Raw genomic sequence first — 143,183 nt, forward strand, 5'->3', positions numbered from 1 at the left:
TACACGAAATTAAAACAAATTCTTTTAAATTAGAATATAATCTAAGTTCTAAGAATTTCTTAATTATATTGTATGATGTCCCCAAAAAAAAAAAAAATTATAGTTTTTATTTTCTAAAAATAAAGATTTGTATTAGGATGTTGAATAACATAACAACCACCTTCTATTCCAAAAAAAAAAAAAAAAAAAATTATAGTTTTTATTTTCTAAAAATAAAGATTTGTATTAGGATGTTGAATAACATAACAACCACCTTCTATTCCATTTATGTTAAACAACTAAATAAAATTTTTAGTTGTTTGTTTGGGAGTTTCTAAGATCCGTCACCGTTTCATGTGTGTTCGAGGCATGTTTACGTCTACCATTGGATATATTGCTTATCATTATACAATGAGTAATACTAACCTTACAAAGAGGCATACAAAGAGTTATACAAACAGTCAAATCTAACCCTTGAAAGAAGGAAAAAAGAGAGAGAGAAAGAGGCAATCATGAATTTCAAGTGCTGAATTTGACTCTTTGTATAGTTCTTTGTATGCCTCTTTGTAAGGCTAGTATTACTCTTATACAATGCAAGATAATGTTTGGTAACAAAATTGCAATCCATTAAATAATATCAAGTTTAAAATAATGTAATATACTTTACATTAAATAATGCTTACTAAAATCATTATATTAGTTAATCCAATGTTGCTTAGAATTAATTTTAAGCAATAGACATTGCCATTTAATTTGATATTTATAAATTTAAATATGTAGCGGCCGGTCAAACTATGATTAACATCGGTCCATGACGTTGATTGTCATAGACTGACGTTGACCAATGTTTGATCAATGTTGATCAGTGTTTAATCAGTGGTTGATCGGTGTTGACCGATGTTAGATCAGTGTTTAACCATAAGTTTAACTTATGTTAACCAGAATTGATTACTAACCCGCTCAATTTTTGAAATTTTTTTTTTAAGTTATTAGTTAAATAATAATTGAAAAATATATTAGTTTTTAATAAATAAAATTTTGTTAGAGAATAAAAATGATGTTATGCAATATAATTCATTCACCAAATATTGCATACTATAATAATAATACGATACAATGTTTTGTTATACTACATAATTTGTTTAATGCTATGCTATGTCTCGTGCTAAACATGTCATAAAATCACTAACAAATAAAGTATTTGCTTATTTCAATACATTTTATATAAAAAAATTAAATATATATAATTTTTAATAAATTAATATACTATATATATTGGCTTTAATGATCAAACACAATTAACACTCCCTTTTAAAATCTAATAAAATAAACTAAATATCAAATAAAACCCTTTATAATTTAATATAATAAACAAAAATATCAAAGATTACTAACAAGTAAAATATTTCCTTATTCCAATATATTTCATGTAGAAAAGAGTGATATCATTGACCGTGGACATTGTATCTTTAAAAAATCCAATTCTAAGTTTATCCCATTAAAATTTTTAAGTATGTTAAAATATCTTTATAAATCCCTTTTACTTCCAAAAATGTCCTTTTATTTATATTTTCACAACACATGCTATAAATTTTCAATCCATATTNAAGAGAATTAAATGAAAGTAACCCAATATTTTGAAATTGTATAGTCCTTAATTATCATTTACCCCATTGAAAAAGTATCAAAACCCTCCCAAATAAAGGGTATAATACTAACAAAAAATTGTTAGTGCTATCTTTTAGGGGTTCAGTTACTTCAGTATAATACTCCATATATAATGAATTACTCTAAATCTTCCAAGGTAAAGAGGCAAACACAAAGAGCATCCAAAATATGCGTAATTCACATGTTGTATACTAATTACATGAATGGAAATAAGATAATCCAATTAAATCTTCATATGCCTAATTTTCCCAGCAGGCATTTTGGATAATTAGTATCAACAAAGCTTGATGTATATGTTTTAATCAGTGCTAAAAAATTGCAGATACATGTGCATTTGGTCTTGGATGATAAGAGCCGACTAAACTATCTTCAGCTGTTAACTGCAACATTAATTATATCCTCTTTACTACTAAAAATTTGCATCTTCCTTTTTCTTTCCAGAAGAACAACTTTATGAATAAAAGGAATATATTACATTTTTCTAACTCTACAATATACAAAAGAATTATTTCCTCTTTCATCTTTTCTGTATCCTATTCCTACCTATGGTGCTGAATGTTAATTACACAATCAAGGAATAGATGAAATTTTGTATAAGATCTTAGGAAGAAACCTGATCATCCTAAAGTTCTTCATGAAAAGATTGTTTCCTCAATAAGTTCCTCCAAAATCAAGTCCTCCAGTTCAAGCCCGACGCACTCAGAATCGAATTGGAGGTCCATCCACCTATCATTCTTTGAAAGATCTTCGCTAGCGATATAGTTCAATGAATGGTCGAGTTCCAGTCTCAAGCTCAAGTATGAATTTATATTTGTCCAGACCTCCTTGAGAACATTGTGTCCTGCTGGCATTGGATGAATGTGGCAAAGAGAAGACAGGCGCTTGGGATAGTAGCTGTATGACCTCTCATAAATCTCTATCAATATTTCGTTGATCATGTCAAATAAATGCATTTGATTACAACTACCATCTTCGTTTCCTGAACAGTCAAGATCAAGTGGTATGCAGCCCTCAATTTCATCATATACAGAAGGACCAACTGGCTGGTAATCACAATGCCATATTCCAAGGGACTCATTCCCACTGAATCCAGACAGCTTCAGTACGTTTTTCACATAATCAAACTTAGCTTTATCTTTTACATCCACTTGAACAAGTGGAATGTCAATATGTACATGGTTGCTTGGAACATTTGATTTCTCAAAGTCACTGCTAAGAGCCACGGTGTGTGTATACATGCTGGAATCATCTTGATGACCTGTAAAAGAATCCTGTTCTCCTGAAAGGAGGTATCCTAGTTTTACTTCTGATTCTGCATCATCAGATCCAATTACCACAAAGCATCAATTTCACCCATTAGAAACACAAAATTGATGCATCAAATTCAAAGACACAAAAATAAATTAGATAATTTACTTAGATAATCAAAATTGGTGCATCATCTTTCAGAAAATAATTCTGTATTAAAACGGTAAATAGCTATGAAAACCAAGTTATCCTCTTGCTTACTTGTGTCTTAATCAATTTAATCTTTTAATTAGGGAAATAAACAACCCTACTCGGTTATGAAAATCAAGTTATCCTATTGTATATTTGTGTCTTGATCAATTTATCTTTATCTCTTGGCAGTGAGTGAGAGAATATGTGTAGTTGGTGCAAATGATGATATGTAAGGTAATATAATAAGTCACAAAGTAATATACCTTCCGAAATGAAAAAATCTACAGTGCTATCTGCAACCTCTTGAAACTTTAAGTCAAGCACTGGAAGTGGACTTGGTTCGGCCACTTTAGTAGCTACAGGCTCAATATCTTGATCATCATTAGATGTACTGTCTTTTGACATCAAGTTGTTCAAATCATCAACAAGTCTACCCACCTCAGCATTTGCACTGATGCATGCAACTGAATTTGATCCCACTTGATCTCCAATAACTGGGTCTGTTTCAGTAACCTTTGTCAAGTTTTCTTGAATTTGACCTTCAACAAGATTATCTAACTGCGAACTATGTTCTGAAGCTACAAGCATATCTGCATTATTTTGCTCTCCAAAACTACTTATGCTGGCAGTTTCCTCTAAAGGAGCCCTAACTAGCATCCATGGAGAGGCATCAACAGGATCCTCACCCTGACAAAAATAAGATTTGAGCTCAGGTAAGGAAAAAATCCTTGTCAGAGATTTTGGAGTACTTCTAGAAAGCAAAGTCGTCTCTTCTCTTCTCAATTTTAATCCCCCAGAGACACACTGTTTGGCTTCTCTGTTGAAATTAGGCTCATACAATTGAGTGAATGTATTGAGTGTTTCACTGAGAGACGCTCTTTTCACGTGGGGAAGTCCACTCTTGCTACTAAGAGTAGTGCGAACGCTCTCATTACTACTTGCAGGACTGTCTTTACCATCACTCTTGATAAAAGAATCTTTAAACTGATCAAAATTTTCCATTTTCAAGTCTCTAGAGAATCCCTGGTCACAAGGAATTTTGTGAAGAACTGCGTCCAAAGCAATACGATCCCTCTCCTTTTTACTCTCTTTTATTGCATGTTTTATTTTTTGTTTGAGATGCTTGAAAAGCTTAACCGCAGCTTGATTCCTAACACTGCTTTTTAGATGCTGGGATGAAGCTAAAGAAGAACTACTACCAGTTTCATCCATTTCATTGTCTACTTTTTGAATTCCATCTGCCCTGTACTCAATAACTGTTGGTTGCATTGAGTGATTATAGACATCTTCTTCAGACCCACGCTCAATTGAATTTTGCACTTGACCAGCAACTTGCCTCTTCCCTCCTATTTCATGAGATTCAATTACATTCTTCTTCTGTTTGAGATTTCTTGGTCCGTAACTTCTTTGGCCTGACAAGCTATGCAAAGGGAAAGTTTTAGACTTGGTTAATCCTGTTCTTGCACGGAGGTTTTGTTGACTGTGGAAGTGTTTAGCCAAAGGAGAGCTTGGGTCATGCATAAGTTTTATAAAGAACTCTTTGTTCAACTTGATTATATCTAGAGAGTTCAGGAAATCCTCTGACCAGTAAAGTGAAGCATCTGTTGCGAGTTCCTTGGTATTTATCTCCAACAAAGCTTCCTTTGAGTCATCCCGAGGAGGCATGTGATTTTCTTTGAGTTGAGTTTCAGACGTTTCATCAATCTGATTATGCCCCAAGTCATTTTGGGCAAGCATCAGTTGATGATCTTCGTATGTTTCCTTGGCAATTAACTCTCTCAATGACTTAGATAGTGGACCCTTTAAGCCAGTAGCATGGGAGTCACCATTGTTTTCATTAATAATTCCAGCACTTTCATCATCAGATATTATTTCGGCAAGAAAATCCTCTTGCAAAGGGTCTAAACGATGGAAGGACAATGTTCTCGTCAATTGTGGTTTTGTAGGGTAGGTTGAACTCCGATGAAGTTGGTCCTTCGTCTTAGACACTTTTTCACCAAGCTGAGATTTTATCCTAGCTTTAACAGAATTTTTGTCTTCTGGAGCTGCCTGTTTCGCCTTCTCAGCCTGGGAAATTCAGATTAGATAAAACCTTCATTTGTTTATCATATTAATGTTGCTTGTAAACATGAGATTGCTATATCGTAGTTAATGGATTTCACAATCAATCAACAGATCAAAATCCTAATGAATAGGGTAACAAAAACCAAATAGAAGCTTACATTAGTCCCATTCTCAACAATTTAAGTCCGTATAGTTAGTAAAATTAAATGCTTGATGAAGAAAATCATTATTTAATAACTTACATTAGAGTTATTCACTTTGGCATTGCTGGTTGCTTGCAAATTATCAGCAGCTGATGCTTTAATATTTACTGGATTTCCATCTCCTACAAGCAAGAAATTGGTAGTTAAAATAAATGTAATTAAGAACAGTTCTTCAATTGTTTGACTAACTAAAATTATAGAGTTGTTCCAGCCAGGAGATCTTGCAGATCAAGGTCTACAACATAAAAGAATAAACAAGTCCACCAACTGCTTTAAACAAACTTAAAAACCAAAAAATGAGTCCCCATTAGATGGTACTGTAATTTTCCAAGATCAATCTATCTTTCGCGAATTAAACGATCAGTTCCTTCACTAGAATTCATAACATATCTACCAACCGCTACTAGTAGTTAAAACTTATTACATTTGCCATTTGGCATTGTCATCAGCCAAGAACAGACAATTTCAAATAGATAATTGATTGTGAGTCTAGAGCACCAAGCGTACTACAACAAACTCATTAGCTAATAGAAATCCAGAAATCAATCTCTTTTGCAATCAGTAAATTTTATGTTTCAATGCAGACATTGTGGTACTACAACAGTAGCTAAATACGCTAGAAATTATTAAAACTTGAATGGAAATAGAACTTGAGTTGCTCACCCCTGGCCTGTTTATTACCACCGTGCTTCCAGTGTGGAAGTCTTTTCTTGACATAACTCCAATCTTGAAACTCAAGCACGTTAAGCATAATACCCCACAAGCATCTCGGATGACTATTAAACAAAGATATGCAAGTGCGTTTCTTGTGTGTATGCTTCCCCATTGCTCACAATAATGTTCACCTTTAATTTCCAACCACCAGCCTCACTGACAAATGACTTCAGCTATAACTACAAGCTTGTCAAACCTGATCCAAGTTACAAACATATATCAACCAGCAAACAACGAAGCAACAAATTTCAATTATGACGTCTCTAAATACATGCAATCATGGCAAAAGAACAAACCGCTATATTCTCAAAGTGCACACATCGACAGCCTTGAGTATCTCACACTGAAAGATTATTTAAAAAATAGAACATTTCAGCAGAAATATATTCCAAGAAATCTCAGATTAATCAATTTAGCTCCATTGTCATTTTTACATCAACCTTGACGTCAATTCAACATTTATCGCAAACTCAAAATCTTTAATGTAAAATTTCACTTACACATTTCGTCTCTTGAATTTCAATTATTGATTACAAGTGTCAATTAGAAAACTCACCTGAAAATAACAAAAATTCGGAAACTCCTGAATCTAGGTTAAAACATTAAAGATGACGATCATGCAATAACAAAAAAATTAAGGTATCATCATTCATCAACATAAATCAAAATCATACCTTTGGAAAGAGAATCGTTTACGAAATCAAAGCCGTTCATCCTGTACGCTACCATGCAAGGCAAGAAAGCGATAGAGAAGAATCCAATGAGAGTATGAGACAATTAATTAAAAACAAGTTCAACAGAATGTAATGCTTGTTTTCCTTCAAAATAAATCAGAGAAAAAACAAAGATTCATAAAACAGAAAAATTAAAAATAATAATAATAAATAAATAACCGTAGCTTTCGGATTTGGATTTGATTATCGTCTGGTTCTTGAATGTCATTCCATCTTTTATTAGAATCAGTTACTTCCCGCCATTTGCTCCTCCTCTTTGTTGCTATTTCCTGTTCGTTTCAACTAACTGGAGTGACATTAATTATAAATTAATCTTCGTTCAGTAAAATTATAATTTACAACCAAATATATGATTTGGATAAAATATAAATAGATTTTATTAATTTTTAAATAAATAAATTTTTTTTTTTTGAAATGCTTATGCTCAAATCTTACCTAACATTTATTTCATATACACGAAATTAAAACAAATTCCTTTTAAATTAGAATATAACTAAGTTCTAAGAATTTCTTAATTATATTGTATGATGTCCCCAAAAAAAAAAAAAAAAATTATAGTTTTTTTTTCTAAAAATAAGATTTGTATTAGGATGTTGAATAACTAACAACCACCTTCTATTCCATTTATGTTAAACAACTATAAATTTTTAGTTTGTGTGTTGGGAGTTTCTAAGATCCGTCCACGTTTCATGTGTGTTCAAGGCATGTTTAGTCCACCATTGTATATACTGCTTATCATATACAATACAAGGTATGTTTGGTAACAAAATTGCAGTCCATTAAATAATATCAAGTTTAAAATAATGTAATATACTTTACATTAAATAATGCTTACTAAATCATTATATTAGTTAATCCAATGTTCTTAGAATTAATTTTAAGCAATAGACATTGCCATTTAATTTGATATTTATAATTTAATATAGCGGCCGGTCAAACTATGATTAACATCGGTCCATGACGTTGATTGTCATAGACTGACGTTGACCAATGTTTGATCAATGTTTAATCGTTGGTTGACCGATGTTAAATCATTGTTTAACCATAGGTTTAACTTAGTTAACCATAATTGATTCTAACGTGCTCAATTTTTGAACTTTTTTTTTTAGTTATTAGTTAATAATATTGAAAATATATTAGTTTTAATAAATAAAATTTTGTTAGAGAATAAAATGATGTTATGCAATATATTCATTCACCAAATATTGCATACTATAATAATAATACGATCAATGTTTTTGTTAACTACATAATTTGTTTAATGCTATGCTATGTCTCCTGCTAACATGCCATAAAATCACATACAAATAAGTATTTGCTTATTTCAATACATTTATATAAAAAAATTAAATATATTAATTTTTAATAAATTAATATACTATATATTGGCTTTAATGATCAAACACAATTAACACTCCCTTTTAAAATCTAATAAAAATAACTAAATATCAAATAAACCCTTTATAATTTAATATAATAAACAAGTAAATATTTCCTTATTCCAATATATTCATATAGAAAATAGTGATGTCATTGACCGTCGTACTTCAAAGATCCAATTCTAATTTATCCCATTAAAATTTTTAAGTATGTTAAATATCTTTATAAATCCCTTTTACTTCCAAAAATGTCCTTTTATTTATATTTTCACAACACATGCTATAATTTTCAATCCATTATTTTTTTATATATTTTCATTATTTTTAGTCAATACATCAAAATGCATCTTTTTAACATTTATTCAATCACTTTTTTTTTTTTTTTTTGTTTGCATTAGTACACCCTATTTATAATTTTATTTTATATAAAGATGTTTTGATAATTAGGCTCTGAAAATATTCACGCACAAAAAATGTTATTTCGATTATGAGCAAATCAATACTTCCAATAGAACTTTATTGGTTCCTCTTTCAACTCTGTATATTAATTAGTTAATGGTATCCCTATGTGCCGGATATATGTAACAAAAACGGAGATTTTGTTGCACAACCAAAATAAAAAATAAATACGTTTTTATATTAAAATATAAAGAAACAGAATTGTAAAATCAGAAACAAAATTATTGTTACTAAAATATAAGAAGACAAATATTATCAATTACCTTTATGTCTTATGTAATAATTTTAATAAAGGATAATTATAAATATAATAAATAATTGGAGTCTTAATAGATAAAATATAGGAAGCCAATAACACCACTTTATACAAAAAAACTAAAAATAAATGATAATTTAATACATTAATAAACTAATATTTTGTGATATAAAGCAACCTTTATAATTTAATATAATAAACAAATCAAAGAACACTGACATAAAATATTTCAATATATTTAATACAAAACATAAAAAAGAAAAAATAACAATAGCTTTTAATACATAATAATAAACATTCTTTGTTAATAAACAGACACGTGTTAACACAACCTTTTACAATTTTATTAAATAAAAAATATCAAAATCACTAACATTTAAATTTTCTTATTTCAATACATTTTTATAAAAAATTAAATAATAATATATATAATACATAATAAGCTAAGTATTTATCTCTCTCCGTGGGGTAGCGATTAGCACTGGGTTAATATTGTAGAGTTGGAGAGAGCTAAATATTTTGTTTGTTAGTGAACAGACACGTGTTATACAACCACTTTTATAGAGTTCCTGAGAATCTGAAAAGGCATCCATTGTTGGTTCAAAATTAGGCGAAAAAAATAAAAGTGAAAGTGGGCTCATGAAAATGAAATGGGCCTGCTTGATATGCCTTGTTATGTTTGTATGTAGACCCGGTATTTGAATTTCCTTGATCTTTATCATGATTCTAGATTACTTCTCCTCTTCTTTGCAAGCAAATCAATAGAAGATGTATCTATTATCATTAACAAATAATAGGGCCTTTATCTATGAAGATTATCGTTAATTTAATCCAAATCTCATATATATATATATATATTAAAGTCAGTGTATCTTCATAGAATCCCTCAACCTAACGGTCAAAATAATAGAAAATAGTTTAGGAGTGTTAAAGCAAGGGGCCTCGAACTCAAGAATTATGTTGGACTACTTTGCCTTTTACATTAGGTTACCTAGTGGTATGTCTTTTTTTTTTTTTTTTTTTTTTTTTTTTTTTTTTTTTTTTCTTTTTTGCAACATAGCGTGAATAGGAGTGACCATTGAGAGGATTTACTTGATCGTTCACTTCTTCGCCTAGGGGATTAGTTGAGGTGCGTGTAAGCTGACCATGACATCAAACCAAAAAAAAAAAAAAAAAAAAAAAAAAAAAAAATCCTCCATAAGGCTTGATGTAAATTACTCTTTAGTTAATGTTCTCTAAATAATAAAAATCTCCTTACAATTTGTGAACTTATAATAGTATGAGTTGATGATAATTTATCAAATTGCCCTTCTATTGTTTAACACCTAAAACTAAATGGAATGAGGATTTTGGAATTGCCCTTCTATCGTTAAACACCTAAAACTAAATGGAACGAGGATTTTAACCTCAGAGAAATTTTTGTCTTTTAATAAAACATTGAGAGGGCTATTGTATTAACTCAAATATTTAAAGGGTTCGTTTTATACAACCCCTTGCAAGATTGTTTAATCTTACGACATCCAAGATTTTAGAACATCACCCCCATCACACCCCCACACCAACAACAACCCCCCCACCCCTTTCTTCTTCTTCTTCTTCTAAGATAGTGGGGATTTTTAATAATTTAAAAAGGTTTTCAACAATTATAAAGGGTGTTGACACATAAATCTATACCAAAGAATTTCGATTGACCTTGTCGAAACTGAAATGGATGTGCGTAATTTAATAAAAATCAGCAATGAACAAAAAAGAAAGAATCATAAATAAGAACACAAGACAATTTTTAAAGTGGTTGGGCAAGTTAGAGCTTGAGCTTACGTCCACTGTTATCTTCTTACTTTCAAGAGCTTACAAAAAATAGTATAATTCCTAGGAAAATTTGCTTAGAAAAATTCTCAAACCCCCCTAAAAACAAGTTATGATGGGTTTATATAACACCCATTTACATGATAGAGTTGAGATAAGATTCAAATACGTAAGATTAGAAAGTTGTATGATCTTCGGCTACTTTAGTTGAAATCTAAGTCAATCTGAATATCATTATTCCAAATTGAGCTAATCTAAAAATCTTCTCTCCTAATAAGGAATTATCCTCTTTGGATTTCAAGCACAACAGAGGGTTCTAACAAGCTTGGGTACGTTCAAATTAAACAATGTGACAAACCTGACAATCAAGGAAGTTTGCTTCATTCTTTGAGTTCTCAAGTTCAAATCTTAGAGCCACCTACCACAATAACATTGTGGCTTATCCAGTTCTTTGAGCTTTTAGAATGTTCAATGGACTCTGTAGATTAGTTGAGGTATGCATAAATTAACTCGGATATTTCAATTACCAAAAAGAAAAAAAAAAAATATATATATATATATATATGTGTGTGTGTGTGTTGGGTGGAAGGCTGAAAATTTTGATCTGAATGAAGTCGAAACTGAAAATTTTGATCTGAATGAAGTCGAAAATGGAGGCCCATTAAAAGAATTGAAAGTACATTTATGCTTAAGATATTTGTGGTCACCAAGAATTAGAACCCATAAAAGGAAATATATACATATATATATTTGCGTGTGTGTGTGTGNAAAAATCTCCTTACAATTTGTGAACCTATAATAGTATGAGTTGATGATAATTTATCGAACTGCCCTTCTATAGTTTAAAACCTAAAACTAAATGGAATGAGGATTTTGGAATTGCCCTTCTATCGTTTAACACCTAAAACTAAATGGAACGAGGATTTTAACCTCAGAGAAATTTTTGTCTTTTAATAAAACATTGAGAGGGCTATTGTATTAACTCAAATATTTAAAGGGTTCGTTTTATACACCCCCTTGCAAGATTGTTTAATCTTACGACATCCAAGATTTTAGAACATCCTCCCAAGGACAGTGGGGATTTTTAATAATTTAAAAAGGTTTTCAACAACTATAGAGGGTGTTGATACAAAAATCTACACCAACTAGAGAATTCCGATTGACCCTATTGGAACCGGAATAGATGTGCACGTGATTTAATGAAATCAACAATAAACAAAAAAGAAAGAATCATAAACAAGAACACAAGATAATTTTTAAAGTGGTTTGACAAATTAGAACTTGAACCTACGTCAATTGTTATCTTCTTACTTTTGAGAGCTTATAAAAAACAATATAATTCCTAGGAAATTTTGCTTAAAAGAATTCCCCAGCCCCCTAAAAACAAGTTATAATGGGTTTATATAGCACCCATTTATATGATAGAGTTGAGATAAGATTCAAATACGTAGGATTATTATGTTGCATGATCTTCGGCTACCTTAATTGGAGTATAAGTCAATCTGAATATCATTATTCCAAATTGAGCAAATCTAAATATCTTTTCTCTTAATAAATAATTATCCTCTCCAGATTTCATGCACAACATAAGGTTTCAACAAGCTTGGGTACATTCAAATTAAACAATGTGACAAGTCTAACAGTCAAGGAGGTTTGCTCATTTCTTTAAGTTCTCGAGTTCAAACCTTGGAGTTACCTACCACAATAACATTGTGGCTTACCTAGTCTTTTAGGCTTTTAGAATATTTAATGGACCCCGTAGATTAGTTGAGGTGCGTATAAACTGATCCGGATATCTCAATTACCAAAAAGATATATATATATATATATATATATATATAACAAGTGTTTGTGTTGGGTGGGAGGCTGAAAATTTTGATTTGAATGAAGTCGAAAATGGAGGCCCATTAAAAGAATTGAAAGTACATTTATGCTTAAGATATTTGTGGTCACCAAGAATAAGAACCCATAAAAGGAAATAATATATATATGTGTGTGTGTGCGTGTGTCATGTGTGTGTTGCGCTTCTGGTCAACTATGGGAAAGAAACAAAATATGATTCCTTTACTTATCACTTTTTCTGGTATTCCATTGAAGTTTTTATGTTTTATGGTCATTCTGCATCTACCCATAATCGGAAAGGCGTCCCTGAGAAAAGGAAAGAAATAAATTAAGAATTCCATCAACTCAAAATTATTCTTCATACCCATTTGTAATATACCCTTTGTTTTTTTTTTTTTTTTGGTTTGGTCGGAGATGTTCGGCTAGTTTGCATTAGGGGTGTTCAAAAGAATCGGTTGGAACCGAAACTGGAACCGGCGGATACCCGGGGTTTGGTTATGGTTTTTACCCAGAACCGACCATCAACGGGTAGGTTCCGGTTCCAAAATTTTTGAACCTGAACCAGAAACCGAGACTAATATAAAATTAAATTAAAGTTTATGGGGGTTAATAAAAACTTTTGTAGAAAGAGTAATGTGAATACATTTATATTTATATTTCATAACATTTAAAGTAAGTTGGTTTGACTTTTGAGAATCTACCTTTACAAAGTAATGGAGTTTGTAATTTATAATTTGTAATTTTATTTTTGTTAACAAGTGTCAGGGGGGTATTTGTAAGTTTTTAAGAGTTTTTTTGCCATTTAAAAAACTTTTGGGGGGTCATGTATTTTACAGGGTACCCAGAATCGGAACCGGAACCATTGTTACAGGTTCCAATTTTGGGTACCTAAGAACCGAAACCGTCGGTTCCGATTCTGGTTCCAAATTTCAAGGAACCATCAGTTTTGGTTCCTTCAAAAAATGCAGGGTACCTAGAATCGAACACCCCTAATTTGCATGCACCTCAATTAATTTCTCGGTGTCGTGAAGTTAACAGCTTAGTAAGCCTCCCGTGGCCACCTCTATTAGCAGTCAAGGTGAATCGAACTCAAAATCTCTTAAGTAAAATACCTAAGAGTCCTAATTGATCACTTGGTTATCCAGTGATGGTTCATTTGTAATATACCCACTCTCGTTCATATGTTTACAAAAATATTTACACATTCTTTATAATTTCAACTTATTTTAATGTAATTGTTGTACAAATTTGAAGATATAAAGAAGATGATTAAGACGACGAATCAGTCCCTTACGATTGGAAGTTGTTAGGATAAGTGTAGAATAACAAGTTATTTTCAATACACAGTAACTATAGGATTTTCTCAAATTCAAACCGTCAAAACATTCAAAAAAAGTCAAACCACTATCATTCTATTGAATGAGATAATGGATGAATGGGTTCATGATTTTGTGTGACATAATATTATCACAGAAAGGAGTTGAAATATTCTGGAAGTGGTGGAAGGGTAAATTTGATATGGTCAAATTATAATTCAGATATGGACAAAGTTGTTAGTTTTCAAAACAAAGAGAAGGATAATAATGGCAAAGATAGAGGGCCAAAATGTAATTCACCCAATAAAATCGTTTTCGTCATAAAACATAAGTAAATAAATGAAATATGAAAAGGGTTAAGGTTTACCGTTTCCATTTCTTTGAAGAATGTAAAATCCTAAAAATACGAATCCAAATGGAGGTATGATTTGTGTTTTGCACGTTGAAACACAACAAGATACACATGTAAACCGGATGTTCTTTAATAATACAGCACACCAAAATTGTCCCAATTTTTTCCAACTTTGAATATAAATGCAGATTTGATTCAGCCAAAAATAACAAGTAAAAATATTATAAAGGAGAAAAAGATATTTCAAATCTTTTTTGCGTGTAATTAATTACACCATGTGGTTTTCTTTTTATACCCAACATTTTGTTTCCTTTTCTTTTCTTCTTCTTCACATTTTATAAAATTATTTATAAGATGCATATTTACATCTAAAAATTTTGGTTTACATTCACATTTTTTAAAATAAAATGAATGATATTATGGGTATTTGAAAAAAAGTTTTTTTAACTATCTCCAAGTGATTAAATAGTTGGATATAGACTTTTGAATATATTATTAAAGAAATATTGAGTTTGAGTCTCTCTTTGATTGATAATAGAGATAAAAATTTTTATCCATTTGGACACTTTGGTCATTTTAAAAAAAAAAAAAAAAAGAGTTTTATTTTTTTAAAAGATAGACATATTTTTTTGTTAATTTTAGAATTAAATTAAACAAAGCAATGAAGAGCTGACATCTGATGAGCTGTACCTCTTCAAGATCCAATGAGTTATTGAGTTAGTCAAAAATAAAATAAAATTAAAAAATAAGCAGAATAATAAAAGGGCAAAATCATCGCATAGTTAATCACACCTTAATCCTTAATTATAACATTTTTTAATTATATATTAACAAAAACCAGACGTTTGACTTTTGGTGCTCCAACAGTTTAATAACTATTTCCCCTCCAAAATCCCCACGCGCTTTCCCCGTAACTTAAAGTCAACTGCCCGCATAAATTCTAAATTAAATTAAAATAACATTTCAATATAAAAAAAAAAAAAGTAACAAACCCAAACTCAAAAGTCAACTTCTTCTCTCTCTCTCTCTCTCTCTCAACATAATAAACTTGAAACACAAAGTACAGAGCAGTCAGAACCAGAACCAGAACAAAAACATAACAGAAGAAAAAATCCTATGAAAGAACTAATCTTGTTTCTTTTGTAATACTTGAAGTTTTTTGGTTTTGTTTTTTTTAATGGGAAACGGAGTCGGAAAACTTGGGCACTGTTTCGCTGGCGAGGTGTCACGCCGTCACGATATCGCCATCATTCTGGGGGACCCACTTGACGGGGGATTGGGCCACTCTTTCTGCTACGTACCGCCTGAACAGCCCCGTCTCTCTTCCTCCTGTAGAGTCCATACCGAGTTCTCCACAAACAACGTCCTTCAAACGACGAAGTTTTTCCACTCAATCTCCGGCGCCTCGGTCAGTGCCAACGTGTCGACCCAGACTCTATCAGTGGCCCTCATCGACTCATGTCCGTACAACACTTCCTCCATTGATCGGGCCTCCACTTTCGAGAGCTCCGATTCTTTCGCCTCTCTTCCTCTCCAGCCAGTTCCCCGTAGCTCGTTCCAATCCGGGTCGGGTGCTTCCCTGACCGGGTCTGGTCCGATCGAGAGAGGCTTCTTGTCGGGTCCCATCGAGCGCGGGTTTGTATCGGGACCCATCGATCGCGGGTTGTATTCTGGCCCGATGATTGATAAAGAAAAAAAATGTGATAATGATAATAAGTTGCAGAGAAGCTTATCTCAAAATAGTATCAAAGGAAATTCCAAGAAACAAAGATTAAAGAAGGTTTTCAAGAGAGTTTTATCAATTTATCGTGGCAATAAATCGTGTAAAGGGGTTAAAGAAATGGATTCAGAGAGAAACAATGAGAGTGTGAGCGGGAGTACCACTACTGTGAGTAGTAACATGAGCTTGAACAATGAAGGTGGTGTGATTGTTGATGATGATGATGACGAATTTTCAATGAAGAGTCAGAATCTTCAGTGGGCACAAGGGAAAGCCGGTGAGGATCGAGTTCATATTGTGGTATCAGAGAAACATGGATGGGTTTTTGTTGGGATTTATGATGGATTTAACGGTCCTGATGCTCCTGATTATTTACTTTCTAATTTATACTCTGCTGTTCATAAGGAACTCAAAGGGTTGTTATGGAATGATAAGTTTGAATCCACCGGGAATTCGTTGAGTTCAAGTGAGGCGTCGTCTTTATTTGATGAATTAAATCAATTTCAGATTGATAAGGAGAACAATCATCCTGTGGGAAATGGTTTTATAGATGAGACTTCGAAACCAAAGAAGAAAAAGAATGCGAAAGGTGTGGCGAAGAAACGGGAGGAGAATCAAAAGAGGTGGAGGTGTGAATGGGATAGGGAAAGGCTAGAGCTTGATAGGAAGTTGAAGGAAAAATTAAACTGTGAAGCGTCAAACGGGGTCAACCATTCGGATGTCCTGAAGGCGCTTTCGCTTGCCTTAAAGAAGACAGAGGACTCATATTTGGAGGTTGCAGATTTGATGGTGAGGGAGAATCCTGAATTGGCTTTGATGGGTTCTTGTGTTTTGGTGATGTTGATGAAGGGAGAGGATGTGTATTTGATGAATGTTGGGGATAGTCGGGCAGTTTTAGCGAAGAAACTTGAGCCGAATATCGGATTAGGGAGGGCGCGGAAGGACTTAGAAAGAATTAAGGAGGAAACTATGCATGACCTTGAAACATTTGATGATGGCGAAATGGACAGATTAAATAACTTGACATCCGTTCAGCTCACTGTTGATCACAGCACTTATGAGGAGGAGGTGATTTTCTTTAACTGAGACTAATACTTTGTAATTGTTCTCTGTTTTTGATGATTCATTTATTTAGTTTTACATGAACTGAAATGGCGTTTTGATATTGCAGGAAGTCTTGAGAATTAAGAAAGAACATCCAGATGATGATTCTGCAGTAATGAATGACAGAGTGAAAGGTTATTTGAAGGTCACTCGCGCTTTTGGGGCCGGATTTCTCAAACAGGTATTCATAGATTCTAAACTTATTACTTGTATGAATGATTTTAACAAGCTTGCAAGATATAAATGGCTGTTCGTTGCCTTTTTGATACTAATTGCTTCCATAACTAGGCCCCAATCTTCATAGTTTAAACTTTACACAAGGCCTAATTGTTCAAATACTGATACGGTATTAATGACCAACTGAGATTGTACAAAGTCTAATCCTTTGGTTTTACATGGCAGCCAAAGTGGAATGATGCACTTCTTGAGATGTTTAGAATCAATTACATCGGTACTTCTCCATACATCACCTGTTTGCCTTGGCTCTATCATCATCGACTCAGCCCAAGGGACAAGTTCTTGATATTGTCTTCAGATGGACTCTATCAATACTTCACCAACGAAGAAGCTGTATCCGAAGTTGAGTTATTCATCGCTGCATTTCCCGAAGGAGATCCTGCACAACATCTAATCGAAGAAGTACTATTCCGCGCAGCAAAGAAAGCCGGTAACAATCTGAACTAAAATGAGTGATCATACATACTCTTACACAAAAATCAATCTAATGAAACTTGGTTTTGTTAAACAATGCAGGTATTGACTTCCATGAGTTGCTTGATATCCCACAAGGGGATCGTAGAAGATATCACGACGATGTTACTGTCATCGTAATCTCATTCGAGGGAAGAATATGGCGTTCATCTGTGTAAATAGAGATAGCTTATATTAAAAAAAAAAAAAAAAAAAAAAAATACAAATGCATACAGGTTGGGCTGTTTTTTTTAAATTTTTTTTCTAATCTTTTTTCACCTTGATATAAGTATAAATATATTCTCCCCATTTTTTCCCATCATGTTTATAATACGAATTAGGCTGTCATTGAACACTCAGAGAAGACTGTTCTACTGCATAAATGATCAAACTTTCGGCAGCCGCATGGTTGTATTATCATAAGAAAAAACAAATGAATTGACAGATTAAAAGAAAGAAAAATGATTTCTTAAAGCAATAGTTTTCTGGGTTTCTTTCAAGTGGGTTCTCCACTGAGCAAACAAACAAAGCCATACGCGCAACAAACACGTCGTTTCATGATTAGGTATGAAACTGAAGAATTAATTAAAATTAAATTAAATTAAATTAATTATGTTCTAGAAAGAAGATATGGAGTTCAATCTTCAAACTTTGATTAAAAAGTAGAGGAAGAGTGCAGTTGGGTATATGATGGTGATAGTCAATTAGTGGCATCATTTTGTTGTTAATATTCTATTACGCGTTTTTGGATTACTCTTATTTGAGAGTTTGGACTTTTTTGACATTTTAAAAAAGGTCAGCAAAAGTTTTTTTTCAAACCCTCGATTTTCAAAATCATGTTTTTCTTCCTCAAATCAACGAACAAATGCAACATTTGACCAACCCTCAATAACATATATTTATTTATTTTGGACTTGCCACATTTCTAAGAATGTTATTATCATTCTGCACACATTGTTTTTTTCAAACTTTCAAAAAGGACAGATGTTTTTATTTTTATCAGAAAAAGGACAGTAAAAGTGAGACACTGTTACACTTAACTGTGTCTAGGAGTATTTTTGTCTTTTAATTATAAATAGAATTAAAAAACTTATAAAATCTAAAAAGAAACTGAAAAGAATAGTATATCTTGTGATTAAAAATTGAAAAAACGGAAATTAAAAAAATTTGAAAAATAACTGAAAAATGAATAAAATAACATGAAAAATAAATTAATAAACTGAAAAAGACTATAAGAACTTATAAAATTTTTGAAAAAAAGAAGAAAAATACTTAAAATATCTGAATAAAAATAAAAAAATTTGAAAAAGAAATTATAAATAATAAAATAATTTGAACAACATTTTTAAAGAAGGGAAAACTGAAGAAAAGAAAAAAAACTTAAAAAACCTGAAAAATTAAAATAAAAAATCTTAAATTTTGAAAGAAAAATACAAATTCTGAAAAAATTTATAAATGAAAAAGAATATAATAACTTGGAAATTTTGAAACAAAAAAATATAAAAATAAAATAATCACAAAAATAAAAACTTAACTTAAGAAATATGAAAAAAAAAATGGATGAAAATTTTAAATTTAAATACTCTGAAAAATTATATAAAAATGTTATTTTCGAGAAATTAAAAAAACTAAAAACAAAATAGTGTTGCCGGAATCTCACCAACCCAAATGTGATTCCAGCAAAATCGCACACAGTGTTTTAAAAACCGACCTAGGACAAAACCTAACAAGATGGCTGGGTCGACTTCCAGCTGGTTCAACCGCTGACATCATCATGTTGACACTAGCATGATGATGTCATCACGTCACTGTTCACAGAATGCAAAATTCCAAAATTTGGATTCAAATCATAAAATCTTGAATAAAAAGTCCTTAGCAAAGCCAACATGATGACGTCATCATGTCACTGTTCACAGAATGCAAAATTCCAGAATTTGAATGCAAATCATAAACTCCTGAATAAAAAGTCCTTAGCAAAGCATCATCAAACATCATTACATCAATAATACAACAAATTACAAATCAAAATAACAAAATGTAGGAAGAAATCACATAATAGTTGTTCAACACTTCAACATTTTAACAAAAAATGATCTTCACCCAATGGTCTTCAATCCATCTTTCTATCCTCAATTAAAATTCACAGTTCACACACCATCTGACAGATGATCGTCATCATTATTAACATCAACAACATCATCTACAAGAAATTCTAGCAAAAAAAGAAAACCATAAGTTAAATCTTCCCATTTAAACTAATTGAATATAAACTAGTTACTACCAAATTGAAATTGCTTACAAAATTGGAAACAACCTTTTGAAGCATTTGTTGAGTCATAATATGAAGGGTGATCACCACCATCAATAAGAATAGTTCCAATTCATCATAATTAAGCTCACCAACCTCCTCTTCCTCTTCCTTATCAACTATTCACCATTCAGTTTTATCAATACTCTCATAATCAACAGGATCATAAGTAATTTTCTTGTAACAACTCCTGAAATAGTAGAATTAAATATTCAAATCATGACCAATAAAGACATCAATGAAAATAACAAAATGAAGAAGGCTTTCTACCTATTTTGCAAACGCAAGTTATAATGAGTGAAAACCAAATTATTCAACCGTGGATGCTCCAATCTGTTCATCTTTTTAGTATGTATGCGTTCAAAAACACTCCAATTTCGCTCACATCCGGAAGAGGCCGAAGTTTGCCTTTGATTGCAAACTTTGCAAATTTGGAGCACTAAACCCAAATGTCCTCCACCATTCATCTAATTGAGAATAAAAGTATAAATTACATAAGAAATAAACACAATTTCATAACTTAAAAATTAGACTTAAAAAATTAATAACTATTACATACCCGGCCGTGTAGTTTTGCAAGTTTGAAGAGCAAGCTCACGAGAAAAGCTTTCTAAATGGTCTTGATATAACATACTCTCCTCCAGTAACGTTGTCTTGCTCATTTTGAATGCACTTGCTTTACTGTCAATAGTGCCAAGGAAACCATACATGACCTCAAGTTTTTTGGAAAAAGTATCTTCGTTATATTTAAGAGCAAGATTCAAATAATATGCTACTGCATGAATATCACGGTGCAACATCCTACCCCAATGCGTCTTAATAATTATTGTATAAGGCTTGTACACATTTTTTTTTATTCTTAAACAACTTCTTGATCCCCATCTTCGTTCTGTACATGTCATCATACGCATATCCTATTGAAGACCTCTCATCTGAGTCTACAATCTGGAGCATACGCATCAATGGACTCATAACTTTGGAAATTATACCAATGTCATCTCAGAATCGGTTATCTAGAACTATGGAAATAAAGGCTTTGCCTTCATTAGTTTTTGCATATCGAGACTCTATAAAAGTTCTATTTGTCACCGGAGATTGCAAGTCATGTTTGTGCTGATGTAGGCTGCTCAATGCAATGAAAGTTGTGGCAAAACGAGTTGTACCTGGGCGTAGAATTTCTGCCCAACCCTATTCAAGTGATAGACAATAGATGTTAGTATTTAGTAAATTATTAAAAAATGTATATATGTAATATAACTTGACAATGTAAATTATAAAAATATGAGGTAAAAGTATATAAACTATTTTTTCCTCAGCAAAGCAAGCACAAATGAATGATTATACACAAACTTTGTAACCTTAGATGCACGTCTCAAAAGGCTAACTATATGACTCATCTCAACTATGTCTTTTAGCATCAAATTAATGCAATGTGCTGCACAAGGAGACCAAGCAATACTGCTATATTTTTCAGACAACATTCTTCTAACAACTTTATAATTTGCTCCATTGTTAGTGACAAGATGGACAATATTGTTTGGTCTAACCCATAAAACTATTTCCTCAAACAAGCTGCACAATGTTGCATCATCCTTTAAAACATCTAAAGCATCCACTGATTTCACAAAACACACTCCTTTAGGACAGTATACTAGAAAATTAAGCAGCAACCTATGTGAATTATCTGTCCAACCATCAGCCATTAAAGTACATCCAACATCCTCCCAAGTTTTCTTGTAACCATTAACAAGTAGCATCTCTCAATAAATTTACATTTAAATTATGATAAGTTGGGATTTTATACCCAGGATCAATTGCAGTTATAGCATCCACCATAGGTTGAAAATAAATTGAATTAATTACATTAATTGGGATGCAAGAATCATAAAATAACCTTGCAAACAGCCAGGTCCACTCTCCACTTAGCTTCTTTTCCAGTTAAAACACTCTTAATTAAGGGCTGAGACCCAGACTTAGTCCTTGAAGCAAAATAGTCACCTATCCCAATAGAACTTTTTTCTCTTAGTGCTTGAAGTTGAAGTTGAAGTTGGAGTTGGACATGAAGAAACCTCTTCATACTCTTCATCTTCATCTAATACATCACCCTCAAATTGTTGTACACTAGCTCCATAAGGATTGACATTCTTATGAAATTCAACTTTTTGTTTATTCTTGGCCCCAATTTCATTTAGTGCTTCTTCAATCTTGAATTTAACATCGAAAGGAACTTTAGAGCACTTTCTAACTTCTCCCTTTATACCCGTTAGATACAATTTCACTCGATAAATTCCTCCACCTCTGATTATCTTGCCACAGTAAAGACGTGTTAACATCTTCTTCCCATTTTCATCCACGCCCTCATTAACATGTCCCCATGCTATATCATTCCTTCCTCGAAAAGATTGTGAAACATCCATGAAAGCAGATTGTTAACAAGACCTAGATGTGACATATTCTTTGTCTTTAATCTTGATCTCTACCTTGGCGACACAAATAACAAATAAGTTAGTATCAATCATAATCGAAAATATCTTCATAAATTAAATTAAAGATTCAATATGTTTGATTAATTCTTGCATGGCATATGTGTGTATTGTGTAAACATAAGAAATTCAACTACTTCAAGATGTCCACATAAAGCCACAACATCATTGTGGCAATTAACCTCAATCAACCAACTATGTCTAATGGAATATGTCGCACTGAAATATATATATACATTATTACTGCATAATCATGCATTGTAAAAATTTATTTTCAAAATGCTCATGATTCCAATTTGGACATTCAGTTTTGTGTTAAAAGAGTAAAGCTATAGTGTTTGTTAATAATTAACCCTTATTATTTTTCACGTGTATGCTGAACTGAAGAGCAACATTTTTTTGTTTCTTTGTTTGTTGGTTTGTCTTACGGTACCTCCCTGTTCAGTCTTCAGTGTAATATACTAATATCTTCTTTCTTCAATACTCAAATCAAGTGTTCATTCATCATTGACCAAAAAAAATTAAATGTTTGTTGCTGGAATGTACATCAGTAAGGCGACAATTACCTGGTATTGGTGAAGATGAGCTGCCGTTGACTGTCAGAGAGGTGGAGCTCGACTGTGAACAGTGTGAACTATGAACTGTGAAAGTGTGAAAAGCTTAGATCAAGCAAATGTGAGGAAGAGGCGACAGTTCTTGGGCAAGAAGAAGACGAGATCGACGATGACGGATGAATAGAGTAGATCGGTGGTGAAGAAGAGTGAAGAGAGGACAGAGAAGATCGCGAAATGGGAGGAGATTCGTGGTACCCCAGCTGACGATGAACTAAGCAGTTGACGATGAAGGCTGAAGCGACGAAATTCGACGGTGAAGGGGAGACTCCGATGGAAGATTTTAGGTTCAGACCAAAAGTGAGGGAAATGGCGTGAAAAAAGGGGGGAGGGGGATTGTTGATATTTGCTTTGGGATTGGGGGTTTAACTGTTTAATTTTTAGAATATGGGTTTAATTTAAATTTTTTAAAGCTGACCCAGTTTTTTTTTTAAGTAACAATTGGACCGACGGGTGCTACAGTGCACCGATCCAACCGCGGGTGTAACTGAGTAGACTCATAATAACAGTTTTAAGCCTCACCCGGCCCGGCTCACCGACCGAGTCGCGGTTGAACAGGTTCGATCGGTTGGGCCAGATTTTAAAACATTGATCGCACATGAACTGGTGCATTTCAACCTGTTCGCACCTAGCCTAATGTGATTCCAGTTGAATTACACAAGGCTAGTGCGATTTGGCTATAATCACACCAAGCCATTCTGATCAGATTGTCGATGACATAATAATAATAATTTTTTAAAATTTTAATTAATTAATTAATTTTTATTTAATCTTTAATATTTAGTTTATTTCAGAATTTAAATTGAAATTATTAAAGGGTGTTTATGTCATTTGACAAGAAAATAGTTAAATCTAAGTACAAATGTCCATTATAAGTGTCATTCTTTTGATAAAAAAAAATAACTTCTGTCCTTTCTATGAGTTTCTAAAAACAGTGTCCGCAAAATAATAATAACCCTTAGAAGTAGTATTTTTACGTCATTAAAAAGGTTTTTAATCCTGAAATGGGGGTTTTTGTGTTTGTTTTGCAGACTTTAATGGGTCCAAAAGGTTTAAGTAATTAAATAACTATCTTAAAACCAGACTCAACAATTTCAAAATTTAAAAGTATTTTTTAATAAAGATGATGATGTTAATGAAGATGGGTAGGTTTATATATTAAATGAAACTGTTGAAGCAAAGAGACAAGACAAGATACACGCACATAAGATTTGAATACATTTGATCCAAACTAATTTATTGATAGTTAAATAGTGGGTTTAGGTTTCTCTCTGACATCTCGTGACAAAAGTAAACCCTAAATTTTTTATTTTTGAGCTTATCATTATCAGAAACTATGGTTGGAAAACAGTGAATGGTGTTTGATGCTGATGGTGATGGTCCTGCCATTTGTGGAGATTGGAAGGTTTTTGTTTTTTGAGGACTTTTTATGCAGATTCTGTAGGGTTAGTTAGCCTTTGAATCAGCAATCTTTGTTCCATGGTGTTTGGAAAATTTTTGATTGACTTTAGTTGGGAAAGAAAACTTATATTTCAAATGTTTTAGATGGTTTCGTCATCACATTTGAAAAATGGGTTTGATTTTTCAGATAATGGGTGGGTTGTTCTGCGTCCATTTATCACCATTCTAAGCAAGAGTAAATGACTTTTTCTCATCCAAATAATGATTTAATGACATTTGTCCACCTACAAACTTTTAAAATACTATTTTCCTATGCAAATTTATATTCTGTTTCCAATTCCAGCATCGTTGCGACCTCATACTAACATCATTCTCTTCCTCAATCATCACTCATTAAAACCTCTTAATCCATACTCCTGCCAACCTTGTCAATCATTGGTAATCGAGCGATTAGAGTTTACAAAACTGTCTCTCCTAAGTCAAATTCAGATCAATCATACCCACTAAAATCCAATCTTTCACCATCAAAAGACTCATCGGCCACCTCTCTTCAAAAACATCAATAGTTTGGAACAAGTTTACTCTCTGTTCGACGGCTGAATATAAATTTGAATAGTTATTTTAAAAAATGTCGTTAGAAAAATGTCATTGAGTGGGAAAAAGCCGTTAGCTTTTTTCAGAAATTTAAGTTATCCTGGCAATTGGTTGAACTTGTTTTTAAAGTCAACTTTAATCTTTCAATCAAGAAATTAATACAAGTCACTGTCATTTACTTTTTACCCAAATGGGCTGCTGCAGTGGTGATTGGACAAACAAAGTCACACACCTTTCGGTCAATTATGAAAGTATGATGGCTAATTAGTGGCCATCAATTAAAGGTTGAACCTCTTTAATTATATTTGCCCACTTAGCCAAGTGGAAGGGACAAGGGAGAGCAATGAAGATTTAAAATCTACTTAAACAAAACATCACTATTGATTGTATTAATCTGCAATTTCCACTGCACAAATTGCTTCATCAACTACTCAATTAAAAGTCAAAACTCAGGTAATTGGCAGAGAAACAACTTTGACAAGCCATTGCCATTTCTTTGAACTTACAATGCAGAATTTCTGGATGCTTGTGAATAAAATATTGAACAAACTTTTGACTTCAACAATAGCAATGTTCTGGGAAAAATAAAATAAAGGTGCAAAAGAATTCAAAATGGAGAATAAACTTTAATATACAAAGTGTAAACAAAGTGCATCAATTTCCAATATCAAGATTCTTCCAATTAAAATGAATACATTCATCATGTAAGTATGAATCCATGGTGCAGAGCAGCCAGACAAAGGATGTTTTTACCCCCTGATTGTATACCGTAAACTACAACCATTAATTTTGCATACAATCTTCAGTATTCGGGATTTTGCTTTGGGGACACAAGATAAAAAGTTCCACCACGGTAATTTGGTAATGGAGATCTGGAGTTCAGAATTACTAGTTGTAGAAACAGTACCAGCAATGAGCCTATCATCCTCGTGTAAAATCCATGTTATAGCAGGTGGGATTACATGGATAAGGGCAATCAATTTGCGTCACTGCTCTTCGGTCAAAGTACCAATCACTGACAGACTCTGCAATTGTCTGTTCCAAAAGCAGTCAGCCCACCAAAAATTGTTAAGAAAAACAATAAGAATCCCAAAGAAAAGGAAATATCAACATCAAACTTTAGTTATGTAACTCTCAAACACTGGTCAGAACAATTATATATAATGAACACTGATTTTTTAAAAACATTGGTGTCTTACAGGATTTAGGAACCAACATCTGATATATAAGGCATAAATTACATGATGCAACTTCCATACCTTGTTGTTGATTCTAGGAGAATTGGGTGAATGCCATGTCTCAGCCATCCAAGTCTGGCAATGGATAAAGCAAGAATTTATAAACATCCCCCCTCCCTGTATTTGCTGGGATTCACTTAGAGCTTTCAGCATGGAACTACGATAACCTGTTCAGGGTGAGTAGATAAATGAATCACACCAAATACCAAAACAGTCTAAACATAGCTGCTAAAATCAATCAGAACCAGCTTGTTATCTCAAGTTCTCATTCCTTGTTCTAATAGTCACAGTACATATGCCATAGTCCTAGTAGTCCGAATCTTAAGTGGCAACAGGGTCCATAAGTATAGGATTTTAAGGCAGTTGTTCTCGGTTCCACCACTCCCCACCAGAGAGAGAGAGAAACTGCCTAACCCAGTCTTAAACCAAAGACGCAGAAAGCTTACACAAAAGCTTCTGTATGGATTTCGTTACACCATTTGTGTCTCACCTACAGCCTATTATAGGCAGAACAACCTAAAATGATTATCCTAGCAGTCATGTTTACGCAGGCCAGTCCAGAATATATCATTAACCAGATGGCTGCAACCAACCATAGTGGCATTTTCAACTATGAAATCATTGACATAGCAGCTTTTGAAGGGATGTTTTAAGCTTTGGCAGCTAGACCGTGCAAACATATACTATTGTTTTTCAGATTTACTTAGACTGCCAGGCGTATATATCGTCTAGTAAAATATGTATCTAACAATTACCTTGTAGAATTTCAAGCTGGTGAGGATTACAGCTATGAATGTTCAGTTTGCAGGGACGCCACTTGCCGCGAGGATCTGATGCATCTGGTACCAAGATATTACGTATCTAAAGATTATCTAATTAGTATCAGAAATATGTCATGCATGGAATAATAACAGTACCAGGATCAGCAGATGTAACATGTGCTTTGAGGGAATTACCTGCCAAAAATCATAAGCTGGGTTGACAATGAACACTGGAGTCCTTATGTTTTTAACAAACTCTTGAGGAAAGAAACACTGCTATGCAATTCATTTTAAAGTATTAGTGGCAACAAGCTGAAATTTATAACTGAAGCAGCAAAAGTGTGACATCCAAAATTTGCTCAATTACATTGTATGCCAAAAAGAGAAAACTGAAGACCTGCCTTAAATGATTCCATTCTTGAAAGACAATCCATGTTCAAACTTTTTGCTACACCCTGACATTGTGATGGAACAAGCAAGAATTGTCAATAATTTAAAGTAATGCAGCTTTTAAAAATGTTATTATCCGTATTTAAACTGTTAATGCAACAGCAGTGTAGCCCGTTAATAAAATTTTCTTATCTTTTGAAACATTCAATTATTTTTCTAAAACTTGGTTGCAAGTGGATTTTATCTTTAAGCTTTTTATATAGCCCCAGAAGATTCAACCAGTTGAACCAACAACAAATAAGGAGCCACTAAATATTTCACAATCAAAAAAGCTCACAACTCTGATTAAATTGCAGGTGGAAAATGTCAAACTAAATCAAACCAGTTGATCAATCTTATTGTAAGCTGAAATCCTTTTTTTTTTTTTTGGCAATGACCTAATGCACCGTTCTGGTTAACCACTTTAATAAATAAACCATATGAAGAACAGGTACCCATACCATATAGAAAGAAAATATATAACCAGGTACAGCAATAAATTGAGCAGAACCTGAAGGTCAACAACATCATAATAGAAAGATCTTATGGTGCGATTTCCAAGAATATCCGGCCTGAAATGAACCACAAAGATGCTAAATTTTCTCCTTTATTTTCTTAAAAAGAATGTATTGTTTTTTTATTAATAGTGAAAATGAGAAGTTACAAAAAGTTGACTATAGACCACCATAAAAACAAAAGCCTAAGGAGGATGGCCTGGCAAATGTTATATAAGAAAAAAGTAGCAATAATAAATAAATTCAGTTATAACATCCTAGCAGTAATTTGTTATGGCATTACAATTTTTCTAAATAGTAAACATATATACACTTATGCTGTAAAACCACAGAATAATTAGAAATCTTTTTATCAAAAAGTATGATACAACAACACTTTAAAAGGGATAAATACAACATAGAAATATTATCACAAATAATTGTAGGAAACATGAATGAATACTAAAAGACATACTCATCAAGGAAAAAACCTGCATCAGCAAGACACTTGACAGTTACATGCTTTGGCAGACGATCTCGAAACTCATCACAATGTATAAAAGTGGCCAAACCTCCAGCAGAACATCCTGAAAGAAGTGCCTGCAAGCCACAATAATTGATGAAATATACAGCTAACTCCACTTCTACATGATCGATATTTACAAAGCAGACCAACAATTTCATCCTGTTCACTGTGTAAACAGAAAGAGAATATGTTTCAAGATCGCACTTGATTCTGAAACTTCATGAGAGAGTGAAGAACAATTAGTTTCCCAGTTACTTGGCTAAATCCAGTTCCTTTTCTTTTTTTTTTTTTTTTTTTAATAATTTTTTTCTGAATACCACCAGCCCTACCGCCCCAACCCCTAAATCACTAGCCTTGGTGTTAGTAGGTTACACCAAGAATTCTTATGCTCAAACAAGAGATCTTGCCAGCCAAACTAGTAAGCACACACAACATTTATGTGTCACTATATCATTCTAACAGTTCTAATTCCACCATCAAAATTGTTGGTACAAGAACATTTTCAAAAGTTTAAGCTGTCAGTTTATAAAACAATTTTTAAGAGACAATAGTAACTTAAATTATGAAGTTAAAAAATCTACCTGCTTGGCATTAGACATGCCCAAAGATAATAGTTCATCCATAAATGCTTCCCAGATGAGCTGGCCTCTAAAGAAAAGCTCTGTTCCATTCTGTGGCACAAAATAATAAACATGGATAGAAAAACTTGCATTGTTAACGAGAAAGAATTACAAAATTTCACAATGAATAAACTTTCAAAACCCAAGAAAATTAAACTTGCCTTCAACTCACTATCTGGGTGCCCAGCAAAAGATGCACCATCACAATAACGTATCTTGACTTTGTTCCAATTAAAGAAAACTGAAGAACGCACGAAAAATTCCTTTAACAACATGATCCACTACCAAACAATAAGCCACTAAAATGAAGACAAGTCACTAAAAATTTCTGAATATACGATAAAAAAAAAAAAACATTTTACCAGGATTTTGGGATGTGTCAGAGCTTAAAATTCCAGCAAACCGAACCTGTTGTTCCATGAAGTTAGAGGAACCTAACGGTGTCGTTTTACGGGACAAACATGAAGCTACTGAGTTGCACCAACCTCCACCCTACAGTCCCAACGAAAATAAATAAATATTGTAGAAATTTATAAACTAAAATTTTAACATAATAGTAATAAAACCATGAAGTAAAACCTCAAGATGAAGAAGCCAATTGTTAGAGCCAGATCCAAAGCCTTTTTGAAAATGGTATCCGGGCAAGCTACCATCTAAACAAACTGCAAGAAATACACAAAATTACGAAATAAACGACACTGAAAGAATGGCAAAGATATTGTGTTTATGATAATGTGGTGCGAGCAAGGTAAAGTCAACGACATCATAGGTGGAGAAAATGGAAGAGAGGGTTGATCGGTGTCGGCATAGAAGAGCAGAGTGAAAATGAAGCGATAATTGTGAATCCGACCATTGCGTTGCCCACTCCTCTGGTCACTTTCTCCACCAAATCGAGAAAATTTAGCTGCCGGTCATCCCAAGTTTCGATTTAGAATATGGCCTTAAACATTTGTTTTTAATTTAGAGAAGATTGAATTGGATAGTTAAGATTAATTAAACACGTAAAATAGGTTACAATAAAAGATTAACATATATAGGCCAATTAGAAATAATGAAAGTTTTTAAAATTGAAATTTTGCAAAATAAGCCCCACTAACTATCACTCGCTTAATCGAAATTCTTAGTTCAGAAGCGATTTCTTAACGAAAGGGAGACGCGATTTTTTTCGATCGAACACCGTAAATTTGCACCCTAAATCAATTTCTTGAACCCTAAACCGATACAGTCGCGATTTTCGACGATATAGTTGCGATTTTCGATCGATTTGTTGAACCCTAAAATCGATTTCCTTAACCCTAAACGAAATCTGTGCCATTTTCGACGAACAGTCCATATTTTCGATCGAAACTGCAAACTTTGACACCAAATTCAATCCAAAACCATGACGACACTGACAATGAGGAGGGAAGCCCAACGCCACTTCGAATCCTAGATTCCGATGGCGCAAGCAGTTCAATGGCTGCTCCGGTGGATCATCGACCAGTGAAGGTGGTCCACACGCAGAGGAGAGACCAGCGGCACAAGAACAAAGGGAAGAACCAGCAAACGGGTCTAAAGACGAGGAGTCAGGCGAGAATTCAGGCCAAGAGGAGGATTCCGGGAGAATTCAGGCCAGGAGGAGTCGTCGGAGGGATCCAGGCGACGAGGAGGAGGCCGGCGAAGATAGGGTACGTAGTTTGGGAATATTGCTTGTATTTCGGTAAGCGATCAGTATCGCTTAAGCGATTATTCTGTTTTACTCGTGATCACAGTCATGATCACTTAAGCGATCATGAGTGTTTACTCTTGGTCGCTTAAGGATCTTAGGTCTGGCAGAATCACAGATATAATAAGCGATCTGTTGTATCGCTTAAGAGATTCTCAGTTAACTCTTGGTCGCTTAAGCGATTTAAAATCGCTTAAGCGATCTTGCATGAGGCAGAGTAAAGATCTCTGAAGCGATCCGAGACGCTTAAGCGACTACAGTGGTTTTGGTTTATTTTGTTGCTGACATTTATTTATATCGATTGTGCAGACTGTAAACTGTAGAGAGTACGAGTTGGAGCCTATAAGTGAGAAGGTACTACTTCCCTGCAGGGTGACGGTGAGGTCAAGCTGGGAGGTTTTTGACAGAATAAGGGCCATTTTAGCTGGAATGAGGCATGGTGAAAGAGATTTGGTCGCACTTGGTCGGTCAGTTTTAAAGAACGGAACAAAGTGGAAAAAGTTTTGGGGGCAGGGAGTGCATTACATGTTGATGCACTCAGTAAAATGCAACAAAAAAAATGAAATGTGGTTCGTGGTGGATGGAAAGCACTACGGTTTGGTATGATGGTGGGTATGGTTGGTGACGGGCTTAGGATGCGGGGAAGTGCTAACTAAGGCGGAGGCAGACGCAATAAGGACGAGTGTGGGAGCAATAAGGTTTTGTAATAAGGTTTTGAAAGGGGCAAAGTATATACAGGACAAGTTTTAGAGAAGAGGCTAGATACAGTCGGTTTAGTGATGCAGAGAAAATAAAGTGTGCTTGATATTGTTTTTACATTCTATCTTATGGCTAGTGACTCAACAAAAGCTGTTGAGAAAGATTGGTTGTTATTTGTAAGCGACTTGGAGTTCTTTATTTTTCTCCGTGGGGGGATATCATTTGAGCGAACCATCAAGAGCCTGAAAAAACCAGATATGGCATTAAAGCATGCCGAATGGGGGGGAAGGCTAAACCAAGCAAGTATAATTTGTTTGGCTTCCTATGGGCAATGCAGGTAAATATTAATAGGCTCTTGTTATTTTTATTATATGTGTGTTTTGAATAATGAATGGACTGTTTTTTATAATGTAGGCTTGGATGTACGAGGCCATCCCTGTCTTGCTAAGGTGGGGGGGAGGAGAAACATTTGGATGTGCAACAGCAATTTCCTAGGATGTTGCGATGTCATGTCGGGAGCTGAACATTGGGATTATGGCCAATTAGAGATTGAGATTCAAGCAGTGGGGTAAGATTGAAGGATTAAGCTTTTGATATGCAGTGCTTTTTTATTTTGCTTCAATCTGATTGATTTTTATTTTTATTGCAGGGAGTCGGTCCCTTTCTGACCGCTATTGGGGATGAAGCGGGAAGAGGGCTATGTCACATCTTTCAGAGCAATGGAGGATGAAAGGGATGAACAGATAGACCGCCTGATGTGGGACTCAAAGGGGTCACGCATGTGATGGCAGTTGAGGGCCATTGCTTGACAATGTCGTTGATGCTAAGGAAATGAAGTCGGGGGGCCGAGGATGAGGGGAGAGAGGGAGGAAGAGGTTCGTATGCCTCAGCAAACGGTACAACAAATACCGCTTTACCGAGACATCGGCGTGGGGAGAATGAGGTTGTTGACCTCATAAGCGGCTGTTGAGAGTTTTACAATAGCCGTTTATGCGAGGTTTAACAAGATGGAAGAAACAATGAAAAGGGTAGAGGAGAAGTGGATAAGCTGGGAGAGAAAGTAGGTACAATGGAGGGCGAAGTTGGTACAAGGAGGGAAGTTGGTGGAGAATTAAAGGCGGTTGAAGTGCAAAATGGTGAAAGAGGAGAGCCGAAAGAGCAAGTTTGTGAAATGCCTTACATGGTAGTGACACAGGTAAAGAAGAAGAAAATGAAGAAAACAATGGAGGAACAACCAGAAATTGAGAGGAGGTGAGGAGGTTGGTGGTGGAAGTGGGGCGGTGATAATGGAGGAGGGGGAGAGGGAGGTGGGAGGCGAAGGAAGCGGGGATGTAAAAATGGAGGAAGGGGGAGGAGTGGAGAAGGAATTGGACTCAAATGTCGATTTGTATAGGCCAATAGAGGAAAAGAAAAAACTCTTTTATGCTATTAAATGGATCAGGAAGTGATGGCCATAAAAGTGTAAGACAGGGGATTATCCCAAGAATGGTTTCGAAGTTGTTGACGATGGGGACGTGGCTTGAGGACTAGTGAGTTATTTTCACTAATTTCCTTATTTTTGCCTGTGTTTTCCATACTTATCTGTGTGTTTTATTTGAGCAGCACATCGATGAGATATTGGCACTGTGGAGGCTACGACAGACTAGTGATGATGATCGTGTATCCCGACTGTGCTATCACCGATGTGGCGTTTGGGCAAACGCTTGTTCGGCAGATCGCACTTAATTAAAAATGCCGTTGCTAGGGTTGTAGCAAAGGACCGAAGCGAAAACGATTGGCCGCCACAACGTTGGAATACATCCTTGATGATTTCGGTTGATGATAGGATTATGCAGTACGTAAGGGGGGATCGGCCCAAAGATGGCCATGTTGGGCCTTTGTTAAAAGAGTGTACTGCATATCCCGTCAAAAAGATGCACTGGATAGTAGTCGTTGGCATCTAGAGGAGGGATTTGAAGTCCTTGACTGCAACCCAACCATTTGTCGAGACAAGCAGTTGGAGGTCGAGTTGGAGCTACTGTCCAGGTTGTTCCCGCGGTGTTGTGTGATAGCGGGATGTTTGGGCACTTGGGTGATCAGGTACTAACCGGAAAGGGGCCAATGCAGCGCTCTACTGCCCAACAAATGAGTCAAGGTAAATTTTGTTTAAAACTAACTTACATAATACAATGTTCATAAGTTATTATAATGCTAATGTCTTCTCCTATGTAGCGCTGAATGTGGGGCATATGCCCTGAAATTATTCAGTTTGACATGACCAACAGCGATGGACAGCTTGAATGACGAAACAATGAGAGACTGTCAGGAGCGCTGGGCTGTCGATGCTTTCATGGGCAGATGGATCCGTTTTGAGTGCACAGAAACCCAATCAAAGGGGATCAAAGTTGGACGCTGAATTTGTAGTTATGTGATGGTGATGTTCATACTTGGGTTTTTTGAGTTGATTGTATTTATTCTAAACATATAACTCAGCTGCTGACACTGGGTTTTTCGACTTGTAAGTTCTTGTTCTTTTCCCACCCTTCGTATTATTTTCCTTTTTATATTCTCAATTAAATTTGATACCTGTTATAATTATCAATAAGGGTGTATAACAGTGTCATTTTCAATGGTGTTTTGATGTGTACTTTGTGTCAGAACTGCTTATTTAATTGTTCTCATTGGCTTGACTATTTTCTATTCATGCTTTCTCATATTATGGTGTTTTACACTGCAGGTCACTAAAATGGAATGGTCAAACTCCACAGAAAGTCAACCGAGGCACCATATTAGCGCCTTGTAGATATCATCTTGAATTTGTTGGATGCTAGCGCAGAGCCAGAAAGCATCAGGAGAATGATGTCGTGGGCATCTTTTCAAGCATGGACTGCCTGATACCATTCACTGTGGATTCTAAACTCTTGCATCAAAACTAAATTAAGAGCAGTGTATAGGAAATTGTAAATAATTTACATGTATGGTGTGTCATTGTAAAGATTGGATCTGATATTTGGGATATATTTTTGTTTGTCATATAATATAATTCATAGCAGTTTCAATTTACTATGTATGGTGTGTCCATATAAGATATTTTTGTTTGTCCACATATCTCTCTAAACGACAAGCTTTTCCAGAAACGATCGTTAAGCGATCTTAAATCGCTTAAGCGAACAAGGTCTGGGCAGATGTCATTTTAGAAAGAATCGCTTAAGGATACGTAGGTCGCTTAAGCGACCCATTTATATCGCTTAAGCAATTCTCCCTAAAAGACACATGGTCGCTTAAGCGATTTATGATGCTTAAGCGATTTATGCGACCATGTGTAAAAGCAAAGAATCGCTTAAGCGATATAAATGAGTCGCTTAAGCGATCATAGTCTGGGCAGATGCCATTCTGCCTCGGAAAAGATCGCTTAAGCGATCATAATGCTTAAGCGACCATGTGTCTTTAGGGAGAATTGCTAAGCGATATATATGGGTCGCTTAAGCGATCATAGTCTGGGCAGATGTTATTCTGCCTCGGAAAAGATCGGTTAAGCGATCATAAATCGCTTAAGCAACCATGTGTCTTTAGGAAGAATCGCTTAGCGATATAAATGGGTTGTTTAAGTGATCATAGTCTGGGCAGTTGTCATTCTGCCTCGGAAAAGATTGCTTAAGCGATTCGTTTAGTGCACCTGTTTCGTTTATATTTATATTAAAACATATGTTCTTTTACATGTCAGTATGAAACCTATAGGGTTTAGATTCGTTCAGAGGACCGTTCTATTATTAATTTATATTAAAAATTAGTTCTTTTACACGTCAGTATGAAACCTATAGGGTTACGATTGTTTAGAGCACCTATTCGTTATTACATTATATTAAAATATAGTTCTTTTACACGTCAGTATGAAACCTATAGGGTTTACGATTTGTTCAGAGCACCTGTTCCGTTATTAATTTATATTAACATATAGTTCTTTTACATGTTAGTATGAAACCTATAGGGTTTACGATTCGTTCAGGCACCGTTCCGTTATTACATTTATATTAAACATATAGTTCTTTTACTGTCAGTATGAAACTATAGGGTTTACGATTCGTTCAGAGCACCTGTCCTGTTCCGTATTACATTTATTAAACATATAGTTCTTTTACGTCAGTATGAAACCTATAGGGTTTACGATTCGTTTATGCACCTGTTCCGTTATTACATTTATATTAAATATATAGTTCTTTTACACGTCAGTATGAAACCTATAAGGTTTACGATTCGTTTAGTGCACCTGTTTATGGCTATGCTAAACTATGGGATTTACGATTCGTTTAGTATATTTATATTTGTTTGCTTAATTATTTAGGAAATATTAGTATATTTTTAAAATTTCGACCCATCAAGTGAATTAATTTCATTATACTGAAGAAAAAGTTTAAAAATTAACAAAAACACCCCCACCACCCAACTTCCCGATTCTGGCTACCGCCGACAGCAATAAACGACCGAAAATAGCGGTAATGGCCAGTTGTGACTTTTCGGCCAGATCCACCGTGGATGTGGCCGGAAAAGGCCACATCTTGTCGTCATGGACTTTCAATGAAATGTCCGACTTTGAAGGTAACGACGGCAAAAGTTGGCCATCGTTGACCGACAACGATGGCCATATTTGGCTGTCGCAGACGGCAAGATCTGGATTTTTCGTTCGTCCACGGCCAGTTCTGGCGGATCGTCTGGCCTTTTTCAACCACATCGTGATCGATCTGACCGGAAAAGTCCATATAGAGGCCCTATAGGCCAGATCGACCACTGTGCATGTAACGCCCTTTCCCGATAAGATTCTGACTCGTGGCCAGAATCTGGCACCGTGGGTAAATTTTAAAACTATTTGACAAGAATCGCTTAAGCAATACAATGGATCGCTTAAGCGATCATGTGATTGGCAGAAGCAAATCTGCCCAAGTGCATGATCGCTTAAGCAATCCGTGATATCGCTTAAGCGAATCTTGTCTTTTTCCCATGGTCGATTAGGCGATCGTGGATCATTTAAGCGATCAGCACCTGGGCAGAATCAAACAGTCCAGGTGCACGATCGCTAAGCGATCCTGTTACGAAAACACTTTGCGCTTAAGCAAACACTTAGTCGCTTAGCGACGTGGGCAATATATACTTTTGCACCTTTTCTCCTGAATTTTGACAAACTAAAATTACCACAAATATTAATCATACTTTTCTCAATTTGACAATGTAATTCTAAACTAAAATCACCAACAAATTTTAGCCATGTAATAAGAATACACAATATAAAGGATAATTTATTAAAGGTAACAATAAAATTAAAACATCAATAATTGAAAACAATAACTCATCAACGGTTGCCCTTCGCAACTCCTAAATTTCATCCTTCTTTGAACCTAATTACTTCTGGCAACTGCTTCTCTGTGGCCAGGTTGCTTGCAAATTGAGCATTTATTCATCTTCCGGGAACCTCAAAGGCTGAGGAATACGCTTTACCCTTTTTCTCCCATTTGGTGTCTTCTTGAATGGCGGCTGGAGGATAATGTCAGCCACCTCTGGCGGCACTACCCACTGCTCTTCTGGAGGCATCGGATATACGTTTCTGAATATGCTAGCGTAGTGATCTGTCATATAGAAAGGGGAGCAAAGTTCCATGTAAATTCTTGAACCAAAATCCGGTTCCGTTGGTGTCTTAGTGCTGCTAGTGCATGAGGACAAGGTAAACGTTGAATGTCAAGCACTTTACAGCTGTAATTTTTGTAACAAGGTTAACTAGGGCATCCAGACCCTAGCCACGCATAGTAAACTCTTGAGCATTAAGAGGATAGGCAAACAGTGCATTGACAGTTCCATATGTTCTCGCAATATTTCAGCTGACGGAACAAGGGTTGTTAGTAAAATATCTGTACTGCGTACGATGCTCATGGGACACACCGCGACAATGTCCTCTGGATTGCATCAAAAAGTGCAACTATTGGAAACTCTCTTTCTATTACAACTTCGAATTTATGGACTCAGCTATGTCGTGGTCAGGACATCAAACCTTCTTCCAGGAAAGTAAGCTCTACTCCATCTCTCGAAACCAACATCATGCTCAAGTACTTAGCAACTCTAACATCCTTGATTCGGATTTGCTGGAAGTGCTTCTCGAAAATCATCAACCCGATAAGCTTTTGCTGCCATGTAGTATGTCTGAAGGAGGCCAGCACACTTAAACTTTTATTTTATGTTCTCACCAAGGTGCCTCATACAGAATCCGTGATGTGCTTGACGGTAAATAGTGGCAATCCCTTTCTTTATAGAGTTGTGCCTATCGAATATATGCACAACTCGTCACTGTCAGGCACTATCGTACGTAACTGTTGAAAAAACCAAGTCCACGATCGTCCTTCTTAGAGTCAACCACACACATGCAATAGGATATGTGTGATTCTCGCTGTTCTGTGCAGTGGCCACCAACAATGTACCTCCAATTCCGTCAGAAAGCAACATCAACAGCCAACACCTTTCTCATGTTTACAAAACCCCTTATAGCAGAACCATAAGCAACAAAAAAAATATTTAAACATCAATTCTTGTCCTACTTCAAAGCCGTCTTGCTACCTTGGTTTGTCAACTCAAGCATATAACGGTACGCTTCTATAATGCGTACCTGTGCTCCAGCGTGCCCCTCACAAATCTGTGGCATGTTGTCTCCCTTTCCAGCATTTCCAGTAACTAACAGCACATCTCAACTGTGCGCCCAAGTCTCTGAATGTCTTTAGGAGATGGACCTTTCCCTTACGAACCGACTTTTGACAAATTGTCCATAACATCAGCGAATGCTTGTCGATGCTCACCTGAAATATGTCCCAAAACACAGTGTGGCTCACGGGTATATGCTAAGAATAAACTTTTCCGACTTTGTAACCTTCTACAATAAACCCGTCACTTGACTTTCGGTCACGACATGCAACCGTCACAGCCAATGAATTTGACTTTTTGGTGATGAACTCAAAATTACCTTTCACAGCAATAAGTTTTAGCTTCTACCAATTCTTTTGTTGTCAAATAAATACCCTATGCGCCAACTCGATCCATCCGTAAAGACATGAGCTGATTCACTACTAACTCTAATTGCCCCCTCTGAACACATAAACGACCATAGTGTTCTCTTCCTCACAATCTACGCCTTGCATAATCTGTATTTAAAGGAATCCTTAATCTGTGGGAAAATACGGGGTCCTCCTCCCAAGATTTTCATTCTGCCCCCCATCACCAACCTCTTCTATAGTGTCCTTCACCACCCAATTCACCGTCAACTCTTGATTTTCAGCTAACAAATCAATGGCCTCATAGTTCAAATTAAAACCAGGCAAATCTCCGCCAACTCGTTATCCCTTCTTGGAACCAACTTCAACGGTTTTTCTACATAAGAAACCTTAAAATCGGCCTTGAACCATTATCGGCTATATCAATCATATATAACTTCACACTTTCATCCGACTTTAATATAGCAGGAGGTACCTTATAATGTTCAGGAGCTCTGCTTAAAACATACTCACAACTAAATCACTACGCGAGCAACTAACATTACCTCTTCTAATTATTTCATCAATCAACTCATCAAAACTAACCTTGTGCTACCAGCAATTGGTATAACTTTTTGCTCTTCAATCCACTTCACTACTTTCTTCCTCCACCCCACCAAAACTATTCAACACCCCAAAACAACTTGTCCCATGTATTAATAGCCAACTACCGTAATGCAAGAAAAACAATATTCTTAAATGTTGTACTAAGGGTTCAAATATTTAAAAAGAATCTGCACATTCGCATATTTGGTCTGATGTATCGCTTAAGCCATCATGGTTATTTATACTGGATCGCTTAAGCGATACAGTTAAAATAACCATGATGCTTAAGCGATCTTATGCCATTACTGATCTCTTAAGCGATCTGCTCCCATACAACAGACTTTAACCAGATCGCTTAGCGATCTTATGCCACATACCTGATCGCTTAAGCGATCTATCTGCTGCATTACCGACTACCAGATCGCTAAGCGATCCAGTACCAGAACACATTTTTAGTCATCTCCATACAATCGATCCCTCATACCCAGAATGAATACCCAGAATAAATTTTCAACAAATTTCACTCCTTCAACTACATTACATAAACACAACCAACAACCTAAACAACTAAATCAAAATATAACCCAAACCCTCCATTATTAATCTTTGTAAATCTAAATATAAAATATAAAAAGGAGATACACATACTAGAGAAATGTCAGGAGGAGGAGGAGGAGGAGGGGGATCTTTGCCGGAGAAGATGTTAATGGGGAGGAAGGAAAGGTTAGGCGGAGAGAACAGAAGATATAGAGGAAGAGGAAGAAGAAGATGTACAGGAAGGAGGAAGAAGAAGAAGATACAGGGAAGAAGAAGATGTAGACGAGCTAAGAAGAAGAGAAGAAGATGCAGAGGTAGAGAGCGTTAATGGCGGGAGGAAGAAGAAGGTGTTTGGGTTTGTTTGCAACAATTTTGGGTTTGTGGGAATATAGTTAATTTTGAAAAGATTACATAAACTCATTAATCCTAATTAAGCACTAATTACCCTTAATAATAATATGACTATTAGTTAACACTTAAAAACTTGTAAGCCTTTTAATTAAATGTAAAATTCAAATGTCTTTTTAATAAACTCCCCCACCAAATCAGAGAGCGCGAGCCGAGGATTCCCATTGATTCACTAAAGCATTTGCCACTATGGGGGCGTTTGGTTCATGAATGTTAGATTATGGGAATGTTGGATTACTGGAAAGATATAGATTACCTTGAAAGATTACTGGGAATCTTTAAGAAAATGTGTTTGGTTAGTTGGTGGGTATGTTTATTTAATATGGTTGGTTATGGGGAATAAATTGGTGGGTATGTTATTTAAATTACTAATTGTCCCCTTTACAAATAATATAATATTATTTTTATTAATTTGAATAATTTCTTTTAACCCCCAATATTTCTGATTTAGTTAAACACCCCTGCCTATATAAAACTTAATTTATTATGAAATCACCCCCGCTCCTGCCGCCAAGCAGACCACCGTCGGAAGTCTCCGAAAGTCTCCATCAGCAACTCACCGTGACCAAGAGGCTTCAATATGGCCATTTCGGCCATATTGATGGCGAAAATGACCATATCTAGCCTGATATGGCCGTTTTCGGCATATTGGCGATGATGACTCCAGAGCCTCCCATCGAAACTCGTTCTTTTTTAGGGACTCTGACGAGTTTTTTGAGGCGGTGTGGTGTGGCCGTGTAGGCGGTGGTGGTAGGTGGATGGCAGTGGGGTGGTGGCTGAGTGGCGTGGTTTGTAAATTGTTTTAAATTCAAGGACATTATTGTCCAAAATTTTAGTTAAATAAGGGTAAAATTGAAATAAGATATTAATGTAAATTTATTTTAAAAGAGGGCATTATGTCCAAAATTTTCATTAATAAGGGATAAAATTGTAACAAAAAATGATAACCCTGGTAATCTCAGAATACCTAAGAAGAAAAGGAGATAATCAGATTACCTCTAATTTACCAATAGTTTACTATTAGTATTTGAAGATTACCGGAATTTATATTACTTGACAAACAAACGTGATAATCAAGTAATATCAGATGACATACCCAATAATCTGACATTACCGCCAACCAAACGTCCCCTATAGCTATTTTAATTTCCATAATAAACTCGTAAAGAATCGTATCAATCTTGTCCCTTAAAATAAGTGTGAGGTACTATATTAGTGTCAGGGATGGAGAAGAATTTTCTTCGGGGGTCAAATGTAATATCGATGAATAATGGAGTCAAAAGTGATTAGAAAGTTCAATCATGCCGACTGAGGTTGAAATTTAAATTTATTTTTAATAAAACAAATAAATTTTATTAATAATTTACCTCATTGGTTATAATTTAAATTAATTTCCTTAACCTATTTCATTTAAATTCCTAAACCTTTTTCCTATAAAAATACTCCAGAAGAAGAGAGAATGGCGATAATTGTTTGATATACGATAAGGACAACATGTCGTGAATTCAAAGGAAGAGACAAACATAGGGAGAGGAATTAGGGATTTCGGTGTTTAAGAACTGTAAAACACTATAAATTTGTAACTTGTTATAATTGTTTACTCCTAAACTTTGCTCAAAGACGTGTTGATCGGATCAAGAGACGGTCGAGTTTTAAAACATTGATGTTTATAAATGAAGATATGGAAATTCTTGAATTTCTCATTGGAGGTTGTATCTTATTGTGAGAATTCTTAAAAAGTAAAAATAGGTCGATAAAGAGGGAAACGTGCCTTGCTTTCTCCCACTTCAAGGCAGCAACACAATTCCTGTGAAAAAACATACCTCAACCCAACTTTAAGATTTCTTTATCAATCTGATTATACCTGAAACAGCAGCTTATTATACCTGAAACAAGCATCAGATGCCTGGTTCAAAAAACTGAAAGTAACTGTTCATCAACCAAGCCTTGGATATCTTATTGTATTAATAAAGTTTGGTGGTTGATGAAAATCTGCTGTATATTCATTGGAAGACAATTAAGAGAATATTGAGATATCTAAAGGCATTGTTGATCATGGTCTATTGCTAAAAGCTAAGTAATCTTTTGGTTATACGGTACTCAAATGCTAAGTGGACAACTGATCTTGATTAATAGAAAGTCTTTATTTAATTATTTTTCCCTATCCTATTAATACTTTTTCCAAAATACACATTTGTTTCCAATTCTGAAAATACTATTATATTTTATTCAACTATTTAAATCTCCTAAGTTTATTAACTTAACTAAACACCTCCAAAAAAAAGTTTAGAAATTGATAAAAACACTCCCACCCATTTACATTTGCCAGATTCTAGTCACCACCACCAGAAGGTGGTCGGAATCTAGTATAATAGTGCACTACTGGTTGGATCTGACTAGTAGTGCACCGATCTATCATTTACCGACCAGATCTACCGCGGATCTGGCTAGAAAAGGCCAGATCTACGACCAAAGATCTGGTTATTGACGACCAGGTCTTTGTTCGTAGCTAACAACGACCATATCTTTGGTTGTCGTTGATGACCAAACACGACTAGATCTGATCATCAATGGCTAGATCTAACCGTAGATCTTGTCTTCTTCGGCTCGATCTACAATGGATTTGACTAGAAAATGTCATCTTAGCACACGACCAATTGGATTGCCAGATTCTAACGGTGGTGGCCGGAATCTGGCAACTGTGTGTGATGGAGGTGTTTTTGTCATTTTACAAAAATTTATATATTGGAGTGTTAAGTTAAACTAGCAAACTTAGGGGAGGTTTTTTTGTTAATTTTTAAATTTTACATCTTAATAATCACCTAACTCTACCTACTAATAATATTTCAAAAATACTATTCAAAATAATAAAACAAACACAGATAATTTTGTTTATTCGAAAGGAAACTTGGGATCTTAGAGTTCAAAAAAGCAAGCAACAATATCAAGATATCAAAGCATAGCTCATGTAAGTGATGATACTGATACATTATGGCTGCAAAGTGTACTTACAAAGCCTCCTTTGAGATGATGTGAAAATCTGAGTGTTGTCATATTGTCTGCAAATCATGTGCTACACTCAATGACAAAACATATGAAATTAGACTTGTGCCGTCAATGAGAAGATGATAATAATAAAAAATAAAAAAAGACCCTTCTCTAGATTATTGGATAATTGATATATTCAGCAACTCACTTCCATAATAGCCTAAAGAACAAACTAAATGAAATGTCACTGGCTATACTTAGCTTTGAGGGGAAGTATTGAAGTAATAAATCATAGACTCGTAAACCATTCAAATTTGTCAAACTTTTCAATTTTTTTTTTTAAATAATAATTTACAACGAATATATATTAACTACCTCTAAGTGGCCAATGGTTTGACATAGACTTTTAAGTGTATTATTCAAAAGATCATGAATTTGAGTCTCTCTTGGGTTGCTAATAGGGATAACCATTAAAACTCTTATCCGGCCGATAGTTCTAGGATCCTAGAGGATGAGCTAAGGTGAGCATAAACTGACCCAAACACCCCCCAGTCATAAAAAAAAAAAACAACAACAACAACAAAATTATTCATATTGAAACCTTTTGATATGGTTTCTGTCTAAAAAAAGAAAGGGTGGCAGATGACTTTCCCTGTGAATTCACTGAGAATTGGCTCATCTGTCTTTGATTTTTTGGTGTTAAACTAGAATGCTAAAGAGAAATAACTTTATGGCAATTGTATAAGAGTGTTACAAATCCATTTACGAGTGAGAGGCAATTGTCATATAAAAAAACGAATCGGCAGACTTTCTCACACATAAACGCCACAAGAATCTAAAGCATGAAAGCAACTATTTCTGGATTTTCTTTTCCCTTACTTGGCGAAACAAATGGATGATAAAAGTATAAATTTCTATTCTCAAAAATCAAAAGGTGTCCGTATATAACTTCCATGATACAATGAAGGTGAGATTTTCTGTTATTTCAATTTGAAAACTAAAATATGGTCAGGGCAATATCTGAGCCTGGTAAAGAAATTCAAAATTATCTTTCATAATCAATGGACCTTTTCTAAGCCTATTTTCATTTCCCTATCTACCATATAAATCTCTGGATCCCAGGTTCATGGTCCCAATGGAAGGGTCGGAACAAGAACATCATCATGGTGAAGATATTAAGGACTATATAAAGAACCCCCATCAGAAGCCAATGTAGATCATTGTTAATATCGGAATGAAAAATCATAAAATAGAGGGGTATTGCGTAGTATCTGAACTCGATTAGAGGAGCGGGAACAAGAACTGCAGCTGTAGCCAAGAAATATGCCAACACCCAGATCTTCCTTTGAGTTTTCTCTGCCAATCAAAGATAAATAAGGCCTCACCATGGCTAAAATAAATAGACATAAGCATGATGGAAAGAGCTATGTACTAACCCAGTATACTGAAAATTGAGAACCAGGAATAAACATAAAGAGGAACTAGAAGATACTTCATTGACCAATGAGCTTTTATGACCTTCCTCCAGAGATAAAAGGGGTAATGCCGATTGTCAGAAAGAAGATAGGGATGAGTAATGCTGCACCAAAACATTACATATGTGATTAAACATTGAAAGAAACGTCCCAAATGTACATTAAATCTTCAATCTTCACGAGAAGGAGGACAAAGAAACAAGCTGAAGTAGTTGTTGCGGACAAACTAACCCATACCACAATTTCCTCAGCATATTAGATGGTTATCTCAACTGACCTAAAAAAATGCACAGAAAGGAAGCTGGTAATAAAGGCGACAAGCACTTGAAAGAAACTAAGGAGTTTGTTCTTCCAGAATGACCAAAGCAACCTTTTAGCTGGACCCATAGTGAGGTGTACAGGAGCCACAGCCAGAGTGGAAACCAAACTAAAATACATTATCTGCGCAAAATGTGGAGAAACTGCATGAGCTTCTTTTGCGCCTGCAATATTTGGAGAGATTGCAAAAAAACATTTTAGAAAACATAAAACAAAAACACCTATTACTAGCAAAAAATAGAACATGATAAGAGAGATTACCAAGAACTACACTTCCATTCCAATAGACAAAAGTGAAAAAGGCCACCAATGCCAAAAAGAAGGGGCTGAATGAGCACAAAATATCCCACTTCATATGCCATGCAGTCAAAAGTATATCGTGAATCTCATCAAGGAGCCCTGTATGACAATGTCACAAAGATGTACCATTAGGATTCCAAACAGACTACACAAACAAAGTGGTCAGAAAAACCATTTATGGAAAGCTCCAAAATTAACTTGCTCATTTGCTAAGATCCACCAAAATAAGCTGATACAGTAAATGCACACTTTGGAAATAAGAACGTTTCACTATTACAAACTAATATAAATTAATCAAACATGTGGAACAGAACCTGATGTTTGAGTTGCTGAATAGATACTAGTACTGAGCCTAGATTTATCATCCTCGTCCACAATGCCCTTGGACTTTCTTTTTCTCAAGTTGGAAGCAACAGTGGCACTACTGCTGGGAGTTAAATGACCATTTTTCCTGACTGACTCATGAGACTCGTCCACTTTCTCAACACTTCTTCTATGTGCTAGAGTAATATTTATGACCCCAGTACATGCAATAAAAACCATCCATATAATATTTGTTTGTCTAATGACAACTGCGAATGTGCCAAGCTGATTAGAAGACAAGGAAATTATATCACAAATTGCATAAAAAAAGGATATTGATTAGAAATTCCATATAATTCCATCATCAATCTGTTAGTATAATTACTTATTCTCACTTAAAAACTTAAAGTATGACAATCTTCCGTCCAGCTATAGCCCAAACACACAATATAATCATCTCAACCTCAAAATAACATTTTCCTACCCCCTAAATTCCTTGATTGTTGGTTTCTCAATCAACTATTTCCCTTATTTGTTCTTAATGCTCCATTGACTATTGTCTGGCAGCTGACAGAGCACCTTAGGTCTTTGGTAATTCAGATGAAAGGAAATGTCGCATGATGAGCTCATGAAAAAATCTTTGAATGATACAACCAACCACTTTCTGAAATCTTTCCTTGAGATGAGCTAGATAAACAGATGATAGAAAACTACATATTTTAAAATGTCAATATTTAAGGAACTAAATGCAGATTCTACTGCTTAAGTCAACAAAACCCCAAAAAAAAAAAAAAAAATGTAAAGTTGTCTGTTAAAATAAGCTTCCCTGAGGATTGCTTCTAAATTTTAACCTCTCGAACCAAAAACTATGCCACAACATAGTGAAATTTAAAAAGAAAAAAATGAGAAAATGAAAAGTCCATGTCTACAAAACCATGAAATTAAATCCAGAAACTTTCATCATGTGTAGAGATTCTAAATGAGAAAGTTGACTTGACATCATTACCAATGCACTAAGCTGATATTTCTTCTTCAAACATGCAAGGTACATAGCAAGTACTGCAGTAAGTGATGCAACATCTGTATAGTAAAGAAAAGTGAAGAACCAGTGGAGAGGGTACAACGCTAGGACCACAGCACGAAGAGTTGCTTTTCTACCATCAAGAATTGGTCTCAAATGAATTATTATCTCATATATGATAATGCTGCATAATACTGCCAACACACCATTTACAGAGCGAAGAACCGAAGTGGAGCAAACTTCAAAAAATGATGACACTGCTTGTATAAAGAACATGGCTGGAAACAAAGAAGCAACAGGGGCAAGTGAAAGATAGTACCTGCAAAAGTTTTACACCACACGTATCAACTTCTATTACTAAGATATTATTTCTTAGGATTTAAGTTGCAAGCCAGAACTAGCAAACAATAAAGCAAGCCTTAAAATGAATTTCAACAGCACTTAAATTTTCCATATTCATAAATGGATTTCTCATTACAAACGTTCCTAAAATTATTATATTAAATAAACATTTCTTTTATTTGTTTCTTCATAATGTAGCTCAGTTTACCACTTCAAAAAAACAAACATTATCATTCAAGCGAAATTTCATAACAAAGCAAGAAAACTAATGAATGGCATCCGATTCCAATCCTATAAATTTATTTGAACACAACTATGATCATATCCATTTAATTCAATCATTCTTCATTAACTTTCAACTTCAAATAAACAAAATGAAAAATTGAAACATAGAAATAGCATACAGGCCAGGAGGAGTTGTGATCATGGGATCCCAACTCTTGAAATTGCCTTTGCAGTACTGCTGAGCCTGGGGAACATGAAATATTTCATCCTGCAAACAACAGCTAGTGGTGAGAATAGCTTCAGCTTAGCAGCAGATTTTTACAGAGAAATTAATAAAAGGGGATATAATTCTTACCATGTAAGGGTCAGGAACAATGCGATTTACGAGAATTGAAATGGGAATGACCCACAAGCTCACAATCACAGCAACTGCCACTCTACCCATATCTATTTCTCTCTGTTCTCCGTTAAGAATTGACTCTGCACCAAGAAAAAGGACTAAAGCTATTGGGATTAACGTTTCTCAATCTCAGAGACCTGAGCCTTGATCCCCCTTTTCTCTCTAATTCATCTTCTTTTGTTGCTCTTCCTCGTCATATAAATCCCAACTGTTATATTCTAGCCACAATAGTTCTGGCATCATTGATGGACGTGAGGAGTGAAGGAAAGAAAAGAATTCTGAATTTGGGTATTGATCCTGTGTTAAGAATTGAAAATGCTGCGTTTATAAATAAGATGAGAGGCATGGCACTGTGGCAAGTGACTAATTGCGGGCTTTGGTCTCAAGCGTCAAGGGTTGCGATAAAACCCGTCCAGTTCAGCCCATCAACTCAGAGAAGAGTATTGCTAGGTCACAACCCAATATCACAACTTTCTTCCATAACTCGGTACCACAACTTTCTTTCACAATCCTCAACATAATAGCTCGTCATTAGTTAGTTCGAAAATAAGGGTTAGCTCGCAAAATGGATCCCATTGCTCATTTTCAAGCTAACCAATGAACTACCACGTCGAAGATTGTAAGAGAAGGTTGTGGATTTAGTATTATTGTTCAGAGAATTAGCATGATACTGGATAAGGGAAGTGATTTTTAACTCCTATTAAATTGATGACTATCCGTCACTATTAAATACACATCTATTATGTTTTAAAAAGTTTTCTTTAAATCCTATTTAATACAAAAAATAGACCCGCTTCATTAGGTTTAATTAGGGTTTTTATTTGCATCAATTTTCCCCAATTTCAAACTTAATCAATGTTTTTTATTATATTATTTTTCCTCAATTTCAAACTTAATTAGGGTTTTGTTTACACCATTTTTCCCAATTTCTTAGTTGAGTTTTTCTTTTTTAATTATACCCCTTTTTCTCAATTTCTTAATTGGGTTTTTCTTTTTGATTATACCCCTTTTTCTCAATTTCTTAATTGCGTTTTTCTTTTTTAATTATACCCTTTTTTCTGAATTTCAAATTTGAAACTTACTTTTTTCTTCTTTATATTCAGATTCATCTTGTTGTGTATTACTTTCTCCATAGTTTTAGTTTTATATTTTCATCAAACAAATAATTATTTGAAAAAAAAAAAAAAAAACATTATTTCAATGATTTAAAAAAATTTAGAGTTAGGGTTTATGTAAAAATTAAAACAAAAATATAAAACAAAGACTGAGTGTATTTAAAAATTATCATGTTATGAAAGCTAAACTTGTCAACACAAAAAAACTATACTTACAAGTAGAGATATCTCAATTTGATGGGGGTTAAAAATCACTTCATATAGATAATTGGTTGGGCTTAGGATGGGTTTGAACCATTTATATAAATTTATAGAATTATTGCATTATCCTCTGAAGTAAGATATAACAACAAATACCCCTGAGGTTTTTGAAATAATAGAATTCCTCGCCGTTAAGTTTTAGGTGTTTAAATAAATAGTAGTATGACAATTTAGTAATATTTACTAAATCATAACAATATAAATTTTAACGGCTACTAATAGATCATTAACGACAAAGAGTGCTTTTTGTTATTTCATGAACCTCACAAAATTTATGTATTATATCATACCCCCAGGAGGATTAATGTACTTAATTTATATTATTTTTAAAATAAATTTAATAATTTAATTTTAAAAAAAGTGAAAGATTATAGCAAAACATCTAGGTGATCTAGGGTCCGATAGGGACTCTAGGTGTATTACTCAAGAGGTCTTAAATTTGAGTCCCTTCTCGATGCTAACAGGGGTAGTCATTGAAACTCTTATCCAGTCAGTAATTTCAAAGTCCTGAAGATTAGTGTTTAGAGTCGCGGGAGATTAATTGAGTGCACGTGAACTGCTCTGGACACCCTCGGTCATCCAAAATAATAAAAAAAGGGCACATTGTCGTTGGTCATCATATTTATTAATGATCTTACATTGTGGTTGTCAATCTATGCAATTATATGTTTATCGTTAACAAAAATATCAATTGGTCATAAACAACTATCAAAATTTGACAACTAAAAGTCTGACCACCCTTGTAGTTAAACGTTACATCTTTTTGATGTGTTTTATAAACGGCTGCATCCACTAATCATTTTTTGTGTAATGGTATAAAGCAACGAGTTCTGGATTCAAATCTTACCAAAGAAAACCCTTATTATTGCTTCATATTATGAACTGGATCTAAAAAAGTGGAATGCAAATCACTAAACCTCTGTGCTCATGCAAGTTCATGTCTTTCCTTAGAGATTATGAAGAAATCTAATGGGGTAGGGAGATTGCATCAGCTGTGGCGACTATCCCAGAATGATTCTTGAAAAATCTGTTTCCTTAAACCAAGTATAACACCACCCAACATGAATTCGGGAATATAAATTAGCCTTCTACTCCAGAGGAATATAAAAGAGCAATGTAACCTCTATAAAACATTAAATCTGAGAAACCAATAACATTTTAAGCATTCAAGCTCAAAGTATTATCATTAAGAGTCTGCATTCACATAATTTATCCCCAAGGCCAAGCGGCATAACCTCATTTTCCCAACAAATCAAAAAAGGTAGAAGAGAATAAAAAAGACAGATTTCTGAATTAACACTACATAAGGGTTTGATTGATGGGCAAAGTTCTTCACTACATAGGAAAAAAAAAGAATAGAAAATAATACAGCAATCACTGAATTTTTTTTTTTTAAGGTGATGTGTTCAGAAATTAAATTGAAGAACCACAAAGAAAAGACAACAAAATGAATGAGAATGTAAGCGGCATTTTCTTTCAAAATACATAGCACTTGAGTCCATTTATGCTGTTTAATCAGAAGCATTTCCTGTGGACTATTAAGGGCAGATCATCATACTCAGCTTAGCAATCACATCTGCACCCAAAAGGAAATGAAAAAGTAAAAAATCGCTCATCAGGAACTTTCAGATTAGTAACTTATATAAAATCACTGATTAATATCTGTATGTTAAAAGAAAATTACCTGTTGGAAAGTGCTGAGAGATGCCAAAATAGATCCTCCAATCCAGACACTATATTTCCTCTCAGGAGGAGCCACCACTTTAATCTTCATACTGCTAGGAGCTAATGCGCTGATTTCTTTGCTCATTCTATCAGCGATACCGGGAACATTGTGGAACCACCACTAAGTACAATGTTCGACAAATCCTTTCTAATATCAACATCACATTTCATTATGGAGTTGTAAGTTGTCTCATGTATACCAGCAGCTTCCATTCCGATCATGGAAGGCTGGAAAAGGACTTCTGGGCATCGGAAACGCTCAGCTCCAATTGTGATCACCTGACGTCAGGCAATTCGTAGCTCTTCTCACAGAAGAGCTGGTCTTAGCAGTTCCATTTCCTGTCATAATCAAGAGCAATGTATGCCAACTTCTCCTTCATGTCCCTCACAATTTCCCGCTCGGCTGTGGTAGTGAATGAGTAACCACGCTCAGTCAAGATTTTCATCAGGGCGTCAGTGAGATCACGACCAGCAAGGTCAAGAGCAAGATGGCATGAGGAAGAGCATAACCCATAGAGGGGACTGTATGGCTGACACCATCTCCAGAATCAAGCACAATACCTGCAGAAAGGAGCATCATACACAGATCATCACCAGTACTGTGAAAACTACAAAGAACTATTAACAAATAAGAAATACTAACCCATGTCTACAGGCAAAACTGGTGTTATAACCAAAAAATGACCCCATATGATTTACTAAATTTCAAATAAAATTAGATGATCCAGGAGTAAAAAGTAGTTTCTTTTTTGGTGCACAATAATTTTAACTATTCAAAATTTCTTTTTCAAGTTTCTTTAAAAAGTTACATATATTTCCCAAAAACAATTGCAAATGTACCACTTACTCACGTATTACTCAATAAAAAATACGTCAAAAAGAAATGCTAAACTTAACTAAGACCTTGGATTCATTTAAAAATACAATAAAGAAAGTAAAAAAAAAAGAGAGAGAGAACCCAGTTCAAATACCCTGTTAAGCTGTCATATGAAGACTAGCACTGAAGAAGAAAAAAAGAGCGAGAGTTTCCTAATAAACACTATCTTCTTCAGGAACAAGACAAATACTACTTGATGTTTGATAAGGTATTTTGCCGGTTAACCCAAATATATACCAAATCAAGCTAACTAAAACATTGGTAGAAACTAAATAAACATCTTACCTGTTGTACGACCACTGGCATAAGTGAAAGAACAGCCTGGATAGCAACATACATAGCTGGAGCATTAAAAGTTTCAAACATGATCTGGGTCATCTTCTCACGATTGGCCTGGATTGAGAGGTGCTTCAGTGAGGAGAACAGGATGTTCTTCCGGAGCAACACGAAGTTCATGTAGAAGGTGTGATGCCAAATTTTCTCCATATCATCCCAATTGCTAACAATGCCATGTTCAATTGGGTACTTCAGAGTCAAAATACCTCGCTTGGACTGAGCCTCATCCCCAACATAGATCTTTCTGCCCCATGCAACCATCACTCCAGTATGACGAGGGCGGCCAACAATGCTAGGGAACACAGCCCTTGGAGCATCATCTCCAGCAAACCCAGCCTAATAACAGATTTATAATTGTATTAGCACAATTTTATAAGAATTTAGCAACAATTTTAAGGCATACTCATGAGATATGATTTATATTAGCTTAGCCAAAGATCGGTATTTTGGTAGCCTATTTCACAAAGACAAAAAAATTCACTTTGTACCTTAACCATCCAGTTCCATTGTCGCAGACAAGAGGCTGGATATCCTCGTCTCTGCCATCTTTACTGCGTGCTAGAGAATTAACAGCATTACATTAGAATATTTGCTATGGGGAAACATCAAGCCTGTAAATAACTATGGGTTGACTATTATCGATGGGTTACATATAATAGATCATTCAAATCATTGCGTAATAAAAGCAGCCTTCTCAATTAGTTTTCAAAACACAATATGTCCGTTTTCTTTAGATTGAACAGTAATCTAGTGACAACAAAAATTACACTCCAAAACAGCTAAATTTCTATGATGCATCAAAACACATGTACAATTATATAATCAATAAGTACTAACCAAAGTGACAGTAATAACAATCCAAATTTGTTGGTGCAAGATCTAAGGCTTAATTTGGAAAGATCACTAACGTACAAGTTCAAATCAAGATTCTACATAAGCAATAAGTTGATTCAAACTGATTTGAATCTGAAATTTGAAACCAAAATGTCATTGATCACTAAGCTAATTCAATTAAAGCTAAACAAGATTTTAACAATGAATAAAGGAAGAAAATGAAAACTACAGCTCAAATCAAATCAAATCCAATGCAATCCTACTCTATTGGGCAACATTTGAATAAGCACATAAGCAAATAGCCATTGAATAATTTGAAGAAAAAACCTTCCACTTCAGTTTCACAGAAAGCCATACAAATTTCAATAAGATCAAAATGAGGTCTAAACTGCATAATGCGAGAAATTACCAGAATGAAACCCTAGATTTCGCGAGCGTGTTAGAGGGTGGTCTGAGCTAAGCTACCCGCGCAGCTCTCACAGCCTACGTTGGTTTCAAAATGGGGCAAAAAAAACAGACTAAAAAGGCCAAACGAAATGCGACGTAAATGCGGGCTCAGTCCATTTGTTGTGTGCGTATAAGTGTGAATCTACGGTGGGAGAGACGAGTCAATCTGATCTGGCGGCTCTGGTGGATCAGCGGTCCTCTAGCTTTCCGCTCTATTGAAGAGGTATTAGGTGACGGGTTTGTCCTCGACGTTTTATGAGAATTTACGCATGGGTCCTGTTTGCACGTGTGGAAATTATTCGGCTTGGTGCGCCTGCACTGTTGAGCCACCAAACAGTGAGCAGTACATTTAAAAGGAGGTGATTAAATAATAACTAACACTATGATTTAATGATTGATCAAGATTCTTTATAGATTTCATGTGTATTTATACGTGCCAACAAACATCAATACTTAACATAAACTATTATTATTAGGAGTGTTCGGTTCTGGGTACCCTTCATTTTTTAAAGGAATCGAAACCGACGATTCCTTCAAATTTGGAACTAGAACCGAAACCAACGATTCGATTCTAGATACCCAGAACCGAAATCTATAACAATGGTTCCAGTCGGATTTCGGATACCCTGTAAAATTCATTACCCCCCAAAAGTTTTTAAAATGGCAAAAAAAACCCTTAAAAACTTACAAATACCCCCCTTCCTCGACCAACTTGTTACAAAAAATAAAATTACAAACTCTATACTTTGAAATGTAGATTCTCAAAAGTCAAACCAACTAGTTTAAATGTTATTAAATATAAATATAAATATAACTATATTCACATTACTTTTTATAAAAGTTTTTACTAACCCCCCACTCTTTAATTTATTTCATATTAATCTTGGTTCTAGGTTTCAGTTCCGGTTCCGGTTCCTGATTGTAGGAATTGGAACGGAACTGCACAGTGACGGTTCTAAAAATTTGAAACCGAAACCTACCCGTTGAAGGTCAGTTCCGGGTAGGAACCGAAATCAAACCCTGAGTACCACCGGTTCCGGTTCCATTGGTTCTTTTGAACACTCCTAATTATTACAATTAATGAATAATTTTTTTATGGGTTATCCTTAGACACGTTCAAGATACTAGAAAAATAGATTTATTAGTTTCGATAAATATTATGGGCAAAAAACAAAAACATATTTTTACTAAGAGTCCAATTTTAATTTTTAAACCTAAAAATAATTTAGATAATTTTAAGAGGAAATATTATTATTATTATTATAAATGAAATTTTTTAGGTGTAGATACCTTAAAATCAGTGTTTTAAAACCCAACCTAAGGTAAAACTCAGCAAAGTGGCCGGGTCGGGTTGACAAGTTTACCAGTGTCCAAAAGTTTCAAATCCAACAAAAATACCCTTGAAAAATTATATAGAAGTCTCTATATGTTTGAAATCTTGCAAAAACACCACCGTCGACAAATAAGGCCTATTTTTGGCGACATCAACACAAAAACACTCCCCTCAACCTCCTGACCAAAACCCATCTCACAATCTCCCTCGTTCACCTCCCCAATCGAGGCTTTTTTTGGGTCTTTAGTTTTGCAATTTTCGGTCGATTCACTCACTGGAAATCATCTCCGTCGCCACCATTCCACTCACTGACCCTTCCTCTTCAAAACCCCCAACAACCCAACCTTCAATTGTTCATGGATCGATGTCCTAATTTATAAGGTTTTCAATTAATAAAAAAATTTGTAACCTGACCTGGTGAAGGCTCCGGGTCCCAGTTCAACCAACCAGACAGGGCCAGGTTTTAAAATACTACTTAAAATACGAATGAAATGTAAGCTCCTGATAACTGACTTTTGATTGAGGGTTTATAAAGTTAGCAATTGAATGCTCACATTTCATTTAAAAAAATTTCAGAGGTCTACAATTAATAACTCAATAAGTAACCAGGAGATTGAAGCTTGGGATGGCAAATTAATCAACAAGAGCAAGGAGGTATCATCATATGAAGTGGTTAGTTGCAGAAGCAAAAGCACACAGACACAACTACTTTTGTAGCTGAAGTTGACCCAGGGATGAAATAATTGAGAGTTTGAACATGATGTTTTCTAGACTTGCAGACGAGGATAATGGACCAGATATTTAACCTAGAGACGATGCCGATGATAAAGATCACCTAACAGTAAGTAACCACTAGTGTTTTGCGAGAGGTAGGGTTCCTGTTTCTATTCCCGTTTGAATTCCTGACAGCCCCAATAGACAAAACATAGTGGACAGTATGACCCTTGTCCTATTTAAGAAACTTTTTCTCATTTCTGCAACTGATGCTTAAGGATAAGGCATCTTCCTAAAGTAGACGAAAGATCAATTCATGCAAACATTGACACTCTCTGGACCCAGATTCCCATTTCTCACTTACAACACGTTCTTCACATATACACTCCACGCTTCTTTATCTCATCAATTTTCTCAACCAATCTAATGACTCTTTACATTATCTTAATTACTTTGCTTGGTGGATACGATACGATTCATGAAACTGATACGTATAGAAGTCAAAACTCAAAACTATACTTGATTTGCTGGTACTCTATGAAGACAGACTAATCCATGAGTTCTACAATTACGTTGTCTCCTGTAGAATGTATTTGCCGAGTCCACTTAAAGGTTTTGTCAACTTTTGAGGTCTTGCATTTTGAAATATTGGGATTTACTCCAGTTGAATTTAAAAACACTTTATGTCATCTTTAAATTAGGAAGATTTTTATTGTTTACGTACCAAAATACCTCTCATTTTGATATTGTTTCAGTTTAAAAAACCTAGGGTCTGTTTGGCACACTTTTACTATCCTATCCTAAAACTCAAAAATGCATTTGTTTTAATATTTTCAAAATTCAATCATATTCTATTCAACTTAAAATATTTAGATTACTTTTAAACCCTTAAGTTTGTTAATTTAACTAAACATCTCTAACAATAAAAGTTTATAAATTAATAAAAACACTCCTACCCACCCACGTATTGCCGACAGCTGGCCACCATCGTCGGAAGGTGGTTGGAATCTACCGGAATAGCACACGTTCAACTGGATTTGGTCGGTTATATGTCGATCTGACTTTTTCTAGTCAGATCAAAACGGCCAGATCTGGCCACATCTAGCCATTGATGATGGTCATATCTTGGCCGTTGTTTGGTCATTGACGACGGCCAGTCAACGATGGCCAAGATATGACCGTCGTCAACAACCAGATGTGACCAGATCTTTGGTCGTAAATCTGAATTTTTTTTTTTTTTTTTTTTTTGCCAGATTTGGCGATCGTAAGCCATGTTGGCAGATTCTAGCCACCTTCTAGTGGTGGTGGCCGGATGCCGGTAATACGTGGGTGGGTGGGGGTGTTTTTGTTAATTTATAAACTTTAATTGTTTCGTGTTTAGTTAAAATAACAAACTTAGGGGGTTAAAATAATTTAAATATTTTTAGAAAATGCTATTAAAAAATGTACAAAATGATTCTCAAAATCCTATCCTATTTTCTAAAAATGCTAAATAGCATAGAATGTTGTTATAAATAACCAAAAAGAGCCCTAAATTTTATTCTCTATCATCTATTTTTACTTGACGTTTGTATGAATCACTGGTATATCACGATAATTAAAAATGAATGACTTGGTGATAAATTTAAATTTTAGCGGGATAAATGCAATTAACTTAACCCCAAGGGGTTATCCATTTTTTTTTTGGTAACAATGTGTTCGGGCCAGCTTATACGCATCTCAACTAATCTATGGGGTCCATTAAATGTCTTACCCCAAGGTTTGAACCTAAAAACTCAAGAAAGGGAACAAACCTCCTTGACTGCTAGATCAACCTCTTGGGGTGCTATAACGGTCAGGGAGATTTGCTCTCTTTATTGACTTCTTAGGTTTGAACCTTGGGTCTATCTATCATATTTGTGGCTTATTTTGGAACATTAAACTTGTAGAGTGTTTAATAAACTTATAAAACTAGTCAAGGTATGTGCAAATTAGCTTAAACACTTTGGTCATTAAATATTTGTGACTTATCTTACTATATTGACGTTATAAAATATTCAATGGACACTAAAGACTAATTGAGTTACGTGTAAAAAGTTAGCCTGCGTCATTAAAAAAAAAAAAATGCAATTAACTTGTATTTGCCAAAGCCTTGGACATTCATGCACTGCCACTGCTGTTAGTTGTGCGCACGTATTTGTACAAATTAATTTAAAAAAAAATGCAAGATGGAATGAACTGCATCTTAATAACCTGAAAATTTGCAATAAATAACAGGATGGCAAAACGGCAGCATTAATGAATTAAAAAAAAAAAACAGTGCTTAATCGAGTAAAGCCAAACTCCTAAGTAGATATTTGTTAGGTCGAAACTGAAAAGAGAGGAGAGTTGAAACTAAAATTAATTAAAATTAATTAATTATAAAGGGAGAGAGAGATGAATATTGATGATTGTGATACGTGGAATTTGATATGATGGTTAGCATTTGAGCCACAAAGCCCATGTGGATACGGCTTTTCTTTTGCCCGCATGAGATTAAGTTTTCGTTACGCTCTTTTTTAATTTTAATTAAATTAATTACTTTTTTAAGTACTTAATCCTAACAAAATCCTCCTTCACATGTCTACATTCTGTTACGGAAACAATATCCTCAACGCACTGCTGCCAACAAATGATTAGATCGCTTTCTTCACGCTCGTAGAATGCGCGTGAGATGGCTTTCCAAACTTGGCATACTATTTGATGATGAAAACCATGCACCCTCCTCAAGTTCGGTTCCCGGCTTTGTACTCAAAGTAAAGGATAAGATAATAATTCCAAGTCCGATTATTGTCTCGTCAATATGTCGTCTCACGATAAAATGAATAATTTTAAATTAATTAATATTAATTAATTAACAGGTTTAAGGTCTAAGGAAGGGTGAGTGATACTAGGAGTAGTTAAATCTGGAAGCTTACCAAATCTCAACAGCTTCCATGTTCAGTGGTGGAATCCTAAGTTTAGTTTACCTGCACGAAACGCTGCGTATCACTGACTCCACCGCAAATAAAAACGCGCGAAACCACTATTTCATTTCATGTGACGAATATATAGTTAAAGCAACAAAATAAATTTCCGCTAATATTGCAGAGCGGTGGGAGTAATTAAGATGAAATTTATGTGAGTCAAGAATAGCACAATAATACACCTCCAGAATTTTAATGGAGGTTTGACTGTGTGGAATCACGGATGCCAGATGAATATGAATGGACTTGATGATTCATTGAATTTGGTTTGAAAGGTCAAACTTAGATCATACTTTTGTAAATGTGAAGTTAACGTAAAGTTTAAAAGATTTTGTAAATACATAATGAGGTTAGGTTGATGGATTTTGAATGGGAGTAGAGATATTTCATGGGTACCAAGTAAAGTAAAGCTTTAATGAGCTTTGGTACAAGGTTAGTGAATGAAAGAAAATACATTCATTTATGTCCTCGAAAAGTTAGATCTAGATCTATCTTTTTTTTTTTTTTTTTTTTAATCTATGAATTTATGTTGGATTTTTACATGTATTTATAGTTAAATATCATATTTAATCAAATTTTCAAGTGCAAACATCCAAAATTTTTTAATGTGTAGATTAAAGATGAACATTCGGTGATTGGATGTTGATTTTAAGGTTTATAAAGTTAATGATCGGATGCTTATATTTGGTTTGGACGTTAAAAAATTCAAGATGTCTAATATAAAGATTAATTATATATACATATATGAACATCTATGATAAACCACTATTAGGTGACTGAGTAGACTTTTGGGTATATTATTCAAGATGTTTTGAGTTCGATTTATTTCTATTCCTGATAGGGATAACTATTAAACTCTTACTTGATTAGTAGTTTTAAGTTCTTAGAGATTTAGTTGAGAGACGTCCAAACTGACATGGACACCTCTGATTATATATATATATATATATATGATGCCACACATCCATTTCATCACTTTGACAGATAAAATTAATGATTAATAATGCTTAGTATTTGAGGTGGATTTTGTGGTTGGTCATATTAATCTCCAAATTGTATTCAAAGTATTATCATTCAATAATAAATTAGAAAAAAAGGTTGTCAGGATTACATTAATTTAATGAAATATCGAAAAAAAAATTAAAAAATGTGACGCTACAATTTAACCAATAACAACTGAATCTTGATATGATTAAAGTCAATAAAAATAAAAAAGTCAACAAATTCGTTGTAAATTATTACTTGTAAGATAAACAAAGCATCTTATGATATGAGAGTTTGAAAATGTCGTAACGAGATGATAAATTAAAAATATAGGAATATGTAGCAGAAATAGATCGCTATGGTCCCCCATGTACAAGCCACGTGCATAGATGCATAGAAGTTCGTAGAGATGATCAGAAAATATTAAAAAAAAAAAAAGAAAGAAGAAAAAGCAAGTGCCAAAACACGATATTATACTCTTAAAATTCTCATAACTCAAGAGTGAAATAGAAATCCAGAGAAAGAGAAAGAAAGTGAGAGTTCAGTTGGTGAATTTTGTGGAGGCTTTGGCGAAGGATCCGATGCACACCATCTCTGTTTCTCTTTCATTCTATGCTGTTAAAACCGTTTTCTCTTTTTCTTTCTCTCTCTCACCAAAAGCCTAGAGATATAGAAAAAAAAGATGGCGATTGATATGTTTGTATTCTGTCAGTTTCATGCATATATGCATGTGGATTTCTTTAATAACAACCATCTTTTCTCTTCTTAGCTTCCCATTTCCTCAATTTTCTCCATTTCTCGTCTTCTGTTCTATTGCGGTTGAAGCTTCTTCATGTACTCAGAATTCAACAAGATTTTCGTTCTAAGTATGTCAAATTCGGAGGTTTTTAGTGTTGAATTCGACGCTTTGAAGAGACCCTCGAGGGAATTTCACGACGAGAGTGATGATGATCATGATCCTGAGCTTGGTCAAGCATCATTAACACGAGTTGTTGAAGCTGCTGCTGACGAGAAAGAAGAAAATTTCAACGACACGTTCGTTCTCTCCAAAGAACCTGTAAAATCTCCAGAATTAGAAGGAGAGTTCAAAGCAACGGATCAACACCACGACGAAAACGATGACGGATTCAAAACTCCAACATCTTTGGATCACAAAATCCCCGTGAAAGCACAATGCCCACCTGCACCCAAGAAGTCCAATTCATTTTCCTCCAGAAAAAGAAGACCAGTATCGTCCAATGTACGCCGAACCCTGCGGCTCGATCTCTCACACGAGGTTGAATCACTCTTCCCTAAGCCTATCTTCGACGATTTGCACCGCAAGATCAAGAAAGTTCGAAAAGAAAATTAATCATCTCATTATCTACACAATTCGGTAAGCAAAATTCTTGTAAAATCATGTCGTATAAATCCATAATAATAATTATAAGAATTCCTTCTTCTTTTTTTTTTTTTTTTTTTTTTTTTCATTTTTACTCTATTGATCTATAAGTTAAATCTTCATTATTGGTCTAAGACATTATGATGCTGTAAAGTTAAAGTGGGCAAAAGATCAAAATCAAGTACAGACCAAGAAAAAGATGAAGTCAAGAATTCCAAGTTTGAAGCTCCTCTCAGCTTCTTTTGTACTCAAGGTGTTATGCTATTTTAAAAGAAAGAGAATTTATTCTTCAAACTTGGAATAAAACCCAGATGAAGCTTCTATCTTTCCTTATATTTAGCCTTAAAAATGTTGTTCATACTTCTTTTTTTATTTTTCCATTAATTTTATGTTCAGATTTCTCTTTGGATTCTTGAAGGAGAAATATTAATCAGGAGGAGATGGAAGTGGTTGTTTGTATGGTCTACTTTTTTTGTGCCCTTGAGAGGAAGGCATGTGTATGAAGAGAAGAGGGGTAATTTTGGTAATTATGAGATTCTGATTATTTGGGTTTTGTTATCAAAAATTTGTGTGCCCAAATCCCTATAGAGTCTTTCTATATATAGGATCTTATTATACATATGAATACTCAGGTTTCCAAGAAAGACAAACATCCTTCATGATGAGTTCTCTGAAATGGTGTGATAAAAAAAATGCAAAAACCCATTTCCAAATGAATATTCATGGGAACTCTTGCTCAATTGTCTCCTATTTAAGAGGCCATAATATGAATTTTCGATACCAAAGTGGATCTAAATCTTATGCTCCTCGTGATTTATTCATAAAAGTTATTTTGCTTTTTCATGGACCCAAAAAAAAAAAAAAAAAGTTATTTTAGTTCAAATCAGTGTTCTGAAAACCAGACTAGACCGGCTGGTCAGATCGGTTTGACCTGGAACCGGCGTCATCTCCGATCCGGTGTCCTCTAAAAACTGGTATTCTTAATCAAACCGGATTGAGCCGTAATTGGACTATCAGAATAGTGTCGAATCGCGGTCCAATCATGCTCAATCTCGCTGAATTTCGGCATCGTTCGAGGGAGATAACACCACCATAAGACTTGACAACATCTCCACGACAAAACCCATCCATTTTTAGTGGCCGTCGTCCAGCCTTTCGTCGCTGGCCGCCCACAAATCGTTCACGCAATCATTGACCTTATTTCTTGATTCTAGCAAATTATGACACCGTTATAACTCCCTGACACCACCATAAGATTCACCGGCACCTCTACATCAAAAGCCCTATTATTCCAAACTTCGATTGGCCGTCGATCGCCGCCCACCATTGTTCACGCAACCTTCGACCTTCCTTCTTGATTCCGATAAATTATGATGCCGATAGAACTCCCTAACACCTATACATCAAAAGCCCCAAGATTTCAAACTTCGATTGGCCGTCGATCGTCACTGCTACAACCACTCACCAGTCTCTTTGCGCAATAGGGGTGTTTTGGATAGATTTCAAACCTTAAGGGAGTCATGCGTAATTATTTAGGGTTCTTTTTGATGAATTTCAAACATTTAGGGACTAAAAATAATTTTTAGAATATAGTCCAACCGACCGATCCAACCAGTCAAACAGGAAACAGACCCTTTAACGGGTCAAGGCCCGGTCCGATTTTCAGAACATTGGTTCAAATTAACTTAAACAAAAAAGTTTGTACTTAAACACTAGCTAACAAAAAAAAAAAAACATTCTTATTATCCATTGTAAAATCAAGATCTAAGATTTGTTTGTTTGATTAGAATGAATTGTCGAATCATATAAGGGGATTTCATCATTTTATTTGTTGCCACCGGTGTTTTGAAACCAGCTCTGTTAGGTGACCGAGTCCTAAGTCAAGCTGTTGAATCAATCCGACCCGGACTGATGATGTCAGCATGACAATACAAACCCTAAAACTTCTTAGCCATTTTCTCCCCTTCTGCTTTCTCAGCCTCTCCCTGAACTTTCAAAACCTCATCCATAATCTAGATTTAAATATTTTGCATCTAAGAGTCCAAAAATCTACAAAGCACCAATGTTTTAAAACCCGGCCCAACCGGTTTAACTGGTATGATTGGGAACCGGCCACTGAGCTGGGCTGTGTCAGTCTTAAAATCGGGGGTGTGAGTTTACCCTGTATGACCCACGGTTGGACCGGGGTCACTGTATCAAACCGTCAGTCCAACCGGTTTTGAGAGAAAACTGGGTGAATCAAAATTTAGATCACGGTGACTTTCGGCTAGTGTTTGACAGGCAAATATGAATCGGGGTTAGAGGGTTTTGAAAGGTGGATCACGGTGAGTCAGGAAGTGGTGTCTGATTACGTTTTAGTCACCGGAATTGCCAAAATTTAGCCAAGAAACAATGAAACCCTAGCTTCTAATTGATGACGATTGGTGGGTGGAATGGTTTGGGGGACTTTGGGGATTTTGTTGGGGGGTAGCCGGTGAGTCTAAAGGTGGTGGTGGTTGGAGTTGGAGTCGTTCAAAACAGCTCGAAACTGGCAAATGAAAGTCGATTAGTGTCATTGTCGTGGCTGACAATCAGCGAGTGATGAGAGGGGATAAAAGGTACGGTTTTGAAGAGGAGAAGATGGGCGTTCTAGTGGTGGTGAGGTGAGAAAACAACCGAAAAAGGGGAAAAAGGCCAGCGTTGATGCGTGCTAACGTGAGCCAGAAACAACCACCATGCTAATGTGTGTTGATACAAAAATTTTGAAAAAAAATTTGTGACATGTCACCGGTTTGACCCACCGATCAAATCGATAAAATTGGTCAACCCGAGACCTAGCCACTTTACCGGGTTTAGCCCCGAGTTGATTATTAAAACATTGCAAAGGACGAGAAACAAGTAACCCACTACTATACCACCAAGCCAATAAACCGAACAGAAAGAGGGGAGAAAAGGCAAAGAACAACAACCAACTTCCCTTGCGAACAGCAGCGATGAACTACTCATAATACCCATACCTGACTAGAATCACAACCTTGGCATCAAGAAAGCTACACCTCTACCAAATCACCACCCTGACCCCAAAAAAAAAAAAAAAAAAGAAAAAAAAAAAGAGGCAACCAACCACCTAACTCCATCCCAATATGTAGATAATCCACGTCACATAATGGTGCAAAGCTTGTTGAACCCTTTTGTAATTTGCCAAATACAAACCAACACCTCTAGAAAAGAGACTGTGATCCTAACCAATCCTCTCAAAAGAATCACAAAAAACAAAGCAAAATTTATGTGATTTTAAGACGGTCTATTGCGGCCTACAAGCTACCCATATCAGCACCATAGACACGACATGTTGTCTTGGTGTTCTCCGACGGAAATGTGGGGGTGGCTATGTAGGTTCGGTGAGAGTTGGCCAAATGTAAGGGTTAGCTGTGGTGGAGAGAAGTGGGTTTAGTGTTAAGAGAGGGAAGTGAGGAATTGATTTCTTGGGGGTTTTAAGTGATCCAGTTTTGTAACCAGGTCGGTCGGACTGACGCTCTAACACTATTCTATCGGTCTAAAGCGGTTTTTAATGCAAAATGAGGTTTAACTTCTGACCAAACCAGTGTTAGGGCTGGTTCCCGGTTCAATCGGCCAGTCTGATCAGGGTTTCAAAATAGTGGTTGCCACATGTTAAAATAAAATGGGCAAAATGTTGGAGTCATGGCTGAAATAGTAATTGTTTTTTGGGCTAATGATAATTTTATATCCAATCTGAATTCTAAAACGTGTCATCCATGATGAAAGCATGTTGGGAAGAAAAAAAGAATGTGAAGTAAAAGGTATATTGTTTAATTTTATTTTAATTATGTATAGCACTGTAGCGGCAGCACATCTGCAGGTACTATATATGTATTTATAAATAAAAAAAAAAAAGAAATTAAGAAACTAAATTGTAAATTTAGATTCCATAAGTCAGATGATTGTCACAAAATATATTAAAAAGAATTATTGTTAATACATTAACCAAAACGATTCTTAAATCAAAATTTTGATACTTTCTCTCCCGTTAGGATTCTTCTGAAAGGTCCCTGTCATTTTGAATGTTAGGTGAAGTCTAAGGAGCCAAGCTAGTGGTGAGAAATATTTCCAAAATTAGAAAGGGCGAATTTTGTTTAGGTGAAAACTTGAGGGAGGTTAACAAATTTATCCACAAACTAAGGATCAGCTCAATAGTGTTATAAATATCTAATAAGACTTTCTTTAAAGGGTAAAAATAGTCATAAAATACGGCGATGATATCATCTTTGCCTACACTATAACAAAATAATTTTTTTTTCCACTTATAAAATATATTTTCTTATTTTGTAAATGCTACTTACCATATTTTAATCGTTATATTGAAGAGGAAACGACTTTTTCTCACCCAAGGTTTGCCTTAATGATATTTTTTTACCCAAAAAGTTTCAACATACCATTTTTTCACCCAAAGTTTATATTTCATTAATATCCAAAATACACGTCACTTTGTCAGCATGCGTTCGACGAGTTACTAAGAGCTAGGGTAAGAGGGGTTTTAAGAGTAGAAGCCAGTGGATCGAATGGTGATGACCAATTGAATATCCGTAGTCGGAATCAGCTGGAAATCAATTAAGAACAAAGAACTCTAGTTTCGCGATGGTTGATAATCAGTGTAAAATCAGATGCCAGAGTGTGAGGGGTTTTGTAGATAGGAGACCGGAGGTTTAAATGGTGGTGATGAAGAGAATTTACGCCACTGGAATCGACTTTGGGTTGTAACGAAATATAAACTTTGGGTGGAAATGTGGTATTTTGAAACTTTTTGGGTGAGAAGGTTGTTAAGGTAAACCTTGGGTGGGAAAAAGTCGTTTACTCTATATTAAATACTAAATTATATGAGGAAGCATCTCCAAATGAACTCTTTATATGACCCAAATTCTTTATTATAAAGAGTTTGTTCTTAAAAATAAAGTCCAATAAACTTTTTATTCTTTAAATATAAATTAAATAGTGAGTTTGTCTCTCTACATCTAGAGAGTTAAATTTTACTCCCTATCTCTATTTTATTTAATAAATTACAAGTTTCTATACATTTTATTATTAATTCTTTCTCTTATTAAGTCTCTCTCTTATTTATTAAGTCTAATTTAAAGAGTCTATTTGATTTGAATACAAATTTTGTTCTTTATATTTAAAAATTAATGAAGGTGCTTTTTATTTATGTGAAATGTGCTCTTTAAAATAAAGAGCATCATTGGAAATGCTCTAATATGTTACTCCCTCTGTTTCTTTATAAAAGTCGTTTTGAGGGTATTAATTTTTTTCAAAATAAATGACGTTTTCTTCTTTCAATGTTTTATGACCCACATCTTCCTTCTCCACCCTACCCCTCATCTCCTCTCTCTACCTTTTTCTCTACACTGCCCCTCACTCCTCTCTCTCTCTCTCTCTCTCTCTCTCTTTATCTATCTCTTCCCCTCATCTCCTCTCTTTCACAATTTCTCTCTCTTTATTTTAATATTTCACACGTGTTGCAACAGGGAAAACAACATTTTCCCACTGGCAATATGAGGAAAAAGTCAATTATATGCATAGTTTTTGATTTATTAAAAACTATGTAAAAACTTAAAACGACATTTATATTGAAACGGAGGGAGTATATCTTATATAAATTTAGGAAATTAATTATGTTAGATAACAAAATTTTGATATTTTTCATTAAGGCCAACAGTAATTTGAGGAAATTATACAGTGCTGATGGGTCAAATTTGTAATACAATCCAATAATTTAAAAGTTGATACTAAAAATATTTCGAACTTTCTTTTCAAGTCTATTAGATTAGATTACATTACATAAATGTTATGAATATTTGTTACAAATTTGTATAAAAAAAGATTGTGTTTATGTGTTACAATAATTTACCCCTTAATTTGGAAATAATTTTAAGTTGGGCTTAATCCAAATAGAAAGTCTATCCATCATCCAACGGGCAAAGGTCCATGCGTTTCTGACCCAAATGGGCCGTAAGAATTATAAGCAAACACGTGGCAACGTAAGAGTGGCGAATTCATGAGGAGGCAAATCTGAATCTGATGCAAGAACTCGCCAACCTAAGATCACAAAGACGTGAAGGGATGTAAAAAATAAATAAATAATGACCACGTTAACAGTTTCCCATCCAACATTTACACCCAAAAACAAATAACGGTAACCAGTCCACCCCTTCTTTTCCTCTCTTCCTCCCGAAACAAAATCAAACACAAAACAAAACATTCAAAACACTTTTTTTTTTTTTTTTCCTCCCAATCGGCCAATCCCATGTTATAACGAAATTATAGTATCATTCCCTTCACGTCAATCTTCAGTACCCACAATATGGAACGTAAAAAGACGCTGACGATGAATTGGGATGGCCTCGGCGATGATGACGACGACGACCGATTTTTTGAAACGTTTGACCGAACCTCCAACGCCGTGCCTCTGGACTTGGCGTCTTCGTGTTCCGACGACGACGATGAAGGGTTTGAAGACTCACGCATGTCATTTGTCTCCACCGTGTCGTCTGTCCATCACCATCAAAACTTCGCCACCTCAGCCGCCGCCGCTCCCTGCCGGGACGGCTTGATGTCATGTGATTACAACGTGTGGACGATGGCGCCTGGCTCTATCAACGAACGGCGTAAGCGTCTTTTTGAAGATATGGGATTGTCCAGAGACAAAGAGCTTCTCAGTTTCAAACAACCTGTGTTTAATAATAATAATAATAATAACAGTAATAGTCATCAAGATTCTAAAGCTTCAAGTACTCCGCAACAAACCACCAACAACGTTCCCGTTAACGTTAAGGTTAACGATAACGTTACCGTTAACGTTACGGAAGAAGCTAATAAACAAGAAAATCCTTCTGCGCGTTGTTCTCCGGTACCCTTGGTGCTTGTACGGTCAAGGTCAGACGGCGACATTGAATCCTTATGTGTCGATAAACGAAGAAAAGAGGAAATGATTGGGAAAATTTCTAAACAAAGATTAACGAGAACATCATCAATGGTTTTGGCGCCAAATGCACGGATAAATCCGTACCAGGAGTCGGTTAGAGTAGCGAATAATAGGGAGGGGGGGACCGCCCGGAGTCGGTCAGTTCGACGCGGCGGATCAGCGTTGACGTCGATAGTGTCGAATGGTAGATTAGGAGCTTTTTTCTTGATAAAGAATTTGGATACTGGTAAAGAGTTTATTGTTAATGAGTATAATGAGAAGGGAATGTGGAATAGGCTTAGTGATTTGCAGACGGGAAAGCAATTAACAATGGAGGAATTTGAGAAATCGGTGGGGTATTCTCCTGTTGTTAAGGAGCTAATGAGGAGAGAAAATGTGTCTGGAAATAATGAGAATACATCTGATAATGACAGAAAATTTGGGTCAAATTCGTATTTTTCTAAGAGTTTGAGAATTAGCAAGAGAAGGGGGGCTGCATTGTTGAAGAATATAAAAGGTGTGGCGAATTCTATGAGTTTGAGGTCGGAGAAAGAGAAGGAACATGCTCCTCCTCATGCAGTGTCATCGTCTTCGGAGCAACAGAAACAGCAGAGCAAAGGGACTTCTAATCAATGGGTTAAAGTTAGGCAGACAGGGAAATCACATAAGGAATTGAGTGCTTTGCATTTATGTCAAGAAATTCAGGCGCATGAGGGGTCTATTTGGAGCATTAAATTCAGTTTAGATGCGAGGTTTCTTGCTAGTGCAGGCGAAGATAGAGTGATACATGTGTGGGAAGTGCAAGAATGTGAAGTTATGTCAATGAATGAAGGGAATTTGACCCCAATTCATATCTCAATGGGTGGTTCACCAGATAGATGGGATGGTTCAGAGAAGAAAAAGAAGGGATCAAAAGGCAGTCCTGATTATGTTCATGTCCCAGAAACTGTGTTTTCGCTCTCCGATAAACCGGTCTACTCTTTCAAAGGTCATTTGGATGATGTTTTGGACCTCTCCTGGTCCAGGTCTCAGGTCAGCTTCTCGCCATTCTTGTCTCTTAATGAGCAAAATTCAATAAACAAGGTTAGAACTTAGATGATTTTTAATTGATTTTTGCAGTTACTGCTTTCATCTTCAATGGACAAAACTGTTCGGTTATGGGACTTGGAAACCAAGAGCTGTTTAAAGTTGTTTGCCCACAATGACTATGGTAAGATGTCTATCAAATTTTCTGATAAGCATCTGTAATATTGATAATGCAGCAATAGTATGATCTTTTTTTTTTTTTTTTTTTTTAACTTAGTGATTTCTGATTGATTGGCAGTAACTTGCATACAGTTCAATCCTGTAGACGACGATTATTTTATAAGTGGGTCACTTGATGCAAAGGTTAGAATATGGAGCATTTCCCAACGCCTCGTCGTCGACTGGACAGATCTTCATGAGATGGTCACAGCTGCGTGCTACACCCCTGATGGCCAGGTTTAGAATGTTTCTTTTGCAGTCCTGTTTACTTTTATGAATATTCATCTCTTTGTATGATGTTGATCTTATTTTTATTGTTGTTTCATGTTTCAATTATTGAAGAGTGCATTCATTGGCTCACATAAAGGGACTTGTCGCATGTACAGCATAGACGGTATCAGTTGCTCTTTTTTTTTTCCTGTTAAAATATAGTGAAAAGGGGCTTGTAGAAATGCTAATTTTATTGGGTTAACAGATAGCAAATTACATCAACTAAACCAGACTGAATTTCAAACCAAGAAGAAGTCTAATGCCAAAAAGATCACTGGTTTTCAGGTAATCCAACTCTTTTGCCGCCCATTTATGTTATTGCAGATACTCTATTATTTACCTCCAATGCATAAAGATTTGAGTTTGAATTTGAACAGTTTTCTCCAAGCAATCCATCTGAAGTTCTTGTTACTTCTGCTGATTCCCGGATTCGGATTTTGGATGGTTTAGACCTTGTTCATAAATTCAGAGGTGTGTTTTCGTGAAATTTATGGATGCATTTGTTTTCTTTCTCACCAGTAGACAACAATGATGCATATACTGTTCGCTTGACAGGCTTCCGAAATACAAGCAGCCAAATTTCAGCTTCCTTCAGTTTAGATGGAAAATATTTGGTGTGTGCAAGTGAAGATTCTCAAGTATATGTTTGGAAGCGTGAAGACCATCGAAATATTGTTGCTGGAAAAAGAAGTAAGGTCTCTACAACATCTCATGAACACTTTCAGTGCAAAGATGTTTCAGTAGCAATCACCTGGCCTGGTATAGTGAAGGGTGAACCTCCGCTAATGCCATCGACTTCCAAAAGGCTCGCAAAACGCTTAGGCCAAGGCCCTTCTTCTGCCAACGGATCACCAACAAGGGAAGAAATGAAGAAACTTTTGCCACCTCTTCCCAAGAAAAATAACAACAAAATGGACCATGCTTCAACTCCCCCAGAAGAAGACCTTGCTCTGGTTTCTCGTGATACAGGGATTGGTGAGTCATTCAATTCAAGTTCTTCCTCAATAAGAAGTGGTGATTCAATTTCTATATCCGCTGCAACGGATCCAAATTCCTCCTCGACAAGGCAAGATGATCCATCTTCTCTTACTGCTGGTGCTAGTTCAAATTCTTCCTCAATAAGGCATGGCGATTCATCATTTCCATCTTGGTCTTCCTCTTGGTCTTGGTTTGATGGTGGTAATCACTCAAACATTACAACACAAACAACAGCATGGGGGTTGGTAATCGTGACAGCCACGCTAGGAGGTGAAATCAGGACTTACCAAAATTTTGGGTTACCGCGTAGGTTAGGCCGCCTCCGAGATCCCTTACATTGACAAAAAATGGGAGCATAAATCTGATCTATTATCATCAAAGTAAAGGAACTTTTAGTAGTTACAGAAGTAGGAAGTTGAGTCCCAGCAGGTGAAAGTCACATGCTCATTTTGTAAATGTCAAATTTGCTTCAGACATTCTCTAGATTACATAGCTACTTCATTTGTACAATGTTTTACTGCTTAATTATATGCATTTTTAAAACATTGGTGTTTTGAATCTTTTCTACAGAACAGTAGGACTCTGTGCTAGTACCTGGCTGGCGTATGGGGAAATGAAGCTTTTACACTCTGAAAACACAACATAACAACATATCTAAGATAAATTTTATGAAGAATATATCAGTCTGAAGCAATTTAAATGGCTACAATGGTTTCTCTCTGTTTTCCCACTTCAGTGGAAGTAATCTTCTGTGGTCTTGAATTCTTGATATCAAATTTTTAGCAACTGATGCGGTCAAAAGTTCACGTTTTTTCTGAATTGTGCACAGGAATGGAGGTAGGATCACCCGTCTGGGATATTTTGGCCATCCTTCCTTTCCATCAAAAAAGAATGTTTATGCAAATGCTCATTTACAGATTGCAGTATTTGATGAAATAGATGACATTAAATGAGTTAAAAAATAGGATTCAGTGTATTCTATGGTTCACCTAAGAGCTACATGACTAGTTGCATTGTTACTATTAATCTCTGTTAGCTTAAGACATAGGCATGGGCAGCATTTACCATTTAAATTTTTTCCCCATTTGAATGAAAATGGATAAAGAAAAATTAACCATTACCTTCTTCAAGCGGCGGTGCTTTGCAAGTGCCCAATTAGTCGTTATGAAAGTGGCCACCACAGAGAAAATGTAACCTCCAATTTTCTCTGTTGCAATACTGAAGGCAGCCACTGATAAATCTCAGTTGTGTAATTAGCACAAGTCACCATATTGAGCAAAAACCCATGCGGATTCGCAATCCTCCAGTTCCGTCAGGACTGAGATTTTTAGTATGAGAACCCAAATCCAAAGCCAAAGCCAAAGTCAATCTTCATCTGTAGGTCATTCACCGGGGTGTAGAGTGGGTGGTTCCATAAGAAGCAATACGTTTGAGTTAACGACCACTTCAATAATAACTGGTCACACAGACGCATTCGGAGGTCCCACATTCGGGAGTTGTCGACCATAGATGGTTTGGGCCTATTCCATGAAGAACCGTTTAAAGATTTCTCTAAGTTATTAATTTCTAATTAAGTTTAAACTTAGGAAAAATGATCCTTGTAGTATTAGGTTTTAATCTTTTAAACTTTACATAAACATACTTTTATCTTGTATGAGAAAGATAACAAATCATAAGACAAATTACTTTAATTGTAACAAGAGAAGTGAGACAGTATTTTAATAATATTGATTTTATTGGATGTAAATATATAGCCTGTTAATTGGGTGAATCAAGGTAAATCATGTGTATATTTCTTTCTTTTTACTTGATTGATATTTGTGTATGTTTTTTATCTCGATTTCGTATTACTCTATATTGTTTCAGTATAGGTACGAAAAATCCAATTATATGCACAGTTTCTAAACACATTAGACACAGGTGAAGTTGCATGGCCAAACCTATGCACAAACAACAAAGGCTTCCATAATACGCTTGAATAATGGAAACACCAGTAGTACAATGGATATGTTTGGACACCGTGGACGACACATTTGGCCTACATTGGACCATTTTATACGCAGTTCAATTAATTCTCTAAGATCTTAAAACTATCAATTAGGTAAAAACTTTAATGACTATTTCTATTAACACTCGAGGAAAGACTTGAATCCATGACCTTTTAAATAATACACCTAAGAGTTTCTATCAAACCGTTTGATCATCCAAAGATGGTTAAAATTGTGGTATTTGAGTGCTGCAGAAATAACAAAAGCCTGGAACCAAGATCAAAATTAAACATTCAAACTCTGGAATCTTGTAAATTAATATTCTCTCGTTTTACAATTACCATATGATTTTAAAAATTAAAACTTAGATGTAAACAGGGCTCCTTCTTTGTAATTATTAACAATATCCAATATCCATAACTTAAACTTCATCGCCCCATGCAAATTTGATCTTTCACTCAATTAATACAATTCTCTACTTGGCAAATTCCAAACTTACTTTTATAAGAAATTTCAATTACATGAAGCTCAAATCCTCAAACTAACTGTCACAAATTGAGTAAATTCTCTGGCGGGAAAATATGAGCACTGCAGAAGATTCGAATCCTCTGGCAACCGTCGATGACATCCACCGCCGCCTCCTCCGTCCTCCCTCTCTTAACTCTCCGTACTTTCTCAACATTTACCTACATTCAGTTCAAATTCAAATTCATTTAAGTCTCTTGATATTTTTACTTGATTAATTCGAAGAATTGCTACAGGTACGATGATCACGAAGACCGAAGTTCTTCTCAATCGAAGGCCAATTCCACTCCCATTCACAGGAAGCAAGAAACGATGAAAAGGAAGCTTGAAGATTACTTGGATCCGGTTCTTCTCTCCGCAATTTCTTCCAAACTAAGCGATCGCGTGAAGAAGAATCCGGAAACTAGAACAAAATCGAAGAAAGAGGTTAAGGGATTTGAGTGGCCTGTTGATGAATTACAGGTGTTCATAGAGGATTCAAGAGCTGAGACGAAGAGCATCGAAGCCGTTAATCTTAACGATGGTTTGGATTTGATCGTTGACGGCGGAGAGACTGACGGCGAGGATGAGTTTTGTACTCCGTTTCGGCGGTACGAGTTAGCGGCGTTAAAGAGGTTTAGGAGGGAAAGGGAATGAGTAAGATTTAAAATTTACAACGAATCCCTATCATAAAAAAGATAAGATTTCTTGAACTTATCATATTAAGTTTAATAGTTTGAGTAAGATTTGGAATCTTAGTAGAAGAGGAAATATAATGGGATTCTGATTTCCTATTTATAGACTGTTACAGGCTAATGGGCTGAAACCCAGTTTAGCTTAACTTATAGGATAGCCCAACTCATAGAGTGGGTAGGTCGCAAGGTGATTTTAAGCGTAAGCCCAATCGGGATTGGGTTGAGGCTTTGGGTCGTGACATGTTTATTTCGTTATTGGGCCTCGTCAAGCCCAAGACGATTTTTGGCCCTAACAGTTTCCATAATACGCTTGAATAATGGAAACACCAGTAGTACAATGCATGTGTTTGGATAGGGTGGATGACACATTTGGCTTTGGCAAAGAGCCGATACATTGGAAACTAGTAGAAGAATACTGCGTGGTAAGATACTCGAGGACCCAGGCCTTCGAAATTAACAGTAAGGGCCATGTTTGGCTTATTATTTTTATTCCTATTCTCAATCTTATTCTCCAAATAATGTTTGACATATTATTCCAGAAATATTATCCTATTTTTTATTACTTTTAAACCTCATAAGGTTATTAATTTCATCAAATACACCCTGAAAAAAAGTTTAAAAATTATCAAAAACACCCCCATGACCCATACTTGCCAGATTCTAGCAACCACCGTCGGTGGAAGCCAAAATCTGTACAACAGCCTATCTGTCGACCATAAATGGTCGGAAGTTCACCGATCTGGCCGTGAACGACGACCAAAGAAATGGCAGTCGTTGAGGTCAACGACGGCCAAATCTTGGCCATCGTTTTGGCCTTTTTGGCCGTCGACGGCCACGGCACGCCGTAGATCTGGCCTTTTCTAGTCAGATCCGTGGTGGATCTAGCCGGAAAAGGCTATAACAATGCGTTACAATACAGATCCGACCGGTCTGTGTCGTAACGCGATTTTCTGGCCAGATTCCGACGGTGATGGCCGGAATCTGACACTGCAGGTGGTGGGGGTATTTTTGTTATTTTACATGTTAGGGTATTTATTAAATTAGCAAACTTATGGGGTTTTTTTTATAAATTTTTAAATTTTACCACGTAATGCTCCCATATTCAATTATCCAATACTATCCCTAAAATCCTATCCAAAATAATAAACCAAACGCACCCAAGGTTATCCAAGTTTCCATCAGAGTAATCTTGGAGCTTTTTCTTGGGGTTAAGCAACAAGAGACAAATAGGGCCATAAATATAACATAAATCTTTCTCTATTATTGTGCGAACACCACAAGCTGGAAACTAACATCAAAACTGAACATTAAAGCTCGGGTATTTTTTTTTAAATATATTATTTTATGAAGAGGGTGTCTGGATCAGTTTATACGCACTTTAATTAACTCTTTAGGATCCTAAAACTATTAGCCGAGTAAGAACTTCAATCACTACTTCTATTAACACTCGAAGAGAGGCTCAAACTTAAGACCTCTTGAGTAATACACCCAAGAGTTTTTATCAAACCGCTTGATCATCCAAAGATGGTTAAAACTGTGGTACTTGAGTGATGCAGAAATAACAAAAGCCTGGAACCAAGATCAAAATTAAACATTCAAACTCTGGAATCTTGTAAATTAATATTCTCTCATTTTACAATTACCATATGATTTTAAAAATTAAAACTTAGATGTAAACAGGGCTCCTTCTTTATAATTATTAACAATATCCAATATCCATAACTTAAACTTCATCGCCCCCTGCAAATTTGATCTTTCACTAAATTAATACAATTTTCTACTTAGCAAATTCCAAACTATTAATACAATTTTCTACTTAGCAAATTCCAAACTTACTTTTATAAGAAATTTCAATTACATGAAGCTCAAATCCTCAAACTAACTGTCACAAATTGAGTAAATTCTCTGGCGGGAAAATATGAGCACTGCAGAAGATTCGAATCCTCTGGCAACCGTCGATGACATCCACCGCCGCCTCCTCCGTCCTCCCTCTCTTAACTCTCCGTACTTTCTCTACATTTACCTACATCCAGTTCAAATTCAAATTCATTTAAGTCTCTTGATAGTTTTACTTGATTAATTCGAAGAATTGCTACAGGTACGATGATCACGAAGACCGAAGTTCTTCTCAATCGAAGGCGAATTCCACTCCCATTCACAGGAAGCAAGAAACGATGAAAAGGAAGCTTGAAGATTACTTGGATCCGGTTCTTCTCTCCGCAATTTCTTCCAAACTAAGCGATCGCGTGAAGAAGAATCCGGAAACTAGAACAAAATCGAAGAAAGAGGTTAAGGGATTTGAGTGGCCTGTTGATGAATTACAGGTGTTCATAGAGGATTCAAGAGCTGAGACGAAGAGCAACGAAGCCGTTAATCTTAACGATGGTTTGGATTTGATCGTTGACGGCGGAGAGACTGACGGCGAGGATGAGTTTTGTACTCCGTTTCGGCGGTACGAGTTAGCGGCGTTAAAGAGGTTTAGGAGGGAAAGGGAATGAGTAAGATTTAAAATTTACAATTAGTCAAAAATTAATTGTAATTTCGTCTCTTCTATTAACAAATTGTTGCTCAAAGTTTACTAGTAAAATAAATCTTGTTTAAGTGAATCAAAGATAATTTTAAGTCTAACTTTAGAATATACCTTATTAATCGAGTAAAAACCACTTTTTCTCACCCAAATAATGACTTAATGTCACTTTCTTATCCACAAACTTTTAAAATATCATTTTTTACTACTCAAATTTATATTTCGTTTCTGACTCCAGAATCGTTGTGACTTCATATCACCACATTTATCTTCCTCAATCATCACTCATCAAAATCTTTCAAACACTATTTCCGTCGACCTCACCAATCGTCGGCAATCAAATAATTAGGGTTTGAGTCACTGTCCCTTCCAAGTCAAATTTCAATCAATTCTAACCACCAAAATCCAACTTTCCACCACTAAAAGACTTATCGACCTCTCATCTTTAAAAGTCCCAACAGCTTGAATCGAGTTTCTCTCTGTTCGTTGCCGAAACATAAATTTGGATAATAAAATGATATTTTAGAAGTTAAAGGTAGAAAAATGTTATTAAGCTATTATTTAGGTAGGAAGCAGTCGTTAACTCTTATTAATTTCGGAGTACTCATTAATTCATTAAAAATAAATTAATAAAACACTTCTTCAAGATATCTATTAAATAAATATTTCATATATTATTTTAATTTATTTCAATCAAACTCTTAATTGATAAAAATATTAACCGTTAATTTATTATTAGTTAATATTAATCAACGATTAATATTTTATTATGTCATTTAATACACAAATTCGATGCACAATCTCTATGGCACTTTCATTTTCATTTAGAAAATGATCTTCCGGTACATGATGAAAGGATTTGTACACGAACTCACGAAGGGTCCCGATTCCATTAGTAAGCGCCGTCGTTTTACTACTCCACAAATAAATTCAAAAAATAGCCCCGTCTAGTCCGCTTGCCGCCTTCTCCTCACAACAAGCTCTCTCTCTCTCTCTCTCTCTCTCTCTATGACATCACCGATCCCCTTCTCAATCGACGACAAAGACCTAGACGATGCCGCATTATGGGCCGTAATTGACTCAGCCGCAGCTTCACACTCCTCCTCCTCCTCCAAATCTCGCAAACCTCTCGCCATTAAATACCCTAACTACCAATCCCCACCCACCCCGATCTCCCACGCTTCTCCACCTCCAAACCCTAAAAACCACCACCACCACCACCACCACTACCACAACCGCAGGCAACAGTACTCCCCGAACTCTGATCATCACCGACATGGAGAGATCGTTGATGCAAATATTCGGCGGCAGAAGATGGCGAGAACGTGCGCGTCGGAAGTGAGCGAGAGTAGTCCTTTGATTGTGGTGCACCGAACCCCGCCGAGTCCGCCTCTGTATTCGTCTCCAGAGACATATTTATCGCCGGGAATTAGGTCGAAAAATGAGGTGCAGGAGCATGATGTTGTGAAGCACAGCTTGTCTGGGATGTTTCCTTCTGTTTCTCTATTTAAAGAGTACCAGAACACAGCTATGGCGGTATTTGTTTATTTATTTATTGTTATTTGATTTCAATTTAGTATTGTTGCTGCATTTAATTGTTATTATCTTAATTTCATAAATTCATTCTTTCATTTGGCACGTAAGGTTCTTGATAGAAGTCGGTGAATGGTTTTGATTTAGGGGATTCAGTGATGACCTTTACTGAGGTTTGGGGAAAGTGTTAATGAGATTCATAAGTTTTTAAATTGCAAGGGGATCACCCTCAAGGACAAGACTATTAATTAACAAAGTCAAGTCAAATTAGAGGTATATAAACATAATTTAAGATGAAATTTTCTTGTTAATTATTGGCTTTGAGAGAAGGTTCCCTTACAATCCAATAACTCTTGGGTGTAATGGACGCCTTCTCTAAACCTTAGAGGAGGTCATTGTTAATATTACTTGATTTTTATGTTGATTATTTGAGTCAATAAAATTATGAGCAAAGGTACTGGACTGGATACTGTCATGAGTTTTACCGTAATATTATAGCTGTATCAAGCTTGAGAAATTTAAGTTCATAGATTATATTTTGCGATACTGGAATATTACTTTTGGTTTAATTGGTGTTTTAATCAGATGTCGGTTTTGTCTTATCCAATGAACAGATTTTGGAGAAATCAGATTATACTATGATTTCGGGGAACCCTTTCATTAAAAAGTCAGGTAAATAATTAGTGGTTTTTCTTATGTCTGTTTGAACTGGCATGCGATGATGGATGTAATATATGGTTTGTATGTTTTATAGGTTGGAGGAAGATATCATTTTACTTCAATCTCTCCTATGAAATCAAAGACAAGACTATTGAATTTGATGAAAGCCGTAATGTTCTGCGTGCTGAATTTATCGTTCGGGCATGCATGCAGTAAGTTCTCTTGGCAGTTTTATAAACAAGTTATAACTCAGAATAACATTTTGGCACTAATTTGTTACGGTTTTATTTAAATTATTATTTTGCATTGCTTTTTGGTGATACTAGGGGTGGTAGGTTCTCAGATGGATGGGGCTCGTGTGATCGGCGTGAGAAGAGATTTTTAAAACCAAACCATGATATCCCTAGTACAGCAGAAACCAGGGCTAAAAATAAAGCATGCCAGGTAGATATTCTCCCCACATGTTCATTCCAAGATTTGCTACTAGTGTCTGACTGATATTCACAATTGCTTATTGATTCCATGGTCACCTTTCTACATGTTTGATGTTAGGCTGAGCCTAACTTTCTTGCTCAATTTAGCTATTCACTTATTACACATTGGCTGAACAAAGTGAGGCAAATCCAGGGTTAGCTAAAATTATTTTCTGTCTTCTCAAAATGGTTATAGTGGTGGTTCTATCCCATTACGTAGTTGACAACAAAAAGTGTGGAGCTTGCTCTATGACCTTCACTTGCACTGTCTCATTTACAATCCTCAATCTTGCTTATTTTGATTCCAACTTCTTTTGTTTGCACCTACACTTTATATCGATAAATTTGTATGAGATTTGTGGTGCCCCTGGAATAGCCATTGGTAGCATAAAAAATAATATTTGCTTAGAACCGACATTTTCTGATATTAGTAAAGCTTACTTTCTGTTACTGAACAAGAAAATCTACATTTTCTCGTTTACAGGATCTGCTTGGACTTGGAGAGTACCGACCTGGTGTGAACCAAATTCAGAAATAAATATTCTTTCACCGCCTCGAATCAGCAATTCTGTTAACTAAATTTTCAGTTAATTACGTTGATAAGAAATTATCATACTTTGTGGCACTAACATAAACCTGATAACAGTAGAAACACAAGAATTCATGCCTCCTGTAATGTTTGAAGCCATTCATGTATTTCACAACCATTGTTGTAATGCAGTAATTGTATGTAGTTATCTATACTCTCTCTCATTTGAATGTTCTGATGTTTGTGTGACTAAAGTTCAATGTTGCTTCCTTTCATTTTGATACAAAACTCCAGCACAGGAAGGATCATTTTCTCAAGTGTTGAAGTGGTGGGGACTAGTGTTCTTCATCGTCGTTCAGTAGTTCGAAAATTGAAGACATCCTGGCCTGGAGTGGCTGGAGCTTGGACTAATCAAAACAGGGAGATCAGAGTTTGTTTGTGGACCAAAAGAAAAGGTGGCCCTCGAAATACAGGAAGATACAGTTTATGTACACCCAAGCAAAGCAGATCCTTCCCCTTTCCATTTTTATGTTTCTTTTAACGGTCTCTCTTCCTTTGGGACCTTTACTATCAAAATAACTAGTTCGCTGTGAGGACAAACCAACCCCTGTGCCTTTTACAGAAATGGCTTCAAAGTCCCTAATGCCAAAATCATTTTTGCACCAGAATTTGGAGTTAATCACATTTACGCCCTTGGTGAGGTTCACTTTTGTCAAAGGCCTGCAATTTAACGAACGTTAACTACTGGGATATACCTTCTTATTGTAACAGATGTTAAAAAGAAATAAACAATTAAGAGGTGGAACCGTGGATGTGACATTATCGTATTTTACACATGCATTGGGAGTTAACTATTGGGAATTTGGGATTCATATACCCTTTTATTGTAACTGACGTTAAGGGACAGGACACATGCATTACATGTGTTTGGTAGGTAGGATGGGGTCTTGAGGTTAATTTTTTTTTTTTTAACGGTAGGATGTGCTGATATCAATTTACGCATATTTCAATTAATCTATCGAAACTTTAAAATTATTGATTGGGTGAAAGCTTTAAACCCCTATTAGTAATCAAAGAGGAATTTAAACTCATAACTTTTTGAGTAATACACTCAAAAGTCTCCATCAAACCACTCAACCATTTAAAAGTAATTCAAGTTAAAAGATGATGTAAACTATCGTTTAACTTTAAGGAAGAAAAATCCCGATATTAAACATTAGGATAGATCAATACTTTCTATTCCAAAATTTATGATCCAAACAAGCTTAGAAAAGTTTAGTGATTATTGCAAGAATTTGTTAAATATATTTTTTTTAGATTATTATTTTTTTTTAAAACAAAACTTCTATTAGAATCTGTTTGAACACATTGAAAATGTGTGAAATTTGGAGCGGACAAATTTCAATATTTAAGAATTAGGTGGCATAAGTATTCACACGAGGATGTTTTGGTCATATTAGGAAAAGTGTAGGCTGTAACCTTCATATTTCCTTTCTCTCTCTGCCCGGTGCAAAAAATAATTCCATTTCCACTCCTTCCTTCAGTCTATTGAACCAGGGAAGCCCAAATTGAACAAACGGTAATACGTCGTTTTCACTTTCACTTTCTCTCTCTGCTTTATATTTTCAGCGTTTCTTGCGCCAATTACAGTGCCGCTGAGCGGCATGTGAGAGGAGCAGACTGTGAAAAAAGCTATGGTATATTGCAGTTCTTTTTGTTTAGAATAGAGCTCGAAATGATGATGAAATTGACACTGCTTTACCCACTGTAGCCTCGCTGGAGTTTTCTTTCTACATCAAACATTTACATTCAGTAATTCTCCAAATTCTTGGAGCTGAGGACTCATCATTCATGGCTCAACAACAACAGGTTTCCATTTTCTTTTTAATTTCTCTTTTGCTTTTCTTAAAGGTTTATGACTGTGACACTGAACCCATTTTGTTCAATTTTGACAGCAGGAAGATGGTTGGCCTCTTGGCCTTAGACCACTGAACTCAAGAGTTGGGTTTGTAAGAAACCGCAATATCTCCGGATCAGTTTCTTTCAGTACTTTGCTCTCTGGTTCTCCCAGTTCCCTCACAGATTCTTCTTCAGATCCTGAAACTGAGGTCACTTCTTCTTCCTTTTTTAACTTACCTGTATTGAAGTCTTTAACTATGATTATGATGAGTGCCTTCAACTCATTTCTGTTTCTTTAAGCTGTCTACAGTTACTTCCAAAACGTTTTGGAAAGTGTACCGGATCTTAATGAATTTCTGTGTTTCTTCACAATAATGTCCTGTACCTAACATTTCTCTTTGTTTTTGTTTTCGTTTTCCTAGTCCATTTCATACAACAGCAAAAGCAAATTAAAACCCACTTTACTCTTTCCACGTGGTCCTTTATGATGGTGTTTATTGCTCTGTTGTTTGCTTCCACTCCTCCTTGTAGAGAATTAAAATATGAAATGTGGTTCTTCTTCTCATTCTCATACTCAATGATGTTCCATAAAATGACAACAAAAGGAAGATGCCCAAAAGATCTTGGATCCCCCGCTTGTTGATGTATTTATAAAAGTTGTATGTCAGGCGGTCTGGCCTGCTAGAAAACTCAGGGTCCCAGAACATGGGCTTACAGATCACTCAAACTGTCATACAGAAATTTTTAAGTTGTTTTTTTTGTTCCCATTTATCTTTAATCAGTCTCCCAATTGTGCATTAACTGAATTACATTACAACATTTGTGAAATCTTTTTGTGCTTGATTTCATTTCAGTCCACTGGTTCTTTCTTCCATGAGAAGAGCATTACGCTTGGGAGCCTCATTGGTGTTTCTAACATTCTGGAGCTCTCGCGAAGATCGGTGAGAAGAAGAGCAACAGAAAGCTTAAGAGACCAGAAGAACTACAAATCCAAAACTTGGTTGTTTTCACTCTGCTCAAAGCTAACCACTGATGCTGTGAACACAAACAACACTCCATCTCTTGGTCACTTTCTTGAAGCAGAAAGGAGAGCTGCCAGCAATTTTAGAAGGAATCAGAACGTACCCATCTATGAATCTAATGATTTCTCATCAGTTTCAAATCCAAATTCTCTATTTGCCGATGGCCAAATCGCAACTCATTCAAATGCTTCATAAGGTGCAGACAGTGAGACAGGATCCAACAGAGAACTATTGGAACATGGAAATGGATCTAGAGTTCCTTTCATGTATGCGAGGACAACTCATTGAATGATGATTTCTCATTGAACTTGCTCTTTTTCAACTCCTGAGAGTTCTTTCTTGTTTGTTTTTATACTTGGCTTATTTTACCAAAAGTTTAAGGTTGTCTTTGAAAATTCCGGGTGGTTTTCTTTCCCACTCTTTCACATTTTAATTGACTCTCTAGGTTTCTTTCACTTAAACTCACCTTGCTAAATCAGTGAAGTCATCCTTAATGAACTTAATGCCTTGTCTCAAAGCAGACAATTCACTTCAATAATTAGACGACATCACAGCATACAAACTTGTCTGCAATTTCAAAAGAAAAATTTTAATTCCAAACGTCCCAACTTTTGTTAGGACATTAAGGATAGATAAGTAGGACTATGATTTCCTACAGTTTTGTTCCAAAGAAAAAGTAAAGAATTTTACAAGGATTCAGTAGCTATTGAACAATCGGAATCGGCTTTATCCCTATATCAAAATTTAGAATTGAGCAGGGAAAGCCAGAAACTCTACTGCTTCTCCAATTTCAAGAGAAGCAGATTACACTGATAATAGGACTGTCAACCAAAAACGGCTTGCTGGACCTTTCTTCTCGCTCATGTCTCATATGCTCCATGAATTTGAAAAATTGTACCCAAATGAGAGTATTTCAAAGCGATTTGAGTAATGATGCACTTCAACTTTATTAACTTACAAGGCAAGAAAGAGGATCCACAGCTGCCATCTGTAAAAACTTATCGGTTGCTTCATTGCATTCAGCTGCAACTTTTCCTGAATTTCGACCACCTATTTTAACAAATGAGCCCATGGTTGATAAACCCTTGAAGCTGCTGCTGCCTTCACCAGAATTCCTGGACTTCTTAGATCTCCTTGGTTTGGAGGGACTAACTTCCACCTCCGTAGCATTGTTGATAATCTGGACAACAACTAGGTTTGCAATGCTGCATCTACAGAAAGGGCAAGTGGGGGCCTCAGGAACAGCCGTTGTAAGGTCAGGTTTCTTGTGGCAACACAGAGCTAGAGTGCAATGAGCACACATTTGATGGCCACATGTTCTGATCTCAATTGAGCATACACGTTCAAAGCAGATGCAGCATAGCTCAACATCACTGACCTGTTTGAGAAAAATTAACAAGTAAATAGGAAAGAAAAAGCACAGCTGCATACGAATATGTTTGATACCAAAGAAAAATTCTGGAGGCACAAAAGAATTTCTAGTGCTAGAAATCTTTAAATAGCATTCAAGTAACATATTGACGCACAATTTCGAAGTCACATTTTATCTGAAACAAAGAGAGCACTTACCTTGGTTGGAAACCTCATATTATAAATTATATCCCTGAGCACAATTTATACTTCAGGATATAAAGAGTTCAAATGAATAATTTAAGTTTAAGACATATCACCTCAGAGGCATGGTCATCGGCCTCAACATCAGAAGGTGAAGGCGATGGAGGTGAGTGGGTTGTCTTGTTCAAATTGGCTTTCTCCCTCTCTTCGTTTCTTTGCATCAAGGCCTTTTCTAGTAGTGCTTTTGCCTCTGGGTTTAGATCAGTCATGAATCTTAATTGCAAGGGCCAGACAAGAGGCTCAGCAGATGAAGGATTCAGCAAGGCTGCACAAGCTTGATGTTTGTACTTCAATGCAATTACATATGGTATTCTCCTGCAAAATCCATTATTACTATTATTATTTGTTTATTTATTTATTTTTTCAAATCAATGGAAGACTTTCAAGGGGTTTTTAAAATGATATCATCACACTAAGAAAAGCACTGAAAATTTTAGAAATTAATAATAAAGACCATTAAGGTAAAGATTTACATAGGCCCTGTTTAGTTCTAAAAAAGACTAAAATCAGGCAAAGATCAGCTTTGATGAGAATTTGCAAGTATTAATCAAATTTATGTCTATGTTCTTCATGTATACAATGGTTGAAGTACTCTAGAATAAGTTCTTGTATATTATATATAAGTGGCCATGTAATTTTGCATTCGATTTTTAGTTCCTCAATTCAGCTCTTTCAAAATGATCTTTCAGAAAAAATAGATGTGCAAACTTTCTCAAGAATCAAGATACAAAACTAGCATGGCAAAGGTATTTCACTTTGGCCAATCTTAAATTATTTAAAAAAGTCATATCTGGTTGTAAAACCAAAAGGGGGCTTTTTATTTCTTGCTGATGATCATGAGACTCACCCTAATGCATCTGGCTGAAGCCTATCCGCACCCCAAGCTAGCAATTCCCGTATACACTCCAAAGAACCACCCTGAGCAGCGAAATGAAGAGGTGTACTCCCTGGGTAGCTGTATATATATAACTCTAATCCATTTTAATGAACCAGTCACTAAACAAAATAAACTAGATGTCAAGAATGATAAGTAAAATTACCCATTTCCACCAGTTGAAGCACAAACAAGAGCCCCATTGTCTAAGAGGTTATGAACACATGCTGACCACCCATGGCGTGCTGCCAAATGAAGTGGGGTTGTGCCGCTTTCGTCTCTTATGTTTACAAATCTTGCAAATCCCCTGCCAATGCCATCCAATTCTATCATGAAATGATCACATCGAAATGCAAACTCACACAGATGAAAAGTAAGAGAGAGAGACCAAGAATTGGCTATTGGACTGGTTCGGCCTGCAGTAAGAATGGCTTGCAGGCAATCTGAATGCCCATAGTATGCAGCATAGTGTAAGCAAGTTCTTCCGTGAAGAGAATCAAATTTCAGAATCTAATAAAATTATAAACATAACCAGTTATGAACTAAAGAGTACTAAACGGTGAAGCGAAATAATATACACAACTGATTAACAAGAAAGCTTACAAATGCTCCACTTTCAATGAGCTTCTTCACACAAGATGCTTTCCCATGCATTGCAGCCACCATTAATGGGGTCTAAATAAATCAATCACCAATATAAATATTCAAAGCACAGACGAAAGATACAATGAGAGAGACTTGAAAGCATTACCAGACAGAATGCAAATTGAAGATTTGATAAAAACTTAAGGAAACAAGAAATATTGCCTGTTTATAGCGATTTAAGACATCTGGATTGGTATATAAAAAGAACCGATCCAAGAGCATAGAAAGAACCTATCCTTGATCAAAATCCACAAAATCCCATCAATATTTTCTTAATAAAAAACAGAAAGAAACCAAAGAAAATACCAATCAAAATCCATCGAATATAAACCAAACCCACCTCGATCTGCCCATAAGCAGCTGCCAAATGCAGTGCAGATTGTCTCCCATAACCATTGGTGATCTGCAAAACAGTTGAGTCAGTCTCCACCATAGCCTCAATCAACTGCAGGTCCCCATCCTCCAAAGCACTGAACAATGCATGTTCATGGCCTTTTCTGCAACTCATTCTCTGACCCATCGCTTGTCTTCCACCTCTATCTGAAATCAGTAAATGTGAACAGCCCAGAGACCATATCACGCGCCACCAACTACAGTGGCGGCTTATAAGTGGTGGCAATGAGTCAAAGACTGATTCTTTTTAATGCTAAAGGCCATCTATTTAAGTGTGTATTAAAGTTGTCTCGGAGTCTGGTCCCGCCCACCGAGATTTCGGGTAATAATAATCAAATTCTTTCGTCCAATTTAGATTCTTTACAAGTAATTTGATATTTCTAAATTCACGTAAACTTTCGGTCTTAGGAACTTGATTACCAACTTTTTCTTCCTCGTTCACTGCAAAAAAAATGAATAAAGAAAAATAAACCCTTTTCCCCCTCTTTGTGGGACAACAACTCCGATTCCTTAGATTTTCACCACATTTGTTACCACTCAAAGCCATCAACTCAATTCTCTTCTTTTCCCATTTCCTTCTTTGGTCAATTAATTACAGCTCTAAAGTGAAAGCAGATAAAAACACACAGTCTGAATGCACACAGTTTTGATAAGAGAATGTTATGGTCTCATCCTGACAAGAGGCATGGGACGATGGAACAGTTTGACATTATTTGTATAAATATTTGTGGTAGGAAAATATTTACACCATCAGATAATGTGCTTGACGTCCCCAATTTCTTTATTTTTGAAGATAATATTGATGATATTTTTGTTCAGGAGATTCTGGGAACTTATCTTGAATAGTGAGCTGTTGTCTCAAGTACATGTAGACAACACAATCAATCCATGCTTTGTGTTTTGTAGTGACTTACAGAAGTGGAGTTTTACTAGTGCTCCCAGCAATTTTATTTTTCTTTTTTCATGAATTTTAGCAATTCATGTTGGCTTTACACTTTTGTCAAAAAGATTTGCAGTAGATGTCATTAAACAATTTTTGGGTCTACCAATAAGAGTATAACTGTATCCCAAGAGTTTTAGAAACGTATAAGTTCAGTAATTCACAGGCTTGTGAAGCACATAATAATGATGTTGTGATCACCTGACAAGAGCGCAATTTGAGATTTTTTTTTTTTTTTTTTTTAGAGTGTTTGAACCAGTTTATACGCATTTCAACTAATCATTTTTTGTCTTAGAACTGTTGGCGTGCACCTCAACTAATTATTTGAGCCTAGGAATTGTCGTTCGGGTAAAAGTCCCAGTGACCACTCCTATTAATACTTGGAGAGACTTAAACTCAAAAACTCATATAACCTCATTTTACTCTTTTACCATCAGACCATTCAGTGGTGGTTAGTGCTATTTAATCTCATCTCTTCCAAAATCCACAAAAACCATGAGCTTTGGGTTATAAATTGACTGTAAAAAGCTAATGTATGGCACACCCTTTCTTTGCTTTCACTTAGATTTCACATATTTTATGTGATAGTTGTTTAAAATTCAATTTAATCCATCCTAAATTAAAGAGGGTATTGGAATATAATTAATTTGATATAATTGAGAAGGTCCTCGTAATTCTTTGAAATAAAATATGACTCAAGCCCTTTAAAGATCGTTGTTCGCAAACTTTTTGAAAATGCTGTCTTTATTTAAATACTTTTTTGGTTTATTCCGATATCAAATTGAAATATTGAATCAAAATTTGATTTCAAACTTGTGAAAATCCGGGTGTATTTGTTTTATTATTTTGAGTAGTATTTTTGAAATATTATTGATAGGTAGAGTTGGGTGATTATTACGAGGTAGAATTTAAAAATTAACAAAAAAACCCTATAAGTTTGCTAATTTAACTTAACACCCCAATATATAATTTTTTTGGTAAAATGACAAAAACACCTCCACCACACACAGTTGCCAGATTCTGGCCACCACTACTAGGATCTGACATTACGGCTCATGATCGACTAGATCTGGCCGGTCGTGTGTCGAGATGGCATTTTCCAGCCAGATCCATGGTGGATCTAGCTGGAAAAGGCCAGATCTATGGTCAGATCTGGTCATGTTTGGTCGTCAACGATGGCCAAAGATATGGCTGTCGTTGATGGTCAACAACGACTATGTCTTGGCCGTCGTTGAAGACTAGCTACAGGCAAAGATTTGACAATCCATGGCCATACATCTGGCCTTTTCCGGCTAGATCTACAGTGGGTCTGGTCGGTAAATGATACATCAGCGCACTACCGGCCAGATCCAGCCGGTAGTGCGCCATTATACCAGATTCCGGCCATCTTTGAACGGTGGTGGCCGAAATCTGGCAAATGTGGGTGGGTGGGGGTGTTTTTGTCAATTTCTAAACTTTTTTCAAAGGCTGTTTAGTTAAATTAATAAACTTAGGGGGTTTACAATAGTTGAATAAAATATAATAGTATTTTCAGAATAGGGAAACAAACGTGTATTTTGGAAATAGTATCAATAGGATAGGGAAAAATAATTAAACAAATGGACCCTAAGTCTAATCTCAATTTTCTCTGACTAAAAAGCCCAACATGACCTGTGGTTTTACTCTTTAGATAATCTAGTCTATCGGGCTTCTCTAAAGAGTAAAGACCCAATAATATCATGGCCCATTCGTTAGAATATTCATGCCTTGTTGCCTCTCAACTTATAGATGATGTTAAAAAACACTCATAAAAAGTAAAAACGCAAAGCAAGGGTTTGTACGCATTGAAACATTACCCCTTCATTCCTCGATGGCTGGCCGCTCAGTCAGCTGCAGAAATTTACGCCTAAGGTACTTTCAAATCTAATTTTACATTAATTTTCCCGCTTTACTTTTCACTTTCAAAAGCTTCCTAGCCCCTAAACATGATTTTTCTGCAAAGGTTCCTATAGTAGAGAGTGATAGTGATCAGTGAATAATTGTTGCATGTCAATAGTGTGGTGAAGAATATGATGTTCTGCGAAGGTGATGGCTCCTTCTGTTCTATTTTGATCAGAGAGGAGGTTTTAAAGAAGAAGAGTAAAGTTTCTTATTCAGCTCAAGTGAAAAATCGAGTACTATACAAAATTTATTCCATTCAGTTAACTATAGTTAATTGGTTAACTATAGTTCAGTCAACTAACTAATTACTCTAACAAACTAACTAATTCAGTCAACTAACTAACTAATTACACTTTAACTACTTCAACAGCAATAGTAACAATACAACTATATACAAAAACTGAATAATCCAACACCCCCCTCAAGTTGGTGGGTGATGAATGTTCCTAACTTGGATAGTAAATGTCGATCAATAGGGCTAGAAAAAGCCTTAGTAAACATATTCGCAGGTTGTTCATGAGTAGAAACATGAGTAGGAACAATCAACCCTTCTTTAATCTTGGTACGCACAATGTGGTAGTCAATATTAATATGCTTCGTACGCTCATGAAATATCGGATTGGAAGCAATATGAATGGCAGATTTATTATCATAGCAGAGTGTAATTGGTAGTTGAAGTGGAAGAGCTAGGTCATTCAAGAGCTGTGTCAACCAAATAATTTCACAAACAGCGGTGGCCATAGCTCGATATTCTGCTTCAGAAGAGGACCGAGAAACAGTAGCCTGCCTTTTTGATTTCCATGACAATGAGGAACTTCCAAAAAAAATACAGAATCCAGTAATAGATTTACAAGTCATAAGGCAGGAAGCCCAATCCGAATCACAAAAGGCTTGTAACTGAAGTATACCATAAGCAGGAAAGAATAAGCCCAAACCAAGAGACTGTTTGACATACTTTACAACCTTTAGAGCAGCCTAAAGATGAGACTCCTTAGGCTAATGCATAAACTAACTGAGAAGATTCACTGTAAAACTAAGGCCAAGTCTGGTCAAACATAAATAAAGCAACTTACCAATGAGCTTTTGGTATATTGATGGATTTGGCAAGACAGAACCCTGTAGACCAGGAAATTGCTCATCATATGTTGCAGTAGTGAATTTGAGATTTGGATCAAGTGGAGCCAAAGAAGGTTTGGCAGCAGCCAGTCTTGACTCAGCAATTAACTCCAAAGCATATTTCCTTTGACATAAGCTAATCCCCTTGGAAGATCTTGCAACCTCAAATCCTAAAAAATATCTAAGAGCACCCAAATCTTTCAACTTAAAATGGGAATGCAGTAGATCTTTAGTAGCTTGGATAAGTGAAGAATCACTACCAGTAAGGACTAAATCATCAACATAAATGAGTAAAATGACAATATGACCAGTAACCTTCTTAAAGAAGAAGGAATAATCTGATGGTGATTGTTGAAATCCTCATTTCATTAAGGTAGTAGTGAGCTTGGTATTCCAAGCTGTAGAGGCTTGCTTCAAGACATACAAAGACTTGTGTAGCCTACAAACCAAAGAGTTATCATGTTGTTTAGGAAATCCTTGAGGTAGGTGCATGTATATTTCCTCTTGTAGATCTCCTTGAAGAAATGCATTGTCAACATCCATGTGATAAAGTGGCCAATTTTTCATGGAAGCAATAGCCAACACAAGCCTAACAGTAACAATCTTAACCACAAGAGAAAAAGTCTCCTCATAGTCAATCCTAGCTTGTTGTGTAAAGCCCTTGGCAACTAGTCTTGGCTTATACCTTTCTAGAGTGTCATCTGCCTTATACTTCAATTTATATACCAATTTACAACCGATTGGTACTTTTCCAGGAGGCAGGGGAACTAAGGACCAAGTCCCATTTCTTTCCAAGGCCTGAATTTCCTGTTGCATTGCAGCAATCCATTGGGAATATTTGGATGCTTCAGTGAAGGAAGTAGGTTTTGTAAGAGCTGAAATACTAGATAGGCATTAGTATAGGATATGGAGTGGCAACTATCAAATTGGATTGAGGTAAAGTTGGACAAACAAAATATGTGGTTCAAATAGGTGGTCTAGTTGTCCTACTAGATCTTCTAAGTCGAGCAGATGAATTAGTGACAGAATCATTATGTGAAGGTAATACATCAGGATGGGATGATGACAAAAACTTTGTTGGTTCTGTGTCTTGCAGGATACTTGCATTATCAGGATAGGTATTTAAAATAGGATGAGAATTATCAAAATCTTGTGCCATAAAGGAATCCAAGAAAATAGGTTTGTTAGAAGGATGCCAAGTGAAAGGAAAGATGTGCTCATGGAAGACTACATCTCTATTAATGCATATGGATTTAGTGTGTAAATCATATAAGATATAGCCTTTTTTTGGGGGAAAATAACCAAGGAAAACACAAGGTATGGATCTTGGAGCAAACTTATCATGAAGAATCAAATTGGTAGCACATGCCAAGCAGCCAAAGACCCTTAAATGATTCAATTTAGGTGCAGTTCCATAAAAATTTTCATATGGTGACAAACCATCTAAGACTTTTGTAGGTAACCTATTAATGATGTACACGGCAGCCTTGACAACATAACCCCACAAATAACTTGGGATACTAGACTGAAATTTAAAAGCTCTAGCTATGTTTAGTATTTGTCTATGCTTTATCTCTACCACTCCATTATGTTGTGGAGTGTATACGCATGTACTTTGGTGTATAATTCCTAAACTAGCCGACAACTCTTGACATTGATGATTAAAGAATTCTAACCCATTGTCAGTCCTTATACATTTAGGTGTTTGGCTAAATGCAATAACTGAAAAACATGTAAGGAACTTGTATCACTTGATGCAAAGGGCAGCCTAGTTTGTTTAGCTAAGGGGCAAACATCACGGTGGAAATCATGTTGTTAAGGTAAAGTATTATATATCCTTTTGAGAACTGAAAGTGGTGCATGTCCTAATCTTTTGTGCCAAAGGACAATATCTTTAATATGCAAGACAGTAGATAAAGCTGATGACAAATAGGGGTTCTTTATTAAAGAAGCAATAGGTACATTTGATTGTTTACTAACAATTGTTTCAAGCCCTAAATCAGAAGATTGCTTACAAGCAACTTCCTTTATTCCTAAAACAGAACTATACAATTTTATTTGTGAACTAGGAACAAAATGGTATAACCCTTGGCATTGCTTACCCATCCCCTTTAGTTTGCCACTCCACAGATCTTGAATAACACAAAAATCAAGATAAAATGTAACAGAACATCTACCTGATGAAGTCAATTTAGACACTGACAGTGGATTTTATTTAAAATTTGGTAAGAACAAAACTTTATCAAGACACAAGTTTTCCTGCAATTTCACTGAACCAACATGTTTAATGGGGGTTTTTGTGCCATTAGAATGTCCTACATAGTTTACTATGGGTGATTGGCTAGCAAGAGTAAATTCAAGACTTTGAAAATTATGGGTCATGTGATCTGTGGCCCCTGAATCTAATATCCAATCCTCATTATTAAAACTAGAGTATAAAGAGATGGTTTTACCTGCTAAGTTTGTAGATGGTGTCAAGATGTTCTCTTTGCCCAACAATTGTAACAATTGTGCATATTGTTCTAGTGTCAACACATTTCCAAGATTAGCTCCAGATTCTGGATTCACGGTTTGAGTCCGTGGAACAGATTCCTAGTTAGATTGGGCTTGATTAGCCTTAGCCTTCGTCCCCAATTTTCATTTGGTGAATTGAAAATCTGCTGGATATCTGTTTAGCTTATAGCAATTTTCCTTCTTGTGTCCTGGAGCATGACAATAATCACACTCAATATAAGGTTTTTTCCCCCTTATATTTTGTGTTCTAAGTTTGATTCTTCTAGTTTCCTAGCGAGTATAATGCAATAGTAACTTCTGTGCTATGATTGAAACCAGTGAGGATCTTTTGACTCTCATCTTGACTAACAATTGAGTATGCCTGTTTCACCGAGGGTAGAGGAGCCATCAACAAAATTTGACTTCTTACTAAACTGTATGAGTCATTTAGCCTAATCAAGAACTGCAGTAGCTTCTGCTAATTAAAATGTGCTAAATAAGATTTAGCTGATTCACTGTCTAGTGCTGACAGACTAACTAACAAGCTTAATTCATCCCATAAGGTTTTGAGTTTGTTGTAATACACTGCAACTGAATTGGTTCCTTGCACCAAATTCATAATTTCTCTGTGAATTCCAAAGACTCTTGTACCATTAACTTTGTTATACTGTTCCTTCAGATCCTGCCACACTTGATGTGCACTACTTGAATACATGATACTATTGAATATAACCTTCGAGACTGTGTTAAAAATCCATGCTAACACTAAGGAGTTACATCTCTCCCATTGTGCATGTAACGATTGATTGAAGCTTGATTTCTCACAAGAACCATCCACAAATCCTAGCTTATTCTTCGCTCTTAAAGACACAATCATAGCTCTAGTCCATATTCCGTAGTTCTCATTCTAATGAGTTGTTCAAAGATCTAAACTGAACCAGAAGTGTTAGAAGGATGGATGTAAAGAGGCGAGCTTGAATCTATCGCCATTTCGCTTGCTCTAAATCACTTCTTTAAACAATTTATAGAGAACTTACTTGTATTGAGCAATCGTCGAATCTTCGATTGATTTGTAGAAGACTAACCTAACTTAAGCAATTGTTGAATTAAAAACAAATCCTCAACTATACGATCTCTCCTTTCAACCATTGTTTTAAAAGCTGGATCGGACCGGCCGGTCCAACAGAACTTACTTGTATTGAGCAATCGTCGAATCTTCGATTGATTTGTAGAAGACTAACCTAACTTAAGCAATTGTTGAATTAAAAACAAATCCTCAACTATACGATCTCTCCTTTCAACCATTGTTTTAAAAGCTGGATCGGACCGGCCGGTCCAATCGGTTGGACCGGGAACTGATCACGTGTCCAGTTCGAGTCACTATAAAACATGGAATTGTGCAATAACTCGCTTTAACTCGTCAATGGATCGCGTGAACAATGCAAACTGCCGGATTAGAAAAACCGGTCCAACGCTGAAAAGGGGAAAAAATCCTTAATTTCTCACTTTCTCTCATTTCGCAATTTCTCCTTTCTCTACGCGCAAAATACTCTGAAATTTTTTTAATGAAATCATGAAAATCTGAAATCCCACACAAATCAAAACTCAATCTCAATGAAATCGCAACCATTCGTTGCTGAAATCAATCACAACTCAAGTCCCTGAAATCGCAACGACGCCTTCCTCCCTCGTCGAAAATCAACAATGACAACTCCATTCCTTGCTGGAAATCGACGACGACAACAACAGCTCTATTCCTGGACGACGATGACGACAACTCCATTCATCCTCTCGTCAACGATCTAGGTAAAAAACACACCATTCACGACAGCTCCATTTCGTTTTTTAACTTGTTTTATTAATGCATTTATCATAATATATTATTGTGCCAGTTGTGCATTGAATCTTTTCGGTCTTTGGTGGTTAGTGGAGTGTTGAGTTGTGGGGACTCGGTATTCATTTTTCAGATGAATGATTGATCTCAATATGAAATTTCCAACTCTTTGATATGTCACACTTATATAACAATTTTAATAGTGAAAAGTCTTCTGTGATTTATGTTGCAATTCATCCAGCCTGTTAATGATAAAGAGAGTGTGTTCCACTCGTATTGCAGCGATATACTCCCATTATCGAAGACTTTATTAGGTTGATGAAGTTTTTGACCATTTTTGAAACTAAGAAAAATATTTCTATATTTTGTCAAAGTTTTGAGAGACATGGTTTATAAAGGAGCAATTTGTAAGCGTATGGCTGCAATTTGGTGAGTGAAAGAGAAAATATTTGAGTCTGCAAAATTTTTTAATAGCTTGATTTTAGTCTTTAATTTGATACATAAATATGAATTTAGCCAAGTCATTGAGGCCAATCATTTTTGAATATTAACCATATGTTAACTTGTTGACTACTTAATTTTTATTTACTTTAGCCTTTTGAATTATGATATTCCAATGATTATTCTTAATACTACCGTTTTATTACTGAAAATAATAGTTTTCTTACTTTTACCCTTTTTCATTTGGACCATTCTGTATCTATGCATGTGAAAGAATTTTTTGGCTTATTTCCGGTCCTGTTTAGTTCATACATTAGCCAATCTCAAATAATTGGTAGTTTGTGTACTGTTACGTTTCAATTTACTTATTATTGATGGAATTTAAAAATTGAAGTTAGGGCTATTATCATAAATGAACTAAAGGAGGCATAAGTTACGAAACCTTCAAAAAAGACACTTAGTTGCTGTAAGATTTAACAAAAAACAAAACAATGATTCATCTTGAGATTACACAGCGGTGAACTTGCAATTGGTTGAGTGATAATTGTTGTTATTTCTTGTGTGATAGGTAGATAAAGATTAAAAATAGACAATGACAACATCTGGCTCTGGGTCTTCTTCACAATCTAGTAGAGGTACGACTGATATAACATGGGCACATGTTATTGAGGGTGTAGATCCAAATGGAAGGAAGACATTAAAATGTCTTCACTGTGGGAAAGTAACTAGAGGAAGAGGTATTTTTAGAATGAAACAACATCTAGCTGGAATAAAGGGGGATGTTGGTGCTTGTTTAAAAGTTTCCTTTGATGTTGAATACTTGATGAGAGAATCACTAAAAGACATTGGGATAAAGAATAAAGAGAAGGCTGATTCTAGTAAGTATAATACTCCCTACGGTGCTCCCGTACATGGATTTGAGAGAGATATGTTAAATGAAGATAGTGAAGAGTTTCGTCCATAAGAAATTCACATAAATGAAGGCAGGTTTGGCAGTAAAAAACAAAGTACAATGCTAGACAAATCAAAAAGATAAAAAATCTATTGGGGTTGGTGACTATTTTGCTTCAAGGACAATTGGTCGATCTCAACCATCAATTAGGAGTTGTTTAGCTGGAAAAGATGCGACGTGGAGAGCAGACATGACTTTTACAAGATTCTTTTATGATGCTTGCATCTCAATTAATGCTGTAAATTCAATTTATCTTCAACCTTTGGTGGATGCTATATCTGCAATTGGGCCTGAGTATAAACACCCAAATTATCATGGTTTACGTGTCAATTTGTTAAGAGATGCTAAGAAGGAAGTGCAACTTCTTGTTGATAGTTACAGAAAGATTTGGGAAAATGTTGGATGTACCTTAATGATTGATGGTTGGATTGATAATTCACATAGGTCATCGATCAATTTTATGGTGTATTTTCCTAAGGGAGTTTGTTTTGTGAAATCAATTGATGCTTCAGATGTTGTGAAGGATGCTGGGGCATTGTTGAAGATGTTTGAGGAGGTAGATTTATGGATTGGGCCAAATAGTATTGTCCATTTTGTCTCAGACAATGGATCCAATTATAAAGTTGTTGGAAGAATGTTGTCTGAGAAATATCCGAGTATTACTTGGTCACCCTGGGCTGCACAAAGCATAAATTTGGTGTTAAAAGACATAGCTGAGATGGATCACATAGTTTATCTTGCGAGACATGCTTCTGAGGTGACGAAATTTATATATAATCATACATTCTTGATAGCTTGGTTGAGGAAAAGACAGGTAATATACCTTTAGTTCATGTTTTTGTCAAGTCATAACATAATATGCATTTTTTATAATTGACTAACATCTATTATTTATCAATTGAACAGGGTTGGAAAGAAATTGTTCGTCCGGACGCAACCCGTTTTGCTACAACTTTCATTACAATGAGAAGCCTTCATGAGCACAAACATGACTTGCAAGCCATGGTGACAGATAGATCATTTGTTGATTCTCGATATGCAAAAAGTAATAAAGACAAACATGTTATTGACATAATTCTAGATAACGATTTTGGGGATGATATGGGTAAGATATCCAAAGTTGTGAGTCCATTGATGCGCTTGTTGCGGATTGTTGACTCAGATGAGAAGCCAACAATAGGATATGTGTATGATGGCATGTACAGAACGAAAAATACAATTAAGAAGTTGTTTAAGAATAAAAAGAGATTGTACAAGCCTTATACATGAATCATTAAGCTACGCTGAGATAGGATGTTGCATCGTGATATCCATGATGTGGCTTACTATTTGAATCCTACCTTTAAATATGACGAAGCATCATTTTGTGTCAAGCCAGAAGTCATGAGTGGTTTCCTTGATATTATTGATAGTAAAGCAAGTGTGTTCAATTTGAACAAGACAAGGTTAATGGAAGAGAGTAGATAATATTCAAGCTGGGAGGAAAGCTTTTCTCGTGGGCTTGCTCTTGAAACCGCCAAAACCACACGTCCTGGTACGTAGTAGTTATAAAATTTATGAGTTCTTTTGTTTTTTAAGTCTAATTTATTTATTATGTTTAATTTTCGATTAGATGAATGGTGGAGATCATTTGGATATAGTACTCCAAATTTGCAATAAAAATTCTTAGCCAAACTTCAAGCTTTTCGGCATGTGAATGAAATTGGAGTGTTTTTGAGCGCATACATACTAAAAAGAGGAATAGATTGGAGCATCAAAGGTTGAATGATCTTGTTTTTGTTCATTATAACTTGCGTTTGCAAAACAAGTATAAAACATTGTCAATTACTCAATTATGCATCACTCTTATTGTTATTATCTATTATTTTCCTTGATATTTTACTTGTCATGCTTTTAATATTTCATTATGGTATTTTAGGAGGTGTTACAAGAGAATAAGTTTTGATCCTATTGATTATGAAAGTATCAACAAAACTGAAGGTTAGATAGTTGACGATGAAGAGGAGGTCAGTGAACTTAATTATGAGGAGTTGGAACAAATGTTATATGGAGAAGGATCTATTCCTGCTGGAGTTGCTGATCACCCTTCTTTTTATGATTAAACCGATGGTTCAGAAGGTTGGTTTCAAATATTTAAGCAACTTAGTATCTATTTAAATTAAATTACAAGTTTTAACTTATGATTTCTATTTTTTACTGAAATTTACGTAGATGATGGTGATGAATTTTGATGCTAGTGTGTGAAGCTCAATCAACATGGAGACGGATCAAAGAAAAAACACTTGCACCAAATGTTTTATTATTAATTATTATGTATTTTGTCATTTAATATGTAATGGATGAATACAACATCATGTTTGGATTTGGACTTTGGACTTTGGATTGTTGTTAAATACTTAAATTATGATGGGATTGTCACTAAATTTGAACTTTGAATCATGTTGGACAGTAGTTAAGTTGTTACTGTCTTATTAAAAAATGGAAATCTTAAAAAAAAAAAAAAAAAAAAGGTTTTTTTAAATGTGTTGACATCATCGGTCCAACTGGCAGTCCAATCGATTGGACCAGTTGAACCGTGACCCGGGCAGCAGAAAGGGTTGCCATTGGGTCCGGGTTTTAACACAATGCTTTCAACATTAGTAAATTCTTGAAAAGAGATGGTGATTTCGTAGCTTGATGAACTGCTCTGATACCATGTTCTATTTTGATCAGAGAGGAGGTTTCAAAGAAGAAGAGTAAAGTTTCTTATTTAGCTCAAGTGAAAAAATCAAGTACTGTACACCAATTTATTACATTCAGTTAACTATAGTTCAGTCAACTAACTAATTACTCTAACAAACTAACTAATTCAGTCAACTAACTAACTACTCTAACAAACCAACTAATTACACTTTAACTACTTTAACAGAAGCAGTAACAATACAACTATATACAAAAACTAAATAATCCAACAACTTCGCAACACAAAAGTGGGCTGTTTGTTGGATTAAACAAAGTCCACAATGTTACCAAGCATGAATTGCCTCCTCGTCCTTCTCATCGTAAAGGGGTAGGATGAACTTCGAAGCATCTGTGCAATAATTTATTCCCAAATGAATTTATTATGCAAAAGCATTTTTTCCATAAGTTTGTGTTATAGGTTGCTGAATTTCTTAGCTTGATATTTAAGCTGTGTAATGATTTAGTTGCAAGTGAGTAGTGTAGTAATGTGAATACTTAATGTTGTTAGTGAACCTGAAATGTGGTTGCTGATGGTTTTTGGGTTGCTAATTTGGTTATTAAATTTGATTGTTTGTTTTTATATGAAGAATACGAGCAAGAGGTGCATTTTGTGAGGAATGTCATAAGGGCAAGTGAATATTGTAATTTTGTGAGCAAGAGAGTGCATTTTGTGATTTAGTAGCAAGTGAATAGTGTAATAATGTGAATACAGAATGTTAGTTGATGAAAGTGAAATGTAATGGCTGATGTTTTTTTGGGGTGCTAATTTGGTTTTCAATTTTGATTATTGGTTTTTATATGAAGAAAACAAGCAAGAGGGTACATTTTGCGAGGAATGTCATAAGGGAAGTTGCGGGTTTTGCTCCCTATGAGAAGAGGATCACTGAGCTTCTGAAGGTAGGAAAAGATAAGCGTGCACTTAAGGTGGCTAAGAGAAAGTTGGGCACCCACAAGAGAGTGAAGAAGAAGAGAGAGGAGATGTCCAATGTTCTCCGCAAAATGAGGTGAGCTTAATCTTTTTGCCTTTGAGTATTAGTTTGGGGTCTTATTGCCTGTGACCTTGTTCAAAATTCCTGAGTAAGGTTGCATCTACAAAATAGTTTCTCTAAAATTTTTAAAAGGCTTGGAAGTGCTTAACATAAACTTCTCTTTTTATGCATTCTTCTGTTAGCATAGGCACATAAACCTCTTGCATCTAGTTGATAAAAGCTTGAAAATACGTGTTTAGTTAGTGATTTTTTTAGATTATTTGTGGGAAATTAGTTTAAATTGTGAAATGTGAGTTAATTATTTCATAAATACCTTTTATGGGATCACATGTGTATTTTGAGTATTTTCAAGCCATAAATGATATTCGAATGAAGCATAATGTTGACGACTGAAATGGTGATGGCTAGGAACAAACGGATCAAGAATCGAAGTTGAAACGAGAAAGTTATGGATTTTTGAAGATGAGATTCGAATCTTGGAATTTCTTTAAGGATGACATGCTTCAGTGTTTTGATCATAACTTGAGCTTTAGAACTCAGAATTGGATGATTCTTGTGGTGTTGGATAGTTTATTCAGAGATTTACAATTCTCATTGATGAATTTGTCAAATTTTGAATATTTCAGACTTGTTGGATGGGAAGAACGATCATTGCAATGACCATTTCTAACGTTGTAGCGATGGAGAGCGGACCTGTATGGGCTGTGTAAAGCCTCGTCCGAATTTCACTAATTCTAGTTGAATTAGACTTTTCCCTATTCGACCCACAAATCCTGGCACTATAAATAAAGGTCTTTACTTAGTTTTAGGATCAACGTGAGAATTCTTGGAGATTTCGGACTGGAAAGAGAGAAGATCAGCCACTCATTGGAGATTAGAATTCTTGGAGTTTGCATAGTCATCCAAGCCTCTTGTTGATCTTCTCTCTTGCTCAGTTTTTTCATATCCTCACTCATCTTTGTCAATTGATCTTTCTTGGACGTCTTCTTAGATGTAGAGGTTTTAGTACTTGATCCTTCCACTTTTCCCGCACTTGTGAGATGTTGCAGAAATTGCATTGTCAAACACACTCTAGGTGGGATTAACATCTCCTCATAATTTAATGGCACCCCAACTTGCTTACACAATGCAGTTATCAGATGAGGAAGTAGAAACCTGTTTTTAGATGCTTCGTTGAAATTTGTATCTTGTAAAAGATTATATTTCCCACATTCATCATCATCTTGTTGTGAATAGTAAACATCAAAACATCCCGAGTTTTACTAACAATACTCATATGTTTGGTTGGCATCAACCTGGAGCACACAAAGTACTGCCAAATGCGTGAAATTGAATCCAAGTACTTACTTTCAAACCGTATAATGTATATGCTCACCAGCAACAATAAATCATCTCGCATTCCCATAAGTTAGGACTTTTATCATTGCATCATAATTCACCGCCTGCTTGTAAGCCACATACGCATCTTTATTCTCTCCAATATTTGGCAACCCGTAATACTTGTTGATAGTGGCTTCATTCAATACAACTTCCTTGCCTCTCACTATTGTTCTTCCATCAACGCTTTCAAATCCTACTATTGAGGGATATGCTTCTAGCATTAGGAGATCATCGGTGCAAGCAAATAATTTTGAAATCAAGCCTGCCATAATTCAGATGATACAACATTCGATGCAATTTGGAGGATTGTCAAGTGATGACCCAAATTTGCATATTGCAAATTTCCTAGAGCTTTGCGACACTTTCAAACACAATGGGGTATTAGATGGCGTTATTAAACTAAGGTTATTTCCCTTTTCTCTTAGGGACAAAGCAAAGATTTGGTTACTATCACAACCTGTTGGGGCTATTACCACTTGGGATGAATTGGTTCAAGCTTTCTTTGCTAAATATTTCTCACCAATACAGTCTACAAAGATGCGAAGTGACATAATTAATTTTGTCCAACAAGATTCAGAGTCACTGCCATAACAAGATCAACAAAATTAGTTATGTCACTTCGTATCTTTGTAGACTTAATTGGTGGGAAATATTTAGCAAGGAAAGCTTGAACCAATTCATCCCAAGTGGTAATAGCCCCAGTAGGTTGTGATAGTAACCAAGCCTTTGCTTTGTCCCTAAGAGAAAAGGGAAATAGCTTTAGTCTAATAGCGTCATCTGATACCCATTGTGCTTGAAAGTGTTGCAAAGCTCTAGGAAATTTGCAATATGCAAATTTGGGTCATCACTTGACAATCCTCCAAATTACACCAAATGTTGTATCATCTGAATTATGGCAGGCTTGATTTCAAAATTATTTGCTTGCACCAGTGATCTCCTAATGCTAGAAGCATATCCCTCAATAGTAGGATTTGACAGCGTTAATGGAAGAACAATGGTGAGAGGCAAGGAAATTGTATTTAATGCAACCACTATCAATGAGTTTTATGGGCTGTCGGATATCGGAGAGAATGAGGATGCGTATGTGGCTTACAAGTAGGCAGTGAATTATGATGTAATGATAAAAGTCCTGACTGATGGGAATGCTGTTAGAGTAGATGCCCTAGAGCCAATCAATTATTGTAAAATTGACTCTTTGTAATAATGTTCATTAATCAATAAAAAACATTTTATTCTATATCGCGTAAATCATTATTATTGCAATATGTATTGATATATGTTCTTAGAATGGTAAAACCATGACGAGGGTATCAAGTGTTTCAAATCTTCATAGTGAGAACCCTATGAGCACATATGGTGGCCATTCTAGAAACGTTCGTAGCCCCAATATTATTATGAAGTAAGGGCACAGATAATAAGGTAAGGCTATCATAGTGTTGAACGACCTTGTCGAAAGGCAGTGACTGATCTCACTTATCAAGGTTGTTTGGTGACAACCTGGTGCAACACATAGGTGCTTGTTGTAGGTGGATATGTCGCAACAAGTTCACTGGAATGACCCACCAGAGGATTCCATATAGATGGTAACCCTAGTGTCTATGGAACAAATCCTTTAACAAATGGTGGTGCATGTGATCCTTAGACTTGAGATCATCGGAGCGCCTTGTACACCGATTGGTGTAGTTTGACACTAGCCTAACGCAGTTCTATTCAGAGCTGTCAATACAGTGGTGATTGGCTGCATCAAGGAGTGTATCAAGACTATGGTGGATAGATAGAGGATTCATTACTCTCGGGTACGGGAGAAGTTATTTCACGGCGCAATTCAGTATATGGCAATGACCCTAAAACTGTGGCCACAGTGGGATTGAGTTGTTACTCTATCCGGATTATAATACAGGTCACTGGTCCAGAAACTAAATACACAATATCAAGAGTAACCGAAGGTTGACACTATTTCTATGCCTTCGTCTCGTAGAGATAACAGTTGATGAAAGGATCGAATTATACGGTAACCATATCATTGACAGGTAGCTACTTTGCTGAATCTGAATCTATCAAGTGGCCATGATGCCTTGCTTGGGGCCAATCTTGGTCTGTGTATTAATGAGACGATTAATTGGTATTAATCGCCATACTATACATAACCGGTATGATGAGAAGCCTATGTGTCACACACATAGAAGATAAGTTAAGACTCAAGAAGAAAGAAGGGTGTTTTCGTCTTTTTAGGTAAAAGGGTATTTTGGTAATTTCACAGTGCAATTAAATTTGCTGAGGTCGTAGCCTTTATTTAATTTATTAGAAAAATTAAATAAGTGAAATTACGTTTAAATATGTGTTTGCATATATTTAATTAAATCATCATTATTGCTAAATGTTAATATATAGATTAAATATATATTAATTGATTTTAATTGAGATAATGATGAAATAAAAATAAATATCTAATTGGGAGTGTTTGGTAACATGGGGTGTTTGGGTTGAAGCTCAAGCCTATTCCATATGGGAATAAGGCAACTAAGTTTTCAATATAAAAGAAAAAAGGTTATTTGTAAAATAAATTAATTGATTCACTGTTCATTTTCTCTTTGAAAACAAAAACACAGCAGCCCCAAATTCTCTCCCACGGCATAATTCATTTTTGCCTAAAATCAATCTATTTGATTTTTCTTCTTTGATCTTAAAGCTAAAGAGGATCTAGCAAATCCCTCTTTAGTTCTTTGTGATTGTCTTCGTGTGGACTATGTCGGTTTGATCATACACTTGGGTCGGTAGCAAAAACGTTCAAAGACAAATTTGGAGAAGCCTCCAAATGTGCGTATGTTTTCTAAACTCATGATTAATTTTTCTGCAGATTTCTACTTTAACATAAACTATAAAATTATACCTTTGATCTTGGCTCTTTGGAACGATCCTTGTATTATGATTTTTGTTTTCCGCTACGTATATGGACTGTTTATAACAAATGCAACATGGTTTATTACTGCTGGAGAGCATATACGGTTTGAAAGTAAGTACTTGGATTCAATTGCGCGCATTTAGCAGTACTTTGTGTGCTCTAGGTTGATGCCAACAAAACATATGAGTACTGTTAGTAAAGCTCAAGCCGTTTTAATATTTGCTATTCACAAAAAGATGATGATGAATGTGGGAAATATAATCTTTTCTGAGATACAGATTTCGGCAAAGCGTTTAAAAACAAGTTTCTACTTCCCTCATTTGATAACCAAATTGTGTAAGCAAGCTGGGGTGCCATTAAATTCTGAGGAGATGTTAATCCCACCTGGAGTGTTTGACAATGCAATTTTTGCAAAATCTCACAAGTGGAGGAAAAGTGGAAGGATCAAGTACTAAAGCCTTTACATCCAAGAAGGATCAATTGACAAAGATGAGTACGGATATGGAAAATTTGAGCAAGAGACAAGATCGACAAGAGGCTTGGATGACTGTGCAAATGAAGGTGTAATATGAAATGCAACATTTGCAACTAGCTCATGTTGGGATAGAGGTGCTTAGGTGTGATTGGAATGAATTTGTTTATTTGGCCAATAAGGAAGATGCTGAAGCTACTAATGAAGATTCTGAGGATAGCATGGAAGGGTAAAGAGTGTGTTACTTTTGGAAGAATAAAGTTGTTACGTTGATTTGTTTTGGTTGATTTTGTTTACATTGTTTGATTTTACTGCTGAATTGGGTTTATTTTACTATTCTGAGTGTGTTTTGTTGAACATTTTTTTCTGCTTTGTATTGCATTGGTGCTAGTTTATCATATTTATGGTTTATTTTTACTCTCTATTTCTCTTTGCATATAACAATAGTGGCCGATAAGGTCTTTCTAGTTTTGTGATTTTGATTGAACAAATTAGGCGCGCACGGACATGAAACAAGTGAACCAATCTCACACCACTATGAAAGGGGTAATGTATTATTTTCTTTCCTTTTTCCTTTTCTTAACATTGAGGACAATGTTGATATTAAGGTGGGGGGTAGGAATTCGCATTAACCTTTTCATCAATTTGGGAAAACTATGGACATATGGATTTTAGGGAACAGTTTTTTTTTTTTTTTTTTTTTAGTTTGGTTGTGTTCTTGGATTAATTTGTATGTCTAAGATAGTAATGTAATTGCAATAACATGTAGAGGACATTAAATTTTTCCTTTATTTATGGATAATTGTGAATGTTAATTACATCTAGTTTGAGACCCTAATGGTATGTGGTATGAAAGTTGGTTAGTCTAAATGCTGAGAGAAGTATTATGTGTGAATTTTCCATGGACATTTTTGCGATCTCAACAAACTCTAAAACTTATTTGATAACTACTTGAGGGGAAATCCTAAGATTCACATTACTTATGAAATGATTTAGGCTGTTTTTGGATCGATTGAGCCTTACAAGCTAATCATTTATTAAATCACCACTAGTTAACCTTTGAGCCTTTTTAAACACATTTAAGCCTTGTTTTTTTTTCTTTGAACTTATTTAAACATACCTTGATTGTGAGCCTGAAACACATCCTTATCCATTTATTTTAAAAGACTTAATTCGAGTACAAGTTTGGTGAGAAAATGTGGACAATTGAGGGTAGGAAGTGGTGAAAATTTGTCACAACCTGAAATTATTAAAAGAAATAGGTTGGGGGTTGTGGAGAGTTAAAATGATGAGGTGGAGTTGAATATGTTTTCTTATTATTGTTACAAAATTGAATAAAGAAAATCACCAAGTAATTGAAAAAAAAAAAAAAAAAAAAAGCATGGAAAAACATTGCGAATGTGTGAAATTGTGAAGAAAAAGGATGTGTGTGGGAATGACAAGAAAGAAGGAGGATTTAAGTCTCTTAATTCTTGTTTGTTTTTCCTTTCCCTTCTTTCATAAACCCATACCCAAACCTAACATTACAACCTTTATAAAGACCTATTGATTCAAGGTAGTGTGAATTTCTACATTAGTGGAGAACGATTTGAAAAATGAGCATATGTAGTTTGATTCTATAATTCATATTTGAGTTATAACCCGAATACTGAGATCAAAATTTTGTCCGTGAATGTTATGCGTAAAATTATCTGGGTTTTTAGACTAATAGTTTGAGGTTGTATGAATGTTCTAGGGTTGATAGTGAAAATGGAATTGATGTTTGCATTTTCTGTGGGTTTAGGGGATTTTTAATTATTCTATTTTGTTATGTGTGTATGTGATTTTTGAGACAACTTTATGAATTGATCCAAGAATTTTTTGTAATTTTTGTTTTTATTTATGGAGTCTAGGATAGGTCTAGTGGGGAAGTTTGTGGGTATTATTGTTGGAAACCCTCACGAGACTACAGATCATCCAACTAGGGCCACCTAGGGGTTTAAAGACTTGTTACATATGCTAAATGCAATCGTGTCAATCTATGAAAATGATTTAGGGTAGTTTAGATATAAGTTTTAATTATTTGTTTTATTTTCAAGCTTAAAAGACATGTTTTATTGCTTAGTTGGCTAGGGATTAGCAAGAATCTGGTTGGGGCTATGATAAGAGCTTAGAAAATGTGTTTAGTTAGTGATTTATTTAGATTATTTGTGGGAAAATTAGTTTAAATTATGAAATTTGAGTTAATTATTTCATAAATACATTTTATGGGATCATAGGTGTATTTTGAGCATTTTCAAGTCATAAATGATATTCGAATGAAGCATAATGTTGGCGCCTGAATTGGTGACGGTTAGGAACAAATGGATCAAAAATCGGAGTTGAAACGAAAAAGTTATATAGATCTTTGAAGATAAGATTTGAATCCTGGAATTTCTTCAAAGATGAACATGCTTCAGTGTTTTGATCATAACTTGAGTTGTATAACTTGGAATTGGATGATTCTTGTGGCATTGGAAAATTTATTCAGAGAGCTACAATTCTCGTGTGATGACCTTATCAAATTCTGAAGATTTCGGATTCGTTGGACCGGAAGAATTATCTCCACAGCGACCATTTCTATCGTTGCAGCGATGGAGAGCAGGCCTGTATGGGCTGTGTAAAGCTTGATCCAAATTTCACTAATTCTAGTTGAATTAGACTTTTCCATGTTCGACCCACAAACCCTAACACTATAAATAAAAGTCTTTAGTTAGTTTTAGGAGAGATTGGAGAGAGAGAAGATTAGCCACAAGTTGAGAGAAAGTAGCAATTTTACCTCTTAGTTCGACCGTCTTTGCATGAGAATAGAATTTACCTATGAACTTGTTGTAGACTACATCCCAAGTGGCAAGTGAAGCTGGTGTCAAAGACATGAACCAACTCTTTGATATGTCCTTCAATGTGTAAGGAAAACATCTCATCCACAATTGATATTCACTCAGATTCTGCAATTGATTCACTTGGCTCTTCCGACTCTTTTGAAATTTCAGTACAGTCGATGGCAAAACGGAAGATTCAGTATTTATTCAGAACAGAAATCTGCCGTAATCAATTTAACTGCATGCATTGATTAAATTAATTCCGAATCCGTGCTAATTATTAGACACCTGAGAGCTGAGACTGTAAGCAAAGATTAGGGTGGTTCATGTGTTGATGTTTAAGATATATCTTTTCTTTGGCTCCAGGGCCGGTCTCTTCAATGGCTGCTAAACAATAATGCTGTTTCTTCAAAAATGAGAAACTTTCGAAAAAGAAAAAAAAAAAATTTGAAGATGAAAATGAAAATTAATGACTAATAATAAGATAAAAAAAGGGGAACAAATTTGCTTGATTTAGCAATTCGCACGCTTTGTTATCTTCATATAATCAGGTGTATTCATAAAGATAAATTGACAATTCAATTACACCCCCCATTTGTTTAACTTTTCCAATCATATCCTATCCTATCAAATCCAGTGGAATATGTATTTGTTTTAATATTGATTATTCAATTCAAAATCCAATCATATTCTATTCAACTTAAAATATTAATAATTATTTTTCTCAATAAAAGTTTATAAGTTAACAAAAACACCTCTACCCATCCAACTATTGCCGACAATTGACCACCACTGCCAAACGATGGTCGGAAGTCGTTGGAATGCTGCACGATTAGTTGGATCTGGTCGATTGTATACCGATCTGGATGTTTTTAGTTAGATTTGATCGTTTTCGGTTAGATCGACACACTACTGGCCAGATCCAATAGGTCGTACGCCATTTTGGTGACTTTAGCCATCGTCCGACGGTAATGGCCGACTATTGACAATAGTTGGGTGGGTGAGAGTAATTTTAAACTTTTATTGTGAAAGTGTTTAGTTAAATTAACAAATATAATAGATTAAAAATAATTTAAATATTTTTAGAAAATATAGCAAACATATTCTCGTAATCTTATTCTATTTCTATTTGATTAAATCTTATTCTTAAAACCTTAAACAAACAGAAATTTTCAATTCAGGTTGACTCGTCTCGTCTAGAACCAATCTTAAATTCATCATTTGGGCTGCAGCTCGAAGCCTTGAACAACCGGAATGTAGCTCAATTGACCCACGCAAAACCCATCTATAAATATTTATTGAGCCTGGGGCCATTGAGCCTGAGGCCAATAAAGAAACCCACCGAAATGAAAAGTAGAAACAAAAGCCACTTCACTTTGGCCGCGAAATTTCTAAAACCCTAGAAAAAACCAGAACAAACTAATAACTATACTGCGCTACTCTGTACTACACAGTGAGCCATGTCCGAGGTCGAAGTTTCTCGTTCGGAGAAGAAAAAGAAAAAGCTTCGTCGTTCACAAGACCAAACCACCACCGGCTCCGATCCCAACCCAATTCAAAATGACTCCACGGACTTCACGATCAAACCCCAGAACTTCACTCCCCCAGTGGACACATCTCAATGGCCAATCTTGTTAAAAAACTATGACCGTCTCAATGTACGAACCGGACACTACACTCCTATTCCCACCGGTTACTCTCCTCTCAAGCGCCCTCTTACCGAGTACTTAAGGTACGGTGTTCTCAATCTTGATAAACCCGCTAACCCGTCTTCGCACGAGGTTGTTGCGTGGATCAAACGCCTTCTACGCGTTGAAAAAACCGGTCACAGTGGTACTTTGGACCCCAAAGTGACCGGTAACCTTATTGTTTGCCTTGATCGAGCCACGCGCCTTGTTAAATCTCAACAAGGGGCTGGTAAAGAGTATATTTGTGTCGCAAGATTGCATAATAAAATGCCTGACGTGGCAAAAGTTGCTAGAGCACTTGAAACTTTAACTGGGGCTGTGTTTCAAAGGCCACCGTTGATTTCGGCGGTTAAAAGACAGCTTAGGATTAGGACTATATATGAAAGTAAGTTGCTTGAGTATGACCCTGATCGGCATTTAGTTGTTTTTTGGATATCTTGCGAGGCTGGTACTTATGTGAGGACTATGTGTGTGCATTTGGGATTGATTCTTGGCGTTGGTGGTCATATGCAGGAACTTAGGCGAGTGAGGTCTGGGATTATGGGGGAGAATGATAATATGGTTACAATGCAGGATGTGATGGATGCGCAATGGGTTTATGATAATTACAGGGATGAGAGTTATTTGAGGAGGGTTGTTATGCCGCTTGAAGTGTTGTTGACTAGTTATAAGAGATTGGTTGTGAAGGATTCAGCTGTGAATGCGATTTGTTACGGGGCGAAGTTGATGATTCCAGGGCTGTTGAGGTTTGAGAATGATATTGAGGTTGGGGAGGAAATTGTGCTAATGACTACGAAAGGGGAAGCAATTGCATTGGGCATTGCAGAGATGACTACTGCGGTGATGGCAACTTGTGATCATGGTGCGGTGGCAAAGATTAAGAGGGTTGTGATGGATAGGGATACTTATCCAAGGAAGTGGGGATTGGGGCCTAGAGCCTCGATGAAGAAGAAGATGATTGCAGAAGGGATATTGGATAAGCATGGAAAGCCAAATGGGAATACTCCTGCTGAATGGTTGAGAAATGTGGTTTTACCAACTGGTGGGGATTCTGTGGTTGCAAGGCTTGCAGCTGAACTGGCTCAGGTGGAAAAGGAAAAGATAAAGAAGAAGAAGAAAAGCAAGGATGAGGAAGTTGGGGATGGTCATAAGCGCAAATTGGACGAAATCACTGACAGCCCTGTTCAGGTTCCTGCTAAGAGAATTAGAGTTGGGGAAGAAGAAGAGAAATTGAAGGGTGAGAAGATGAAGGTGGGGGTTGAGGTTGAAAAGAAAGAGAAGAAGAAAAAGAAAAAGAAGGATAAAGAGAACGGGGATGTAGTTTCTTCAGATGTGGACACAGTGGAGAAGTCTGAGAAGAAGAAAGACAAACAAGAGTTGGATGCTGATGCCAAATTGCCTTCTGGCATTGATAATAGTGCAGGTGATGGGGAGGCTGATATGACTGAGAAGAAGAATAAGAAGAAGAAGAAGAAAAAGAACAAAGATGTACAAGAAGAATAATTGATATGAACACTTTAATGTGTGCTTATATGTTTCTGTCTTAGTATCAAATGAATATTTGATAATTCCTTGGACTCTGTAATGTATTTTCTGAACGACCGTTATAAGTTTTGCTAGTCTTTGTAAATGGTTTCCAGAGCTAATTCAGTATTTTCAATTCGTCATCATTTAATATGTTTCTTGTTTAATAAGAGATCCTCATTTCTCATGCATGATATCATGTGCTACTTTTTTACATGTTTAATCGGTTGAAAAATAAGTATGTAAGCATTGAGGTAGTAATTGATTAAAATTCTATAACATTGAGTTTACATTATTTTTGGATTTTGGTCATTGTTGGATGAGGGCGTTTCTTTTCTCATTCTGGGAATTAAGTATTTCAAGCCTGAGATTGAGGGGAAGCTTCACATGCGCAATTGTGCATCAGCTTTGAGGATAAATCGAACCATTTTACTTCTCCAATTCACAGATCTTGTAATCTTTCAAATTTTAGAGAAACCTAATTTTACCTTTGTTGAATTTAATTTCTTTACAACACATAAAAGATCTCTCCTGAAATATCCCAATGTCCAACATGAACATGGTTAGCCCAAACCCACTTTGAGGCCCAAAGTTTGGCCTGTATTTCCTTATACTAACATTCTACTTTTTGGTGGATGAAACAAATCCAAACCCATTAAAATTTCTGTGAATAATTATATGAAAATCAAAGTTAGGATCTCTTATAAAACCTACATGAAATGTCAAGTCTAGAGAACTACAGAAACTTAGAAGAAATCGACATACCCATTTTAAGTTTAGATCCTCTTCTTGAATTTTTCATCTTTGATTCGGCTTTTAAATATTAATGTTCTGTATAAATTAAAATTTTCACCGGCCAAAATTTTTATACTTTCTTTTGAAAAATTATAGATAAACCATTTCTTAATTGACAAGTGAGAAAATTAAAGATGTTTAAAACTTAAAGATAACCAAGAATGAAAACCCTTGGATTCTAATTTTTTTTTTCCATAAAATTAATAAATCATCACCGTTGAATGGACTAATGGCAAAAAAGCAAAATGAGGGTTTATGAACTCCTAAATTTGAGTCTCCCCAGGTTCTCATGCAGGTGGCTATTAGGCTTCTTATCTAACCGACAATTCTAAGACCTTAAAGAATTAGTTAAGGTGTACGTAAGCTGACCCGTGTATCCTAGTAATGAAAAGATAAATAAATAAACTTGGAGCCAAACCCTAAATTTGATTTTAACAATCTTCTGGATTAATTATTTATTCTGTTGACCCCACTTCGATCAGTGCAACTTGCATATATATATATCAGTACAGTGGGCAGTATGGCTGGGCCCTGCAGGCCTGCACTGCCCCGGCCTGGAATTAGTAGAGGCCATAAATAACAGTGAGTAAGCTATTTTAATTTTCCAGCGTTTACATTAATCTCTGCAAATGGGTCAAACAAATCTCTCCTCCTCTCCCTTCTGGACAGGTGAAACTTAAACGGGCATAAAAAAAACAAGCCAAAAACTGAGTGCTTCCTCACGCAAGCATCCATTCCATGCATATGCAGACACAAAACAAAATAACAAAAATAAACTCCCATCTATATATATATATATATATATATATATATATATATCAATCAAAACACACTGAGAAGACACCGACCCCAAGTTCTTTATAAATGTTAAAATATATTTCATGATTACTGATAAGCAAATCACAATGAAGAGAATTTAATTTTGTTTTGCATGAAGATGACACACCACTTTGCTATACCATAGTGCAAAATGCTTCATCTATATCTTCTTTTTCAATTAGTATATTGTTTTTACAGAAATGAAGCCACTGCTTTCGTGCCTCTTAATTAAAATAAGCTGACTACTGACTACTCTGTCATTGATTATAGCACAACTTCTTTAACGTGGTTTTGAAGAATAAAATATAAAATGGATCATATTATATATATCTAGAGTTCATGAAATCTATATATATATGGAATCATTTTGATTTCTAAACTGTACTCCATCTCCTCTCCAGTAAAGCTTTTTCATTATGAAGTGCCAGATATATTACAAATATTCTATTCTTAACACATGATTTAATACACATGATTCAATTAAGCTCCAGAAAATTGAAGAATCATATTATCCTGTACTTGAGAGAATGCATATCAATATCATTACTAAATCAGAAGTTATATATATATATATATATATATATATAGTATTCACACACACGCGTGCTACATCTCATGCGGAACATTGAATACTATATAGCAATAGGCACATTGATTAGATTATAAGTATATGCCTTAAGTACTAAGAACTAATAATTCATCTTAAAAAATTAAGAGCCAGATTGTTGAATGGCCAATGCCAACTAGATTTCTCATCCCATCCATTACATCCGACGGCTTATATTGTTCCAGCACAGTGGATGGATGTGTTACAGCTCTCCTCTTTAAATTGTTATAAAATATATATGGTCAATTCCATGGCTCTTTGGACACATGAAAAAGTGACATCTTAGGATGCTGCTACCCTTGAAAGTGATTTGTCTTCCAACTTTGATTGGTCCATTCACTTGGCCCAGCCAACACAAGGATACAGATATGGTGATAAAGAAAAGAGTTATTTTCAGTTTGATACGCATTTAAAGTGGAGACTCAAAATGCAGATCTCTTTCTTTTAATCCTAATTAAATTTACACGTAGTTTATGTCAACTTACGGCTGATAAAATAAAAAAATTTAGGTTGGCAAATTCCCAGTGGAGATGGTGATATGTTTGATTATGACAGAGAGCTGCAGAAGTCCACTTAATGGTGTTTGAATGATTGAATATTAACCAAGTTAAGGAAATCACAGTAGAATTATGAGACTGTTAAGGAACCTAAAGGTCATTTAGTGAAGTGGGGTCAAGAGAATTCATAAGAGAAATGAATGAATAGGGCGGGGAGAATGGAATCTAAAATTCTGGGACATGCATGTGTATGATTGAGCACATGTGGGAGAACGTGAGGACTCAGAAGAGATTGGAATCTGAGTCTCTTACTTTCATTCTCCACTTGTTCATCGAGATCAACTAGAGAAAGAGAGAGAGAGAGAGAGAGAGAGAGAGAGAGAGAGAGAGAGAGAGAGACCATGTTATATAACAAGGACGTTACAAAAGTGAAAGCTGCTGCTACAAGTTAGAGAGAGAATTTTTTCACACAAATCCATGTGGGTATCAATATGAGAAGTCATTGAACACATTTCAATATGAAAATATATAGATCATTAAGATTTGGCTTGGATTTCCGAGCCAATTCTTCTTCGTACTATAGTTTTCTCTTTATGTCTTTTTATAGAACTTAATAATACACCAGAAGTTGCTCACATATCTATATAATTTGGGGATCACTCAGAGAAAAAATATTATTGAAGATGACCCGACCGACCAAACTATGCGATTATTATTGCTATTCTATCCATCTATGACTGTTTTGAGAGAGAGAGAGAGTATGTGTTTGTGTGCTCCTTTATTTTTTGACGGTTTTGAATGTGCTTTATTCGTTCTTGGTAAGCAGCCTTGGTTCTTGCAAAAGCAAATCCAAAAACACTCCAGATTCCTTTCTTTCAAGATGGCCAATCCCAGTTGGAATATAATATGCCAATTATAACAATTACTTCATTATATTATTTATTTCTATTTTATTAATATTTGTAGCTACATGTGAGGGCAGTTTCTTTCTGACCCAGATAGATTTTTTTCTATTATATTCAATATTTGAACATCGGTCCAACATTAAGGCACTAATTAATCTGATTTTTTTTTTTTTTTTATATGCATGCATTTCACTTTTTTGTTTCTATACCCCTTGAAAAACATTAGCCCATATTGATGAACAGTTTGTCCAGCTTTCAGCAAACACTTCACTAAAATTTCTCCGCTAATTGTATCAATTACAAAAACACTGTAATTATTTGTCTTTAATGGTTTACTTAGCCAAGTAACCTTTACAATATATCTACCCAGAAATGAAGGGAAAATTTAGTTCATGGATCAAACAAAAGTAGGAAGCATCAAAAGAATGTTCTCTGTAGGTATAATATAAAGGAATTTTCATCTTTGACATCTAAATCAAAAGTCTTTTTTAATCATAAATATATTCTTTTTTTTTTTTTTGTGGGTGAGAACAATACAAAAGCCAATACAAGATAATGTTCCCATATATCTTACATTAAAATGACAGTAGAATTGTACAAGACAAAGAATTCAAAAAACGTTTTTCATTCATAAACTAATAAAAACTTTGTCAACTAAGATATTCTAACAAATTGTCCAAACAACCGTTAAATCAAAGACTGAAACAAAATAATTTTTTTTTTTTTTTTACCGAGAAAACTCTTTTTTTTTTCCCTGGAAAATCGGCAGGAAAATTTTGAGGCTGAGCTGGGCCCCAATTCTCTAACAGAGAGGTCAAAGTCGTTTCTGTTAAATTGGAGCAAACACAGAGATCCTAGTGTGTCAGTAGCATGACCAAATGGGAACCAAGTTTAACAGAAGCTTGAGTTACAGGTTCTGTAGTGAATGTAACATTAACAATAGTTCCAGAATCCCACATTACTCTAAACCGCGTGAAGTTACTTGGACAAAGGAGCCTGCTCCTGTCAGGTCAACATACTGACAAAACTGTACTTTGTCTTCTAGTTAGTCGTGAAAGAACGACGCGCTCACGCGCGTCATAAAGGATAAAGGGTCAGAGTCAGACATTCAATTCAATTCATTGATTGATTCAGTCAGTAGTCATTTATTTCACTGGAGTAATGAGTGTCAGTGATCAATCTCTTTGACCCTGTGTGGCCTTCCTTTGCAGTCTTTTCTGTATTCTTCTTCTGCAACAAACTTCGAGAAGAGATTTCTCTGTTATTATTCTTAACAGTTTTTGAACACTAGGTTGATTTTTGGTTTTGGAATTTAGGAGCATTTTAGAGTCTTTTGAGGCGTTTGTCCCTTTGCGTAATCTTTCTTATAAAAATATAATATTAGCGATTGGTTCTCATGAATCATGATCTCACTCAGTTTGAAAAAAAACATCACATTATTACAAAATCATTCTCTTTATTCTTCTTCTTCTTCTTCAGTCTCTACCTAACCAGTGTTTTGGATTTTTATTAATAAAATATTAACGGTTTCTATCACTCTCTCTCTCTCTCTCTCTCATTCATGCAATGATAATAGTATTAATCAAATGCACATGCATCGTAAAACAATTGGTTTCTTATGGAGAGTTGGAAGTCACTAAACTCTAGGTGGATTTCTTCATTCAATTTTTATACAACAAAGAGTAAAGTAGACCAGTACTGTTCATATCATTCTCATTGTTGCAGAAAATGGAAAGAAATTAAAGATACTGTAAATATATTCTTATCACCATTATGAGCAAGGCTTCTTTATACTTAATAACGAAGATAGGCTAGAAAATACCTTTTTCTCTTTAGTTTATGATTGTACTGAAGTCAGCTATGGCTGCCTTCATATTTGAAAACTTGGACATTAAGGAGAAAGGAACAAACTATTAGAACTCGATCATATCAACATATTTACCTATAGCTGAAGTTTCTAGATCATTATATATTCAACTCGTTAATGATAAAGTAATCACAGAAACAAGCAAACAACTGAGATGTGAGGAAAGTTAAGAGCTGCCATATTGTAGTTGGTTGTTGAAATACCCCAATAAATATATATTCACTATCATCTTGCACTAGGATCGAAGATTTGTTAACAAATTATTGTTTGCCATCAGGGTTCTTTTTTTATATCTAGATTATTGCTTAGTTTAAAAACTCTATCTTAACTAACTACTGTATGTTCACAAGACGAAGAAATTAGAAATATATATATAATTCAAATCTTGGGGGCTTTTTCCTGTTGGCCGGTAAAGTCTCCATTTCAACCAAGATTGCTATAATCACAAGCAAGTTAATTACCACCTTTTTAGGAGTTGAAAACAGCTTTCATTTAGTTTGTAAGAATAATTAAGGTATATGTTTAAGGGTTTTAAATTTTAATAACAAAATAACGCCAAGTATGAAACGATGAAGCCGAAATTTTTAACTTCAAAATGGTATCCAATCAAAAGAAAAAAGCCTTAAAACTTTGGATTCTGAACTCTTATATTCCAAAATTAACTGCAAGAATAATTCCGAAGAGAGCTTTTAAGAAGATTTTCTTAAAGGGTGCATCGATCGATCCTTAACTAAAAAATTAAATTGATCTTTATAAGATTAAAGTTTTCGTTACTAGAAAAGAGGTTCATAATAGAAATATATAAATTGAATTTTACACTTCAAATATTGATTAAATTATTGAAATCAACTAATTCATTTCTGGAAATCTGATTAAAATGGTGGATAAAAGAATGCCAAGGTGCTCCATGAGAAACTTTAACAAGGAGTTTCGATTGAAATATTGAGCTAAAGATGTAGATTTAGTATATAAAACTCAATTTCTCATTCACTCACCATTCCAAACACAACCATACATTGCAACCTAAAACTAACTTCAAAAGGAAAATAACAGAAAAAACCTACCAATATTAGGGTTTAAAGTTGATATAGAAGAAACTAAGCCCTCAATCTCCATCTTGAAGTATTAGGATTTGAAAACATCCATCTATGGAGTTGAAACTCGAAAGTAACTTTGTCTTGATCATATTCTTTAGTCGAAGCTGCACTGGAAAAAAAAAAAAAAAAAAGGGAAACTTCACCGACCGTCTAGTTAATTCCCACCGCAAGAGATCAAATCTATAAGGCATTGCTTGTTGAAGAAGAGCTAAAACTAGAAAGATCTGTCCATGCAGTACCGGTATTCCAGTATTGTTCATTTCCTTGAATCCCCATGAACTGTCTTGACAAATTCATCTCATTGTTGTCCTCCATTTTCACCGAAGCCAACTGAGAAACGTTAACCCCAGAAGTAGAAAGTTTAGGCCGGACCTGACCCCCAGCATTACCATAACCGGATGGCTCAACACCACTTTCAAATGGGTATAACCCTGTAGAAGAAGAATCTAAGCCACCCATAAATGGAAATTGCTGAGCTTGTTGCAAGCGCCACTGATCCAGACCACCTAAAGATGATAAAAGAGAACCGGTAGCCGCACTGCCGCCACTAGCTAAAGCACTACCTATGTGAAAATTCAAGTCATTTGTTGCTCCTACAATTGGAGCAGAAATTGAACCATAATTCAAGCCAATATCATGACCACCAGTAAATTCAGTACTGAGATGATGAAGAGGAGACATGAACCTCAGTGGTGGAACCTGCGGGCCGAGGCCTAACATATCACTGGTTCCACTATTAGAAGACATTGTGCTTGTGGAACCAGAACCGGTGGGGCGATCATTACTCACTGGACTTTTGGAGCTACTTCCTTTGCTTCTTTTATTCCTTCTACAGCCGCCTCCGACTGGAACATTTCTTAGGGCGCCGCCCCTTGTCCAGTAACGTCTGCAAGTTTTGCAGAAATGGCGAGGCTGAGAAAGGCTGTAGTTGTTGAAGTAGCAAAATTTAGTGTTGGTTGATTCACATCGTGGACATTTCAGTGCTGTTTCCGGCATCGGTACGTTGGCCATACGGGCTCGATCAGCCATCGATCCGGGCCGGATTGAGCCCACACCACCACTTCCATGAGGCTGTGGAGGTGGTGGCGGTGGAGGAGGAGGAGGAGCAAACTGATGAGTAGTATTTACACCGCTATTTGCTCCCGTTTGGTGATTTAGTTGCTGTAAAATTGACAAAAAAAAAAAAAAAAAAAAAAAAAAGGAAAAAACAAAAATTATCACATATCTGGTATATCAACAAGATAAAACAAAAGTAAAAAGAATATTTATCTTTTGAATTTTGCTTTTTTGGCAAAGAAACTACTTGTGGAACACAATTGAAGAGAAGAAAGAAACAAAACCCTTACTTGTTGCCAGTTGGCTGGATCAAGATAAGCAGCTGGGATGGAGGAAAAAACCATATTGGTTCTTGATCTTTCTTGCTTTCTTTTGTAAAAGGTTGATGGAGTTTTTATTTTTTATCTTTGTGAGATAATATAGTGGAGAATCACATCAACATACAAGAGCGAGTTGCAGAGAGAGAGAGAGAGAGAAAGGGAGTGAAGAGAAAGATAAAGAAAGAAGAGGATGATGAGAAGTAAAAATAAAGGAGGTAGCTAGATAGTGAGTGGCTTTATATATATATATATATTAATAATATTAATTTTAATTTTAATATAAATAAAAATTTGGTTGTTTTTCTCGGTCGTCTCTTTTTGTTTTATTGCTTTTTAGCAGTTTCTTAACTAATAAGCTTTCTTTGAAATGAAATGCTCTCTGCTTAAGTAAAAGATATTAGTGTTAATGTTGTGGCTCTCCTCTTGCATGGAAAACTTAAAGTAATACAAGTAGAAATAGTAGTGAGGTCAGCTAGATTACAAGAGAGAGAGAGAGTGGTGACCAGCTCTTTTTATATAAATAGGCAAATACAAGGTTTAATATTAAAAAGAAATAAAATAAGGTAAGGAATGTTACAATTTGATTCAAAGATAGTTCTTGTGGTTTGGTGTATAATTGAATAGTCGAAGTGTCCCGACCGAATGAACCTTTTCCCGGTCCGGTATGTCCCCCTCCCCACTCTCCTTTATTTTGCATGGGAATATTAATATTTCACTAATCTCTCACGCTCCCTTTTCGCGATTTCTTCCACTCTCCCATCTCCCGATTCCCGCCTCCCCTCCCCTCCCCTCCCCTCCGACATTGGCGTTAATGGGTCAGCCAATGGGTTTGCCCAATTGTTGTGAAGCTCTTGCAATTCAGAACCTAAATTTATAATATAAATAGTAAAGTTTATCACAAAAATATTAAACAACAGTAGATTACATATCTAATGTTTGATATTAAAGGGTTGTCTTCACTTAAAAGAGCTCACGTTAAAAAAATTAGAAGATAATATTAATACATAAATATTTTTTTTAATATATAATACACATCAACATAAACTACATTTGGATGACCGAGTGGTTCAACATAGACTCTTAAGTGTTTTATTCAAGAGGTCCTAAGTTTGAGTCTCTCCTTGAGTGCTAGTGCTAATAAGGATAGTCATTGGAACTCTTATCCGACTGATAATTCCAAGGTTCCGAGAGATTAGTTGAGATCGCGTAAATTGGACCAAACATCTCCGATCATCATATATATATATATAAGTAAATCTTTTTTACACCTGTTAAAATAACTCAATATTAAATTTTAAATTATAATAATAAAATCTATACTAAATTAAGGCAATATCAAGATTTATAGGTGTTGTAAATGAAGTCAGGAAACACTGTCGTATTTGCCTAAAGTTAAAACATACATCCAGCCATTGATTCCCAATAAGATCTCACGCCTCTCATTCAACCATGTCTATAGTAATATAAAAGCAGTCTACTTTTCCCATAATTCAAGTTAACAAAATATCAGATATTCTCTCACTTTTGCTCACGTTTTTGCTGTGTTTTTGACTAATTCTTGCTATGTATTTTTGTTCTATTCTTACAGATCTGCTATAATCAATTGAGTGTGGCTGAAATTCACTCTTAGAGGGTAGATTGCTCTTAGGTTAGGGGTCTCTAAGTTAGAGTTTCTCCTAGGTTTGATTACAGGTCTGTTTTGTCTTGAGAAGAGGGATTTGAGCTTGTGTAAAGAGATTGAGTCTTGATTGACTTGTAATCTGGATATTTGAATTGATTAGTGCAGAGAGCCCCATCAGTTGTGGAACTCAATGTGGACGTAGCCTATTCACCCTTGAATAGGTGAACCACAGTAATTCTTGTGTGTTGTTTGTGTGTGTTTGCAAGAAATGTTCTTGGTAGTTAGTTGGGTCAAATCACAACATTAGTATCAAAGCTAGAACTTCTACGGTTAGTCTTTCTTGAATTGTTTCGGGTAAATCAAATTGAGCTTCTGGGATTTTAGGGTTTTGTAGAAATTTAGGGCTTTCTTGACCTGATTGTTCCTTAGCACTCTAGGGCTCTTAGATCTTAGATTTAAGTCAAAAGATTCTTTGATTCGAAAATTTCTCTCGAAGATCTAGGGTTTACCAAAAAAATTTGGGGGTTTTGAAATCTGACTACTCCTAGATAATCTACGGTTTCTGCTTCATTCAATTAATGCTTCAATTGTTTGAGATCAGAATCAATTCGTAGATTCTAGGGTTCTTAGAGTGATCAACACTGTCTGACAAACACCTCACCATGAGTATCACATGGATGGAAATTTCCAAATACGATGAGAAAATTGACTTCAATAGCTGGAAGAAGAAGATGAAGGCATTGTTGTCACACAACAAGGTTGCAATTGCTCTGGAGAAAGACTCAATGAAGTGGCCAGAGGAAAAACTGAAGAAAAAGTTGAGGTTGATGAGGAAGCCTACAATCTGATCGTGATGAACCTTTCAGACAATGTGCTGAGGAAGGTAGACGGCATGGAAACTCCTCTCACCTTATAGGGTAAACTCGAAACATTGTATGCTTTACAGTCAACTCCAAATTTAGTTTTTCTTAAAGGTGCATTATTCTCTTATAAAATGGATAATTCAAAGTCTTTAGAGGATAATTTGGACAAATTTCTGAAAGTGACTCTCATTCTAAAAGGAACAGATCAGGAGTTAGGTGATACTAGTTTAGCCATGATTTTATTAAATTCCCTAACTAATGAGTACCTGGTTGTTAAAAATGCACTTCAATACATTGGTATTGCACCTAGTGTTGACCTAATAATTATTGCATTAAAAGCTAGAGAATTAGAGTTAAAGGTCCAGAAGAGGAATGGCAATAATTTGTTTGTAAAGGGTAAAGTAGACTCAAGGTAGTCAGGGTATAACATGCAATGTAATAATGGCTCAAAGAATAAGAAGAAAGGGAAAGTTGTTAGTAAAACAAAATGGGAGACTAGGAAGTGTTTTTACTATAACAAAACTGGGTATTTAAAGAAAAATTGTTTTGAGTGGATTAAAAAGCAAAAACAGGGAAATACTGAGAGTAATGTAACCTCCACTAGCGATAACATTGTTGTCTTAGATGTCCTCACTGTGTCTAGATCAGACTAGATTCAGGAGTGAGTCATAGACTCAGAGAGTTCCTTCCATATGAGCCCAAATAGGGAGTGGTTTCAAGAGTTTAGGGATGATGAACATGAGACTATCTTCATGGGAAATAATAATGCATGTAAGGTTAGAGGAATAGGTAACATAACCTTAAAACTGGAAGATGGTAAATTGATAATGCTGTCTAAGGTTAGGTTCATTCCTGAACTAAAAAGAAACCTAATATCCCTAAGAACTTTAGATGAAGCTAGCTATTGTTATAGGGTAGAAAATAGTTGCATCAATGTATACAGGAATAACAACTTAGTGCTAAGGGGGCTGAAAAGAAATGGGTTGTATATTTTGCGTAGGGAATAACAATAGTGCACTGATTCCTTCAAATCTGAATGCAACATAAAAATGGCATTTAAGATTAGGTCACATGAGTCAAAAGGGGTTGGATATCTTAGGTCAACAGGGCAAAGATACTATTAAATCTTTGGATTTATGCGAAACATGCATGCTAGGCAAGCAACACAAGGGTAGTTTCACAAAAGGAACCCATCTAGCTACTAATTGTCTAGAATACCTTCATGTTGATCTATGTGGACTTGAACAGGTTAGGTCCCATAGAGGAAATAATTATTTCTTCTCAATTGTGGATGATTTCAGTAGAAAAGTCTGGGTGTACTTACTTAGATCTAAGGATGAGGCCTTAACCAAATTTAAAAGCTAGAAATTGTTAATGGAAAATCAAACTGATATGAGGGTTAAGGCTCTTAGGACTAATAATGGCCTAAAGTTTTGTAATGCAAAATTTGATAAGTATTGTAGTGATTAGGGAATCCTAAGACATAGGACAATTAGAAGAACACCCCAGCAAAATGGTATTGCTGATCGAATGAATATAACTCTCCTAGAGAATGTAAGATGTCTCTTGTTTACCTCGAGTTAGCCTAAGTCTTTCTGGGGAGAAGCCCTTACCACTGCTGCATACTTAGTAAATAGAAGCCCATCTAGTGCCCTAGATTTTAAGTGCCTAAAATCAAAGTGGTCAGGGAGAGATTTGAACTTAAGCCATCTGAAAATCTTTGGGTGTGTTGCTTATGCACACACAAAGGATGGGAAGTTGGAACCTAGGTCTATAAGATGTGTATTCTTAGGATACCAAGAAGGAACCAAGGGTTATAGGCTGTGGGATAGAGATACACTAGGGGTTAAAGTCATAATTAGTAGAGATGTGGTGTTTAATGAGAATATTTTTCCCTGTAAGTCTACTATCAGGACTGAAATTGATCTAAATGACAATGCCACTAACCAAATCAATTGGATGTTACTCCAATTGAGGTGGAGTCAACACCATAGCAAACTGAACCATCTCACCAAGATTTGGAACTTGAACTAGAGGCTGAAACCATACCACATGACCTTGTTAAAGCTGAAGATGTAGAAAAACCTCAACAAGATGACTTGTCCCATTACCAACTGGCAAGATACAGAACTAGAAGGGAAATAAGAACCCTAGCTAGGTTTTCATATGAAGATTTAATATACATAGCTTTGCTTGCAGGTACAGAAGTCCAGAGGTCTGAACTAGAAACATATGATGAGGCCATAAGGTCCAAAGAGAAAGAGAAATGGAAATCAGCAATGGAGAAGGAGATGTAATCCCTAAAGGTAAATGGCACATGGTCTTTGGTCCCTAAACCCAAAGACCATAAACTTGTGGAATGCAAATGGCTATTTAAACTCAAAGAAGGTATGTCTCCTACTGATCCTCCTAGGTATAAGGCCCGTTTGGTTGCTAAGGGCTACAATTAGAAGACTAGAATAGATTTTAATGAGTTTTTTTCAACTGTTGTTAAATTTAAAACAATTAGGTTAATGCTTGCTATAACAACTCACCATGATTTAGAAATTGAACAACTAGATGTTAAAACAACCTTTCTATATGGTGAACTCAAAGAAAAAATCTTTATGACTCAACCTGATGGATTCTTAGACAAAAACTGCCCAATCATGTTTGCATGTTGCATAAATCATTGTATGGTCTAAAGCAATCACCTAGGCAATGGTATAAATGGTTTGACACCTTTATATTGAGTATTGGATTTTTTTATGAGTGAGTATGATAGTTGCTTTTATTATGCTTCCATTGATGATATGTCTATTTACTTGTTTTTATATGTTGATGATATGCTTTTGATTAATAAGTCTGAATCTAAGATAAGTGAATTGAAATCAAAACTGAATTTTGAGTTTGATATGAAAGATCTAGGGTGTGCTAAGAAGATTTTGGGAATGACAATAGATAGAAATAGAAAAAAGCATGAGTTAAAGGTTCATCAATTGTCATATTTGAAAAAATTGGTCATGAAAAATAGCATGTTTGATTCTAAACCTATTGGTATGCCCTTAGCAAGTCATTTTATCCTAAGTAAATTACAGTGCCCTAAATCTGACACAAAGATAATTAGGATGGAAAATATTCCTTATTCTAATGTTATAGAGTCTGTAATGTATGCTATGATTAGTACAAGGCCTAACTTAGCATTTGCAATTTCATTACTTAGTCTGTTTATGTCAAATCCAGGCAGTGAACATTTGGTTGCATTGAAATGGGTGTTGAGATATCTTAATGGCTCCTCACATGTTGGTTTAAATTACTCTAAAAGAAATGACTCACTTGATCTTGTAGGTTTTGTAGACTCTGATTTTGGATTTTGTAGGTGATAAGGAAGTCTACAACATCCTACTACTTTACCCTAGGGGTGGAAAAAAAAACTCGAAAACCGAACAGGACCGAGAAACCGGACCAAAAATTCGGTTTTTTTCCATTTCAGTTCGGATATTAAAAAAACCGGATATTCAGTTCGGTTTTGGTTTTTGAAAAAAAGAAAACCGGTTTAATGAACCGAAATTTTAAAAAAATTATTGCATTTTAATTTTTACGTTTTTATTTTGTATTTGCAATCCCAAACCCTAACACCATCTAACACTCTTACCGTCTCACTCAGTCTCAAACACTCACTTCACTACTTCAGTCTTCAGTCTTCACTACTCAGTCTACTCCAGTCTCCACTCTCCAGCTCAGCAGACGGTAGCTCCACTGCTCCAGTACGGTAGTACTCAGATCTCAGACGCACTCGCGCTGGCGCCGGTACTCAGACACTCACCTCAGACCTCAATAACCATCAGTCTCTCACACTCTCAGAGTCTCTGTCTCACTTGTCAGTTCTCACGCCTTAGTCATGCGGTCACGTCGGAGTCTCTCACTCTCAGTTCTCAGATCTATTGCTTAACGGTCGGCAGTCACCAGTCGCGGTCACCATTCTTCTTCCTTCACCAAGTTTCCACGTCGTCGTCTATTTTCGGTGGGTGACCTCATCTCTTTGGCTTTTTTTCTTTGTATTTGTTGGTGACCTCGCCCACAGCTCAGATATTTGATGTCCTGTAAAAAATTTTTTTTAATTATTCTTCTTGTTACAAATTTACAATGTTATGTGTATTTGTTAGTTAGAACTTAGAATGAATGATCTATAATGGAAAAGAAATTGAAGGTGAAGGTGGGAGGGTGCGGCCATGTGGGTTTTGCTTGTTTATAAAGGGTGGTGAGTGCAAAGAAAGTTTTATACATAGTGGGAAAATTGCATTGAAGATTCTGAAAAAAAAAAGTAGGAAGATGTTCTGGACAAGTTGCAGTAACTAGTACTTTGCCGTCAAGAAGGTTGAGGATTCAGATGATTTGAAAGCAAACTGTACATTTTTTAGTTTGTAATTGAATTTGTATCATATCTTTGTTTTTGCAATCTTTGATTTGTAATTTTAAATTATTAATATTTGATTTTGATGTACATTCAAATTATATGAATTCAAATTCAATTACAATAGATATAAGTTTATTAACGTATATGAATTCAAATTCAATTACAATAGGTATAAGTTTATAACTTTAAGTCATGTTAAAAAAAAAAAAAACCTGGAAAAAAAAAAAAAAGTCCAAAGTGGAGTGTGCGAATTAGGCCAAAAAGGCAGCCCATAACTTATGGGCCATAAGTGGAGTGTGTGAATTGAGCCGAAAAGGCAGCCCATCATTAATATTATTAACCGGTTAATCGAACCGAATTTTTGGTTCGNAAAAAAAAAAAAAAAGAAACCTGGAAAAAAAAAAGTCCAAAGGGGAGTGTGCGAATTGGGCCAAAAAGGCAGCCCATAACTTAGGGGCCATAAGTGGAGTGTGTGAATTGGGCCGAAAAGGCAGCCCATCATTAATTTTATTAACCGGTTTAAAAACCGATTAACCGGTTAACCGAAGTGAATTTTCGGTTTGGTTTATAACCGAAACTGGACCGGTTTCGGTTCAATTTATTTTTGAAATTGAAAACCAGTTCAGTTCAAGAATTCGGTTAACCGATTCGATTAACCGGATTTTTCCACCCCTACTTTACCCTAGGGGGAAACTGTGTTAGCTAAAATCACAACTGCAGCCACTTGTAGCCTTGTCCATAACAAAGGTTGAATATGAGGCAATGGCTGATGTTTTCAAAGAGGCCTTGTGGCTCCAAGGAATCCTGAAGGAAGCTAAGCTAGTAGACAGTGTTGCCATTGTGTATTCAAACAGCCAGGGTGCTATCCACCTGAGCAAGAACCCCGCCTACCATGAGAGAACTAAACACGTAGACGTCAGATTTCATTTCGTAAGGGATCTGGTTACAAAAAGGGTAAATGACCTCAAGAAAATTCCAACTGAAGACAACCTTACTTATATGGGCACCAAAGTGGTTACAGCTACAAAATTCAAGCATTGCTTGGATTTATTGCATATTGCCTAAAAGCGATGGAAAAAGCTAAGAAGCAATCTGATGATTGTACTGAAAGCTACTACATTACTTTAAGAGATCTGACTTCAAGGTGGAGATTGTTGTAAGTGAAGTCAGGAAACGCAGCCATATCTGCTTATAGTTAAAACACACATCCAACCATTGATTCCCAATAAGATCTCACATCTTTCATTCAGCCACTTCTACAACACTATAAAAGAAGCCAACTTTTCCCAGATTTCAAGTTAACAAAATATCAAATATTCTCTCACTTTTGCTCACGTTTTTGCTATATTTTTTAGTGATTCTTGCTCTGTATTTTTATGCTCTTCTTAAAGATTTGCTATAATCAATTGAGTGTGGTTGAAATTCACTCTTAAAGGGTAGATTGCTCTCAGGTTAGAGTTTCTCCTAAGTTTGATTATGGGTCTGTTTTGTCTTGAGAAGAGGGATTTGAGCTTTTGTAAAGAGATTGAGTCTTGATTGAGTTGTAATCTGGATATTTGAATCGATTAGTGCATAGAGCCCCATCAATTATAGAGCTCAACGTAGACATAGCCTATTCACTCGTGAATAGGTGACCACAGAAATTCTTTTGTGTTGTTTGTGTGTGTTTACAAGAATTGTTCTTGGTAGTTAATTGGATCAAATCACAACAATTGGATTTAATAACCTGTGTTAAATCAATAACTTGCAACAAGATATATATAAATTGTAACACTGTGTTATTACCACAATTTATAATTACGTAATTGATAATAATTTTCTTTTTTAATGCTATAACTTATTTAGCAATGTTGATAATAAAATTCCTCTTCTACATGAAGGTTTATCAAAATGCAAATGAAGGTTATGACTGCAATGAATTTAAAAAACTTCAAACGAAAGTTGTACTTTGATTAGAAAACAATTCGAATATGTTAAATTGAAACCAGTATATGCCAAATACACACATCTCCAAATATGTCTTGAGTTGGTTGGTCGTTGATATAACATGACCTCACAATAAATCCATAAAAATATTTGAAAATTGGAAATAGAATTCAGACAGAAAGACAGACATCCCCAGATTTCAGATGCAATGACGAGTAACTGAAGAACTTCAAGAAATTAGTCTACTTTCTGGTACTTGGTAGCATCTCATTGATTTCAAAATGTAAGCATCATCATGTAACCAAAAAGGTGTACTACCAATGAGAGTATTCCTAATTACAAGTTATAGCAAAGGAAAATGCTAATTATTTGTGGCAAAAACCTCAATCTCAATCATAGTATGAGAACTAGTCTTAAAAAAATAAGAGACCAAATAAGTTGGGCTAAACATATGTAGTATATAACATGCAGAAAGGCAATATGCTCAAATCATGGTATATAAATCTACTATCTACATTAAACAACAAATGCAGATGCAGTATGTATATGCTGTTGGGGTGTGGTGACAGATAAATACCTATTTGTAACATAAATTATGTATGTGATGTATGTGTATGAGAGATAGAATTTGTGTATTATGCAGGAGTCAAAAACTATCAAACTAATTCAAATGCATCCTACTTCTAGTAATAAGTCCAATTTCCTCTTCAAAAAGCAATCGAACAAACATAGAATAGAACAACAACAATGTTTTAACTTTCAACCAGCTGAAATCAAAGATGAAAGATGCATGCTTGGACCATATGTAATACATATGGTTAAGAAAAAATAGAGAAAACAAAAGTACAAAATTAAACAGCACAGTTCAATATGAAATTCAAGCCTTGAACCTATATACACCTTTCTTTAAGTTCATACACTCGAATCCAAGATGACCAAGAATTAAGAATCCTTTGTTTTTGTCTTCTTGCTCATACATTCATTGCTTATTGTCATTTCTACTTATTTATAAGGGAAGTGAATTCAACACTCAAGCACTTGATAATGTGTATGCCTGCAATGCTACAGGCAACTACCTTTTTGTTTTCTTTTGATAGACCTCCCATCAAGAAGGTGTACCACTACAAAGGGCATAAGAGTAAAAGCTGTAAGAGTGCATGCGTTAGTGGAGGATGGTTTGAGGCGTGTGGCATGTGAAGAATCAATTAGTTAGAAGGAAATAATTCAGTTAACTGATTTATGTATAAAAGGGAGAGCTTAAGTAGGAGATGAGAGAATTATCATTAGTTAATTAAGGAGGTCCCCAACTCCTCCAATTGCTAGGACTATCTGTTGCATTTTCTATTTCATTGTAATTTAGCATTGCTCTAGAAATTGCCATTTCTATTCTATTAATACCATATTGAGTTGATCCAGCATTACACTGAGTATTATCATTCAGTTTGTCTCTGTCGAGTTTGCTTATTGTGTTGCATGATTGAGTGAGTTGCTTGGAGTTCTATCAAATTGGTATCAGAGCCTTGTGTGGGTAATGACTAAATTGAGAATGGAACAAAAGGTTGAGGGATTGGAGAAGGAAATGGGTAGTATGGAGAAGGAGCTAGGGGGAATGAAGGAAGAGTTGGGAAGTATCAAGGGATATCTCTTTGAGCTGCGAGAATGGATGAGATTGAAGAAGGAAAGGGAGGTCAGTGCTAGTCGCGATCAGGGCAAAATGACTCTAGGGGAGAATTCAAATAATAGCGACAATGGCGAAGTTGATCGGAATAAAGAAACCGAGAGTTCTAAGGATGAAAGGAAGAGTAAGAAATGATGTTTGATCCCCATAGTCGCCTAAACTACGGTCTCTGCCATGGCTGTCTTCTCTACAAACACAGGTCAGTACTACCAAAATCCTCTAAATTTATTCCTCAGTTATTAGATGAATTTCACAGCAGCCCAGCAAGAGGCCACTCTGGTTTTTTTCAGAACGTATAAGCGAGTGACAAATCTGGTTTATTGGGAGGGCATTAAGAAGGATGTTCAAGCTTTTGTGCAGCAATGCTTGGTCTATCAATTGAATAAGCAATTAGCCCTTAAGTCAGCAGGACTTCTCCAGCCTTTGCCCATTCCCACCCAGGTGTTTGAGGACATTAGTATGGACTTTATAGGGGGGGTTGCCCAAAGCCAAAGGTCAGGACACGATACTGGTGGTCATGGACCGATTAACCAAATATAGTCACTTCCTTCCCTTATGTCATCCCTACACGGCCAAAGAGGTGGCTGCTCTTTTTGTTTTAGAGGTTGTCAAAATGCATGGCTTCCCAAAGTCAACTGTATCTGAAAGAGACCGAGTGTTCAACAGTCAATTTTGGCAAGAACTGTTTAAGGCAGCAAGTACCAAGCTGAAATTCAGTTCGACGTATCACCCTCAAACCGATGGACAAACAGAGGTAGTCAACCGTTGTTTAGAAGCTTATCTCCGTTGCTTTTGTAGCAACCAACCTAAACACTAGCCAAGGTGGTTGGCATGGGCTGAATTTTGGTATAATTCTATCTATCACTGTGCAACCAAGATCACACCATTCAAAGCACTTTATGGTCACGACCCACCCACTTTTCTACTCTTCACCGACTGCCCATCCTTGGTCGAAGAAGTGAACCAGCAGATGGCTGAGCGTAACTCCATTTTGGATACGCTAAAACGTAACTTGAGTGTTGCCCAGGCCCACATGAAAACCCATGCTAATGCTCATCGTTGGGATGTCACCTTTCAGTCGGGAGACCATGTGTTTTTAAAACTTCAACCATATTGCTTCAAGTCTTTGGCTTCTAAACTCAATGAAAAGTTGAGTCCACGTTTTTATGGACCGTTTCCCATTTTAGAGAAAATTGGGCAGGTCGCCTACAAACTAATGCTACCTCCAACAGCCAAGATCCATCCCCTTTTCACGTATCACAGCTTAAGCGTAGCCTACATAGCTCGATTCCCATCCAACCCCTACCCTCATGCCTCATCGAGGACATGGAGCTGTAAGTACAACCGAAATCTGTTTTGGCAGTCCACATTTGGTGAATAGCTCTCAAGAAGTCCTCATTAAGTGGAAAGACACTACAAGAAATTTAACATTTAGGGACGAAATATTTGGGGACGAAGTCAGTTTTGTCCCAAAATGGTTATCTTAAGGGACGAATTTATAATTTCGTAACCAAATGTTTAGCACTCAATCTCCATCCGCGCCAACAATTCCATTTGGAGGGAAGGATCAAAGTAATATGGAGGGAAATCATTCTGGGACAAAATTTATTATTTCTGGATGAAAAATTTTGTAGCTAAACACCTCCTTTTTTTGGGACGAATTTTTTTGTCTTTAATTGTATACAATTTGGAAAACTTATTAGGGACGAAATATGATTTTGTCCATGATTGTAAAAATACATTTTCAGGGACAAAATTTATTATTTTTGGATGCAAAATTTTGTAACTAAAACCTTTTTTCTTCTGTGACGAAATGTTTTTGTCTCTAATTGTACAAAATTTGGAGCACTTATTGGGGACGAAATATGATTTTGTCATAGATTGTGAAAAATGAATTTTTGAGGACGAAATTTGGAACTCATGGTCATCCCAGAATTGTCATTTTAGGGGACGGAATTGTAATTTCATCACAAAATTCTTAGGGTTCAATTTCCCCCCCGCGCCAACCATGTCATTTGGAGGGAAGGATGAAAATAATATAGAGGGAAATCATTATGGAACGAAAATTATTATTTTTGGACGAAAAAAATTGTAGCTAAAAACCTGTTTTTTTCTGGGATGAAATGTTTTGTCGCTAATTGTGCAAAATTTGAAAACTTATTAGAGACAACATATGATTTTGTCCCTGATTGTGAAAAATGCATTTTTAGGGAGGAAATATGGAAGAGTAATTAACAATTTCGTTTGGAGGGAAGAATCAAATAATATGGAGGGAAATTATCTTGGGACGAAATGTATTATTTCTGGATGAAACATTTTGAAGTTAAAAACCTATTTTTTCTAGGACGAAAATTTGGTTCTAGGTAATAAGGGTGTTCAAAACCGGTTCGATTAGTCGGTTTCCATATTCTCCCAAACCGGTAACCAAGCTGAAAATTTAGTTTTTTATTTTCTTTGAATCAAAACCGAACCAGTTTTTTGGATAACCTAAAATTCGGCTCAGTTACTGGTTCGGTTCGGTTTCTGTATTTTTTTTTTTAACACCCCTACTAAGCAAATGTAAAAACACCCAATTCCTTTTCTATTTCATTTGAAACAAAACTCAAACTTGCTTGCTGGTGAATCTTTATCTCCTGCTCTGAAATTGCTTGAAACCCAAGACAAAAAATTGAAAATCATGTGCAAATGGCGAATGAGGATCGACTGAAAATGGCAGGAAGGCGTGGTGGGTACCTTTGAGGATCCTAACATGCTCTAATGGGCCATCGTTTTTCTCTTTCTCTTCATTTTGCTCTTTGCTTCACCCACCACAAAAAAAATGAACTACAATAACACTTTTTGAAAATATGTTACTAATACGTATCTATGGTAGCACTACTTGTGAAAATGTCATGAATATAATTTTGATAGGTAACACTTCATATTTTTATAACTCGTTATCTATCAATTGTTGGATATGGTTAAACCACCCCTAGGTGATCGAGTGGGGTGATAGGGGCTCTTACGTGTATTACTCAAGAGGTCTTGAGTTCAATTCTCCTTGATTGCTAATAGGGATGGCCACATGAAGATTCACGTGATCGTTAACTTTATGACCCTGAAAGATTAGTCAAAGTGGGCACAAGTTAGTCCAGACACACTCAATTATCAAAAGAAAAAATAATAATAATCACAAGCTAGCTTATATTAATTATAGTGAAAAAGAGTAGTTTATTTATCCTTATTTCTATATTAACAAAATAATTTAAAAGGCACAATTTACACTACCGTATCAACAAATCATTAATTTAAGGAGACATTCATATTCTTATTAATAAGACCATTTTTAACCAAAAAAAAAATTGAAATAAATATCTGAATAAATGTAAAAATTAAATCATTTTATTAATTAAAAGAACGAAAGAATTGCAGGAAAATAAAACATCAGCTGCCTTCTCCAACGTTTCATTATTCTTCTTCACTTTTTCATTTTCCAAACGCACACATTTTTATCACTTGCAGTCAAGCCTATTCGATTCTTCTGCTTTCCTAAAATCACAAGGTGCCTTCTAACTATCATCATTCTTCCATCATAATTCTTTTTGATTTGTCTTGAATTGGGCCTTAATTTTGTTCTTAATGTAAAGCATTTATGTCTACTTTTGTCTTGATTATTTGTGAATTTTCAGCCTTAATTTTTACTCTCCGTTAAATCATAGGGTTTATTTAAAGTTTAGAATGTTTATATATCTACTTGATTAGTAAATGGTTTATCAAAATTAGGGCTTTTTTAGTTCAGATTGTTGATTCGAGTTTCAACTCTTTATTAGGGTATTATATGCTTCTAAATGAGCAATCTTTTGTTGGAATTATTTTGGTGCTAGTGCTGTGATGTGGGTTTTACTAATTTAATTACATGAGCCAACAGGGGCTGAGAATTGTAAATGAATTAAGAGGAAGTGTATGGGTATGATTGTGATTGAAATGGGTTTGTTTCTTTGACATTGAATCAGTAAAGCTTTTAACTTTTTGTAACAAGTTTAGCTTTTGTAAGTGTACTGTGTATAAAAAGGATCTTTGCTTTGTAAGTGAATTGGGGAAGTTCATTTTAACACTGAATGAAAGAAATCGATAATGTTTTTAAAATTTACAGGTTACATAGAACCACAACGACTTGTCTGATGGTTCTCGTAATGATAATTTTCATGTTTCAAACACCCGAAGATATGATGCTCTGTTATAGTTGTTTCTGTATTCATAGGGGAATTTATTAGATAGACCTTTATTGAACAAACAGATGGAAAACTTTATAAAACAATGTCTTGTTATTCAAAAATATGTTGAATATTTTTGGATGATACAAATTTTGTGTTGAAACTTTCACATGCTAATGAAGCCAATATTTGTATCATTGTTGTATGGTTCTTTTAAAGCAATTAAATAAAAATGATTACTGGTTACATATACGTGTGTTTAATGCTGTAAATGCACAAAATATATGTCACGTGTATAACCAATTCTTAGAGTTGTCATATTTGACACCTTGCAGTCTTTTTTGTTGCTAGAATTATAGCAGAAACATAATTAGAGAGGTATAAGATTGTTGAGTGAGTAGAGATAGAATAGGTGGGTAAGAGAGTATTAATGGGAATTAGAAGAGTAATAGTGGGAGTATAGTTGTTTCCATGACCAACTATAATGAAGCAAACAAGGAGTAAAAAGAAATAAAAATTAAAAAGAGGAAAAAGAAAGTAGTTAGAGGTCGGGCAATTGTTGTGGCAGCACAAATTGTCATGTTCTTTTACAAAGGTTACTTCCTATTGGCATTCGGGGATGCTTACGAAAGGATATCTCTTCTACTTTAGCCGAGTTGGGAGAGTTTTTTAAACAACTATGTTGTAAGACATTAAAGGTGGAGGAACTTATGAAGCTGCAAGGAGATATCATTTCAATACTTTGTAAACTTGAAATGATTTTTCCACCGGCATTCTTTGATGTAATGGTCCATCTAGCTGTTCATCTACCATCCGAGGCCATTCTTGGTGGTCCAGTCCAATTTAGATGGATATTCCGTATTGAGTGGTAAGATACTATAATTCTAAGTTCTCTACATTTTTCAATAGATTAAATTGTAACAATTCATTTTTAACTCTTAATAGGTTTTTGGGACGTCTTAAGAAATATGTTCGAAATAGAGCTCATCCAGAGGGTTCAATCGCTGAGGCATACATTGCCAATGAATGCTTGACATTTTGCTCAATGTATTTGAGCGATATTGAAACCGAATTCAATAGAGAAGAGAGAAACAATGATATTGTGAAGGGTGGTGGATTGTCAGTTTTTTCGCACAAGTTGAGACCAATTGGAGCAGCAAAATATGTTGACATGGAGAAGTAGATTGATGTGTGTCATTGGTATATCCTAAATAATTGTGCAGAGGTGGAGGTTTTCATTGAGTACGTCATTTCTAATTTTGTTACACTTAAATAATTAGTAGTTGTGGTTGTCACATGATCATAATTGATAACAATACAATACTTTTTAGTGCACATATGGAAGAGCTTATGAAAGCAAGTGAAGTTGATGTAGAAGAAAGACACAAAGTAGAGTTCCCCTTATGGTTTAAACAACGAATAAGTAATTAATTATATATGACAAAGTAATTATATATGACAAAGTAGTGTTTAAATTGTATGTAGTATCATCATACTTTTCCATAAATTTTACAGGTGACACATTTATATAATTCTCGAGCACCAGAAGTTAGTGAGGCATTATATGCTTTAGCTTATGGACCACAAGAAATTGTTAAGAAGTATCACTGTTGCATTGTGAACGGAGTAAGATTTCACACTAGGGATCGAGGTAGCCGACTTAGAAGCCAAAATAATGGGGTTGTTGTTGAAGGGAATCATGGAGATAACATGATTGATTTTTATGGAGTACTCACTGATATTATTGAGTTGGATTACCTGAAAGATAAAACAGTGGTACTTTTTAAATGTGAATGGTTTGACCTTAGTAATAGAAAAGCAAGTATACGTGTTGATGGAAATCTCACAAGTGTCAATGTCAGTCACACTTGGTATGAAAATGATTCTTATGTACTAGCTTGTCAAGTGAAACAATTTTTTTATGTTCCAGACACAAAGTTGGGAAAGAATTGGCAAGTAGTACAGAAATTTCAGCATAGACACTTGTTTGATGTTCCAGAATTACAAACTGAGGCAATGGATGGGGAAGCATTATCTAGTCCAAATGATGAAATTTATCAAGAAAATGAGTTTGAAGAAAATGTGAATGTGGCTATGAAGGGGGATGAAGAAATTGATTTATTGTTGAGAGGGGATATAGATCCAGAAATTTTGGAAGCCAATATAGTAGAAAGTAAGAAAACAAATTTGCAAGAAGATGAGTTCATTTATGATGATAGTGATGATGAAAATGACACACTATCGAATTATTATAATGATGAAGTCAATTATTGTGATGATAATGATAGAGAGTCTGATACATGAATTTGGTAATGTAACTTAATGATTTTTTACATTTTGATTACATGTCTATATAGTTTATGTTATTTTGCATCTTATAATAGATTAATATGTTTTTGTTGTGACAGGTACTTTATTGTAGAAGATGGTTTCAGTTTTATGTCGCCGCTCTAAGGCTAAAGGGAATTCTGCAACTAGTCCTTCTCATGCATCAAATAGGGGTACAATTGTTTCACTTAGTTTAGTTGAAGAGGTCTCCCTAATGTTTTATATTAACTTTATCTTACAAACTTTAGAGAAATATATAGTTGAGTAATTGTTAATAATGATTGTTGCAGACTTGTTTGACACGTGTATACCTAGACGTCCAGCAGCTTCAACAATTCGGTTTTTTGCTTCTTTTGACATGCAACTACTATAGGAGTGGTAACTTTATTGACATCCAAGTAGTGAAGAATATAGTATATATTTTGACATCCAACTAACAAAGAAAGTATAGTTATTTTATACTATTGTTTATATGTTAGTTATAGTTGGATGTGTTTATGAAACTATTGGCTTATATATATATATAATATTTTGTTATTACTTGGTTATTTGTTGATTTGTAGTAGTATAAATTTGATATTAAGTAATATTTTTTACTTAGTTAAAAAGATGTTTCATATGAATTTTTTTACTTTGAGAATCAATACATTTGTTAATTTTCAATCAGGAACAAATTCTCGTTATAATTCATCATAAAAGAAAGGACGGAATTTTTCGTTGGGGACGAAAATTTTTGTCCCTAAATATTGACACAACCAGAGATGAAAATTTTTGTCCCCAATTCATCAACCATCAGGGACGAAAATCTTCATCCCTAATACACTATAGCATGAGGGATGGGAATTTTCGTCCCTAATTCACCATTCCATTAGGGACGAAAATCTACGTGCCCAATTCACCACACCATCTAGGACGATAATTTTTGTCCCTAATTTGCCACACAGACAATGACCAAAAAAAAAAAAAAAAAAATGTCCCAAATTATCCACCCAATTAGGGACTAATTGTGATTTTTTGGGGACGAAATACCATTATTTGGGACAAATAGTTATTCTTTTTGTGGACGAAAAATTTTGTCGCAAACTAAATAATCTTTAGTGACGAAACTGTATTTTGTCCCCAATGACGTGGCTTTAGGGATGATTCGTTTTTCCGTGGGTGTTACCCTTTGGCAACGTAGCTTTGGGGACGATTTGGTATGTCGTCCCGCATTACCTTTAAGGACGAATATTCCACTTTTTGGGACAACTTTTTGTCTGTAAATGTTAAATTTCTTGTAGTGAGACTTAGCCCCATTTGAAGCCACCTGGGAGCTATCGGACACCATCAAGCTTCAATTCCCTCACTTCCACCTTGAGAGTGCCTCTTCAAGAGGGGGGGGGTGTGGTTAGGGGTATTGATCGACCTCCCATTAAAAAGGTGTACCAATACAAAGGGCANTCTTATCTAATAAATATGTATCTTCTTCCAGTGTTAAGGAACGCTCCGCCTAGTCATTACTTGTTAAATATTCAGTCTTTCTCATCTCTTAACAATTTAAACAAGTTCATCTCAGACAATTTTGATGCTGGGGGCTTCGAATGGTATTTTATTTAATGACATAATATCTACTTCGTTTAATTGTATATAACTTTTTGAAGAATTAAGCCAAATAGGGGACTTATTATTTGCTTCAGCAAGAATAATATCAATATAGTGTATACAGATAAGAATAAATATTTATATCTCTTTTTTAACATTTTGAATTTCATCTGCAATTACAGGAAATTGTGTCTCTATCCAAATGGGGACAAGGAGAATAAAGGGGAAGGTCATATATCTGTTTACTTAGAATTGGCAGAAATGAGTTCTCTCCCAATTGGGTGGGAAATCAACGTGATTTTCAATTTTTTTGTATTTGATCAGCTTCAGGACAAGTATGTTACAATTCAAGGTAGCTTATTTCTCTACATATAATTCAACAACATTTATCTTTTCTAGCTCTTTGGTATATATATATATATTTTTTTTCTTTTCTTTTTCTTTTTCTTTTGATGTAGATGGAAGAATAAGGCGTTTCCATTCAATGAAGACAGAATGGGGCTTTTCCAGATTCTTGGACCTGGAAACCTTTCGTAATCCATCAAACGGATACCTTATCAAAGACACTTGTGTCTTTGGTGCAGAGGTTTTTGTTGTCAAAAATACTTTTAAGGGGGAGTTTTTATCAAAGATGGAAGATCCTGCTACTCATTATCATACTTGGGTAGTGAAAAATTTTACGGCCTTAACTGACAAAAAATGCATCTCTGAATCATTCGGACCATACAAATGGTATATGCATGATTGATTTTGGCATTGATTGAATATATATTTACTTCTCGTCGCTATATATTTGCCTATAGCTTACGTTGATTAATGTCTTGTAGGTATGTTGTTCTCTTCCCCAATGGACATAATGAGGGCAAGGGAAAAAATATTTCAATTTATTTATCATCTGATCGGTCTTTTAATGCTAAATTATTTGTAAATTTCATTCTACGTGTCAAAAATCAAAAGACTGGACCTCACATTGAAAAAAAAGGTTAGTTCAATGGGAACCGTCAATGATTTTACTTTTTTTATGGAAGGTTTTTCTCATGAAATTTAATCTTATGAACCTATGCTTCTTCCTTGATTTCAGTTGAAGACCATATGTTTTGTCCAACAGTCGAGGATTGGGGTTTTTCAGAATTTATGTTGTTAGATACATTCAAAGATCCGAAACAGGGTTATTTGGTGGATGACAATTGCATCATTGAAGCTGAAGTTCAATTGCTTGGTTCGGTTAGTTTGAACAAGTCATAGCTCTCCTAAATGTATTAATGCTTCTCTAGCAATAATAGGTTCAGGTTCAGGTTCAGGTTGTGATAAAAATAAATGATACTTAATGTTTGTCTATTATTCTGCATCTTGTAATGTTGCTGGGTAAGAAAGTAAGGGTTCTGATATATAAGATTTGTGGTGCTACTTTGTTTTTATTCGCTAGTGCTGCTGTTCTTAATTTTGTACTATCTTGTATCTCATATTGGAGCTTTTAAGTTATTTGACCATGCTTACAATTAAAACTGTGCCAAAAGTCAGTGAAATGATCAATAAAAAAAATTTTAGAATTTTTCGGCTCTATGAAAATTGAAGCTTGTAACAGAGCTTGACAAAATGAATCTCAAATTTGATCTTTACTAGTTACATATGGGCTCAGGTAGTAATTTTATTTGCTTATATTAACCAACTGAAAGAAGCAAGCTTTAAACTATCAAAATCTACTCAAAACTCGGCACTATCTTTAAGCATTGGGTTTGTAAATACACTAAGAATGAGAAAGGAATAAGGCGTGGAGTAAAATGTTCACATATTTATAAGAGAACTTCGTATGTATGATATTATTTTATTTTGACTATAATATATATTAAATATTATTTATTTTAGATAAAGAGGGAAAGCAAATCTTTAATGATTGTGCATATCTGCATTAATTTCGATTGCAGTAGTAGTTTTATTTTCATAGTACAAGCGGCCATATATGTCTGCATTGAAAACAAATTCTTTACCCTTACGAAAATAATGATTTGAATGGGAAAGGCTTATCTACTGACAACTATTATGAAAAATAGAGGAAAGAAAACTGGGTTCAAAGCCGATGAGTTCCACTTATGAGAAATTTAATAATAAATACTAGCTGGCTCATTCAAAATTTAACTCTGTAAACTCTTAGTAATTCTCTGCTCTCTCTACTTTCTACGCAACAATATTATTTTTCTACAGTTGAAAATATGGAGTTCAAGAACCAACTAAAGGAGCCATTTTAATAGGTATGTATTTCACGCTAAAATTATTAAAGCTTTTATGTAAATGAACAAATTGATAATTGATAAACCTTACCAGAATGTTTCATCAAATTTGTAAAATATTATTTGATGAAAACCATACATCAATTGTCGACTGTTAAAGAAGTAATTGCAACATGTTTCATCAGAATTAAGAGACTTTTAATTTATCAAACCAAGCAAAGTAACTTCTGCTTCAATGATGCAAGTGTTATTAACTTCTGCTTTAATTTATCATATATATGGTTTTTATTTCAAAGTACGTCTATGCTTTCTGCTCCCTTCTCCTAATTTTGTCAGACATTATACTATGTAATTTTTAACTGGCATAATTAGGAGTTCAGTAGATTGTATTCTCTCTATATAAAGAATGTAACTCTTTAGTGAAATCAATAAATTGAAAATATAATTCTTCAAAACAAATATTCTACACTTATATATTCTAGATTAAAGTCACTATTTGAAACTCTTTGGATACATTATTGTCAATTCTTTCTTTCATATTTATAATTTGTTAGAACATAATTTTATCTAATCATTAGATGATGATCCAATCATCCAAAACTATAATCGGTACTCAATACTCAATACTCAATATGTATAGACATTATTAAATTTTCTATAGTGGACCTAAAAGTAAAATTTTAAAGATTAAATTAATTTGATGTGCCATTACTAATATAACCTTAATAAAAGAATAAAGGAACTGACTAGTTACAAGGAAAGGGAGGTATATGTACATGACGTAAAATTTTGTAGATGTAATATCAAGAAATTACTTTATTCTTTTCTGATATTGGGTGATTGAATTTGTAAGGCATCAAACATCCAATAATTATATTATAAAAGCCGGTCATACCTAATTAGGAAGAAGAAACAAGAGGCAAAATCCAATTAATTATTGATTATTCTTTCCACAATTGGAAATATATATATGGAGTTTAAGAACTCAACAGAAGGAGCCGTCCTAAGAGGTATGGATATATCCATTCTTGATTTCAAGTACAATAGTTAATAAGTTCATTTAATTTTTATCACAATTAACCATGCAGTTTTCCTTATCTAACAAATTTGTATCTTCATCCAGTGTTAAGGGATGCTCCACCTAGTCATTACTTGTTAAAAATTCAGTCTTTCTCTTCTCTTACCAACTTAAACAAGTTCATCTCAAACAATTTTGATGCTGGGGGCTTCAAATGGTATTTTATTTAATGAGATAATATCTACTTTGTTTAATAACTTTTTGAAGAATTAGACCAATAGGGGACTTTTATTTGATTCAGCAAGAATACATTTCAATATATGTATACAGATAAGAATAAATATTTATATCTCTTTTTTAACATTTTGAATTTCATCTGCAATTACAGGAAATTGTGTCTCTATCCAAATGGGGACAAGGAGAATAAAGGGGAAGGCCATATATCTGTTTACTTAGAATTGGCAGAAATGAGTTCTCTCCCAATTGGGTGGGAAATCAACGTGATTTTCAATTTTTTTGTATTTGATCAGCTTCAGGACAAGTATGTTACAATTTAAGGTAGCTTATTTCTCTACATATAATTCAACAACATTTATCTTTTCTAGCTCTTTGGTATATATATATTTTATTTTCTTTTTCTTTTTCTTTTGATGTAAATGGAAGAATAAGGCGTTTCCATTCAATGAAGACAGAATGGGGCTTTTCCAGATTCTTGGACCTGGAAACCTTTCGTAATCCATCAAACGGATACCTTATCAATGACACTTGTGTCTTTGGTGCAGAGGTTTTTGTTGTCAAAAATACTTTTAAGGGGGAGTTTTTATCAAAGATGGCAAATCCTGCTGCTCATTATCATACCTAGATGGTTCGGTTAGTTTGAACAAGTCATAGCTCTCCTAAACGTATTAATGCTTCTCCAACAATAATAGGTTCAAGTTGTGATAAAGTAAATGATACTTAATGTTTGTCTATAATTTTGCATCTTGTAATGCTGCTAGGTATGAAACTAAGGGTTTTAATATATAAGATCTGTGGTGCTACTTTATTTTTATTCACTACTGTTGTTGTTCTTAATTTGTACTATCTTGTGTCTCATATTGGAGGTTTTAAGTTATTTGACCATGCTTACTATTGAAACTGTGCCAAAAGTGTGAAATGATCAATCAAACAGATTTTAGAAAATTTCAGCTCTATGAAAACTGAGGCTCGTAACAAAGCTTGACAAAATGAATTTCTAAATTGATCTTTACTAGTTACATATGGGGTTGCAACTCGCAATGCTATTTTTTTTTTTTTTTTCCATCTCTTAATGATGATTTAGCTCCATAAGTGGGTGGATATAGTTAGATATAGTTGTATGGGCCAAAAATCATCTTGGGCCTCATGAAACATCTACAATGTGGTCCAAGGCCATGGCCCAATTTTGGTTGGGCTTATGCCAAGATGCATGTCACGAACTAGACCCATGACACCAACCCAACCTCTCTATCCTCTTCCCGTTAAATCATAGGGTTTATTTAAAGTTTAGAATGTTTATATATCTACTTGTAGTTAAATGTTTTATCAAATTAGGGCTTGTTAGTTCATGTTTCAAACCCACGGGATATGATGCTCTGTTATAGTTGTTTCTGTATTCATAGGGGAAGTTAGTATAGACCTTTATTGACACACAGATGGAAAACTTTGTAAAACATGTCTTGTTATTCAAAAATATTTTGAACATTTTTGGATGATACAAATTTGTGTGTGAAACTTTCACATGCCAATGAACCAATTTTGTATCGTTGTTGTATGGTTCTTTTAAAGCAATTAAATAAAATGATTACTGGTTACAATATGTGTGTTTAATGCTGTAAATGCCAAAATATGTGTCCATGTGTATACCAATTCTTAGAGTTGTCACATTTGACACCTTGCAGTCTTTTTTGTTGCTAGAATTAGCAAAACATAATTAGAGAGGTATAAGATTGTTGAGTGAGTAGAGATGAGTAGGTGGGTAAGAGAGTATTAATGGGAATTAGAAGAGTAATAGTGGGAGAATATGTTTTTCAAACCAACTATAATGAGCAAATAAGGAGTAAAAAAATAAAATTAAAAGAGGAAAAAGAAAGTAGTTAGAGGTCGGGCAATTGTGTGGTAGCACAAATTGTCATGTTCTTTTACAAAGGTTACTTCCTATTGGCATTCGGGATGCTTACAAAGGATATCTCCTCTACTTTAGCCGAGTTGGGAAGTTTTTTTTAAACAACTATGTTGTAAGACATAAAGGTGGGGAACTTAAAGAGTTGCAAGGAGATATCATTTCAATACTTCATAAACTTGAAATGATTTTTCCACCGGCATTCTTTGATGTAATGGGCCATCTAGCTATTCATCTACCATCGAGGCCATTCTTGGGTCCAGTCCAATTTAGATGGATGTTCCGTATTAAGCGGTAAATACTATAATTCTAAGTTCTCTACATTTTTAATAGTTAAATTGTAACATTCATTTTAACTCTTATAGGTTTTTGGGACGTTTAAGAAATATGTTTGAATAGAGCTCATCCGAGGGTTCAATCGCTGAGGCATACATTGCTAATGAATGCTTGACATTTTGCTCAATGTATTTGAGCGATATTGAAATCAAATTCAATAGAGAAGAGAAAAACAATGATATTGTGAAGGGTGGTGGATTGTCAGTTTTTTTGCACAAGTGAGACCAATTGGAGCAGCAAATATGTTGACATGGAAGGAGATTGATTGTGTCATTGGCATATCCTAATAATTGTGTAGAGGTGAGTTTTCATTGAGTACGTCTTTCTAATTTTGTTACACTTAAATAATTAGTAGTTGTGGTTGTCACATGATCATAATTGATAATAATACAATACTTTTTAGTGCACATATGGAAGAGCTTATGAAAGAAAGTGAAGTTGATGTAGAAGAAAGGCACAAAGTAGAGTTCCCCTTATGTTTAAACAACGAGTAGTAATTAATTATATATGACAAAGTAATGTTTAAATTGTTGAGTATCATCATACTTTTCCATAAATTTTACAGGTGACGCATTTATATATATTCGCGATCCCCAGAAGTTAGTGAGGCATTATATGCTTTAGCTTATGGACCACAAGAAATTGTTAAGAAGTATCACTGTTGCATTGTGAACGGAGTAAGATTTCACACTAGGGATCGAGGTAGCCGACTTAGAAGCCAAAATAGTGGGTTGTTGTTGAAGGGAATCATGGAGATAACATGATTGATTTTTATAGAATACTCACTGATATTATTGAGTTGGATACCTAAAAGATAAAACAGTGGTACTTTTTAAATTGAATGGTTTGACCTTAGTAATAGAAAAGCAGTATACGTGTTGATGGAAATCTCACAAGTGTCAATGTCAACACACTTGGATGAAATGATTCTATGTACCTTTCAGTGAAACAATTTTTTTATGTTCCAGACACAAAGTTGGGAAAGAATTGGCAAGTAGTATAGAAATTTCAGCATAGACACTTGTTTGATGTTCCATAATTACAAACTGAGGCAATGGATGGGAAGCATCATCTAGTCCAAATGAAATTTATCAGAAAATGAGTTTGAAGAAAATGTGAATGTGGCTATGAACGGGATGAAGAATTGATTTATTGTTGAAGGGGATATAGATCCAGAAATTTTGGAAGCCAATATAGTAAAAGTAAGAAACAAATTTGCAAGAAGATGAGTTGATTTATGATGACAGTGATGATGAAAATGACACTATCAAATTATATAATGATGAAGTCAATTATTGTGATGATAATGATAATGATACAGAGTCTGATACATGAATTTGGTAATGTACGTAATGTTTTTTTACATTTTGAATACATGTCTATATAGTTTATGTTATTTTGCAT

General features: G+C 35.2%; 13 protein-coding genes, 1 long non-coding RNA gene and 2 pseudogenes across 16 annotated transcripts; 9 read left to right on the forward strand and 7 right to left on the reverse strand.

Annotated features, from left to right (window-relative positions):
- Positions 1-2,006: 2,006 nt before the first annotated feature.
- Positions 2,007-6,842, reverse strand: LOC116110531. The gene is made up of 6 exons (XM_031396737.1): positions 6,743-6,842; positions 6,365-6,411; positions 6,018-6,264; positions 5,394-5,476; positions 3,351-5,154; positions 2,007-2,959 (listed from the first exon to the last, which is right to left on the reverse strand). Exons 3-6 carry the CDS (start codon positions 6,178-6,180, stop codon positions 2,280-2,282), a joined length of 2,730 nt encoding a protein of 909 aa, XP_031252597.1. The 5' UTR covers positions 6,181-6,264; positions 6,365-6,411; positions 6,743-6,842; the 3' UTR covers positions 2,007-2,279.
- Positions 6,843-15,389: 8,547 nt separating this feature from the next.
- Positions 15,390-18,043, forward strand: LOC116110537 (probable protein phosphatase 2C 23). Its single transcript, XM_031396743.1, has 4 exons — positions 15,390-17,000; positions 17,104-17,217; positions 17,439-17,703; positions 17,790-18,043. Exons 1-4 carry the CDS (start codon positions 15,390-15,392, stop codon positions 17,903-17,905), a joined length of 2,106 nt encoding a protein of 701 aa, XP_031252603.1. The 3' UTR covers positions 17,906-18,043.
- A 7,606-nt stretch (positions 18,044-25,649) lies between these two features.
- Positions 25,650-29,863, reverse strand: LOC116110513 (pectin acetylesterase 5-like; the record flags this gene model as incomplete). The annotated part of the gene is made up of 11 exons (XM_031396719.1): positions 25,650-26,158; positions 26,383-26,528; positions 27,117-27,222; positions 27,318-27,395; positions 27,524-27,577; positions 28,063-28,123; positions 28,521-28,645; positions 29,153-29,242; positions 29,353-29,432; positions 29,554-29,683; positions 29,771-29,863. Coding segments are annotated over 11 exons (1,077 nt in total), but the record flags the coding sequence as incomplete, so codon positions are not given.
- A 14,179-nt stretch (positions 29,864-44,042) lies between these two features.
- Positions 44,043-47,551, reverse strand: LOC116110523 (dol-P-Glc:Glc(2)Man(9)GlcNAc(2)-PP-Dol alpha-1,2-glucosyltransferase). The gene is made up of 8 exons (XM_031396728.1): positions 47,457-47,551; positions 47,281-47,369; positions 46,520-46,853; positions 45,525-45,798; positions 45,172-45,309; positions 44,870-45,074; positions 44,554-44,696; positions 44,043-44,473 (listed from the first exon to the last, which is right to left on the reverse strand). Exons 1-8 carry the CDS (start codon positions 47,544-47,546, stop codon positions 44,214-44,216), a joined length of 1,533 nt encoding a protein of 510 aa, XP_031252588.1. The 5' UTR covers positions 47,547-47,551; the 3' UTR covers positions 44,043-44,213.
- A 2,896-nt stretch (positions 47,552-50,447) lies between these two features.
- On the reverse strand, positions 50,448-52,312 carry LOC116110515 (annotated as a pseudogene).
- A 7,271-nt stretch (positions 52,313-59,583) lies between these two features.
- On the forward strand, positions 59,584-60,546 carry LOC116110540. The gene has a single exon (XM_031396746.1). The coding sequence runs from the start codon at positions 59,944-59,946 to the stop codon at positions 60,460-60,462; it is 519 nt and encodes a 172-aa protein (XP_031252606.1). The 5' UTR covers positions 59,584-59,943; the 3' UTR covers positions 60,463-60,546.
- A 6,301-nt stretch (positions 60,547-66,847) lies between these two features.
- Positions 66,848-70,477, forward strand: LOC116110539 (WD repeat-containing protein 44-like). Its single transcript, XM_031396745.1, has 9 exons — positions 66,848-67,202; positions 67,269-68,479; positions 68,567-68,657; positions 68,772-68,929; positions 69,035-69,086; positions 69,168-69,247; positions 69,340-69,433; positions 69,518-70,001; positions 70,092-70,477. Exons 1-9 carry the CDS (start codon positions 66,848-66,850, stop codon positions 70,279-70,281), a joined length of 2,715 nt encoding a protein of 904 aa, XP_031252605.1. The 3' UTR covers positions 70,282-70,477.
- A 166-nt stretch (positions 70,478-70,643) lies between these two features.
- Positions 70,644-73,597, reverse strand: LOC116110516 (annotated as a pseudogene).
- Positions 73,598-76,644: 3,047 nt separating this feature from the next.
- On the forward strand, positions 76,645-79,377 carry LOC116110538. 2 transcript variants are annotated; one of them, XR_004124923.1, is made up of 6 exons: positions 76,645-77,190; positions 77,802-77,859; positions 77,942-78,059; positions 78,174-78,291; positions 78,805-79,046; positions 79,144-79,377. XR_004124923.1 is itself a non-coding variant. In XM_031396744.1 (5 exons), the coding sequence occupies exons 1-5, from the start codon at positions 76,663-76,665 to the stop codon at positions 78,856-78,858; spliced, it is 876 nt and encodes a 291-aa protein (XP_031252604.1). In that variant the 5' UTR covers positions 76,645-76,662; the 3' UTR covers positions 78,859-79,137. The 2 variants fall into 2 exon arrangements, 1 of the variants encoding a protein (XP_031252604.1); XM_031396744.1 differs by lacking the exon at positions 79,144-79,377 and having other exon boundaries at positions 78,805-79,137.
- A 942-nt stretch (positions 79,378-80,319) lies between these two features.
- On the forward strand, positions 80,320-82,027 carry LOC116110541 (uncharacterized protein At3g17950-like). Of its 2 annotated transcripts, none has more exons than XM_031396748.1 (4): positions 80,320-80,428; positions 80,621-80,718; positions 80,805-80,957; positions 81,603-82,027. In XM_031396748.1, exons 2-4 carry the CDS (start codon positions 80,701-80,703, stop codon positions 81,963-81,965), a joined length of 534 nt encoding a protein of 177 aa, XP_031252608.1. In that variant the 5' UTR covers positions 80,320-80,428; positions 80,621-80,700; the 3' UTR covers positions 81,966-82,027. The 2 variants fall into 2 exon arrangements, with proteins under 2 accessions (XP_031252608.1, XP_031252607.1); XM_031396747.1 differs by lacking the exon at positions 80,320-80,428 and adding an exon at positions 80,435-80,546.
- A 226-nt stretch (positions 82,028-82,253) lies between these two features.
- LOC116110525 (putative E3 ubiquitin-protein ligase XBAT31) lies at positions 82,254-85,906 on the reverse strand. The gene is made up of 8 exons (XM_031396729.1): positions 85,244-85,906; positions 85,066-85,134; positions 84,862-84,933; positions 84,647-84,768; positions 84,425-84,565; positions 84,232-84,339; positions 83,441-83,699; positions 82,254-83,148 (listed from the first exon to the last, which is right to left on the reverse strand). Exons 1-8 carry the CDS (start codon positions 85,421-85,423, stop codon positions 82,720-82,722), a joined length of 1,380 nt encoding a protein of 459 aa, XP_031252589.1. The 5' UTR covers positions 85,424-85,906; the 3' UTR covers positions 82,254-82,719.
- Positions 85,907-95,182: 9,276 nt separating this feature from the next.
- Positions 95,183-98,721, forward strand: LOC116110517. The gene is made up of 5 exons (XM_031396721.1): positions 95,183-95,806; positions 95,899-96,191; positions 96,911-96,972; positions 98,301-98,362; positions 98,518-98,721. Exons 1-5 carry the CDS (start codon positions 95,183-95,185, stop codon positions 98,719-98,721), a joined length of 1,245 nt encoding a protein of 414 aa, XP_031252581.1.
- Positions 98,722-107,726: 9,005 nt separating this feature from the next.
- Positions 107,727-109,682, forward strand: LOC116110544 (H/ACA ribonucleoprotein complex subunit 4-like). The gene has a single exon (XM_031396750.1). It carries the CDS (start codon positions 107,757-107,759, stop codon positions 109,485-109,487), a length of 1,731 nt encoding a protein of 576 aa, XP_031252610.1. The 5' UTR covers positions 107,727-107,756; the 3' UTR covers positions 109,488-109,682.
- A 6,296-nt stretch (positions 109,683-115,978) lies between these two features.
- Positions 115,979-117,665, reverse strand: LOC116110527 (dof zinc finger protein DOF5.1-like). Its single transcript, XM_031396731.1, has 2 exons — positions 117,442-117,665; positions 115,979-117,256 (listed from the first exon to the last, which is right to left on the reverse strand). Exons 1-2 carry the CDS (start codon positions 117,493-117,495, stop codon positions 116,276-116,278), a joined length of 1,035 nt encoding a protein of 344 aa, XP_031252591.1. The 5' UTR covers positions 117,496-117,665; the 3' UTR covers positions 115,979-116,275.
- Positions 117,666-131,365: 13,700 nt separating this feature from the next.
- Positions 131,366-135,013, forward strand: LOC116110530. Its single transcript, XR_004124922.1, has 4 exons — positions 131,366-133,016; positions 133,094-133,390; positions 134,557-134,649; positions 134,767-135,013. It is a non-coding gene; the product is annotated as an uncharacterized LOC116110530 (long non-coding RNA).
- A 918-nt stretch (positions 135,014-135,931) lies between these two features.
- Positions 135,932-137,435, forward strand: LOC116110518 (ubiquitin carboxyl-terminal hydrolase 15-like). Its single transcript, XM_031396722.1, has 5 exons — positions 135,932-136,059; positions 136,240-136,409; positions 136,516-136,789; positions 136,885-137,039; positions 137,139-137,435. The coding sequence occupies exons 1-5, from the start codon at positions 135,932-135,934 to the stop codon at positions 137,300-137,302; spliced, it is 891 nt and encodes a 296-aa protein (XP_031252582.1). The 3' UTR covers positions 137,303-137,435.
- Positions 137,436-143,183: the final 5,748 nt, after the last annotated feature.

Source organism: Pistacia vera, unplaced genomic scaffold, assembly GCF_008641045.1.
Source record: "Pistacia vera cultivar Batoury unplaced genomic scaffold, PisVer_v2 Contig605, whole genome shotgun sequence".
Lineage (NCBI taxonomy): Eukaryota > Viridiplantae > Streptophyta > Magnoliopsida > Sapindales > Anacardiaceae > Pistacia > Pistacia vera.

Excerpts from the sequence above, each read along its gene's own strand:
- LOC116110531 (XM_031396737.1), bottom strand. The coding sequence starts at position 6,180 with ATGGGGAAGCATACACACAAGAAACGCACTTGCATATCTTTGTTTAAT. Across the intron at positions 5,477-6,017 it reads TGGTAATAAACAGGCCAGGG|GAGATGGAAATCCAGTAAAT; the intron begins GTGAGCAACTCA and ends TCTTGCTTGTAG. Across the intron at positions 2,960-3,350 it reads AGATTTTTTCATTTCGGAAG|AATCAGAAGTAAAACTAGGA; the intron begins GTATATTACTTT and ends CTGATGATGCAG.
- LOC116110537 (XM_031396743.1), top strand. The coding sequence starts at position 15,390 with ATGGGAAACGGAGTCGGAAAACTTGGGCACTGTTTCGCTGGCGAGGTG. Across the intron at positions 17,001-17,103 it reads ACAGCACTTATGAGGAGGAG|GAAGTCTTGAGAATTAAGAA; the intron begins GTGATTTTCTTT and ends TTGATATTGCAG. Across the intron at positions 17,218-17,438 it reads GGGCCGGATTTCTCAAACAG|CCAAAGTGGAATGATGCACT; the intron begins GTATTCATAGAT and ends TTTACATGGCAG.
- LOC116110523 (XM_031396728.1), bottom strand. The coding sequence starts at position 47,546 with ATGGGTAGAGTGGCAGTTGCTGTGATTGTGAGCTTGTGGGTCATTCCC. Across the intron at positions 47,370-47,456 it reads TTGTTCCTGACCCTTACATG|GATGAAATATTTCATGTTCC; the intron begins GTAAGAATTATA and ends TGTTGTTTGCAG. Across the intron at positions 45,075-45,171 it reads GAATGGAAGTGTAGTTCTTG|GCGCAAAAGAAGCTCATGCA; the intron begins GTAATCTCTCTT and ends CAAATATTGCAG.
- LOC116110540 (XM_031396746.1), top strand. The coding sequence starts at position 59,944 with ATGTACTCAGAATTCAACAAGATTTTCGTTCTAAGTATGTCAAATTCG.
- LOC116110539 (XM_031396745.1), top strand. The coding sequence starts at position 66,848 with ATGGAACGTAAAAAGACGCTGACGATGAATTGGGATGGCCTCGGCGAT. Across the intron at positions 67,203-67,268 it reads CAGAGACAAAGAGCTTCTCA|CTTCAAGTACTCCGCAACAA; the intron begins GTTTCAAACAAC and ends AAGATTCTAAAG. Across the intron at positions 68,480-68,566 it reads TCTCCTGGTCCAGGTCTCAG|TTACTGCTTTCATCTTCAAT; the intron begins GTCAGCTTCTCG and ends TGATTTTTGCAG.
- LOC116110538 (XM_031396744.1), top strand. The coding sequence starts at position 76,663 with ATGACATCACCGATCCCCTTCTCAATCGACGACAAAGACCTAGACGAT. Across the intron at positions 77,860-77,941 it reads CCCTTTCATTAAAAAGTCAG|GTTGGAGGAAGATATCATTT; the intron begins GTAAATAATTAG and ends TATGTTTTATAG. Across the intron at positions 78,060-78,173 it reads ATCGTTCGGGCATGCATGCA|GGGTGGTAGGTTCTCAGATG; the intron begins GTAAGTTCTCTT and ends TGGTGATACTAG.
- LOC116110541 (XM_031396748.1), top strand. Across the intron at positions 80,958-81,602 it reads CTTCAGATCCTGAAACTGAG|TCCACTGGTTCTTTCTTCCA; the intron begins GTCACTTCTTCT and ends ATTTCATTTCAG.
- LOC116110525 (XM_031396729.1), bottom strand. The coding sequence starts at position 85,423 with ATGGGTCAGAGAATGAGTTGCAGAAAAGGCCATGAACATGCATTGTTC. Across the intron at positions 85,135-85,243 it reads CTGCTTATGGGCAGATCGAG|GTTCTTTCTATGCTCTTGGA; the intron begins GTGGGTTTGGTT and ends GATCAAGGATAG. Across the intron at positions 84,340-84,424 it reads GCTTCAACTGGTGGAAATGG|CTACCCAGGGAGTACACCTC; the intron begins GTAATTTTACTT and ends ATATATATACAG.
- LOC116110517 (XM_031396721.1), top strand. The coding sequence starts at position 95,183 with ATGACTTTTACAAGATTCTTTTATGATGCTTGCATCTCAATTAATGCT. Across the intron at positions 96,192-96,910 it reads GGATATGTGTATGATGGCAT|GAGGTGTTACAAGAGAATAA; the intron begins GTACAGAACGAA and ends ATGGTATTTTAG. Across the intron at positions 98,363-98,517 it reads CAAGTGAATATTGTAATTTT|AAAACAAGCAAGAGGGTACA; the intron begins GTGAGCAAGAGA and ends TTTTATATGAAG.
- LOC116110544 (XM_031396750.1), top strand. The coding sequence starts at position 107,757 with ATGTCCGAGGTCGAAGTTTCTCGTTCGGAGAAGAAAAAGAAAAAGCTT.
- LOC116110527 (XM_031396731.1), bottom strand. The coding sequence starts at position 117,495 with ATGGTTTTTTCCTCCATCCCAGCTGCTTATCTTGATCCAGCCAACTGG. Across the intron at positions 117,257-117,441 it reads ATCCAGCCAACTGGCAACAA|CAACTAAATCACCAAACGGG; the intron begins GTAAGGGTTTTG and ends TCAATTTTACAG.
- LOC116110518 (XM_031396722.1), top strand. The coding sequence starts at position 135,932 with ATGTATCTTCTTCCAGTGTTAAGGAACGCTCCGCCTAGTCATTACTTG. Across the intron at positions 136,060-136,239 it reads GATGCTGGGGGCTTCGAATG|GAAATTGTGTCTCTATCCAA; the intron begins GTATTTTATTTA and ends CTGCAATTACAG. Across the intron at positions 137,040-137,138 it reads ACCTCACATTGAAAAAAAAG|TTGAAGACCATATGTTTTGT; the intron begins GTTAGTTCAATG and ends CCTTGATTTCAG.